The sequence below is a fragment of the Protopterus annectens genome, chromosome 4.part0 (assembly GCF_019279795.1).
Source record: "Protopterus annectens isolate FY-2018-M chromosome 4.part0, PAN1.0, whole genome shotgun sequence".
Lineage (NCBI taxonomy): Eukaryota > Metazoa > Chordata > Ceratodontiformes > Protopteridae > Protopterus > Protopterus annectens.
This window is the reverse complement of record NC_056733.1, coordinates 484,771,031-484,915,209: the sequence shown is the minus strand read 5'-3', so window position 1 is coordinate 484,915,209 and position 144,179 is coordinate 484,771,031.

Sequence of the window (144,179 nt, the reverse complement as noted above, 5' to 3'; positions counted from 1 at the left end):
CCTCAGAGGTGACCTCTGTCTGGCATACAGAACAATCTCAGTCCTCGTCCTGATGGGACTGCTGCATACCCACAAGTCAAGCTCCACTTGAGTAACCCGCATGAGCAACCTCAACCTGGCCTGTGACATCGATAGGATTTGTTGTCAGGACAATTTTCTGTCCCAGAGACTCCCCCTTTTGTGGAATATAGTTCCTCTCCACATAAAGCAGAATACCTCATTAAACCTTTTTAACCTCAACCTGGACAACTGGATGGGGAAGAGAAAATACACCCCTGGGATTCCAACTGTGTCTCTGTTTGACAGTTGCATAAGATACTGATTTGTTGGAACATGGGCTAAATTCTTGGCTAGGCTTGTAAGGGCTGCAGGGCCAATAACCTAGTAATGTCCTATGATCCTATGATCCTATATGAGTTCTTAAAACACATTCTATTTTACCAATATAAAAACCTGAACATGTATCACACTTGGCCAAATATACTATCCTAATTGTCTTACAATTACCTTGTTGGAACACAATTTTGCTATTCAAAACATTATTCAATATAAGCTCTTGCACTTTGATAATAAATGAGCATTGGTTGCAACAACCACAAGCATAAGTACCCTTCCTAGTTCCCATGTGATCAACATCTTTGTTCTCTAATAGTGTCTTAAAATTTGGGGTAGTTTCACTGATGAAGAGTTCAAGACCTAATGCCCTATACACATCAGGGCTCACCTTAAAAATCTTTCACTGGTATAGCCATGCCTATGGTCAGATTAGCTGGTGCTTCCTGAATGTGACTGATGTCTGCTGGATGAGCTCTCCTCATGGCTATGCCCAGGACTATGAACTAATGCCCTACCATGTTTGGATGTGGACACTTCAACCACTGATGGACCAGTGGAAGTAGTGCCACTAAGAGAGCATGATCAAGCATGGCCATTGTTGGCTAACAGCAGGTGATGATGCTGCCCTACATCTACATGGATGCTGTCTCCCTCCCAGCAGACAGTGACCACTCCATCATATCATGGGGTCATATGGTTGTGACGACTGTGCCCTGGCCCAGCAATCAAGGAGCCTCAATCCTCAGCACTAACTCCAGGGAGGTCATCTCCTAGAACAGGGAAGGATAGCTAATACACACAGTAAAGTACCATTTCCCTTAAGTGCACACAGAGATCACAGTCAGTCTGGGGCTGGTTACTCCCTTGCTCTCCAGGTCCCCAATAAGACTCCCCACTGGCACAGCTATAGGGTCCAGATCTCAGCCTAGCTGGCAAGCTAACCTGCAGTACTCTCTCTGTCCAACTAGTGCTTCGTGTCCCTGCTCAGGTAGTTGACACACACCCACACTTTGAGATACGTATTTATACAACTTCACAGACACTCCTGGGAAAGGCTGACACAGATTCTCCAGCTGTGCCCTTTTACCCAGACTATACGGTAGTAATTCCTGCCACCACCAGCTAAGATTATCAGCTACCCAAAGGCCCTTGAAAGGGTGTCCAATTATTACTGTGCAATATTATTATCCAATTGGTAAAGTGACTATTCAGTCTAAGGCTTATTAGAGTGGCCTATTACAATAACCTCTATAAATATGCAATGTACTCTAGAGGCTACTTCTCTACACAAACCAGCCACAGGTAAAGGTTTTTAAAATATTTAATAATAAATAATTAAAATACAAGACAATACTACTACACCACAAAGATATCTAAGAGTTCAGATATCACAAAGAAACTTAAAACAATACAGTAGGACAGGTCTGATGTAAAAGAAAAACACAATCTAACTTTCTAATCTTTATCTAATCTTAACAGAAAACAGAGTGTGATAATCCTAGTTACAGATATAAAGAGCATACGCAGTGCTGGGTTGATGGTCCAAGACAAATGCTTTCAGTCTCTCACTGAACAATAGTTTTTAAAACACTAACAAACAACTCTGCTAAGGCCCTCCCAGATTACATCATTTTGACACTTAGTATTCACATTCACATTACATTATCTTGACAATTAGTCTGGAGTTCCCAGGCAAACAAACTGCATTATTTAGCAAGCTAACACCTGCTCAGGAAACTACAACAATAAAAGACATTTCACATGTATAGTCTAACAATTATTCCTTAAGTTAAGACAATAAAAAGAATGTGTTCAGTCAGATTCTTCAGCACCATTTTTTACATAATTGTAACTTCAAAGAACATTTGAAATGCTTGGCTTGATTTTCCTTACAGCAGATGGCAATGTTGCAACAATCTTGAAGTTCACATTTTACAGTGTTTTATTTCATTTAAGAACAAAAGCCTGTATTTTACATTAATTTATACAAATGATAGAATTATGTATCAAATTCTATTTGACTAGGCTGGCAGCCTTCGCCCATCTTTCCCCAATCTTCATAATGGTCATAGGAGGTTTCTAGGCTATTGGCTCTAAGGCCTCTAGAATCCTAGCCATGTCATATTTTTGATCCCTTATGAAGCAAGATACATAGTCTATGTTTGTGCACATTCATCTAATCCACTGAATCAGCCACAGAGTGGAGACAATCATGCATGTCAGCCTGTGCCACATCTATAAACTTAAGAAACAAATAAAAGGCAAAGGGTATTCAACAGACTAATTTATTTATTGTGAGTACTTTCAGATGCAATATTGTGCAACCTTCTTCAGACAAACATGACAAAAAGCCTGCAGGTTTAAATAAACCACCAAAAATGACATCATCATTCAATCAGCACAATTAAAAGCACAGATCTTCCCTAAAATCAAATAAAATAATATAATATCCCATTTAGAACCATAAAAACATTTATACATATATATAATAGCAATGAAAATAGAAACTAATAAAATAAAAACATATAAATATATATGTATATATCAATTAACACATATTTTTTTCATCCAGATGAAAAACAACAGTTAGCATCTTTCTAAGGACTTAAGTTTAAGCAAGCATTTCAAAGAACATGATTCATTCAGCCCTCGGAACATATAGGTGTTAGTTAAACCCTACCACCACAGCTCCCTCATCTCTAACCTAAGGGGCCAGGGTCCACCCCTAACATTTTCTTTAACCTGCTCTATAACAAAGAATAGAAAAAAATGGCCATTATTGTCATTTATATGCTTAGCTAATGCATTATTACAATCCCTTTTAAGGATGCTGTACTGATGCTCATAAATTCATTGTTTCAAATGTCTCTCAGTTTTACCTATATAAAACCATGGGCAACGCTGACATTCAGTGAAATAAACAACACCAGAACTATTGCAGTTGTAACTACCATTAATTGAATAGGTATGCTTTCCTACTGAAAACCTATTAGAAGTCTTTATATGCTTACAATAATTACAACTGCCACATTTAAACATACCCCCAGTTCTATAATTAGTATTAGTATGGGTCTTCATCTTGACTATTTTTTATTTATTTTTATTTATTTTACATTTGTTGACCGGGCTAGTCTAGCTGGACATATATCCGTTTTCAGTAGAGGCCCGGGGAGAAAAGCTCCAAAAATATGAAAACAATGTACATCAAAAAAGCAAAGCAAATTACAAAATACTATGGTAGGCTTGTGTAATAATGTAAGAGAAAAAAATGAACAGTTAGCAAGCACAAGGCAAGTCAACCAAAAACAGCTGGTTAACAATACAAATTTCAAGGATGCAACATACTAAAGTTGGCAAAATAATAACTTATAAGAAAATATCACAAGATGGTAAAACATGCAGAAGGAAGATAAAAAAAATGTATTTAATATAATATAAAAGAAGTAACTGGCATCAAATAGTTATATGATTTAGAGGGACAGTTAGTGGATAGAGAGGGAAGGAAGGAGTGAGGGAGAAGTAATTTCAGTCGGGATTAGTACAAGGACAAAGCCACTGAGTTTTAAGATATTCTTTGATGTGTTTTTTGAATAGGGGTGTGGAGTTAAGGTTAGTTATTTCTTGAGGGAGCTGATTCCAGATTTTCCCAACAGAGTTTGCAAATAATGAGTCACCAGCTTTATTGTATGATTTAGTAGAGGCTACTAGAAGTTTATTAGCAGAGCGTAGAGTAGCTAGGTTCTTATAAGGTGAGATAAGTTTTGTAAGGCTTGGGGTAGCTTCTGGGTAGTGAAGCGATTTATGAACGATAAGTAGTTGCTGATAGAGTAAGTGATTATTTAGTTCTAACCAGTCAAGTTGCAAGAGGTTGAGACAATGGTGAGTTCTAAAGGGAGTAGCAGAGATTAATCTAGATATATTATTATAACAGGTAGAGAGTTTGGTCAGGTTATTCTTTGATAAGTTAGTATATATAGCAGTGGCATAGAAAAGGGTAGAGATCAGGTGGGTCTGGGCAATGGTCTTTCTAGCTGCTGCTGTAAGAAAGGGTTTAATTCGGTAGAGAGTACCTATTTTTTTGTTAACTGATTTAATGGTATTGTTAATATGGTCATCAAAAGTAAGACGGTTATCAATAGTTACACCTAGTAGGCGTGTGGTCATGTCTGGGTTAATACAAGTAGCATTATTAGAGGAGATGGTAAAGAAAGGTGTGGAGGATTTGTGAGTAGGAGTAAAGAGAAGAAGTTTTGTTTTTTTGGCATTAAGAAGAAGGGAGTGCTCCATAAACCACTTTTCAACATTGTGGAAGACTGTTTGGGTGAGGGACTGTAGGGAGGAGACATTATTAGCAGAACAGATTAAAGTTGAGTCATCAGCATACTGAATGCAGATGGCTTGAGGTGTATTCATGTGTAGGTCATTTATAAATAAAGAAAAAAGAAGACTAAATTCTTAAGGTTATAATCCCCACTTATAAACAACATTTGGGACCTCAGGTACCTTGTTTCTGAGATGAGGGTTGTCACTCAAGACAACCCAATTCTTACACAAGATATCTCTCACATAACTGGCATCAAGAGAAAAGGGGGTGCTGAATATCAGTGAAAAGTTAGAACTATTTACATCATTCAAGGGACTACTATGTGGTGCTAATTCGGGCAACTTATCATATTCCATTAATACACCCTTATTAAATGTGGGTCTAAACCAACCTGAATCCTGTTTAGTACTGACCTCACTAATTACTTCTTCAATCAAAAGGGGTGGGTATCCTCGAGCTAGGAACATTCTTTTAAGGGTCAAACATTCTTCCAAAAAATCATGTTGTAGGGTGGTCATACAGGCTGCCCTCACAAGATGTCCTTTTACAACAGATAATTTTTGGTAATATGGGTGGGAACTGTCGAAATGCAAAAAACAGTTGGAATAGGTTGGTTTATGATATATTTTAGCTGTATAACAATTATTAGCACTATCCTTGGTTAGTAATACATCAAGAAAGTCTAGGGTGTCAGTATTAAATTCAAACATAAAACTCAGAAAGGTAGTAAGCTTGGATAATTTCCGAACAAATTTTGCAGCATTATTTTCATCACCTTTGAACAACACAAATATATCATCCAAATAGCGTATATACCAAAACATATGTTACTTAAATGTGTCATGGAAAAACAGAATTTCATTCTCCCAATAAGCCATGATACATTTAGCAAAGCCACCATCACATGGAGAACCCATAACTATCCTTGATTTTTGGAGATAAATATCACCCCAAATAGAATGTAATTATTAGCCAAAATGATGTCCAATAAATACTCAAATTGATTTCATCCCCCATGACCCCTAATTTATGTAAGAATTCTCAGGTCCAAGAAATACCCAAGGCTTGGGGGATGACGGTATTACAAATCACGGACATTGATGGTTAAGAAATTAAACTCACCATTGAAATCCAGACTGTTAATTGTCTTAAGAAAATTCCAGGAGTCGCGACAAATTTGTGGCTGGCCATTCAAGTATTTCTTTAATTTCATATCCACCACCTTAGCACAACCATAAGTAATACTGTTTCGGCCTTCAACAATAGGCCAGAGCGGTGGGTTGTTCAAGTTTTTATGTAACTTAGGAAGCCCAAACATGACAGGTGTCACTGGAGAAGGGATGGTGAGGTAATTAAAAGTGTCCAAATTAACCATACAATAAATAAACAGGTCATTCAGCAAACTCCTAATACGTTGGTAAGCCCCATGCAGTTGGTTTATAGATGTTTTTTCATAACTATCAGTAGAAAATATACTCAACATTCGATTATGATAATCATCTTCACCCATAAGTGCCATGCCACCCCCTTTATCAGGTTTAAGTACTCTAATGCTCTGGGTTTGTAAAAGTCTTAAAGTATCTAGTTGATTTTCAGACATATTACCCTTGTGGGCACCTTTAGATTTAAAATACCTTTGGTTCACATTCCTCAAGTCCAGTTCACAAAGTTTCTCAAAAAGAAACAAGGAATTATGTAAGGGTGGGATAAAAAGACTGGAAACACAGCATTCAACATTAAGGCTAGTGGTGTTCCCCAACAAACAATTTAAATTAAGTTTACGAACAAAAAGCTTTAGATCAAGTAAAGTTTCAGCTAAACTCATGTGAATAGATGGCACAAAGGATAAACCCCTTGATAAAATATCAATTAATTCATAAGGCACATCAAATTCCATATAGTTATATATTTTAAAGTCACCTGTGTTGTTAACAAGAATCCGTGGGAAAGAATCATCAGTTGGAATATTAAATTCAGTCTCTACATAGCCCGGAATCACCTCCGTCATCTGTTGTTCCTCCTGGTATGCTGGAGATTCAAATTGTTGGCTCCCGAACCAGGATTGTTCATAGGCTTACCATTCTGAAAACCTGGACAATTGGGGCCGTTATTACTATCCCCTTGTTGATTTTTTATCCACTGGCTGCATCTAGGAGAAGAGCTAAGGTGAATTTCAGGTCTATTAGAAACTTCTGTGGTATCAGTTAATCCAGAAAGTGCAAATGCATATGAGGTCCTCCTCTCCTGGTTGGAAAGCGAATCAGATCTAGCAGATGGTTGATTGACAATGGCAACAGCCAAAGGGGGAGGAGAGTAGACTGTGCCATTGTTGTTATCACTTCGGTCCCATTCAAGCTTTATGTTTTGTCTAGGGACTGTTCAATGTTATTAAAGATATGAATATATTCATATTGGTATCTTAAAAAATCGGTATCCTCCTTGATAATTTTCTCCAACTCAATGAGTTTGTTTTTTAAGTAAGTCGGACTCCAGGGAGTAATAGTTAATAAGCAGGGTTAAAAACTCACAACCCTGCTTATCAAATAAGCCCAGCAAATCTTTATGTAACTGTGATTTACAAATTAGCCCAGAAGGAAAACACCATTGCCACATCCCCTTCAGAATATGTGATCTAGAGATACACTCATGTAAATAAACTATCTATAGTTGTAATTTTTTGACAGCTTTGAGTCAACCTTTTTTAAGTTCTCGACAATACTACAGGTTACAGGCTTATTCCCAGAATAATTAATGCCACTTGACACTGCAGCACTGTATGTCAGATGAATGGATATGTTTAAACAGTCAGTCAGGGAAGGTAAAGTGCTGGAGGCAGGCTCCCTTGATACCCAAGTTCCACTTTCAGCCATATGTAGGTTATTTTACAAAAAGACAAAACACTAGGAGATCCAGTGGTATCATTCAAAGAAAGGGGTTCATGAGAAATATTTGATAAAAGTTAAATTACCCCTTGTGTCCAAACCAGTGCAACTCAACACATTAGATGTTGCAGAACACAAATTGTTAAACTTCATATACAGTTCGTCCACACGAGATGTCAAGTTTTGTATTAAAAGGGTCAGGTTCTTCGACCTTCTTCAGACACACATGACAAAAAAGCCTACAGATTTAAATAAACCACCAAAAAATGACATCATCATTCAATCAGCACAATTAAATGCACAAACCTTCCCTAAAATCAAATAAAATAATATAATATCCCATTTAGACCCCTAAAAACATTTATATATATATATATATATATATATATATATATATATATATATATATATATATATATATATATATATATATATATAATAACAATGAAAATAGAAACTAATAAAATAAAAACATATAAATATATATGTATATAAATCAATTAACACATCATTTTTTCATCCAGATGAAAAACAACGCTGTTAGTATCTTTCTAAGGACTTAAGTTTAAGCAATCATTTAAAAAATCATGATTCATACTTTGACTACGACAGTAAATACATTACCCTGATCAATTATCTCACCCTCCACTTGTCCAATATCTGAGGGCTTAGTGAAACAGGCATGGGTAGGTATACTGACTGTGTCTGACCAAAATCCAGGAGATGGCTGAATGTCACCTTCAGTGTCAAATTCAACCACTGCATCCCCCAACTGTGCCTCTGTTTGGCAAACATCATCATCAGAGGCCACCAATACTTCAACATCAGGTGATAAGAATCCCACACTTCCACTGTCAAGATTGCCTGTAATAATAAGCAACAAACAGAGGAACAAAATTACTAATACATGAAATATTAAAGCAATTTATATGATAACAAAGTAACACTGGTCCCACTATCACAGCTGAAACAGCAATAGAGACACACATTACACCCACCTGACACATTCAGATAAATGCATATATCTGACAAATGGTCATCAATAAGCAAAGAATCATTTGCTTACCATGTACAGATGACTCCATGCTTTGTAGAGAGGATGGCCCTGGAAGAAATGAAGCAAGGGAAGGATGCAAATTAAATAACACATTGGGAATAACACCGGGGAAAAGTAAATACACAGTTGCCCTTATGTCTTCCAAGAATAGTTGTAACTGAAACTTGGCTTACACATCCACCCACAGCCCATGTGTAATGAACAACTGTGTTGTAAAGTCTATTAGCTTATCAATGGGTACAGGAAAAAAATTCCTCCAAGAAGTATTATTCAAATTACATATTTCACTATACAAGCAAATCCAGAACTTGCCATATGTAAGCTTACCTGTTAGCTGCTCCTGGGACACAGTTGTCCTCCCAGCCATATCAGCACCAACATCAAGCACATGTTGATGTGCAGTTCTCAGTGAGCTGTCTGGATCTCTGAGAGAAGACAGAAACTCTTCATTTGGTGTCAGTGGGAGTTCAGTAGCGGCCCCCCTCCCTATATCTAGCTGTTCTTGGGCAACTATAGCTGCTCTCCTCATGGCTGATGAAATCATATTAGTGGCCCAATGACATACCTGATCATAATTTCTGGTGCAACCCCCTACTGCACTAACATCTTTCACTAACTGGTTCCAAATATGCATTCTAGCAGCCATATCCACATGCCATCTCTAGTAGAAAGGTGCCATGGCACCTGAATGCCTGAGTTATCACTTCATTTTCAAAGTCACTGAAAGGGTGTTTACGTGGATTTGTAAACCGGGTTGCCATAATCTTATGTGACATAGAACAGAGAAGGATATAACACATAAACATCACCTAACTAAAGTCTTGCTTAGTTACAGATTTGTCAACATTAAGCACTGGAAATACACTTTTCAATTATTAAAGTTGAAGGTTATGTGGTTGTCTCAACTTACCCTTACACACTAACCAATGTTTGTCCAGACCGAGCAATACCACTTTAGTAATGTGTTATGTTTACCACTGAAATATCAGGATACCTACACATTTTCAAGAGAAAAGCACTTGAAAAGACACTTTTGTTCTGGAAACACAGAAATCGTAGGTGACTCCCTCACCCCCAAAAGGACAAACAAAGGAAGGTTTGTCCAAACCAACGATACCACAGAATTAAATTGGTATATATGCTTTCCACACAATTATTATAATGTGTAGACATTTACAACAGAAAGGTCAATTTATGATTGCCAATCACCTTCCACAGTGTTCACCACTCCCCTGGAGTTGTCCCTGAGCCATCTCAGAAGCATAACACCTGTATCAGTGACACATACATTTTTCTGCAATGATATAGAAGATTGTAAAATACAATTTTAACAATGATACTTGTGATGAAAGGTAATAACCTGTCTGTCTGAGAAATGTAAATGTCTGCTAAAATGCCTATGCCAACAGTGAACTATAAGAAGTGCATACAGATAAAAGTTCCATTTTCCCCTGGATATATTAATTGATTGGTAACATATTACAAAATCTAGAATGCACTTGAATAATACAAGCATACTTTTGCAAAATTAAAAGTCTTCTCTGCAGATAAATCACCTTCAAAGCAATAGCAGGCTCCTCAGCTTCAGCTTCCCTAGCTACATGGCTACCTTTTTCTAATTTACTTTCAGGCCTCTGAGCATGGTGAAGATGCATATGAAGTGCTAACTCATTACAATTGTTGAACACCAAACTTTTGACTTTCTATTGCAGATGAAACATACCCCTGGATTCAGCAAGCTCTGCACAGAGTGCAGAAATAGTGCAAGAGCTGCTGCATGCAATATGGCCTACGAGTGATCCAGGATCAAGTCCCAGAGACATGAAAGAGCACCCCCTACACTATTCCCGCACGAACACCACTGTCATATGCTAATTACCTCATTTTCTGGTGAAAACCATGCAAATGAAGTGAATTAGTGATCCAGGAAGCTGGCAGGCATCTGTGCAGGAATAGTGTAACCTGCAAGAATGTATTTGGTTACTAACCAAATGCAGTTCTGCAAATTATAAAACGGAGGCATGACAGCTGGAAAGAAAGCATGTATTCTATGTAGTAGGCATGCCAATGGCCAAATATATGGCCATTGGCATGAAAAATAGTTGAAATTTTATAAAAAGCAAGTTGTATTTTTTTTGGCTGATCTCGGCCGTTTAAGCGTAGGGCAGCGGTGCGCAAACAGAATCGTCATGAAAATTAAAAAAAAGGGGGGGGGGATAATCTTTTATACCCAAATCTCCATTTTTGCCATAATAGTCAATGGCATGCATAAAACAATAATACCAGGGGGAAGGCTCAGTGCAAGAGTGGTAACTATGAATTAGCAACTTGCAAATGCAAATGAGGAGATTGATACTGAATCATAGATTTCCTCTCACTGTTAGCTTGCACCCAACCATGTAGGTGCAGCAACATCATTGTATAAGTAGAAGAGGTGTATGAGCCCGTGTTTGCCTTTAGCTAAGAACAGCTAAGGAAGGGTGTGTGTCATACATTGCTGAGCACTCGTTTCCTTGCTTAAAAAGGAGTGTGCACCGCGCACCCAGTTTTAAACATAAAAAAAAAAATCAGAAAAAGCAGCACTCTTCACATTTGAGCACTGGGTATGCACGGTGTGCCTCGGGGCTTAAACAGGGAGAAAATGGTAAGGGGAAACAGCAGTAGGAAGGCAATCAAGGAGAACTAGCATAGCTGGCAGGTGAAATGTATCAGAATCAGCCATTTACACAGGCAGCAGCCAAGCACACTACTATAAACTTTGCAAACCCCTTTCAGTCTGTTTTTTTCCCACAAACTCTACACCACCGATGTGCACAGATGGGGAAATTTTACTTGACAAAACTAATAAAATGTTAGGGGCTGCTGTCGCTCTCATACATCAATATGTACAAAAGGCTGAGGGTGGTGAGGATGTGAATCCTGATGACCATTTCACAGTGCGGAGGAGGAGAAGAGTGTACAGACCCAGGGTAACCTACCAGGGGCTACATGAGCTGGAGATAGTGGAGAGAAATGGGGGGACAGGGATATTCTACAGCAAACTGTTGAGCTGTGACGGCCCCGCCTCACACACAGAACCAGCAGAGGGGAACCCATCCCAGTGGATACCAAGGTATGTGTAGAATTAAGAATACTAGCCGCAGGTACCTTCCAATGGCCAACTGGGGATATCATGGGGATCTCACAGGCATCAGCATCCAGGGTACTCCATCAGTTCCTGGATGGCATGTCAGCACATGCCAGTGAGCATATATATTTCCTCAATGCCCGTGAGGCATTGAGCAGCAAAATGCGTCCCTTCCACCACATAGCAGAATACCCTGAGGTAGTGGGTGCTATAGACTGCACGCACATACACATCAAAGCACCACCCGGTGAGTGGGGTAGGGTCTACATAAACTGCAAGGGATTCCCCTCCATCAACTGCCAGGGCATGTGCGATACCCAGGGCATTATCATGAATGTGTGTGCTGGCAGCCCTGGAAGCTATCACGACTCCCACATCTGGCATGTGACACCAGCTGTACTAGTCATTTGTCAGTGGGGACATCCCATATGGCCACCTAGTGGGGGATGCTGGCTACGCACTGGAGCCATGGCTGATGACACCCCTCAGAAATGCACACACACCTGAACAAGACCTCCATAATGATGCACATGCACAAACCAGAATCATTATAGAGCATGTGTTTGGAATGCTCAAATCATGGTTCTGCTGCCTGGACACATCCGGTGAAGCCTTGCAGTACTCTCAGCTACATGTACACAAATGTTCATAGTATGTGCCATGGTACACAATATGATCCTGTGGAAACAGCTGCAGCAGGAACAGCACGGGGCAGGGCCACACAGCCCCACACCATTACCAAGGCCATGACAGGCACAGAGTGACTCGGAGAAGGAACTACCTGAGCCTGCCCCTGTAGGCAGAAGGAGGCATGCCCAGTATGCCCAGGCCTTGGCAAAGAGGCAATGATAGCCCATACACTGACATGGTAGGGACCCAGGGAATGACACCTCTCTCTGACTTGCACATACAGTAAAAGGGATGCCAAACATGACACTACCTGTGTCTTACCATGTATAGGCAGTGTACTGCATGCATCCAACATAGTTAGCCCTCCAGCAGAATCTACAGTACTGGCCCAGGCACAAGGTAAGTCACTCCTCCTATCAATTAGTGAATGCAGTAATATGTTCTGATACTGATATCTATGGTATGGATGTAAGCATGCAAGGTAATTTTGTGGTCGAATGGGATGGCATCAGACAGCTGACAGCTATATGGAGCAGCAGGAAATCCGTAACAAATACTAGTGTCAACACACTAGGCAGTAGTACACAAGGTGACAACTCCCACCACTGTACATGTAGTGATCCAAATAACTGGGTGTCTGTAGGCCACACACATGGCTGTCAATGAGGGTTCACATACCCAACCCCAGCCTCAACCAGCAGCACAGGTGTAAATGACCATAGAGAAAGGTCAGGCTAAGGCCCTCAAATGCTGGCAATGGTGAACAGCCCCCCCACACACACACACACAGACCTACACAGACATAGTACAACAGGTTTGGCAGTTGCATCATAGTTCTGAAGGGCAAGAAGTCTGAAACTGAAATAGGTTCATAGGTTCATAGGTAAATACTAGGCTATCTGCCCTAGGGCATTTATAAGCCTAGCCAAAGTGTATTTGGCTTCCACCTCCCTATTAGATTAGCCTACTGTGCCTCTGTAAAGTAGGTCACAGAAGGTACCCTTTTAAGATTAGTTTACTGTGCCTCTGTCTAGCAGGGACACAGAAGAGATCCCAGGGGTGAATTTGCGATTTCCCATCCACTCGTCCAGATTTTGCTTGAAGAGGGTCAGCGAGGAGCTATGTCTAACATGAATTGGGATTCTATTCCAGAGTGAGGGGAGCCTCTGGGAAATTAATCTGTCCCTCCAGCATGTCCTATTTATTTTTGTGCTGAGGTTTAGGTCCCTGGAGCATGTAGCTCTAAGGGACTTGGATTTTTTGAGGTGGAGCATGTCCATTAATTCTGGGTTTGATATGGCTTTGTACGTCAGGCATAGATAGCCTCTGAGTAGGTGGTAAGCAACTGAGTAGAGCTGGAGTTTCTTTAGTCGAGCTGCACAGGACATCTGTTTGTAACCCATGATCCTCTTGGTGAGGTACTTTTGGGGTCTCTCCAGTTGCTGCAGGTGTCGGGTAAGGTACATCCCAAAAGGGGCATTGTATTAAATTATGGGCCTGATGAGTGACGAGTAGAGGGGCACAATGACCTCTCTTGATCTAGATGCGAACCCTTCCATGATAAGGTGGGCTGTATAGAAGGTCTTTCTAACCACTTTAGCAACGTGATTATCAAAGGAGAGATTACTATCTACGTTGGTCCCCAAATCTCGAATTACTTCTTCCGTACTTAATGGATTACCATCTATGTGGTCATTTGTAGGCACCTTGTTTTTCCCAAAGGGGATGACTATGCACTTTTTAGCATTTAGCTTGAGGCCGTGGCTCTGGCACCAAGCATCCATCTCTGTGAGACCCTTTTGGAGGATGCTTGTGTCAGCTGGAGACTCAATTATGGCCCCCAGTTTGCAGTCATCTGCGAACTTTGTCAGCCATAATCCCCCCGTGTTAGCCTGAACCTCAGAGAAGTATATACCAAACAAGAGAGGTCCCAGAACTGAGCCCTGTGGGACACCACTTGTAACTGGTTTGAATTCAGACATGGAACCTGCGATTCTGACCATGTGGGTTCTATCTCTGAGCCAGTTTGCAACCCATCTTGTGATATAGGGGTTGATATTTAAGCTGGTAAGCTTATTTATGATGCCCGAGTGGGGTATTGTGTCGAAGGCTTTTGCGAGGTCCAGGTAGGCTGTGTGGACTACCTTGCCCTCATATATGGCTTTGGTAACTGTTTCAAAGAAATCAACTAGGTTTAAGAGGCAAGATCTGCCCTTAACAAATCCAAATTGGGTAGGGTCCAGTGTCTGGAGGCTCCCAATGTCTTTGTTTATGAGTTCCATGATAATACGCTCCATAGCTTTACAGACCAGACTAGTCAGGCTTATGGGGCGATAGTTCCTGGGGTCCGTTGTGGCATCACCTTTGTGGAGTGGGACCACTGTGGCTGTACGCCATTCTTTGGGTACATATCCTGTAGTAAGGCTAAGTTTGACAAGTGACTTAATGTGAGGGTTCAGTTCTTCTTGGAGCTCGTGTAAGACACAGCCTGGGACACCGTCCGGTCCCATAGATGCTGTGTGTTTTGCTTTGGAGAGGGCAGCTTTCACCTATGCATCTGTGATGTCAGGGAGGTTACATTCAGTTGGGATAGGCATTTGCTCCTTTGGGGGGGAAGGGGGGGAGAAGTTTGCGCTGAATCTGTCTGCCAGGATGTTGGCTATGTCTGTAGGTTCGGTTTATTTTGTACCGTTATGCAACAATTCAGAGCATATCTGGGAGTTTCCACCCATGTTTCTGACATAACTAAAGAAGGCCTTGTGATTATCTTTAGTGTCTAGGGCAATTTTTCTTTCGAAACTGGCCTTCGATGATTTTATGAGGGATCAAAGTTTCTTGCGAATACTGATCAGAGATGCCTTCCCTTTTTTGGGATTTTGCTCTGTCATGTAGTAGCTTCCTCCTTCTGTTGTATAGCTTATTTATGGCCGGGGTCCACCAGACCGGTCTCCTGTTTTTGGAGGAGTGAGTCTTGGTTTTATTTGGGATAACACGATCCATGCATTCCTGCAGGTGCTCATAGAATGCATTTGTAAAGGATTCTGCGGAATGGGCTGTATTATCCTCTGGTCCGGGGGCTTTGAAGGATTCCACCTCAGTCTTGAGAAGTGCAAAGTTGGCTTTTGAGAAATTCTTTACAGTGATTTCCTTGGCTGGGGGTGGGGATGGGATATGGATGTCCAGGGAAATGTGTTTATGGTCTGATCTTACCAATGAGGGCTTTACCTCTGGTGTGGAACAGAGTCCCCATGTTGGTGATGATCAGGTCCAATATGTTGTTCCCTCTTGTGGGAGTGGTGACCAGTTGTTCCATCGCATTAGAGTTTATAAATTCAAGGAACCGTTGGGTGAGGGTGTTTGGGCTTGAGTAGTTTTCCCAGTCAATGTTTGGGTAGTTGAAGTCACCCAATAACATAGTGTTTGGAGAGACCTTCATATTCTCCAGTGTTCACAGGAATGCCAAGTGGGGTTCCTGTAATAGGGAGGGTGTTCTGTATCAGGCTACAAACTGAAAGGCAGTTTTGCCCGCTGTTAGTTGCACATGGATGGTTTCCGATGCTTCGTGCAGTGCCACTAACCTGGAGGTGTAGGTATCTTTGATGAATATAGATACTCCCCCTCCTTTTGTGCTTCGGTCCGAGTTTTGGGGCGCATGGTATGAGTTATAACCTGGTAGTGCTGGGGTGCTCTCAGGAGCCTTGAACCAGGTTTCTGTTACTGCACAGACATCGATTTTCTCCATACTGAGGAGAGCCTCGAGTGCGTGCATCTTGAGGTTTAGACTTCTGGCATTGAGTAGCATTACCTTTAGTTTTTTATCCTTGGGTTGTCTATGGAGGTGGGTTTGTCCTTTGAGCCTTGCCTAAAAAGGCACTATGGGGGTGGCAAGAGCCTTGGCCAGTATACAAAAGCCTAAGGGTGACAGGTGCAAGCCGTCCCTAGCGAAGCAACGTGGCTTGTCGAGCATGTCATCCCAGGCTGACAGACACTGGATCCCCTTTGAATGACACCAATACTTTAGCCAATTGTTGAAACTGATCATTTTGTCTTTATACTGTGGCATCATTCTTGGTGAGGGCAAGATGCTACTCAAGGTCAGGGTCATACCAGCCTGGGCTACATGGTCAGAGAGCTCCTCTATGTCTCTTTCCATGTAGTCCAGGGAGGTACATCTCAGGTCATTCACACCAGCATGGACAATGATGGAGTCATACTTGTACTTGCTTTGGAGTGACCTGAGTGCTTGCATTATGTGGCGGATCCTGGCACCCGACAGGCAGCTTACAGTGACCTTCTCCTTGTTCAGTCTGGTGAGTGGGATGTCAGTGTGCCGGAAATAGAGTCCCCTATAACAAGTGTATTTGATGTGTTGTTTGGCCTTAAGGGCTGTGACTGTGAAGCACACTGATTTTGTGAGATATGTGATCATGGGTATTGTTGAGGGGTGGCTGTTGCTTGGATATCTGCTTATGAGGTCTTTGCTGTTTAGGCAGATTTTTATTTAGAGCCTCCGAGTATGTTTTTGTGTGTTTATGTGTTGGGTATGCAGATGCAATAGGTCTGTGTGAGACTGGATTTGTGGTGTGGGTGGTTACCTTTTCCTCCTGATTGACTGTGCCAGTCTTGGGTTGAGAGAGCTCTGCCTCCAGTTTGGCTGTGTAACTGCATCTCTCACATGTATTAGAGTTTGTTGGAAGGAGCAGAGGACTGACTGTGTACATAAGACAATTGTAACATTGCCTCAAAATTCCCAGATTCACCAGCTGGACTGGAGAGTAACCTTGTAACTGACCCTTGGACATACCAGATTAGTATAGGGAACTGTTTTTTTACTGATCAGATTAGGGAAGGGAACTGATTTTTCACTTGATCAGGAAGGACCAATCCGGAGCCTAATACTTATGAGAAGTCAAGGAGGGTGTAGTGCTTTAGTTAGTTAGTGTTTCCTTATAAGAGCTGAGCAAGTGCAGGGCTTTAGAAAGAGAATAGAGTAATTACTTTGAGAGTTTGAACAGTTCTAAGGGAAAAAGTGAAGAGCAGACTTTGTGGAGCCTGGAATAATTTAAACCTGTTTAGGCGGCACTGCCCGATGCTGCTCACTGCTCAAAACCGGGCAAAAAAAGAGTTGTAGGGTTTTAAGAGAGAGAGATCAAGGAGTTTAGAATTGACCCAAAATGGCCAATAAAACTACAGCTTCTAGGTAGTAACCACTCCTCCAGGGACAGGCAGGCTATTCAGTGTTAACCAATTCCACTGGTGAACACAGAGACTTCCCTTTAGCCCAAGCAAGCACTGGCCTTGTAGAAACTTCCAAACAGTTCAGAACAGCAAATCTGTAACTGAACCTTCTTAACTTTCAGAAAGTGGGAAAAAAAGCAAGATTTTTTTTTTTTTTTTTTGTAGTTTAAAGGTAGCAGAGATATACAAGCAGCAAAATAATCACAACAGTGCAATAAATGACCCCCACACTTGAGTGCTAGGCCAAAATCAGGTAAAATGCAGTTTTTAGAGAAAAAAAATGATTTTAAATTAAGTGCAACACAGGAAATGCAGTAAACAGGCTCTAGATGTGTTCCAAGTACTGTTACTGTTACAGATATAAACTTTATCAAGCCGTAAAATGCCAAAAAGTAGGCAGCAAAGCAGTAAAACTTAACAAAAAATCAGAAGAAAATACTTAAAATCACAAAAGTGGCTTTAAAATCACAAATGTATGCAAATACAGTCTAAGATGTGTATTTTACTGAGATGCCTCCTTTGTGCAAGATAGGTCACAATACAATACTAAATGGAAGTAAACAGAGTAAGTGAAATACCACTATAGTCATTGCAAATGTGTAAAGTCGTCAGGTGTGCCCCCCCCCCACAACCCCATGTAGAAATGCAGTAACATGTACGTTTGTGGAGTAATATCAGTGGAGCACAGAGTCCAGCAATGTCCCAATCAACATGATAAATTGGTGCATGTCTACAATATGCAGGGGTCAGTGCACTAGGTTTCTGTCTGTTTAATGTTGTGTGGAAGTGGTCAGCATGTAGGTCTACATGTTGTGTCTCAGTGGCCTAGGTACACTACTGTGCTTGACAGGGGCATGTCCCAATAACTGCAGTGCCAACCAATGTGCTTCTCAGTGACACCCATGTTAAAGGTTGTACACTATCCAGACGTTAATAGCAGTCAATGGTGGAAAGCTGGACAGGCCATGAATAGGGGGCCCTACAGGGAAACACTACACAGTTGGAAGTACCCTATGAAGTGCCTACAATAACTCTCAGCTGCACACAACTGTGGAATTATATATCTAGAGGTTAGCATAACATTAGTTGTCCCTCCACTATGGAATACTGGTTGTCTGCCCAATCACTGCCACACAACCAAAGCCTGTTACACATGAATGCCAGACTGCCAATGGCCATACACAAGGTGGGATATGGATAAGGTCCCACTTATACATGTGAGACAGGTGCCCTAAGCTGACATATCACACATGCATTCAGGTCACCCCACAACACCCACAGGTATCTCACAGGTGAGATCCTTGCTGTTGGAATGATTACAGAATGACCTCACTGACTTTGGCAAAACACATGACTCAGTGTGCTGAATAGGTGTCCCATGCAGGTGTGTCTCTAGCCATAAGCAGCACCCTGCCCACATCCAGACTGATGGTTCACTATTAACAGGAAGGATTACCAGGAACACCTCACCCACTTACCACTGTCACCCCAGGGGAATCCACCGGCTTGCAGCCTGGCATGTATGAGTGACAGAATGCCCTGGTCTGATACAGATGGCCTGCATTACTCTCACATGGCCTACAGGCCACAGGAAAACCCCAATGCCTCACTCATACTGCCATCATAGGGGATGTCATGGGGTCCTAGCTAACAACCTAACACAGTAAACAAAAAATGAATGCAACTCCATGCTGCCAAATGCCAGTAGCATGCCTCTCCATGTTTTAGTGCAAGAATTGTGGACCAAGACATAAATACTACAGTGATAAAGGTCCAACTATAGAGATACCCCTGAAATATTGCTCCCATAATGTTGAGAAGATGATAGAATAACAGAGGGGGGGGTCTAGAAGTATGGATGTCATGGAGTGTGTAACGTCTGAAACTCTAATGTCTGCTCATACGTACCCCTGACTGCAAACCCATGAATGAAGAACCACAAACCTGCTTGTAAACCACAATGTGAAGGGTAACTGACCAGATATATGATTTCTGGCTTTGTATAACCTAGGCAAATCTGTACAGCTGAGAGGTATGCCCACAGCAGGATATGGCCATTCAGTTAAGTTGAGAAATGCACAAGAAGGAGATACTCAGCCAGCATACCACCAAGGTGCTGTACAATTTACAGAGACCCATCACTCAGTTGTCTGTAGCCACCCCTCCACAATGGCAGGAGTCTGCCAGAATGTCTAGCCTTTGCCTCACAGTATTGGTCTCTGATGCATTACTCTTGTATTTCCCTGGTAAACAACTGTGAGCAACCAATGGGATATTTGTCAGTAGTTAATGACACAATACATTACAGTGTAAAACAGTACATATGTCCAAACATCCATGCTAAAACATAAATGTCACACACACAACACAGGCAGTAATAGAAAACATAGTTATACACAGTATCGCCCATGTTTGGCCCATTGTGTTTCCGTATTGGCAACCTATCTACAGATATCCTGCAAAAACAGGTTGCTAGGTGTAGCTGTAGCACACAAAACCCTGGATTGGATTACACCTCTCCCTGGAATGGATTCCCACAATCAATATAGAAGGTCATATTGGGCATGCTCCTACACTTAAAGTAATAAAGCCCATGTCTGACAACACAGTGTACTATGCAATCTGTTATCTGCAGATGTCTGTGCACACATACCAAATTGTAAACTGTTTGTTCTTCACACACACACACACACACACACACACACACACACACACACACACACACACACACACTGGACAGGGAAACCCACAGACAGCTATAGGTGGCAGATATGAGGTAAATCTTCATCTGGTTTGTGTGATACACACACATATCTAAGCCCAACATACTACATTATTCAAACATACACATAGACAGAGATGGGGAAGAGAGAGACAGACAGTGAGAGAGAGAGAGACAATCCCATTATGAAGCCTTTCCCACCAAGTACATATCCCATAGTCCCACTCCACAGTATCTGCTAATGTATGTCATCTAAGATGCACCTTTGGACAAGCCTCAGATCTGTAAGCTCAATAGCATGTGTGATAAATGTGTAACTTACTAGAGCAAATAAGTAGATAGGTAGGGGTTTGAATGTCAGTCCTGGCAAGTGTGTGTGTGTATGTGTGTGTGTGTGTGTGTGTGTGTGTGTGTGTGTGTGTGTGTGTGTGTGTGTGTGTGTGTGTGTGTGTGTAGATAGAAATCACTAGTTTACTCCATTCCCACCCAGTATACATCCCATTGCCCAATATCACAACATATGCTGCATTCAGTCACTGTATAAATTCCTATTGTCAGCCCTCAGCCTATATGCTCTGTTTTGCTTGTGATAACTGTGTAACTCTAGAATACAAATAACTATTTATGTAGCAGTTCTAATGTCAGTCCAGGCAAATGTAAAAGTGTGTCTGTTTGTATGAGAGTGTCTGTGTTTGTTGAGACATGATTTTGAGGTCATTCCTACTTACTACATTACCCTTTCCCCCTCCTTTAGCACTGCTGCTGATTTCACTCACTTTTAAAGATAGCTTTGGAGAGCTTTCAAATATGTAAGTTCCTTGGCACATCTGAGAGTTGCGTAATACTGTAGTGCCATATACTAGTTAGGTAAGAGTTCTAATCTCAGTCCAGACAAATGTAAAAGTTTGTCTGTTTGTATGAGAGTGTCCGTGTTTGTAAAGACATGCTTTTGAGGCCATACCCACTTACTACATTACCCATTCCCCTCCTTTAGCACTGCTGCTGATGTCACTCACCTTTAAAGATACCTTTGGAGAGCTTTTAAATATGCAAGTTCCATGGCATGTCAGATAACTGTGTAATACGATAGTGCAGTATACTAGTTAGGTAGGAGTTCTAATCTCAGTCCAGACAAATGTAAAAGTGTGTGTGTTTGTAGAGTCATGATTTTGAGGCCATTCCCACTTACTACATTTCCTTTTTCCCTTCTTTAGCACTGCTGCTGATGTCACTCACCTTTAAAGATACATTTGGAGAGCTGTCAAGTATGTAAGCTCCGTGGCACATCTGATAAATGTGCAGTACTGTAGCTGCAATAACTGGATAGGTAGGGGATTGAATCTCATTCCTGGTAGGTGTCTGTGTCTGTCTGTAGTTGTGTCATTAACATTGTGATCCATATATATTGGGGGTGGTGTTTTGCTACACTTTTGTGTGGTCCACACAGTACCGTACTAAATGTCCACTGTATAGGGCCCAATCTGTGGTAGCTGTGGACACTCTGCAGTCCTACAATCTGTTTGTCATGTGAAATAACTATAGAACAGTATGGCGTACAAAACAACATATTTGGCCCTTGTAGTCCTGGGATGCAATTCCACACTCAGGAATCATAGACAAACACACTCATCTATTCATTAATTCCTATGTCACCAAGTGGTCCACAACCCGGCTCAGGGATAGTCCCCACAGTGTGAGAGCAGCAGACCCCATATCAGACTGCCAAACAGTCATGATTGGTGACAGCCTGCCAGTCATGAGTGGAGAACCACAGATTCTTGTCCTGGGTAAACTCTTGTTTGTTATGTGTGGCTCTGACATCCAGCCAAACATCAATAAACTGCATTTAACAATGTTTGCAGGCATTGCTAATTGGGGGCTATGTTCACATCTCCAGAATATGTACACATCCTGCATAAAGTTGCCACTGACACCTTCAACTGTTGTCAGAACACTGGCCTTAGTCTCATTGTCAAGAATTGTGTCCCAGTCCCCTTTTGAGTCAATGTGCTGTCCACAAATGACCACATTGGTGGTAGTCCAATGGGCACAGATCCCCTTATAGGAGGTCTGTGAACACAGCTTGATAGCAACCTTTCTTCTGACCACCACATTGCCACTGTAGACAGAAAGTCCTTCCATGTGGCACATAAGTAAAGGCGTGTCATCAAAGAATGGAGAGGACAATGTCCCCCTCTACACCCCAATCAGTAGGCCAATCAGCAGACACAATGGTCCATTTTCCATGTAACTTACTGGACACCTACAACAACTGTGTAGGCTGCAAGTGTAATGCACAGGTAGGACCCTAGCCATCACACAACTGTCCTACATGGTTAGAGACCTGAACCTCCAAGTGTTCCTGGTCACATCTTGGCTGCTTACAGGCAATCTCTGATTGACTGACACTGACATGTCTGCCCAGCTGTGTTACAAATGCCACAGCTAGGAAACCCCACTCTGTATGCACCACATGCCATGGATACTTCAACCAGGCTACCACAGTCAACAGAACATGTTTGGGGACAGGTCCCTAACCCAGACACTGGCCATGTTATGCAATATATGTTGCATACATGTCAATTGGAGCAAACCAGTGAGTGGATGCTGAATTTAACTGTCACCCTGGGGATCACTCAAGTGGCAGTGTTTGATAGATGGCCTGCTGACAAATGTCAGGTGGCATGATACCAGTGTACTCACATGCCCTATTCTTCTCATCTCTCCATGGACATTAGCCTGGTACACACCTAGAAACACCTGCACCTATGGACCTCAGTAGTGAAAAATGTGTCTGTGTTCATTATTGAGTATAACAGTGTTTGTGTGTTTGTAAACCTGTAGTTGAAAATACTCTGAGGGCCTTTTCACCCACTACACCACCCCCCCCCCACCCATTGCTATATTTAGAAAGGGTTGCTGCTGTAATTCACATTAAATTTACCTTGTGACACTCCTCACACTATGGGCTACCTGGAGCTTGCAGTACCAGCATGACACTTCTATAAATGGGTAGATAGGTGTGGGTACCCTCTGACTCCTGGCAAATGTGAGTATGTATGTGTGTTTGTATGTGTGTGCAAGTGTGTGTGTGAGTGTACATGTTTGTAGGAGACAGCATTCTGAGGCCTCATTCTCCAAATACACTAAACATTCCTATACATTATAAGGGATGGTAATGTTGCTGTCATTAGGAGACCCATGACAAAACCCTCACCCTACTATCCCTGTGGTGTGTGCAATAAATGCATATCCCTGTAGTAGCAATAATTAGATAGACAAGGGTTTGTATTGCAGTCCTGGTAAATGTGTGATTGTGGGTATGTCAGAGCATTATCATGGGTTTCAGTGAGTACTATATCCAATGTGGGGTGGGGGTGCAAGGTATACTGTCTTTACACCATGGTACCCCCAGTACATGCCCCAAGGTCCACTGTATGAGGACCGCTGTCACATCAACCATACAGGTAACTGATGACACTCTTCAGCCCAATAATGCATGTGCTGTCTGCAAAAACTCTGTAACAGTATGGACTCACTGACAAAGTAGTCAGCACTGTTAAACACAGGTCTGTCAAATGTGTCTATGACTGTATGTGTTTGTCAATGTGTATATGTCAGTATGTTATACTATGTAGTGTCCATTAACACCCAGTACATCCCCCATTACCATACTGTACAAGGCCTGGTGATGTTGTTCACTTTACAGGAAGCTCGGGACACACCTCACCCTACAAGTTTTGTGGTGTGTGCAATTAAGGTCAAACACATTAGTAGCAATAAGTACCTAGGTAGAGGTTCTAATCTCAGTGTTGTCAAGTAAGTGTGTGTGTATGTGAAGGGATCTACTTCATCATGCAGAAAAACAATTTCCCAGGAGATCATTTGTCTGATAACTAACTGGCAAAAGGTAACATTGCAAAGCAATCATCTTGTGGAAATTCATTCCATAAAACTAGTAGTGGATGTGTAAATGCCCTTTTCCCCACTGTACAGCTGTACAGTGATAGTGGAGTTAGTATATATAGTTGGGGGTGGTTGTTGTGGGCAAAGCCACCCAATTGGGGATATTGTTGTGCGTATCCACCTGCTTAGTGTGCTGTTATACTGTCCAGTTTATAAGAGGTTAAGTAGTTGTTAATGACAATATGTGTGGTTTTATGCCACCCCACACCCTCCAAAGTGGGGGGCTGTGCCCCTAACACCAGCAGAACTATTTTTATGAACTCCAGGATAACAGTACATTGGAGAAAAGGACATATACCCTGCCCCTACTATTTTCAAAGAAATGAAATTTGGTAGACTGATTATTTACTGATGTGATGTTTTGTCAATTTATTCTTGGTGGAATTACATAGGCCAAAACGAGTTCTCTGCAAAATGAAGTACATCCATGTGGACAGTATTCACTGTGTGTTGCATCAACACAAAAGCATCTGTGTGCGTGTGTTATTCACAAACATTTTGTGTGTGCCACCCAGTACACTTACCATTGTCCCCTGTAGAAGAGCTGCTTACATCAGCCACCTTGCACTCATCTGTATAGGCCCTTCAGACCTATCAGTCATGTGGCACATGCAATAACTGTTATACAGACCTGTTACTTGTGTTTAGCTGTACCCAGGATATGACACAGGCAATGTGTTACCACACTGCCACACCCCTTGCAGGAAAGGACAGCAGACCAACATCTGCCTGACACACAGACACATAGAACACAAACAGAATACATTATGGAGACCGTATTAAGTCAGTGTTAATAACAGCAATAATGCATCATGGCTGGACAGCTACACACCCTAATGTGTAAGCATTAATCATTCCAGCTGACAACACTTTAAACAGCATTAAATTGATAAACTGTAGTACATTCACCCTGTGCATCAGAACCATATTAGCATGTCCCTGCATCAATGGTAAGGATGACAGGGATGTGGTGCAGGTATCATCATATGCACAGGGTGTGGTGTGGGTTTGCCAGAGGCCTAGGCTGAGCCATTTGGTTGACATCATGTGTGTGGGTTAGGGGGTTGTTTATTAAATGGCCTGTGCAGACGTGATATGTATAAGTATGGAGGTGCCCTAGCTGTGATGGTGATGTGTGTGTGTGTGTGTGTGTGTGTGTGTGTGTGTGTGTGTGTGTGTGTGTGTATGCACACAGTTCTGCCATGTGGCTGCTCTATACAGGGGTATGTTGGACAGCTGCAGACTGTACATGGCAGGGTGTACAGTTCACTGTGTCCAGCCATGGACACGGGAACTGTGCCTGCCAGGGTTTGCATGGGCACTACCAGGCAGAAGCCAAGATATGGTACTCTCCCCTGATGATGACAGTTGTCTGCTGGATCCACATCCCTGTTGGGACCGGCCAGGACCACATGCACATGGCCTGCTGCATTGTGGGTGTGGACAGCACCCCCCCCCTGCAGTGGTGCTGCTGGTACTGTCACTACCAGAGTGGGAGTGACATGTTGCACGTCCGTGTAGACCTCCACCTGTTGGAGTTGCTGACCTACATCCATGTGGCCACTGCCCTACTCCCACCACATGCTCTACCACAGACACCACATGGTCGGGGATTCCCACCATCTCACCCAACTGTCTATCCATGACCTCTGCAAAATAACAATCACAGATGTAACCACATACAGCAGGAAGAGTAGCCCTCTGGAGCCACAGACTATCTCTGGTGTACCGTTCCATACATGCCTGTGCCTCCATGATGGCTCAAAATATGCATCTGGTTACACCTGTTGTGGCACTTCTGCCAGGGGCATGATGACCAGCAGCCCTCCTATGAACACCCCTATCCATCTGCCTGGGTGGGACCTCGCTGGTTATCTGGCTATGGCTGCTGTGCACAGACACACTTGCCATAGTCACCACACATTCCTATTCCATGCCACCGCCCGCCAACTGTCCCTCATCTATAGGCACTGGTGATGGGGTATGTGTGGGCATTGTGACAGTGTGCGGGGATGGGGTGGATAAAAGTGGGATGCCAACCAATGGCACAGATTCAGCCCCTGACAACCCTGCCTGTGCTTCACTATGCCTATCATCATTGTCAGAGTCTGTATGGACACTAACATCAGTTTGCCTGCAGGATGGACCCTGACCCACCTCGCCACCTGTGAGGGGCAGACAATAAACTTAGATTAAGACCTGTATGTTATGGTTTACTGTTTTACACACACACACACACACACACACACACACACACACACACACACACACACACACACACACACACACACGCACACACACACACACACACACACACACACACACACACACACACACACACACACACACACACACACACACACACACACACACACACACACTCTTACAGGTGAGGTGGCACAAAGATATTACACAGACCTCTCATTACCCAACAGTTGACATGCATGACATATGGCACTCAACAGCATGCACTGCAGCCATTCTTAATCCTTGTTACCAACAATATACATCTCTATGATGCATGAGTTGTGTTAGTAGGTGATGCCCCTTCCCCTGGAACACACTGCACCCATGTACACATTATTGCTGTGCACTTGTACAGCGCACTGGCATGTACTGTGCATCATACCTCACAAGTGTACACACCATTGCTGAATGTGTATATGTGTAGCAGTTATGTTTGCTCTGTTGCCCACAGCCCCTATGTGTTTGTCTGACACATAACTGGGATGACATGAGGACTGATGTCAATAATTAATGCCTGACCTTTGATTTGCAGATCTCATCATCAGCAGTGCATGTGTGTGCAATAAAATCCAGTTCCACCAACAACCATCATAGCTTAATGTGGATATGAGGAGTGTACACACTCCTGTTGACATGTCAGCCTCTTCTATGATATGCAATGGGGTCACAATACTGCATATGTTAACATTGCACACACCTGATATGTGACATATGACCTATGGAATCCAATGCAATATCAAACAAATGTGTTAGTTGTGGAGATACTGAATGAGATGCATACAATATGTGGGTTGCACACCCTTAAACAATGGTTTGCTGAAGCACCTGTTATGTGAATTACAGCATTCACTATTCCCGGAAAGGGTATACTAGCATGACCCATCTTTACTTGGCATTATTTGGTCTGTCTGCCCTACAAATGTCCCCCAACTATGCCAGATTGCAAAGTCAGCTCATGTGCACAGCCCTTGGAGGTCCCAAAGTGGCTTCACTATTGCTGTAGAGTCTGGTTATGTCTGGCAAAATTTGTAACTTTGAATGTGTTCAGATGCAGCCATTCTTAGCTAGCTTTGGATGCATACTTCAGTTCACTGTTGTGTCTGAAGATGACACACCTGCCCATCCTCAGCCTTATTGTAGATGCTTGACAACTGTGGGCCACACATGAGTGCTATTTTGCAGTGTTCCAAATTCTAACCACCATGTCTACAGGCCTAGTTCTAGCTAATGAACAGCAACCCTAAAGGTGTACACTGGCTCCAGCAAACTAAAAGTTGGGGATGTTGGCCCTGAGGTGAAGAGAGGTGTTGCTTGTGCATCACATGTATCTTTATGAATACTGTCTGTAGGTTTGAGCCTTGATCTCATGACACCATTACACATTGCAACACATGCCTTTGGAAGACTTGGTGTTATGCTTTTGCTACCTGCACAGAGCCCTGGATGATGTTTCATGTGGGACAAATCTTCCATCTAATTACCCAAACCCATAGGCCAAGGCCACACATGCAGAATCCAGGCAATTGTCGACACAGGTACTACACAGGCAGTACTTGCTAGACATTCCTGCAACTCCCTCAGTGTTGCTGCATGTCTCTGAGCAGCCTCCCTGACCAGTTTGCAACATGTTTTATCATCTGTTTTGGATGGGCATCTGTTTCTTTCTACATCACTGTTGCCCCATATTTAATACACCTCTAGATCACTGTCTGCACTGTTTGCCATGGTATATGCAATGGTGAGGTAAGGTTACTTTTCCCATTCCTGACTGCCGCCTTTCAGATATGGGATCCATTTCATGCTTCGTAAGATGTGCGCAAGCCATGTCTGTCTCTGTTGCAGGCAACTGGGCAAATGTCATGAACATACTTCTTGGAGAGCAGATCATTACTTGGTGTGACATTGAGGCCCTGTACTTGATGGTAGGTGTGTACTCAAGAAGAGTGAATGCTGTCAGTACATCACAAACTGCCTCTACAATATGTTATTTGGAGTGTGTGCACACATATTCTTCCAGTGTTTTGTAAGGTTTGTATACCCCATATTTGTTGTCCTAACATAGGATTCTATATTACATATTCATTCATCATGTTAGGATCACATTACAGGTTGTAAAAGGTGTGGAATGTGTTATTGTGGTCTGCCGTTGTATATATCAGGAACAGTTGCCATTGTAATAGTGGTGTATACACTGTTGTATCCACTGTATAAAGGTAAGGTTTCATACATGACCTTACTGTAGGCCATTTGTCCCACCACTTTGTTTATCTCTGTCCACACATTTTGCACTGACAGGTTGTGAGGTATACTGCAGGAATCTTACATACCCTTTAGATATGCCACCGTTGTGACCACTGTGATGCAGTGCAGTTAACACCAGCAAAACTGAACATGTACACCATGCATTATGGGTAGGTGTGTTAAATGTGTGCATGGCAAATAGCATGGCCTTAACATGTACAGTGTATTGGCAAACCTGAACAAAACAACTCCATACTCACCAGCTACAGGCTGCTGTCCCAGATGTATACCAGAGGGACCTAAATAGTTGTGGGAGAGAAGTAATATCAGTAGACATACCTGTGTTATTGGTACAGGGTGGAAGCAGCATTTCAGCACGTCAACAGTACAAACCCCAGTACAAAAGATTATGCAGGCCATCAACATAGATGTGCACATCTGTGCATTACTACACTCCAGCAACAGACTATCTTATCTGACATATGCATGTAGATACTATACAGATAAAAATGAATAAACAACAGTGTTCTAGTAATGTGCATTGGGGCCTTACCTGCACGCTCCTCATTCATTGTGTGGGTGGCACCCACCTCCACAATGCTGTCTTCAGCTTCATGGCTTGTCCAGTGGGCAGGTGCCCCAAGGCTGGTGAGGAGCTCCTCAATGTGTGTCAGTAAGGGCTGGATGACTTGACCCCCACCTGTAGCTAGCCAGTCCCTCGCATGGCAGATGAGGTCAGTGCAATGATGTGCACCTGTTCATAATTTCGGCTGTGCAGGCCAACATCATTTACCCTGTGGACAAGCTCGTTCCACAGGGTGGTCTTCTCCTGCAGATCCTGGGCTCTGCAGCTGAATAACATGGCATAATGCTGTATCACATACTGTATTGTGGTGTCATTCTCTGTGTTGCTGAATGCTGGCAGCCGCAGCTGTTGCATATTACCTGGAAGACATAAACAGGAAAAAAGGTCACAGGACCTCATACGGTTGTCCACTTGCACATCCACAGTGGATATTACTTGCAAATAATCCAGACTATACCATAACACTGTAAGCTATCATGGCTTTTGCATCTTGATAACGTATTAATATAGCGGACAAAACACAAGTATATGTGTATGTGACTACAGATATCCATCACAACTGTGACTATTGTTCAGCAGAACACTGTACATCTGAATGTTATTAATTCAATATATCACATGCAGTTTAACACACACATCTGCAACAGTACTTTACTACGCACATACCCTATATAGGTATCTTAGATTTACAATATAAACATGCATAATATTCATATTCACAGGTAACATATGGATATGGAAAACATCCCATTAACTGGCCTAGCAGTGGCACAGTCACGACTGTTTGACAGACAATCTAGTGGTTGCCATATGTGAGCTGTCCTTTCCCAGGGTGAGTCAGGCTCCTCAGCTGTGATCCTACCTCTCCACCTCTTAGAGCATCACATCTGGACAAAGCCTAAAAGAATGGGGGGATATATAGGGACAGATCTTAAATATGCTTGTAGCATAATACATTTTGCATTACCGTGATTGTTCTGAAGGATGTGGAGTATGAAACTCAAGTGTTTGTCATTACTTCATGACTTCCATCCTCAGCTATTTGCCAGAAAAATATAGATGTTAGGAGGAACAGACCAAACACTATGATGGATAAATCTTGACATTCTGTGAAGATCTGTACAGTTGACAGGTATGCCCTACTCCAGACAGAGCCAGAGGCTATGTCCATAGCAGCTGTTCAGCAGGACATCATTACAGCAAGTTTTGTTGGCACATATAATTCTTTCAAAATCATCTATCCCATTATCACATACCAAGTACTACATTCAATTACATGCTTACATGTTTCACATACCTGTTTTATTTTTATGCTCTCTTCTGTGTTCCAGTTTAGGTTTATGTCTTTCTTTCTCATTCTCTCTTTGTTGTACTATCTAACATTTAATTACAACATTCTTATACATACATTCCTATACATACCTTTTGACATAGCACAGTGTGGAAAACAGTGGTTAACACAACATTACTATTCAGATATCAGATCTTAGTGCATGACATTTATAATATCATTTAATCTCGTGTCTTATAGAGGCACTAACTTTGTCAGATGAGACTTGATTGTTTAATGCTTTTAGAGCTATAGTTGCTATGTATAACCTGTACACATTTCAAATCATACCATACCAGAGGAAACACAACCAGTCCAGGGTTTTGAATTTTATTGACAGGCAGTTACAGTTTTATTTACATGTAACCTATATGAGACTATTACTGTAATATTGTCTGCTTTATTCAGTACAAACCATACCCATTTTTAATACTGCCAGGTGACATTCTACTCCTTTATATTTATTTGGTATGAATACTGCAAGCTAGATTGCTACTCACCAGCCTCGCGACACAGCCTTTGCAACCTGCTGGCATGGGCTTCCTGGTTTGCAACCCGCTCAGCTGGAGCTGTAACGAAGATAGAGAAACATTTATGCATACCTATCCATCACATACACAGGGTAGACTTTGATAAACAGTTATTGCTACGAATACTTACACATTGCTGGGACATCACCCCTCTGTTGTGCTTCTTGGGCTCACTGGTCCAAGAGCTCCCCTCCGCTTCAAGTCAGCATAGTGGTGCCAGACCTGCTCACCAGTCCGAGGGATACCAGTGACACTGGTGAGATCATGGGTGAGACTTTCCCAGGCCTCCACTTTGTACTGGGAGCCCTGGTACTGGTCCTGCAGCAGTCTCACATCATTTTGTTTTACAAGGAGTCCTACCATGACCTTGGACTCCTGTATGCCCCAGAGCTGAGCCCAAAAGTGCATGTCCTCAGCAACACCTGCTATACTTCCTATAGTGGTGAGTTACAACCAGTTATGAGCTGTATTCCTGCCTGCGAGGTTTAAATATGACTGATTTCCTACCCTTTGCTATGATTGGACGGTTTTGAATATGCTGAGCTAAGCTAAAGTACGGGCACACCTGATTAGCTAAGGTTGGCAGTGCTTACAGGGGCAGGTTCAGTATTGCTTATCAATGGGCAAATCCACTTAGCTGGGCTACTCATTGCTTCGCATTCATATTTACACAATGCTTACACAAGGTCAGCATATCTGTGCAATGCTTAGCATTGCTTATGTTTTATTTTATAGACTACCACCTCTATGGGATTAAGTCATCATTCCTAACATATTATAGATTTGTTTACCTTCCCTGACATCCCCCAATGTGCTTTCATTACATTTATTCTTGTGTGACTATACTGTATGGGGCATTTGTGTTTATATGGGGGTTTCACAACTTTATTACTCTTGCACCTCATATCTGGACCTACTACACTACTCTGGTTAACAAATATGTGTTCTTTACTACCTAATTATTAAAAACATAAATTATGTACTGCTTTTGCATGTAAAATATTAATTGGCTTTACTGGGAAGACTGCTTGCAAGGCAAATGCTCTAACCACTTCATTATTTCTGCTTTGCTATTTTCTGGAGTATATACCTATTTAGCTCCTTATGATGTGTAAGCTAGGCTAAACAGAGCTGCACAATGCACACATCCACTCAGCTATGCTTAAACTTTATTGCAGACTGAAAATAAATGTAACTGTTGTGTTTTATTTTTGTACTGTAGGGGTATGCACATTGATTTCTGCAACATTATCGTGGGGGGCTGTTCTTTTACAATAATGATGACATGGCAGGCTTTGCATTTGAGGTATGGTCCATGGATGCTCAGAGTGTCTGCCATACCTCTCAACTGTACAGATTGTCACAGAGTGCCCAGATATTTGCCTTATATTTTTGGTCCATTTTTCATAGCATTGTGGCTTTCTGGTGGATTAGTGGCAAATCATTAAAGATTGCAGTTAGAAAATACTGACACATTTGCGTTTTACACTTCATAACCTTCAACACATTCATGCTAATGCATAACCTGTTATTCTAACAGCTTAAGTCTGTGAGCCAGACTTTTATTTGCTTTCTCCAGATTTCTTACATTCTAAGAGGTGTGTGTGTGCCACTCAGGATAGAATTACACAGTGTAGAAGTAACTTATCATGCTTTTAAATGAAACAAAACAGCCCATATTTATAATTTATGTTCAATAATAGGCAAACTCTCCTGCCTGTGTTGAAAAATGTTTTTTACTGTCATGTATGTTTATTGTACAGTTAAAGGAGAATGATACACAATGCACTATAGACTGCAAGTCTGAGATAAGGGACGAATGAACACAATGCAAAGAAAATATAGAGCTGCATTTGTGCAAAGATATTCATAAATGGTTATGTGTTCACTCATTGCACTAAATATATAAGCTGCACATGTACAACCAAGAATGTACAAGTGTATGCCCTGTTAATACTGTAGTGTAGAGGAAGTGAGAATTGCTTGTATGCTCATGATTTGTTTTCCTGCTGCAAAGCTGTGTCTGTGGCAAGGAGAGATAACACACTCCCACTTTGTTTTGTAGTTTCATTAGTATGATAGTTAAATCCAGAGCTGTGTAAACTTCTTTAACGTGTTAGAATGTTTTTTTTAATATTAATATTTGTAGAGTGTGCATCTTAGTGCACACACAGTGAAATAAGTATTTAAAATGCAGTATCAGTTGCCTTGAGAAGCGCAATACTGCTTAGTCCCATTGCACTGCAGTCAGCAGCTTTGATGATATGAACAGCATAAATTACACCTGTGAATCAATTATGCATGTAGCACACCTTGTAAAGAAGTGGAGGGCATAAAATAGTTAGACAATGGTTCAAGTCCCACATTATTTTTTAAGCATAAATGATCTTAAGTATTTTTTGCAAACAAAATGTTTTCACCTTTGCCTATCTCATTTGCTTTTTGCTCACCTGTGCACTAACATGGTTTACTGCTACAGATAAAAAGCATAAATTGTTACTTGCAAAAAAGATATATTGTTATTTATTTCACCTTCCTTAATGCAAACATGCTAAGATACATTGTGCAGTGGTCATCACACATACACACACCTGCAGACAAAAAAGAAACATTTTATCTTGCTATAATGAAACATTTGTTTCACCTTCCTGCGTGCAAGCATGATAAGCAACACTGAGTGGCAATCAACACTCTGAAAAGTACTGAGTGTAAAAAAATGCACCTACTGTCTAGCTTTCCCTGTGACACCAGGTGTGTCTTCATGGCCACAATACAAGTGAGCCAGCGTTCTAATCCAGCACACTCCAAGTTTTATTAATGTTGTTCCATTGTAATTTATATCAAAAGTAACAATATAAAGATAATTATTCATAAGAATAACTTTCTATTGCAGTGAATATCATATGAATCATATGTGTGACTGGGGTTATCCTGAAAATTGTGTTTCTGTAATTAAAAGTTTCTTTTCTGTCACAGAATGGACTTCATACTTCATTCACGCTCATATACACAACTCATATAATGCAAGTCTAGCTGAAAAACAGAATGTATTGTGTGGTCTGACCCAGAACTTGGAAATCTTTCATGCAAGTAATACAATTATATTCATTTGCAGTATATTGTCAGACATTACTCCTGCATCACACATGAGAATGTATAAACCAGGACCTTGTCAAGTCATACACATTTATGGTTAACTGATCTGTAGTACCACTCACTCTTTAATGTGTCTTTATAATGAATGACCTTGTCTGAAAAACACTTCTTCTGTGGCAATGAGAAAAAACACCTATGTAGAAGAATATGTATTTTTTTATATTACATACATTTGAATCTCACATTGTACAAGTTACTTTTATCAGTGCATAAGGACCCATAAAATATGTGTCAAAAAATGTATTACCTCCAATACATGTCTTAAAAGTTAAGTCATTTAACAGGTATAGCAGAAAGCAAGCCATAAATTAACACCAACTGCCACATGACCCTTCCTATTTCATAAACTGCCTTCCTCTCTGTTTGGCAATGTTGCTCCATTTATACCATCATGCAAATGTGGTTAGTATGCTTGTGCAGGTTTGTGCACTGGCCATAAAATGTGATATCATGAATTGGTGGGAAAACACTTTTAACTGTTGTTGGATGACCTATTCAGACATGGCAGGAGCTGGCAAGAATGGTGCCCATTTCAGGGCTCAAAGATTGGGTGTGGAAGAGTCAAGAATTTTCATTGCACTCCTCATAAGGCTCTAGAGCCATAGGCTGCTGCAAGGGGTCTACACCAGGTCTCAATATAAATCTAAGACTTGGAGCACTCTAGCCAAGCCTGTTTCCAGTGTATCTGGCATTCCACCTACTGGGGAGCAATGCAGCCATCATTATAACAAATTGAAATGGTGCAAGCAGACACAACTCAACCACTGGCTGGATGAGTTTAATACTGTTGACATCCCACAGTTGTGTAAGTATATATATATAAAGATATATAAAGTAACATTAACTGATGTAAAAAGCTGGAGATAGCCAAGACTGGTATACATAATGCTTTCATGTGTCTTTTTCTTTCATTCTTTATTTTTTAGCTGCTCAAAAGATTTCAGTGAATAGGGAGTCGCATGCTGAATGTTTAGAAAGACTCACAGAAGCAAGAGGTATGTGTGCGCTACAAATTAACATGATTTTAATAAAATTATTACTCTTCCATATATTACAATCAAATTAAGCATGCATATCTTAACTATAAAAGCAAGCACGCATGCTTTATTCTGTAACGAACGGTAATTGAAGGAATCAAGCGTAATAGTGCATTCAGATGTTCTACATTCAAATTCTACAAGTAAGACATACATACTACTAAAAATATTTAATATTAATTTTATCAATAGTGGCATAAATGCCATGTTGTTAACATTAATGCCAACTGGTCACATTACCCTTCCTAATTCATAAACTGCCTTCCTCTTTGTTTGGCAATGTTACTCTGCACACATCATTGTGCAAACACTGTTGGTATGGTTGTGTGGGTTTGAGCACTAGTCATGAAATGCAATGTCATAAATTGGCATAAAAAAAAACTTTTAACTGTTGTTGGATGAATGGTTCTTCATGTCCTATGATAAAAACCTGTGAGTTTTTGCCATTTGTCATATTAGTCTGGTTACCTCTGCTCAATGCTGCTTAAACTCATAGCATTAAAGGATGCACAAATCATCCAGAAACAGAGTGGGCCGGATTCACGAAGGCTTGCAAGGAGGCTAAGAGTAGTGTAAGACTCCATGCAGCCTTCGCGATCCAGGAACAGCCCAAAGTCCGTGTAAGAGACAAGCTAAAACAGCTCTTACACGGAGTGGGCGTGGATAAGCTAATCACCTCACTTGCAGCCAAATAGCATGCAAATGAGGATGATTAGTGATCCAGGAAGCCCAGAACAGCCCGTGTAAGAGCTGTTTTAGCTGCAGAAATGTACTCAGTTGACAACTGAGTACGTTTCTGCAAAAACTGCAATGGAGCCATGTCAGCTCCAAATAAAGGGTGCATATGTGTCATGCAGCATGCCAATGGCCAAATATGTGGCCATTGGCAAGGTAACCTGATGCAAATATATTAAAAATATATTTTTTTTTTTCGGCGACGATGTTTAAACCAAGCGCAGCCCAGCAAAGCGGGCTGCGCTGCATAGAACATAAAAACGAAGGTTTTAAACCCACAAATGTGGGTTTTATGCAATACATGGAATGTCAATGCAGGGACCAGCAGACCAAAACCAACATGGCTACCGTGTAGTGGTTGCTAAGGGGGGAAGCTGAGTCTAAGAGATGTAACTAAGCATTAGTAGGCAATCTGATGCAAATGAGTATAAGGATACTGAATTCCACTGTCACATAGCAAATGAGCACATTCTGAGTAGTGTAAGAGTTACATAAGGGGGAGGAACAGAGTAGGAGATAGGTGACATCACAGGGGAATGGTAGAAAGAAATGCAGTTCATTGGAGGTTAGAGTTACATGACAGATGTCAGACAGATATCATGGAAAGAGGTGTGCCACTAAGTAAGCATGAGAAAGTCAAGAAATGGAAGGTGTACACTGTTGCCTACACCAAAGTTTCTTGCTGGATGTGTATGCGCGTGTGCACTGCAACTGCAGTAAGGCAGTGTGCGTGCGTGTAAGGCAGACTGAGCATGTGGGAGCGTGTTGGGAGATGTTTAACACCGATTGCGTGGGCGTGCACGCGTTTTAAACCGAATAAGCAGATTCTGAACTGTGTAAGTATGTGTGCGCGTGTGTAAGCCACTGTGAGCGTGTTGCTGCTGGTTTGCACACGGCTCCTCCCTGAGGAAACAGAAAGGAAAAAGGAAGCAACAGATTTAGTAGGAAGTTAGCAGGAAATACTGCTGGAGCTAGCAGGTGAAAACAATTAGATGCAGGCAATTACACAGGCAGAATAGTAGCCCAGCCCAGCACTTAAAACTCTGCAAACAGCAGTGCAGAATGTTTCTCTCAAGAGACACTGCAAGACAGGAGTTAAGTTATCAGAAGTGAAAACAGAAAAAGCTGAACTCAGAGCAGAAATGTTAGGGGCTGCCATAGCTGTTATAATGATACATAGGCGACTTGCTGAGGGTGGTGACAATACAGATGGTGCCAGACAACCCACAGTGAGGAGATGGAGAAGAGTGTACAGGCCCAGGGTCACCTACCACGGGTTACATGAGCTGGAGATAGTAGAGCACTATAGAGTGGACAGAGACCTCCTGCAGCAAATAGTGGAGCTGTGCAGGCCACGCCTCACACACAGAACCAACAGAGGGGAACCCATCCCAGTGGAAACCAAGGTATGTGTTGGCCTAAGAATACTAGCAACAGGTACCTTCCAGAGACCAACTGGTGATATGATGGGGATATCACAGGCATCAGCCTCCAGGGTACTGCACCAGTTCCTGGATGCCATGTCAGCACATGTCGGTGATCATGTATATTTCCCCAATGCCCGTGAGGTATTGGCCAGCAATATCGTCTCTTCCAGCAAATAGCGGAATACCCTGAGGTAGTGGGTGCAATAGACTGCACGCACATACGCATCAAAGCACTAGCCGGTGAGCGGGGTAGGGCATACATCAACCGCAAGGGCTTCCCCTCCATCAACTGCCAGGTCGTGTGTGATGCCCAGGGCATAATAATGAATGTGTGTGCTGGCTGTCCTGGGAGCTACCATGATTCCCACATCTGGCATTTGACGCAGCTGTACCAGACATTTGCCAATGGGGACATCCTGCACGGACACCTAGTGGGGGATGCAGGTTATGCACTGGAGCCATGGCTGATGACACCCATCAGAAACGCACACACACCTGAACAGGAACACCATAATGAGGCACACGCACAAACACGTAATGTAATAGAGCGTGTGTTTGGGCTGCTCAAGTCATGGTTCCGGTGTCTGGACACATCTGGTGGAGCCTTGCAGTACACATCAACTACATGTACCCAAATGGTCATGGTATGTGCTATGCTACATAATATGATCTTGTGAAAACAGCTGCAGCAGGACCAGCATAGGGCCGGGCCAAACAGCCCCCCTCCATTGCCAAGGCCATCACAGGCAGAGCGTGACTCGGAGGAGGAACAACCTGAGCCTGCCCCAGTAGGCAGAAGGAGGCGTGCCCAGTATGCCCTGGCCTTGGCAAAGAGGCAATGCATAGCACATACACTGGCTCATTAGGAACCCTGGGAATGATACCCCTCTCTGACTCACTCATATAGTAACAGGGATGCCTAACATGACACAACCTGCTCTCAAACATGTACAGGGAAGTGTAATATGCGCATCCGACAGAGACAGCCCTGCAGCACCACCTGAGGCATGAATGCTATGTGTTAAGTAATGTAACACCATGTACTATATGCACACCTGATGACCCTGACTAACATCCTACCCTCACCAAGTATCATGCCACAACTTGACAATGAGATGATCAAGTGCAACAATTGACTGAAGTATCGCAGTTAGTCAAAGGGGATCCAATTTGTGCCAGTCTGGGATGACATGCAGGCCGTATGGATACTGGTAAAGGCTGTTGTCACCCACAATGTGCCCTGAATAGGTAAGGCTCAAAACACAAACCTATCTCCATAGGTATCAGAAGGGATAAGAATAAGATAAGGGATAAGTTGAAACAGCAAGATGCATACAGTCTAAACTCACCCAGTATGGAGAATGTTGATATCTGCGCTGTAACAGAAAACTGAGCCAAGGCTCACAACAGCACCCTAACACTACCAGGTTACACCTCATACTGTGCTGTACAGCCTCAAAACTTGGAACAAGCTACAAAAGGAGGGTGACTAGCAAGAATTGTCAAGGATAACCACACCCCCATGTTGGTACCACAACAAAAAGCAGCATGGACTAGCCATGCTCAAGTAACAGTGGCTAAAACTGCCCCCCAGTTTATAGCCTGCTACAGACTACTGTCCCAACACCAGGAACTGCACCCGGCCTATGCTGGAATACATGAATATATCAAGTCCTCCAAACCACATTATATTGGGTGACTGAAAATACCCACACATAGACTGGGAGCATTATACTAGCTCCAACAGTGTAGGAAAAAAGTTCATAGAATCCATAAACCAAAAGGCCCAGGAACAACGTACCACTCCCACAAGAGGGGTAAGCATACTGGATGTGATAATCAGCAACATGGGTACTGGATGGCAAGATGACAAGTGTATTGCTCACTGGTAAAACCAGACCATAGAGTAATCACACTGGATATACAAATCCTGACCACAGTCCCTGGCCAGAAAACCACAGTGGAAAACATGTGTTAAGCAATATTTGCACTCCTCCAAACTGATGTGGAATCCATTAAAGGTCCCGTGCAGGTGCAAAATATGGGCCACACCTCAGAACCTGTAATACAGCCATTCCATGAACACTGCCAGGAATGCTTGGATTATGCAGTCCTAAATTAAAACAAGACACAATGCCATACGCAGAAATCTGGCATGGTGGACACCAGCCATAACCAAACCATGCAAGAGAATGAGGAAGCTACTACATGATAGAGCAAACATAAACAATGAAGTAATCACTGATCAGTAGTATGGCAATAAAATCTGTCCACACATACAATCCACCAAGGCCAGCCACAACAAGTGGAATCTGTGAATCCTGAGGCAATGTTACACCTGCCCCAAGTACACAGACAACCCCCAACTCCACCCAAGAAATACAAATATATGTGAGAGATGCAACCATCTATCCAAACTGGAGGCTGAGCTCCCTCAACTCAGTACTCCCAAAACAAGTCAGGAGGAGAAGGTAACCACACACACCACAAACACAGTCCCACATAGACCTATCACAACTGCAAACCAAACACATAAACACAGAAAAACATTCCCAGAGGCACAAATTACAAACACAGCACACCAACAGAGGCCTCTAAAGCAGACACCCAATCAAACAACCTCCAAACATAGCACATGCAACACATAGTACACAAAGCTGGTGTGCCAAACAGTCACAGGCCAGAAGGAGAAACAACATGCCTGATACAGTTGTAATAGGTGACTCCATAGTCAGACACACTGCTATCCCGCACACCAGACTGAACAATGGAAAGGGTACAGTAAGCTGCCTGTAGGCTGCCATAATATGCCACATAACAGAAGTATGCAGGTCACTCCAAAGCAAGTAGAAATATGATGCAGTCAAAGTCCATGCTGGTGTGAATGACCTGAGATGTACCACCCTAGACTACATGAAAAGAGACATAGATGAGCTATTTGATTATGTAGTCCAGGCCGGTATGACACTCACCATTTGCAGCATCCTACCATTACCAAGAATAATGCCACAGTACAAACACGGAATGATCAGTCATAGCAAGTGGCACACTTACTCGTGTCATTCCAAGGGGATCCAATGGCTGTCTGCTTGGGATGTCATGCTTGACAAGCCACGCAGCTGTTCTTGGGATGACCTGCACCTGTTACCCCTGGGCGTCTGAATATTGGATAAGGCCTTTGCCACCTCCATAGAGCCTTTTGTAGGCAAGGCTGAAAAGACTGACCCACCACCCTAGAAAACATAAGTGGGAAGAAACATAAGGGAAATGCTGACCAATGCCAGATGTGTACACCCCAATATGCATGCTCCCAAGGCCATCCCCAGTATGGAGAACATTGATGTCTGTGCAGTGACAAAAACCTGCTGCAAGCCTCCTGACAGCACACCAGCACTACCAGGTTATACCACGTATCATGTGTCATGGCCCCAAAACCTGGAACAAAACATAAAAGGAGGGTGAGTATCCATAGTCAGCACAGACACCCATACGTCCAGGTAACTGACAATGCACAAGGCATTGAAGTCCACCCATGTGCAACTAACTGTAGGCAAGATTGCTGTACAGTCTGTAGCATGCTACAGACCGCACTCTCACACACAGTAATCCCACCCAGCCGTCCTGAAGACACTGGACAGTATGAATGTCCCACCAAATACCAAACAAGGTACCACAAATTACCACATAGGTGGTAAACCATTATGTATGGAAGGAGTAACCGGGGACCTAGGGACACAAGTGGACAGTAACCTGTTACGTGACACCCACATTGCCAATATGGCTAGGAAGACTGTCTACATTTGACACCGTATCAGGAAAGGATTCACATCTACGTCAACAGAGGTCATTGTGCCCCTATACTTTTCTCTAATCACACCCATATTCTAGTACAATGCCTCATATGGGATGTACCTTACCTGACACCTGCAGCAGTTAGAAAGACCTCAAAGGTACCTCACCAAGAGGATAAAGGGTCTCAAATATATGTCATATGCTGCCTGGCTGTAGACACCCCAGCTGAATGCAGTCACATACTGCCTACACAGAGGCATTGCATGCCTGTTGTAGGAGGCCATGCCCAACACAGGAGTAATGGACATGCTCCACCCCAGAAAACTCAACTCCATCGGAGCTGTGAGAGTAAGAGATGTCAACCTCAACAAATAATGAAATAGGATGTGCTGGTGGGACAGATACATAATCCAGAGGCTCCCCACACCCTGGACCAAAATCCCACTCCATGTTAGGCAGAGCCCCTCACTGACACTCTTCAACAGGAATCTTGCCAAGTGGATGGATGATTGTAGAGTTACACTGGGGGTCTTCACTGTGTCATGTCCAGACAGAGGCACAGCAAAGCAAATCATAAATGGCCATAATATTCACATAGCAAGGGGTGGCAAAAGCCACACACACTCTGGCTAGGCTAACAAATGCCCTAGGGTGGATAGCCTAGTATGAACATATGAACCTATGAAGATACAAATTGTACAGGACACTAAGGATAATCCCAAGGCTTTCACAACTGACGGTAGGAACCTTGTTGGGAATTCACAGATATGCCCTGAATCACACAAATATCACAAACACACACACACATATTGCCAACATACATCCTGACAGGTGCAGTGCAACCCCCCCCCCCGAATGCAGAATATCTATCCTAGCAGACTGCTGGCCCCCTGACATTGCAGATGCTGAGGTAACAGCCAACATCTACAAAGCAAAACACACAGCAGCAATGGTATGAGATGGCGTCCTGGGCTTAGTGCAACATGGACTCCAAGATGAATGGAATGCCAAACCACACTACTGCTCAATGTCAGCCTTACCACAGAATATATACCCAAAGAGCAGTGTACAACAACAGTGGTCCTTCTCAACAAAGGTGTTGCCTGAATGGATACTGAAAACTACTACCCCAGAATCCTGAGAAGCTCGGTTTGCACAGCTATGGAAAGGATCAGCATGTACCACAGACATAAAGATATTGGGGACCTACTGACACCGGACCCAACCCAGTGTGGCTTTCTCAAGTGCAGATCCTGCCCCTAAACATGTTTGACTCAATTGAAACAGTCATTAAGGTCATTGATGAGGGCAATGTGGTCCACACAGTGTAGCTGGACCTTGCAAAGGCTTCTATACAATACCCTATGTGTTCATTACAGATAAGCTCACCAGCTTAAATATAAACCCACATGTCAGTAGAGGGGTTGCAAACCAGACCAAGGACAGAACAGACATGGTCAGACATGCTGCAGCCATGACAGACTACAAATCAGATATAACTGGCATCCCACAAGGCTTTGTCCTGGGATCTCCCTCATCTGGTATATATGTCCCATAGGTACAGGCAAACATGGAAGGACTGTGTCCGAACATGTTTGCAGAGGACTACAAACTGCTCACCACATATGATCCACCAGCTGACACAAGCATCCCACAAAAGGGCCACATAGAAACAGACAACTGGTGCCATAGCCATGTCAGCAAGCTAATTGCAGAAACGTGTATAGTCAACCCCCGTGGATATACAGTAAGTGCCCACCAATTACCACATAGGTGTTAACCCATTATCTAGTTAACATGTAATGAGAGACCTGGGGACACAAGGTGATAGATATCCTGCATTGGACAAACATGTGCTGTAGTCTTTACAGAAACATACCATATACCCACCTAATCATGAAGGTTGTCAGATCTAGATAAGGGGAGGTCATTGTGGCTCTGCAGTCATCCTTCATCAGCGGTACAATTGACTACAATAGCCCCTGTGGGATGTACCTCAGCAGACACCTCCATCAACCGTAAAGTCCCCAACAGTACCTCATCAGGAGTATCAAAGAGCTTGCACAGATGCCATGTGTTGCCTGTGTTGCTGGCATCAATAAACATGCTGCACCTTGTACAATCTGAATGGCAGTGAGCTATGCACATGAGAGACCTGAACCCCAGCACTGACTTACATAGGACAAGCTGTACTGCGTGATCCAAAACACAGAAGCCACCCCCACCCATGAGTGAATCCCCAGTACAGGCTACCCATAGAGTCACTTATCAATCTTCCTCAATAGGAATCTTGATGAGTGGATGGGAGATGGTAGATTTATCCTGGGTATCACTGTCATGTCACAGGTAGACAGAGGCACAGTATACTAACCATGACATATGTCATGGCAAACTCCACTACAATGTGTGTTGAAGGACAAACACACTCTCCAACTAGCATTAGACATGGACTAGGGCACATCGCTAGTGTTTGCAAATGTACACCTATGTTGTGGAATACACTACCAATGTTGGACAAGCCTGGTTTAAGTAGTTCATATCTGAACAGAATGCAACATGGTCAGATGTACACAACTGGCCCCTAACCAGGCTGTTGTGCCCACTATCGAAATGTAAAGCAGTGATAGCAATAAAGCCCAGGATACTGTCCACCACAGTCAAAGTACTACCAGTACACTATACAGTACTACAGTGTTAGGTCAGTGTGAAAGGATGTTGACAACTGTATGCAAAGTATCCCATGCAAACACTGCAGGCACAGTATAATCCTGTTGTGTTCACACACAAAGCAGTTGTACAGTAACTACACAACATGACACACAACACACAACCATAAACGGGTGATATTTTTTGAAGTTCACACTCATCCACAAATGTGGTGGGCTGCAGAGTCCAACATATGGAATGCTCACACTGGGCATGCTCACACACTTTGATAAATGAGACATATGTCAGACAACATGCCATGGGAAGGCTGAACTGGGCATGCTCACACACTTAGGCCAAATCTCGGTTTAGCAGCCGGACACACATATCTGGTATTTTTATGTGTTATTCCAGGAACCAACCACATTACAGCAGTCTGCCCAGTGTACACAGTTAAATAACTACAGAGACATACGTGATATAGTGGATCCCTCCCATATGCAAACATCTTCCACAGATGCACAAGTTGTTCATACAAACAGGGAATGCTATGGCAATAAAGATGTGCAAACAGTCTATCAGCAACAAATAATGTGCATTTGACAATTAAACATATGGGTGTAGAGGTCAAAACTAGGCTGTTTGCCCTAGGGAATGACAGCTTAGCCAGAGTGTGCTTGGTGTCTGCCTCCCCACAGGATGCACATTCCTCTTTCTAAACACAGATGATGTCAGCACCCTATAAGTACAGCAGGAGAAAAGAAACTTCCCAGTAATGCAAATAGCGCGCTCCGCTAATGCGTCCGTCTTAACATAGGTAGGGGTTTCAAATCCTGCAAATGCTTAGTGTGTGTGTGTGAGTGGGGTTGGTGTGTGTGTAAGTCTGTGGGAGAGAAATGTCTCTTTTGGCAACTAGGAAAACACACTACAGGATGCACATTCCCTTTCTAAACACCGATGATGTCAGCACCCTATAAGTACAGCAGGAGAAAAGAAACCTTCCAGTAATGTAATGTGAATAGCATGCTCCGCTAATGCGTCCATCTTAAGTGTCATAACATAGTTAGGTAGGGGTTTGAATCCTACGAATGGCAAGTGTGTGTGTTTGTCTGAGGGGGGTTAGTGTGTGTGAGGGAAATGTCCCTTTTGGCAACTAGGTGAACAGACTACAGGATGCTCATTCCCCTTTCTAAACACTGATGATGTCAGCTCTCTATAAGTATAGCAGGAGAAGGGGACACTCCCAGTAATGCAAATAGCATGCTCTGCTAATGCGTCCATCTCAAGTGTCATTACATAGTTAGGTAGGGGTTTGAATCCTGCGAATGGCAAGTGTGTGTGTTTGTCTGAGGGGGGTTAGTGTGTGTGAGGGAAATGTCCCTTTTGGCAACTATGTGAACAGACTACAGGATGCTCATTCCCCTTTCTAAACACTGATGATGTCAGCACTCTATAAGTAAAGCAGGAGAAGGGAAACCTCCCAGTAATGCAAATAGCGAGCTCCGCTAATGCGTCCGTCTCAAGTGTCGTAACATAGTTAGGTAGGGGTTTGAGTCCAGCAAATGGCAAGTGTGTGTATTTGTCTGAGGGGGGTTAGTGTGTGTGAGGACAATGTCCCTTTTAGCAACTAGGTGAACAGACTACAGGATGCACATTCCCCTTTCTAAACACTGATGATGTCAGCACTCTATAAGTATAGCAGGAGAAGGGAAAACTCTCAGTAATGTGAATAGCGTGCTCTGCTAATGCGTCCATCTCAAGTGTCATAACATAGTCAGGTAGGGGTTTGAATCCTGCAATTGGCAAGTGTGTTTTTTTGGCTGAGGGGGGTTAGTGTGTGTGAGGACAATGTCCCTTTTGGCAACTAGGTGAACAGACTACAGGATGCACATTCCCCTTTCTAAACACTGTTCAGCTGAAGGCCATGGCTCTGGCACAAGTTGTCTGTTGCTATGATGCCCCTTTGGAAGATGCTTGTGTCAGCTGGAGAGTCGATTATGGTGGCCAGTTTGCAGTCATCTGCATATTTGGACAGCCACAGTCCGTCTGTGTTGACCTGTACCTCCAATAAATATATACCAAACAGGAGAGGTCCCAGGACTGAGCCTTGTGGGACACAACTCATAACTGGTGTGGGGTCTGGCATGGCTCCAGCAATGCTAACCATGTGGGTTCTGTCCTTGAGCCACTGTGCAATCCATCTAGTGACATAGGGGCTTATATTTAAGCTGGTGAGCTTCTCTAGAATGCCCAAGTGGGGTATTGTTGTGAAGGCTTTTGCAAGGTCCAGGTAGGCTGTGTGAACCACCTTCCCCTCATCAATGGCCTTGGTGACTGTTTCAAAGAAATCAACCGGGTTAAACCTGGTAGTGCTGGTGTGCTCTCAGTAGCCCTGAACCAGGCATCTGTTACTGCACAGATATCGATGTTTTCCATGCCAAGGAGTGTTTTGGGTGCATGCATCTGGAGGTTTAGACTTCTGGCGTTGGGTAGCATTGCTCTTAGTTTCTTATCCCTTGTGATACCTATGAAGGTGGGTTTGTCATTTGAGCCCTGCCTAACATAGGCACTATGGGGGTAGCAAGAGCCTTTGCCAATATCTGAAAGCCCAGGGGTGACAGGTGCAGGTCGTCCCTAGCAAAGCAGGTAGTTCAACAGAAGATGAATGTGTGAAGGTGTAGTGCCTGTGATTAGTTAGCAGTAGCATATATGACTGCTCACGTGGACACATGCCAGGTAAGTCATATGCACTGTGTCACAGGCAATGTACATGTGAACAGGACAAACAGTGACATCCTGTCAAGTGGGACATGGACATACATATAGTAGGCTATGCAGATGGCACTAGGAGTCCACAGAAGCTCTATAACTATGCATTGCAGGTGTGATCAGTATTCCAGGGTAATTGCAAGCAAACATGCATGCAAACAAAGCTACAGTAAACAGGGCTGCATGTAGTCCATTGTACAACAAACAAGCTGTACCAGTTCCATTAGGTAACACTGCAAATATGCAGGCACTATGCACATGTACATGGAAATACACGGGTCAGATGGCTAGGGTCCAGTCTCAGTGCACACAAGTGTACAGACCATGTACTGTCAGGATGTACAATAACTGGATAGAAACCCATGTGCTCATACCTGCAGTAATACACATGTCAAATAACAGACACTGAGCCTTCACGCAGTGGTTCCATACTTAGTAGGATGTATGCTCCGTGGCCTGCCACCACAGTATCCCTGACATATATGGGGACTATCCCTCCTGTGACAGTTAGTTATGTGTGTTGGGGCTGTCTAGCATGGTATGAGATGTGAGCATGCAGTGCTAGGGTGCTCCTGTGTGTCCTGTACCAGTCGTGTAGTACTGCACACATATCAACATCCTCAAACATCTGCATTGCAGAGTCTAGTGTGGGCAACATGCCACTTGCAATTTACATGTCCATCATTGTGTATTACTACATCCATTACCCTATCCCCTGTGCTACCTATGTATGTAGCCTTTTGTTGACATCATTACCACCAGTATGCCAACATGTGCAGATGATACACTATGGTACTTACCATGGGTGTAGACAACAGGACATGACAATCACACACTTACTGCATCAGGCATGCTGTGATATACCCACAATTAATTCAGCACACAGTACTGTTAACAACATGATACTATTATTACACATCTATGTGGTCACCCTGTGCATCAGCAACATGTTAACCTGTACCTGCACAGTTGTTACAGATTGCAGGAGGTGGCACAGTTTCATCATATGCACAGGGTGTGAACTTGGTATGCCTGAGTCAGCCATCGATACCACCAATTGACATGTATGTGTATGTGTGTTGGTGAGGGACAGCAGTAGAAGGTGGGGCAATGTTGATGCAGTGTGTGCGTGTATGCGGTAGCCCTAGGTGTTGTCAATTCGCATGTGTGTATGGATGCACACAGTTCCACCTCATGGCTGCCATATACTGGTGTTTGTGGACAGCCACAGACTGTACCTGCCAGGTCATACAGATCAGTGTCTCTGGCCACGGACACGGTACCTGTGCCTTGCAGGGGTGCTACGGACCATATCCAGTACCAACCCAGACTGGGTACTGTCATCAGAAGCAGGTGTTCGTTGACTGGACACAGATCCCTGTCGGGCCTGGCCAGAGCCACGTGCACGTGGTCTCCTGGGGTGGTCTGATGACAGCACAGACCCAGTATTGCTGGGGCTGCTGCTGGCACTACGGGGGTGGCCGCGGCCCTGTTGTCATCTGTGATGACTGCCAGCTGCTGCTGTTGCTGGCATACGGCCACGTCGATGCCTCAACCGCCCACCATCGCCCTGGCTCATGGACATGTAGTTGTGGAACCGGTCTAATATGTCCCCACAACGTCTGTCTATGACATCGGTGAAATCACGGATGGCAGCCGCAATGTCACGCATACTGTCAGTCATGGCTGTGCGACATGCTGTCAGCTCCCTCAGACCCAGTCTGGTGTACCGTTCCATACGTGACTGTGCCTGCATGACAGTCCGAAACATAGCTGAGGTTGTAAGACCTCTGTGGGCACGTCTGACAGGGGCAGTACGCCCATGGATGCTCCCACGAGAACCCCTGGACATCTGTCTGTGTGGTACCATCTCTGGGCCATGCCCATAGCTTCTGTGTGGGGAGGCATGTGCCACAGATACCACATTACCCTGGTCAATGCCCACTGTATGCTGTCCATCACCGAGGGACATTGGTGACAAAGGGTGTATTGGCAGGATAACTGTGTGCATTGATGGGGTCGACAGCTGTGTACTGTCAATCGGCTGACCAATGGCGGACCCTGGCATACCTTCCTGTGCCATTACACAGATGTCATCATTATCAGTACCCACGGCACCTGACTCAGGTTCCCTGCTACATGACACCAGAGCAGCAACAGAACCTGTGGGAGGGAAACAGGAAACACAGTTTACAATGTCTACACATTACCAGCGATGCACACATGCACAGGTGCACACATGCACACATGCACACGTGCACAGGTGCACACATGCACACATGCACAGGTGCGCACATGCACACATGCACACATGCACAGGTGCACACATGCACACATACACAGGTGCACAGGTGCACAGGTGCACACATGCACACATGCACACGTGCACACATGCACAGGTGCACACATGCACACATGCACAGGTGCACACATGCACACATGCACAGGTGCACACATGCACACATGCACACGTGCACACATGCACACATGCACAGGTGCACCCATGCACACATGCACACATGCACAGGTGCACACATGCACACATGCACACATGCACACGTGCACACATGCACACATGCACAGGTGCACACATGCACACATGCACAGGTGCACACATGCACACATGCACACATGCACAGGTGCACACATGCACACATGCACAGGTGCACACATGCACAGGTTCACACATGCACACATGCACTGGTGCACACGTGCACACATGCACACATGCACAGGTGCACACATGCACACATGCACAGGTGCACACATGCACACAGGCACAGGTGCACACATGCACACATGCACTGGTGCACACATGCACACATGCACACATGCACAGGTGCACACATGCACACATGCACAGGTGCACACATGCACACGTGCACACATGCACACATGCACAGGTGCACACATGCACACATGCACACATGCACAGGTGCACACATGCACACATGCACACATGCACAGGTGCACACATGCACACATGCCCTGGTGCACACATGCACACATGCACACATGCACAGGTGCACACATGCACACATGCACCCATGCACAGGTGCACACATGCACACATGCAGCAACAGAACCTGTGGGAGGGAAACAGGAAACACAGTTTACAATGTCTACACATTACCAGCGATGCACACATGCACAGGTGCACACATGCACACATGCACACATGCACACATGCACAGGTGCACACATGCACACATGCACAGGTGCACACATGCACACATGCACACATGCACAGGTGCACACATGCACATATGCACAGGTGCACACATGCACACATGCACACATGCACAGGTGCACACATGCACACATGCACACATGCACAGGTGCACACATGCACACATGCACTGGTGCACACATGCACACATGCACACATGCACACATGCACAGGTGCACACATGCACACATGCACAGGTGCACACATGCACACATGCACACATGCACAGGTGCACACATGAACACATGCACACAGTTTCACACAATTGTACAGTACTCAGTATGCGTGATATCAACACACAGACACAGACACACCTACATGCATACAAAGAGCACTACTAAGTGAGCCAAATATTACTATATATCAACACTATTACAGGAATTGTTAATACACACTCACCAGCATGGATAGGCTGCATTGCTGTTATACCAGAGGGTCCTGCAGACGTGAAGAAACTAATGTCAGTGGGCACAACTGTGCCATTGTTACTGAGTATGATACAGGTCAGTAGTACAACAGTCGCCTTTCACAGGTCAGCTGCTAATATTGAGGATATCACACTTGCACATTAAATACTATGGTGACAGCTACAAACCAAGGACACACCTCACACATGCATTAACTACCAGTGTACACAACAGTCAACTATACATATGGCATATTACCTGCACGTTCACTGTCTTGCTGCTGTGTGGCTCCAGCCTCCATCATAATGCATGTCTGCTGCTGTTGTTGTTGTTGGCAGACTGGAGCCACTACACTCATGAGTAGTCCCTCCAGTCTGGTGAGTGGGGGATGTGTAGCCACCCCACCACCTGTGGCGACCTGTTGCCTGTGGATATCCGACGCACGCTGACGGACATGTCTGATTAAATCACTGCAGTGATGTCGTACCTGCTCATATGTCCTATTATGCGTGCCTATGTCATTTACCCGACGGACAAGGTCTTGCCACAGTGCAGCCCTCTCCTGCTGATTCCGACTGGTGCGGGAAAAGAGTATTGCATAATCCCGCACAAGGCTCTGGTGTATCTCCTCATCCTCAGCTGTGGAGTAGGTGGGATTCATGGTGGGCCATGTACCTCAGAAAGAAAATAACCTGGTATCAGCAATATATGTCAGCAGAATTTGGCACACATACTACACATGCTACTCGACTGTTATGATACAACATATCTCACATATGTAGCATCTGTCTGTCTATTGGTGGATACACATGTAGATGGCCAGGTATCAGTGCTCAGCCAGCAACTGTGCAACAGTACCTGGCAGACTCAATACGACATACTACCAAACCCCAGCAGTCAGAACACTGATTCAGGTCAAGAGCACCTCCTCACTCTGGGGGTTTGTATCTAGGTACTGTATGGCCTACATCGTCAACTACTGTGAGCTGACCACACACTGATTGCCCTGGATATACATATCCCACCTCCACCACCAGCACAAACGACTATAGTGCATAACATTACAGATACAAACTTTACACTTTGTAACAGTGATATGGTATCCTTTCAGCCCACTGGGCCAGTGGCAGATACAACCCACAATGCTGACCCCTACACAATTGCTTTCTACAGACATCTCCGAGAATGCATGGATCATGCAATCCCATATATGACCAAGACACTCTCCACAAAGGGACAGCATCCTGTCTGGTGGACACCAGCCATAGACAGATTGTATTACAGAAGATGGAAGCTACTGCAAGACAGAGCATAATTCCATGAAGGGAGGGCATGTCTGAGCAGCACTAGTAATGATCTATTTTCCATCATACAAAATACATGGGCAACTTTGAGAGGGAAATCAAGAGTGACACTACAGATAACCAGAAGGCCTTCTTCAGTTATGTTAGCAACCTGGTCAGGAGCCATCCTCTATGCCCATAGGTAGTACACAACAACAAATATTTCACTGACACCACAGATATCGACAACATTGTGGCAGACAGGTTGAGTGCAGGTGTCACCCCGCCCTCTCCCCCGAAATAAGGCATAGTTATCCCAGCTGACTGTAACCTCCCTGTCATCACAGATGTCCAGGTGAGAGCCACCCGCAGGACAGCAGAATACACAACATGGATGGGACCTGATGGTATCCCCAGTTGCATGCTACATAAACTCTGACAGGAGCTAAACACACATATAGAAGTGCTATGTAACACTAGCCTGACTACAGGATATGTACCTGTACACTGGCACACAGCAGCAGTGGTTCCACTCCACGAAGGAGGCACCTCAACATAACAATACAATACAACACAATACATTACATTACAATACAATACTATACAATATGCTATTGCCCCTGGGACTACAGCAGCGTACTGTTCTGCTACCCTGACCATTGTGACACGTGTTGTGATGGTACCTGCTGCTGTCACACAGTTACACAGGGTGACTCATATGGCATATTACCTATCTGACTAACATTCAGCAGGGGTATGTGTGACATGTACTCATGGGGAGTCTTGCTTCTTAACACTGTGTGGTTTATTGCAGGGTGTGTCTTATCTGTGGGTAGGAACTCTTACCTCCACATGTGCACTCTATTGCAGTGGCACGGACGACACACAGCAGACATTTAGGTTGTGGATGGTGTGAGGTGTTACTATGGTTGTTGGACATCTGTCATGGGTGTGACTTACATATGTAAATCTGGGAGTGGTAACCTCTATGTGGGTAGCATATGTGTACTCTGTGGTGTTGTCAGTCACTGTGCATTGGTAATGTGTTTGAGTGCATTGTCACCGTGTTGTACATGTCACTGTGTCCTTCTCCATATCTGTAGCTGTCATGTGAGGTCCATACCATGGCATCCATTATGTGGTGTGGAGGGGTACACCGACCTACATGTCCATAGCTGACTCACCATGTCCGCTGACACATACCATGTGCAGGTATTCCAGGGATAGTGTGCCACTGTGAATATCATTGGGGCCACTATTGTACACATTTATGATCCTGTTCACCCCTGACACATGCAGTGGTGGGCAGCCAATCACATATCTAGTGGTTACTGGTGTAGGTGATCTGGAATGTGGTATGGTACTCCGGTTTTGACACCGGTGTTCACTCCATGCCTTTGTCACCAGGCACCTGTTGCAATACATCTGTACACATGTGCCTCACTCAGAATTTATATACATCTCTCTCTCTCTCTCTCTCTATATATATATATATATATATATATATATAGATATATCTATATATATATATATATATATATATACATATATGTATATAGATATATGTATATATATATATATATATATATATATATATATATATATATATATATATATGTCCGTATACATATACACATATATATATTGATGTACATATATTGCTATAGATGTGGAGGGGGGGCACAGAGGGGGTGTGAGTGACAGAGGGGGTGGGACAGGCTGTGTTGCAGGGCGTCATATACAGTCATACCTGCAGGTAGTCAGACCAGTCTGTCTATGTATATGTATCTATATATATCTATATCTGTATGAGTGCATTACATAGATATGTTTGTACAATATTCTATCTACATCTGTCTATGTATTCCTACATCTCTCTCTCTATGTATGTATACATATATGCATATTATATATATATATATATATATATATATATATATATATATATATATATATATACACATACATATGTTGACATACATATGTATCCATATGTTAGACAGGTATATCAACATATTTGTCTACCATACTGTATACACACAGTAACATACTGCTAAACATACATAACTGTGAAACCTACTTTGTACATGGCACTACAACCTACAATCAAACAACATTGATATGTGCACATAGATGCTCTCACATACAAATATATGTACAGCCTTCACTGATAGTTGCTGTATGTCCCCTGCCCTTTACACATCTTCATATACATATGGATACAGACCAATGACACATATGGAGGGTTCACAGTATGTAGACCTTTATAGTATTACTTTACATTACCTGTGTTTGTCACAGCTGCTTGTGTTGCTGTCTGGTTCTCTGTCCTGCTGCTCCACTTCCCAGTTGTCAGCTTTCAGGTAGCTGTTGCTGAACAATTTGTTTCTGTCTGCTTAATTTCAGTTTTCTCTGTCTCTGTCTCTGTCTCTGTCTCTCTCTCTCTCTCTCTCTCTCTCTCTCTCTGTCTGTCTCTCACGTCCTTCTCAGGGTGCAATGAAAGTATTGCATGTGTAGACATGGAATTCAGCATACTTTTGTAGGTATCTGCATATGCCCATGTGATGGCCTCTGCACCAATTGTTAGCCAGCATTTGCTAATTGCATGCAGCCAGTTGTGTACTGATTACAGTTCTCACTGTGATTTCAGAACAGTGCTATAAAAAGGTATGTGAGATAGGCGTAGCCCTTTCAGATTTTAAGGGCAGGGACCATGCTGTTATGCTGTGGACAATGTTCTGTGAGTGTAAAGGTTGGTATCTCTCTCATATTTCCAGGTGTGTTGTAGATTAACATTCCTCCATTCATTTCTCCAGTTTCCTGTACTAACTGTGTATGTACACTGACACCTACAACTACTATTACTGTTAATGTGTGTGTGTGTGTGTGTGTGCTTTCCTTTCACTTTGCTTGCACTTTGTTGCTAAGGCTTCAATAGTTGCCCTTTACAGTCACTACTTGTATGCCTGCTAGGTGTCTTGACTGTAGTGTGCTGCTGTAGCTTTCCTATTTTCCATGTACATTCACACCTTGGAATGCTTGCTATATCTGCTAGGGTGTTACAGTATGCAGTGTGGTCTGGCCATGGTGTGGGCCTTGACATCTATTAGGGTATTTGAGTATGCTGCTGAGCAGGCCCCAGAGACTTTCAGGTTCATCTGTTATGTGCCTCATGGAATGGTACATATCAGTGGGGTACACCCATTAAAATGTCTGGTATGCCGCAGTTGTGACTGTGGGTTAGCATGAGCATATGTATTACTACACTTTTTCTGCCATGCAAGTGGTGAATACTTTCAGGACTCCATAGTTACCATTGCATGTGTTACACCTTTCTGCCTACTGTTTGTACATTTCACATGGGGTCTGTGGGGCATCCCTGTAAGTCATTCACTGTTGCTATGTCTAGGCTCTTAACTATTCAAATATGGTGGTGTCGGACCCGTCATGTGTACAGATATTTGCAGGTTGTCCACATTTCTGCCTCATATTTTGGTCAATATCTCATGCACACCTTTTTCTGGCAAGTCACTCTGGGCTCAAGTCAGAATATGGTGACAAACATTCAAGTTCCAGACTGCATACCCTTCCAAACATCCCACAAAGTGCAGACCCTGTTACTTTCTGAACTGTCTGTGTTTGTTGTAACATTATTTGTAATGTGTCCCTGGTTTTGGGCCTTTGCTCCACATATTTTATTACTTGGTCCAGATGTGTTCCTGTAAGAGGTTGTGGGGTATGGGCAGTGCTTATCCTGCTGTGAGTATGTGTGTGTCTTGCAAGGTGCTATAGTGACATTATTACCTACTAGCTTCCAACTAGCATGGCTGTTTCTGTTCACACACTACTATTATGTAAATCCACTAGTTTTGATAGTAATTCTAAATGTCATGCTTTGTATACTACACATCTATATTCCCTTTACATCCATTCCTACTATTACATGATATATTTACTTTAGCACAATGTTCTTGTATAAGAGTCATGGCTTAGTGGTAAGTCATGCAGACTACTGTTGCCAAGGTCCTGCGTTTGGGACTCACAGTGGGATTTTATTTTGCTTTTGAACTGAGTACAGGACCTGTCAATCAAAGTGACTAAGGCACTTTTAAGCAGTTGTAACCAGGTTAGCGCTGGTTTGCATGGAGTTCACGCATGCGCACTGGCGGTTAGCTCCGTGCACACAAGCGCACACCCGATTACAACCACTTAAACGTGCTTACTCTTGCAAGACACCGTGCTATTTTCTTTGAAAGAAAAGAAAAATGGGGAGACAGGAAAGTGGTGAAAAAGGGGTCACAAAGAGGGTAAGACAGTAGGGAAACAAGCTTGGGATGTGCAGGAGGGATGTAGGTAAGGCCCATAGCTGCCCATTTCTTCATCAGCAACAGCTGTGCATATGTATGTAATTTGGTGTGACATTTGAAACCTTCCACCACTGAGAGAGGTGTCAGGACAACAATAATACTTGTTGTACAGCCAATTGAATTGATAGGTTCCATGTCCAGTAGACATGTGTGCGGAATGGGCAGCTATGTATGGGGCATAATTTTTTGTGGGTACAGAGTGACCTTTTTTTTTTTTTTTTCAGGTGAGTGGTATGTCAGGTGAAGGAAGTCGGTACAGCTGGGGAGGTAGGTTGGGTAGGTAAACAGACAAGACAAACAAGACGCATACAGGGGCAGTGTATGACACGTGTGGGGGGTTACACAATTGACGGGGACGGAGGTTTGGATATCCAGAGCCCATGAGCCCACCGATGGCAACAGTGGAACTGATATCCCCACCCATAGGCAGTTGCCACTGTTCCTTCACTGCCCAGGACGGGGCTGTGCTGGGGGCTGTGTAGGCGGGGCAACAGGCATGCCCATTAGTTGCGTCACCCGTGCCTCGAGCTGGCGTAGGGGCTCAAGGACAGAGTCCCGAATCTCCCTACGCACCACAGTCCGGACGCTACGGAGGGTGAGTGGTGGATCTCCTCCGGCCACACTTGCAGAGGGGGGCGAGCCCCATCCCCTGCAGCACTTCCACCCGCAGGTGGCACAGGGCCACCAGAGGAGGGTCCGGACTTGGCACTAGTGCCAGGTGCACTCGCCAGCTGAGGTGGGAGAGGTGGGTCCGCTGGAACCCGCCTTCCCTGTCGTACTATGTTTTGCGTTATGTCATGACAGTTTGGGTTAGTGACATATAATACCATTCACAATTAGTTGTAACAGCATGCATTAGTATTCCCATTAACCAAACACCCAGATATTCACACCATTGAACAGCGTGCATAACACATGCATAATTTGAACAGAAATACACAGTCCAACAATATGCAGGGTTAATTGATGGCAACAGGCCATCAGGTGTGGATGTATGAACAGGACAGATGCATCAACAGACATGCAAATATATATGACCCAACAGGACAAACATCCAGGGGTGTTAATTGTGATTGCACATACCATTTTCACGTGGAATGGGTTATATGTAGTTATAGGGTGGGGTGAAGAAAGTAATATTAACACCTTCGAATAACAATACATATGCTGTACATTTCTAATAGCTACAGTTATATACACACTACTGTTCTAACTACAGTTTCCTATATGATAACTATTTCAACTTGGTGATAGGACTGTTAATGCAACATCAATATACATTTTATGGTTCTTCATATCATTCATATCTAGCTTTGTTCAGCTACATCAGGGCTACATTTGCTTTATATAGCTGTAGACAAGTGTGGATGTTTGGTATATCAGACAAACATCCTATCTGCATATTGCAGACTGAGAGCAACATATCCTGATTTTGGGATACACATTCCAGATGCAGCAACACTTTGAACAGATTTAGCTGTTTGGTTTTGAATCTCACATGCATTTCATTCTGTCTTGACTGCAGTATACTTTATTCAGGGGTTATTACTACTGTATTGCTGGATTCATGGCACTTTCTCACACTCTCTCACTTGCTTTCATTTTACTATTCAGGATGGTACTTTTAGGCTTTATTGATATGTTTTAACAGTAGTTATTACAATCCTTTCCAGCAGTCTCACTTCTGTCATGTTTCAGTATTTCCACAGGGATATATTTCACACATGTGATTTCATCATCTTCTGCAGCTATACTTTTCAGCCTGCTGCAGGTTGTGTACTATTTTCTTACAGGCAGGGCATTTTTATTTCAGAATATATGTCGGACAGTTTCATGTTTAGGTTAAACTTACAGGCTGAAAACTCTTGTAATCAAGCAATACTTGCATACACTTTCACACTGTTACTTGCAGATTTTATTCCTTACTGACTACACTGCACTCTTTTGCTGACTGTCATACTTTTATATTTCTTTACAGTTACTGGTAGTGGATTACTGACCTGCCTGGTGGCGCAACCGCACCAGCCTATCGCCATAGGCTCTGCGGTTTGCAGAACGGACACCTGCAGCTGTAATATAAATGAAGTAATATTGGAATACACATCTCCATAATATCAGCTAGTTTAATTTTTTACATACATAATTAAATGTTACTTACTCAGTGGTGGGGCGTTGGGTGTTTGCCGGGCCTCCTGGATCCAAAGGTTCAGTTGGTCCTGCTTGCATCTCTTCAGGTCCACATGGTGGTGACGGACCTGCTCACCAGTCCTTGGAATCCCTGTGGCACTGGTGAGATCATGAGCCAACCGGTCCCACGCCTCAGCCCTGTATGCTCCCCAGAGGACCTGGCCCTGCATGAGTTGGGCCTCATGATTGTGGACTAGGAGCCAGGCCATGTACCTGGACTCCTCAACACCCCACCTCTGTGCTTGAAAGCAACTACCCTCTCCTACTCCTGACATTCTGCCTGCAGGTCTGTTCTACAATCGTTTATGCTGTGTATTCCCGACTATGGGGCTTATATAGTCCGTTTTTCCCGCACATATCTGTGATTGGCCATTTTAGAATTGTATCAACTTCAGTAAACCTGCATTGTCATGCTCTAGTTTGTATTCATTCCTATATATTAGCTATTATTGCATGTACAGGTACTGCTGTCGTGGCTTAGTGGTTCTGTACCTTGACTATGGTGTATAGTATCCTGGGTTCGAACCTGGCCACTGCGTTTTATTTTTCATGACTGTCTAGACATGCTGAGGGGTGTGTCTGTGTAAAGGCAGTTTTGATACGGCTTGCTCAACGTTGCCCGTCGGTTAGCTTGTCTGCGCAAATGGGGTACGCTGGTTTAAGCCTCATTTGGCTATCAGCACGCATATTACGCTCAGCTCAGTTAGGGGCACATAGATTTAGCATGTTAAACCACTGCTCAGCTACGGGCACTCATTTTGCACCAGTTAAACCACTGCTCACCTACGGGCAGATGCACTCACCCTGTTAAACTGTAGCTCAGCTATGGGCACATCTGGCATTTTTTATTCTTTTGTTACCTCACATTTCTTCAATATAAATAGGCTATTTCATTACATTTTACATAACATGTGGTTTTATGTGTACATATTTGTCAGGGACTTGTTTCCTGCTTATTTTGCAAAAAAAAATTGGTGTTGTGGGGGCTCGAATCATGAATGCCTGCTCTTCAGCCAACATCTCTACCGCTACGCTATTGCTTCCTGGCTTATTTTGCATATTTAGTTCTTATATGCTTTCCCACTGACTGCTAACTGTAGCTGCGCTACGGGCACACCCGCGCAAACAAGCACACTCACGGTTAAACATCTTTACAATTTAAAAAAAATATATAACATGTTCATTTATATATCTTTTATGTTCATAGTCTGTGGGGGCATGTGTTGTGTTGTGTTTATTCACATTTCCGTGGACTCTGTTGTGGGTGTTTACTTTGGGCACTTTTACACTTCTGGGGGCGTGTCCGCTTGCAGGGCTCAGCCTACGGACACGCCCCCTACTGTCTTACACGGACCGTGTTAGACTTAGGTGTGATTCAGCATGCTCTCATGAATATGCAAAGCATGCTGACATCACTCCATTTAACTGCAGCCTCCGTGTAAGAGTTATAACTCTTACACGGAGGCTTCATGAATCCTGGGGAGTGTTTTTCCACCAATTCATGATATCTCATTTATGGTCAGTGTGCAAGCCCACAGAACCATGCCAACCACATTTGCACAATGGTGTGTCTTTAAAAGCGTATATGTAATATATGCATAGTGCAAGGATTATTTGGAAAAATTCTCAGTCCTGTTTTGGATTTTTTAAAAAGAATAACTAACATAAAAGTGAAAATATATTTTTAAAATACTTAATTATTGTATGTGACATATAATGGTTCTAATTATCTTTTTTTTTCAGTTACCCCACCCCTTATCTTTCTTTTTTATTTTTTATATGTGTGATCACACTGTTCTGATGTCATAATTTCCTGACAACCAACAAAATAATTTTCAGCACAGGGAGGTAGACCAATAACTGTGGCTCAGCCTGCCACCCCTCCAACAACTGCCATACCAACGCCCAGTGCATCTGGGATGCAACCTGGCAGTACTGCCTCTGCAGTCCCTGCACTACCTGGGCCATCAACATCAGGTAACATTACCCCAGCAGCTGGTGCATTGATAATCTCTGGTAGCATTAATGGAGGTGGGGATCAAGTCACCCATCAGGAGCCACCAGGCATGGTGTGTGAGATCTTAGAAAGTAGCATTGTGCACACCTCAGCCACCTGAAGAAGTTGTGAGAATGCAGAAAAGAAAACAACATCAATCAATCCAACAGGAAGCCAAGGAAGGGAACAGTGATGACAGTTCTGAGGGTGAGGACTAGATTCTCAATGTTCACATGCTAGACAGGCATGTGCCACTGATGTCACCTCCGTATCCCCAATCATGGTGTCTCCCAACCTTTCATGTCCCTCACCATCTCTATGCCTGTCTTGTCTGTCCTGTTTATCTGCACCTGCTTCCTCACCTACCTTACTTACCTGACCCTGATATTCCTACTTTCCTTCCCCAATATTCCTCTCTTTTTCAAATAAAACCAAAATAAAAATGGGCACTTATCCCACAAAAACAATTTCCCGTACACAGTTCTCCACTTTGGATATGTTTTTTTCTCAACACACTTGATTCTGTCCAATTGGCTATACAACACGATTACATTAGTCACCCATCTGTGTTGTGATGACAGTCCAAATTCATCAAATTGTATATACATGCTCACATTACACTGTTGAAAAAGGTGATAGCTACTGTTCTTCAGTTGAGTTTGCCATTGTGCAAGCTTTAAGATGAAATCTTTTAAAACCTTGTACATAGCATGGGTTTTGAATTATTGATGCAAATATGAACAAGCAATAGTTTACGCCTAGAGGCATCAGTAGAAGTTAAATACAAATGCACCTGGAGGCGTCACTCATTTGTAATGTGTACATTTGCTGATTGCTTAACTCCATGCAAAGAGGGAAAGCAGTAGCATCACTTTTTAATGTCATAGAGTTCTAACATGGCATTTCCAATCTAAATTACAATATGAACGCAATAGTATCTGTCAGATATTTCATTCATGGCATATCTGCACAAATAATTCTCAAGTTCAAGTTTTGTTTATTAAATATGAATCTCGCATGCTGAAACACTTTGCCATCATTCACACAAATCAGTTGCTGGGCAGTGCAATATGAAAAGAGGTGTTTGGCATGTATTACTAAGTTTATTGCCCAGTTATTCTTCATCCCATTAAAATCCATTTAAAAACACAACCAAAGGAAAGGGATTTGTTATTTTATTTATTTATTTATTTTTATTTTACATTTGTTTACCAGGAAAGTCCAACTGGACACATGTCCATTTTCAGAGGAGGACCGGGGAGAAAAGCTCCACATGAAACAAAAGATGAACAGTGGTAACATATATTGGTGGATTACATACAGTTATTTTACATACAGGTAGTTTACATACAGTTAGTATTTAGTCTTTCTGGATAGTATCTTTGCAAGATCAGATTGTACACAGTCTACCATACTAACATTTATAATTAATACCTTAGCATAAGAATCATAACATTACAACACATTTATCATATGAATAGGCAGTACATCAACATTAGAGTGTTTTACTACATAGTCCCCCGGATTCACAAAACCTCCGTGCAAGACTAAATAAATCTTACTCGGAAACTGCAGTTGAACGGTCTGACGTCAGCGTGCCATGCATATTCATGAAGGCACGCTGACTCCACCTCAAGTCTAACATGGACTGTGCAGGAAGGCAGAGGGCATGTCTGACTGCAGAGCAGTCCTAAGGTCTACGCCCCTGCAAGTGTCTGAATTGTGAAATGTCAACACACATGAGCGAGTCCTCTCAAATGTCAACATACCCAACATTACACTCCCTCACATTGTAAACCCCCAGTAGAGTTATAAAATTTAAAATATTTTTTTTTCTAATTCCCGATATAGCTGCCCATATTTGCACATGTTTGCACGGGTGTGCCCATAGCTTAGCTAGAGTTAGCAATGTTGACATTGAAGAGCATAATAACAAACGTTTATGCAAATCCCTCCAAATAGCAATAGCATAGTGGTAGAGCCTTCGCACAAAGAGGAGGCATTTGCAGTTCGAGTCCCACCACTCCCCTCTCTATTTTATGTTTTAAATTAGCATATGAAATAATTCCTGACATATATATGACTAAAATATTACTAAAAAGCATTGAAATGGCCTATGTATCAGTGAACAAAATGTATATATAGAAATGTAAGAAGGATCTTGACATATAAATGCCCATAGCTGAGCAACGCTTTACCCAGCGCAATCTAGTTGCACACAGCTAAGCAGTGCTTTATCCAATGCAATCTAGTTGCCCACAGCTAAGCAGTGCTTTACCAAGCACAATATAGTTGCCCACAGCTAAGCAGTGCTTTACCCAGCACAATAAGTTTGTTCGGAGCTGCGCACCGCTCTAACCAGTGCACCGTAGGGCAACGTGGAGCAACATCGGGCAACATGGAGCAACGTGGAGCAACGTTGAGCAAAGTTGCCTAAACACAGCCACACCCCCTAGCCTGTCTGGACACTAGTAAAATAAAATGCAATGACAAGTTTCGACCCCGGAACACTGTGCACCATAATCAAAGTACTGAACCACTAAGCCATGACAGCTTAGGATAAACATCCACTGTTAACATACATATACTTATAAATGGTAGATTAACCATTGCTAAGCAGGTCTTCAGTCAGCTGAGAGTTTTCAAAAATGGCCAATCACAAAAAAGTGCGGGAAATGCGGCATATTTAAGCTCCATAGGAAAGAATACTCGCCATAATTGATTGTAGCTCCCATCTGCAGTTAAAATGTCTGGTGTTGGAGATGGTACTCGCTTTCGAGCGCATTGGTGGGGCATCGAGGAGTCAAAATACATGGTTTGGCTCCTAGTCCATCATCATGAGTCTCGACTCCTGCAGGGCCAGTTCCAAGGGACGGTGTATAAGGCAGAGGCTTGGAACCGGTAGGCTCATGATCTCACCAGTGCCACAGGCGTCCCTCGGACTGGTGAGCACATCTGTCACCACCATGCAGACCTGAAGAGGTGGAAGCAGGACCTACTGAACCAATGAATCCAGGATGCCTTTCATATGCAAGATGCCCCACTACTGAGTAGGTAGCCATGGAATGCAGTATGTAAGACATGCTAATATAGTCTAAATAATGGATAGGTATGTCTCAATATCCCTTCATTTACTTCACAGCTGCAGGTGTCCATGCTGCGAATCAGCAAGCCTATGCAGATAGGCTGCTAAGGCTGCACCACCAGGCAGCTTGGTAATTATTCTGCATGTATTGTTATATAATATATGTGAGAGAGCATGAATGTTGTAGCCCAATAATACAGCTATAAAATGCCCTGAATAATTTATCTGCATGTACTGTTATATAACATAAGTCAAAGAGCCAGAAATAGGGTGTAGTAACCCATTAATAAAGGTAAAATAAGTCTGGAATACTATCTCTGCATGTACTGTCATATAAAATAAGTGAGCGAGCCTGAAAAAGAGTGTTGTAACCTATCAATAAAGGTATAATATGTCTTGAATAGGTCTTCCGTATGCGCTGTAATATCAAATAAAGGAGAGAGCCTGTAGAAAAGAGTGTTTAATGTCATTAATAAAGGTATAATACTTAGAGTGTGTCTGTGTCACTTACTTTGAAATGTTGTTGTACCCTTGCATTAAATAAATAGTACTGTTGTATTAAGTGCTGTCAACCCACAGTTGTGCAGTCCCATATAGAGTGGACGAAGGAACTGCCAGTAGCTGTGAAGCATATATACAGTCCTCAACAGTTGGTAAATGGCTGTCATGCATAGGTAAATCTGGCACACGAGTAGCTTGTCAAGGTGTTCCCCAGAAATGTGAGTGTGCTACATGAAATTTAACTGAAACTGTCACGTGAACACATCCAGATATGTAGATACATAAATATAAAAATAAAATATAACTATGTAGCAGTAACATCCGCATCTTGGACAGTTAGTATGTCAGATATAGGTCAGGTATATAATGAACTAGCCAAACCCATTACACAATCTAATGCATGTTGCCTAGTGTAATAATACATGTAGGGGATATACACCTGCAGTCAATAGGAATGTTGTGTAGATTAAAGGTACTTATAAGATGTTAATGGAGGTTTCTTTTTACACCCTACTCTATGTGCATAAACAACGTAATTCCACACCTCAGTGGGTATGTCTAATCTCAAAACATCTGTTGGGACATATCTCCTATTGTTCTATAAAAATCTGCATTTTCTTTGATGCATGTGCCCTGTTCAAACACCACAATCTTGGTGGCCTGTTGCCACCAGTCATCCCTGCATGCTGTTGTAATGTCCACTGTCGTTCAATATATGCATGTGTTATGCTTGCTGTTCAACTGTTGGAAGCCTGGTGTGTTGGGTTAATGGGAATATTACTGCATGCTGTTACAACTAATTTGGAATGCTGTTATCTATGTTGTAATTAAACACCCCTAATCACAGAACATATGGGAAGGCCGGTCCCAGCGGACCCACCTGTCCTTCCTCAGTTGGCGATTGCACCTGGCACCAGCAGGTCTGGTGCCCAGCCCAGGCTACCCTCCTCCATTGGTCCTGTGCCACCTTCGGGTGGAAGTGCTGCAGGGGATAGGGCTCGACCCCCCCTGCAAGCATGGGCAGAGAAGGGCCACCTGTCACCCTCCAAAGGGTCCGGGTTGTGTTGCATAGGGAGATCCAGCGTTTAGTCGCTGATCCCCTATGCCAGCTTGAGGCGAGAGTGGTGTGACTCATGGGTGAGCCTGCCCCTCCTAAGCAGCCCCCAGCACAGCCACCCTTGGGTCTGTGAAGGTACAGTGGCGACTTCCCATGGGTGGGGATCTCAGTCCCACTGTTACCATCTGTGGGCTCATGGGCTTGCGATTTCCAAACATCCGTCCCCGTCAATTGTGTTCACCCACCCCATGTGTCATACTCCGCCCCTGTATGTGTCTTGTTTGTCTTATCTGTTTACCTCCCCAACCTACCTCCCCAAATATGCCTACTTCCTCTACCTCATATTCCACTCTCACCTGAAAAAAAAAAAAGGGCAATCCATTCCCACAAAAAAATTACGCCCCATACATAGCTGCCCATTTCGCACACATGTCTGCTGGACATGTAAACTGATAATTAGAATTGGCAGTACAACATACTTTGTTGTCCTCACCCCTCTCTCAGAGGTGGAATGTTTCAAATTTCACTCCAAATTTGTAACATATGCACAGCTGTTGCTGGTAAAGAAATGGGCAGCTATGGACCTTCCCTGCATCCGTTCTGCACATCCTGAGCTGGTTTCCCCACTGTCTTTCCCTCTTTGTGCCCCCTTTTTCACCACTTTCCTATCTCCCCATTTTCTTTTCTTTCAAAGAAATTAGCGCGGGGGTTAGCGGGAGTAAGGACCTTTAAGCAGTAGTTAGCGGGTTTGAGCGAGTGTGCGCATGTGTGCGCTAAGCTTAGCATCACTGAGCATCACGCAAACTCACGCAAACCCTCTTACAACTGCTTAAAAGTGCCTTAATCACTCTGTATGTCAGGGCCCTTGTTCTGTTCAGCAGCAAAATAAAACACCTTTGTCAGTCTCGAACCCCAGACCTTGGACACACTTGACTGCATGAAAAACCACTAAGCCACAGCACATACAAAATAACTTGGTGCTGAAATAAATATATCATGCAAAATAATGAGTGAATATAAAGGAAAATAGGAAGGCCATAACACAAAGCTTGTTCTGTGGATCTTTATCAGCAATTGTTGTGGAATTGCATTATATGACTGTGATAAGAGAAGCAGCCATTCTAGCAGCAAATAATGTTATTGAGGCACTTTACAACCCGCACACAGTACCATAGCAGGACAAACACTGGCATATCTGATTAGGGCAGAGGCTATACTTCCTGATTGTGAAACATATTTTAGCTGTGTCCCTCTGAATCCCTCTGAAAAGTACTGACGTTAGTCAGAGGGGTGTTGTATCACACAATGAATAATCACAATAATAACAGTAGACACCACTTGTACTTCATAAAAGGAGTACTAATCCATATGCACTGCATCACTCAAGTCTACACTTACTGTCTCTATTCGCTGGAAGGTGTACCTCACTTTTAACTACCTATCCCTGACTCCAAGCAAATATGTATCTGAGTGTTTCAAAGGCCTGGCAGAGGCACAAACACACAGGCATATCAGCTCATCTGCTGTTACACACTCTGCAAATAGCTTTGGGAGGACTTCCACAAGCATACCCTTATGTAGGAGTACAACACAGAAATACCAAAGGATCTAGCCATGTACTAGTAGCAACTGACTGTAACAATGCCATTGTACCAGTGCCGAAAACACCTGTGGGTTGCACAGACAAAGAATAGCAGGCTAACATGTGGCTGCCATCTGGATAGGTTCACAGTTGGGAACTATGTAGACAGACCACCTGCCTTGAAAAACCAACAGGTATACACCAATCCATTAAGTCCAGTAAGATAACACTCACACAATAAGACATAATGCTCTCTGTATGTATGCACCCTCCCCCCATATTTTAAATATACGTGTGTTTAGGGTAAACCAAGGATGTAGGTAGATATACTCAGTAGTGGAATTGTCCAGTTTACCTGAGACTCCTGTGCTAATGTCAACAATAAAAATACACAAACCCTGCAGAAGTGAGTACATCAATATGCACAGTATAACAGTCCACAAACAGTTCATGTGTCAAAAGAATACTTCTCAATAACTACTTTTGTATGGCAGTCAATTACATAAGTAGAAAAGAAACTACATACTCACATATATCTTGTGTAAGCATTTGTAGGGGTGAGTTAAACTCTACACTGATAGCTCTGTACTGGAAGTGGCAACAGTCAGGTCTGAGTACAACATGTACATCACTGTCTACACCTCTAGCTTCAGATATAAGAAGTATACCAACCTTCTGACGTAAACAACAGTGTACACAGCAATCAAGCATGGGCCCCACTCTGGAAATCTGAAAGGGCTACGCCTACAAAACTTAGCAATTTATAGCATTGGGTTGCTATGACAGTGAGTACTGCAATTACCATACAGCAGGCTGTATGCATTTACCAAATGCTGGGCACCAACTGGTGCAGAGGTCATCACATGCACATGTGCAGACTGTACTTGCTATCCCCACATGCAATCATTACATTGCACGTGATAAAGCTTCACAGAACTTGTGGATGAGTAAATACTACTTATTACTTAATAACACAAAAGTGTAATTAAGTAAAAATACTCGAGTGAATCAACAACCAAATATATTAATTAAGTAAAAAAAAAACTTAATTAATAAGCAAAATGAATTAAGTAGAAGCAATCTCTACTTAGGTAACACCAAAAAAAAAAAAAAAAAAAAAACAGATGGACCTGAAAGTGACAAACAGGTATGTGACAGAAATGTGATTACCGGCAAGTAGTAGATGTTTATGAAGAGTACTGTAAATACTTTGAAACATTCATATGTGGCAGCAGTAGGTATGTATGCACTGATGCCATGCATGGCAACTGCCATGGACAAATTAGTGTGTAGCTCTGTGCAGTGGGACATAACTGTGACATATGTAGCTCAGCATTTAATGTCAAACATCCGATCATGTCATCTATGTTCTGTACAGTACTGTGTATAATGGCTGTCTGGGGGAGTAGTGCAAACAGCTATATAAACATGGATGTGACAGAGTAACACATGCATGATAGTCATATAATGTGTAGCTTAGCATTGGCAGCTGCTGTACCAGGCTAGTATAGTAATGTAGCATTAGCAGCTATAAATACTCCCTGTAATATTACTGTCATGCACACATGTGACAACTGTTCATGTTGTAACAAGGCCCAACAGGTCACCCGTGAGGTCTACAGATGTACAACAGTGTGTACCTTGTGTGTGTATGGCGCACACATATGTAGAGATATTTATGTGTCAGATATATTAGCATCTTAACATGGGCATAGAGCAAGGTACATACTGCAACTAACAAGACAGCATACACTGCTGGTATATGACATGTAGTTTTTAAACACTGTGGGCATGATTTGCTAAGTTTATAGTCTTCCAGACAGGGAGTCCTGCTAAAGATACATGGCCTGAGAATACTCTCAATGCATTCTGCACAATACTGTGCAAAATTATTACATAACTGTATGTCTCTAAACCCTTGCATAATTGATATTCCCACCATGAAAGGGGGACTGTATATGTGCCTACATGTAAATCTATATGTACACCAATGGATGTTTATATGTACGCTCAAGCTCAATGTTGTAAATGTATTGCCATCCCTTTTGTTAAAAACCCTGTACCCATGAACTACCACATAGGTGGTAGTCTACTAAACACCAAAAGTGTGGTAAGAGACCACGGGACACAGATGGACAGTAGTGTCCCTTTTGATAATCACAGTGCCACACTAGTCATGTAAACTGTGTACGGTCCACATGTCATCACAAAAGGTGTGTCATACATGGAATGAGAGGTCAGTGTTCCACTCTACTCATCAGTCATTAAACCCATCATAGAGTACAATGGGCCTTTTGGTATGTACCTCAGAAGACATCTACAGCAACTGTAGATGCCAGGCACAAACACCACAAAGAGTATTACCAGACTCAAACAGATGCCCTATGCAGACTGTCTTCCAAAACCACAGCTACACTGTGTCGCATACCGCACACCCAGAGCCAACCTCTGCCTAACATACAAAGCTATGCCAAACCCACAGGTGTTGGACATGCTCCATGTCAATAGATCAAAATCCCTACAAGCTACACACTGTACTGATCTAAACCTTGTAACGTCAAAAAGCAGAACATGCTGGAGTGGTACATTCTCATCTCAGACACATAGCATACCCTGCAACTAACTACCTATTAATAGCAAAGAAAGGTCCTCATTCGCAGTCGTCATGAATAATCACGATGAATGGATGTGACATAGGAAATACAACCCAGAAATCACCTCTCTGGCTCTGCATGACAGGGGCACATGAACTTAAATTACATGGGTGTTGAAGGGCAGGGTACCGTATGGCTAGGCTTCTATAGGCCCTACGCCTAATAGCCTATGAGCTACCTATGACCTGATGCACACATGCATGTACATGTTTCATTAATTGCTATGTGAGGTTGACTGAGTGTGATGGTGAATGTGTAGGTGAATGTGTCACCATTGTGTATATTTGTGATAGCCTAGTGGGTAAATGTTTATATCATGGTATGTAGTGTTCTGGCTCTGATCCCCGCAATAGATATGTATGCTATTGCTAGACAGCAAAAGCAGTATGGTATACGGTGTGATATAGTCCCATGGTGTTGACTGGAGTGTGCCATTGTAGGCTAAAGCAGTACATGTATGCTCATTGATTGTTAACACTAGTGAATACAAATCCCGTATGAACTGTAGTACTACCTGAAGCTGTAGGCCTAAACAGCACAGTATGGTGTATATCCACATTGCTTTGAAACACTGTTTTGTTTGTTACCTGTAGTCCCCACACATTACATACCTCAGGCATAAGGTTTTGTAAGTGCTGACACACAGTACTGTATGGTACACAGGTAAAGCTCATCTGGGTTGACATAACTTTGTGTCTTGTAGGTATGTCTGATGTGTGTGTGGGTATGCCTGCAACATGGCCTGAGTCATATGTGTGTTACAGGATATAAGTGCATATCTAGCAACATGTATAGTGTAGTACAGCAGTATGCCACCTATATTGATGAATGTGCACATATGTTACTTAGGGGTTTGCTATCAACAAGTAGTGTGGTGTACTGGTAGTACTGTAACTGTACTTTACAATCATTTCAATGGATGACAAATTTCTGTATGCATTAGCTTCATATATACCTCCTGTGGCTAGGTGTTGCATTGTGTCACATACAGTGTGCCATGTGCTGTTATATAGTCTTACATACTGGTTTCACTTTGTTGCTGTGCAGAACATGGTTTACTATATAGAACGTGCCAGGCACTGTCAGGCAGTTGTGGGCTGAGCACTGATGTGTGGTATTAAAAGTGTGTATCTACTGACAGCCAATCGCTTGCTATATATGGCATTTCATTGATATCTGTACTTTAGAATGTTAAGTGTGCCACAAGACTTGCTCACAATAATTGTTTTATTTTCCTCCAGGGACATGTCTCATCATCGCAACCCTGCCTATTCCCCTGAAGAGGAGGAATTAATCATATCCACCCTACTACAACATCACACATTGCTGTTCTCCAGAACCAGCCAGGACCAGCATGAGCACACTGCACAGTGGCAGGATGTTGTCCATTGGGTTAATGACGTAGGCATGCATAACCGGACTTATGACCAGGTACGCCATCACTGCAGTGATTTAATCAGACATGTCCGGCAGCATGCCTCTGATGTCCGCAGACAACAGCTTGCCACAGGTGGTGGTGCAGCATCACATCCACCCCTCACCAGAGTGGAAGAGCTGATCCTCAGCGTGGTGGCTCCTGGCCAACCACTACAACAAACATGGGTCATCATGGAGACCGGAGTCACCCAGCAAGTTGACTCGGAGCGTGCAGGTAACATGCCATATCTGTAGACTACTGTTATCTCGATTGTTAGAACATGCATATGTCAGATATGTACTGTGTATTTGGAAGATGTGGAGCCTGGTGTGCAATACTGATAATTTTAAACATAATCTGTATGCCTGTGACTGTCAACCGTTGTACTACTGTAAAATTGCAAAGTCACAGCAGCAATGCCACAGTTGTTGACACTGACAAACTGTCTCATATCCTTGTAGGTCCCTCTGGTGTGACAGCAAGACAGCAGACCCATGCTGGTGAGTGTTCTACATTTCATATGGCAAATAACATGTGCATGTCATAGGTGGGTTTTAGGCCATATACACATGTACAACACCTACACATAGTGCATGCTCTGCAGGTTTTCTTTTGGACTATGCACATCCCAGTAGCAGGAGTGGCTGCCTCAAACACATGCTATACACAGAGCATCCCAAACAATTGTGGTACACTGTAGTGGACATTGTATAGGCAGAGTCAATACACATGCACACAACATACACCACCTTGTCATATGCAGTACGTGTCAATATGATACACATGGCATATGTAGACACCTGCTGTAAGGTCAGACTGTCAGACTCCAGTATCCCAAATGTCATCCACACAGCACACATACTATACCTGAGGGGTAGAGGCCTATCATGGGGCATTGCAAAACTCTTCAACAAACAAGACATGCATGTAATGCTCCCTATTGAACACCTTACATACCCATGTAACAACTGCCTGTGAAATGGTTAATGTAGCCACAGTGCTGCAGTCCAGGTACAGCAAGATAGTTGCCAGTGTGGCACACATTAGTGGCCTTGAGTTACCACATGATGCTGCCTGATGATGGCTCATGGTACTACACTACATCCAGTTACAGTAACTACAGTACAACACATAGCATTCATTGCTATACACCTGACAGTTGTGTGCATCCAGCCATGGTATGTATACCTGTGAGTGATGGTGCACAGGACATTTAAAACCATTTAATACTTGCACAGCAATGTTGTGTCCATGTACACATTGTGTTCCAGGGTGAGGTCAATCATTGAACAACACACATGCATCAAACACATGTATACTGTTATTAACAAGGACTCTCTACACTCACACTGCATGCTGTTGAGCAACACACATCTTGCATGCTGACACATGTGATAGGGCTCTTTGGCTTGTGATACTGTACTCCACCATCAACCACTAATAGGTATGTTCTGGATTGCTGTTGGTGTGTGTGTGTGTGTGTGTGTGTGTGTGTGTGTGTGTGTGTGTGTGTGTGTCTACTTTACTGAGTATTGTATTTGTGTTCATGTGTGCATGTGTGCATGTGTGCATGTATGCATGTGTGCATGTGTTCATGTGTGCATGTGTGCATGTGTGCTAACATCATGTAGAGATTGTAAAGTGTGTTTCCTGTCTCCCTCTCACAGGTGCTGAGGTTGTGTTGGTTGAGTGCAGCAGGGAACCTGAAGACACTGCCACAAATAGGGGAAATGATGAAACATGTTGTGGCACAGACAGGTTTGACAGGGTCTATCGTTGTTCCGCCAATCGACAGTACACAGCTTTCCACACCATCTATGTGCACATTCATACTGCCAATACATCCCTCATCACCAATGGCCTTAGCTGAGGGACAGCATACAGTAGGCATTGACCAGGATTGTGTGGTATCTATGGCACATGCAACCCCTCACAGCAGCCATACCCAGATTCCTAGAATGGTACCACATAGGCGGATGTCCAGGGTTTCTCGTGGGAGTACTGCTGGTCGTAATGCCTCTGGCAGACATGCCCCCACAGGTCTTACAACCTCAGGTATGCTCTGGGCTGTAATGCAGGCACAGGCACATATGGAACGGTACACCAGACAGGGACTGAGGGTGCAGAGGGCCCATAACACTGCTATCAATGACAGTATCCATGACCTTGCAGGTGCAGTGCGTCACTACACTGTGGTCATTGATAGACATTGGGGGGAGACATTAGATATCCCCCGCAATGTAATGTCCATGTGCCAGGACAGTGCAGGACGGCCGAGACGTTGATGTATGCCAGCAACATCATCGGCTGGCAGTCGTCACGGATGACACACAAATCACAGCCGCTCCGATAGTGGAAGTACCAGACCCAGCAATGTTGGAGCAGGGCTGTCAATAGACCATCATAGAAGACCACATGCACGTGGCTCTGACCATTCCCAGCAGGGACATGGGTCCAATCAACATCCCTCTGCCTCTGATGATAGTACCCAGTCTGGCTTAGTACCCGATACTGTCCGTTGTACCCCTGCTAGGCACAGGTACTGCGTCTGTGGCCAGAGATGGTGATCTGTACAGCCTGGCAGGTACAGTCTGTGGCTGACCCACAACCTCCCATATATGGCAGTCACATGGTGGAACTGTGTGCATGTAGACACACACACATAATCCAAACACCTAGGGCTAACACACACACACACACATTACATCAGCATTGACGCATGCTGTACTGTTGTCCCTCACACACACACACACACACACACACACACACACACACACACACACACACACACACACACACACACACATACATGTCGATTGGGTGGGTCAATGTCGGGCTCTGGCAAACCAACAACACACCCTGTGAATATGATGAAACTGTGCCACCTCCTGCCATCTGTAACACTGATGCAGGAACAGGCTAACATGGTGACTTTATAACAGTGTAGCAATGTTAGCATGTTGTCAACAGTACAGTGTAATGATATCCCTGTAGGTATATCTGAGCAGGCATGATGCATTAAAGCTATGATTATCAATGTAGTATTGTTTACAACAGTGTTAATTACAAAAATGTATTGTCCGCCCATGTGCCACTTGGCTGATGTGTGTAGTTTTGGCAGCATGTGTTGGTGAGTGGACAGTACATGTGTGATGTGTGCAGTACAGATTTACAGGTGTACATTTGTGAACATGGTGGAGGTGCACTGTCTGCATGTACATGCATAGTGGACACATGGGAAGGGTGACATGCCCTGTATTATACAGTGTCAAGACTTCATTGTTTCTGTTGGTGGCCAGTATGCATTTTAATACACATATGTTTTAACTTGGGTGCACATGTTTGTATGACATGGTTTGACACTATGCTGTGGGTGATACTGTTACTATCTGTCATTGGTTTGCTTTCTGGTAGTGTACATAACCTCAACAGCCTGACTATAACCAATCGTTAGATGATGTATTGACAACTGACACACAAATGTAGGTAACTCAGTAGCATTTGGATCCATCCGGTACTATACTATACCAGTAACCAGTGGTATTGACCACCACCCATTCCTGGGACCACTCCTGCTTGGCATATAGCCCTCTTAGGTACAAGCAAACACACTAGGGATATGTCCGTCCACATCTGGAAATGCATACAGTGGCCTACAATGCATTTTCCGGATGAGACACTTATCCTCCACAAGGGTATCATACAGACAGATACTTGTTGTCCAACACATGCTGTAAAGCTGTAAGCCAAATATAGCATAGTTATCCACATTTATTAAACATTGTATCCCAACAGTATCACATAGGTAGTAGCCCCAAACATATTGAACGGGTACCAATGTGTACATACGACCAAGTGTTATGTCATCTGTCCTTTGGTATTCACATTTCCATAGGTGTTCTGAAGTCCCCCAGTGTATCACATAACCAATAAGGGGTCTGTATGCATATCCACAAAGTTGTTGTACACCTATAATGAATGTCCATTATTGACAGACTTTGTTGTGTTTGAACATGTCTTAGATATACCCAAGGCACGAACCCTCACTCACACTATTCTATAGAAACTGTCATGGAGGTGTGTGACACAGATGACCTAGGCAACAGATCACTACAGTGGCTGGCCTTGTCACAAACATACATATGTGACCGAAGGTCTGAGAAGCAGCAGCACAATCTATCATAGGTAACAGATGTATTCATGTAGAAAGCAGGCTTCACGCCCATGAACTAATTGAGGTCACATGTACATATATGTATTTGCCACACAGATACCTGAAGTGTGCAATTCACATATTGTTGTTATATTGATATGTCATACAGTAGTAAAAGCTAAACACACAACACATTGACCAACAGTATCTCACATACACACACACACACACACCCACACACACTCAGCAATTGCAGGAATCAAGCCCCTACCTAGCTATGTTATGATACTATAGAGATACACATTAACACGATGCACTATAGGCCTTACTGAGAGTTTTTATTTCCACTGATATATTTGGTAGGATGCTGACATCATCAGACTTGCCAAACAGGAATATAACACTTTTAGGGTGTTTTCCTAGTCTCCAAAAAGGGCAATACTCTCAAAGGAAATCACACAGAAACATACACCCCCCCCCCATCCACACTCAACAATTGCAGGATTCAAACCCCTACCGAATTATGTTATGATACTAGAGAGATACGCATTAACACAGCCCGCTATATGCTTTATTGGGAATTTTCATTTCCACTGCTATATTTGTAGGATGCTGACATCATCAGGCTTGACAAACAGGAATATAACACTTTTAAGGTGTTTGCCTTGTCTCCAAAAAGGCCAATGCTCTCAAGGGAAATCATACAGACACCTACCCCCACAAACACCCTCAGCAATTGCAGGATTCAAACCCCTACCTAACCATGTTATGATACTGATGAGATACGCATTAACACGACACACTATATGCTTTACTGGGATTTTTCATTTCCACTGCTATATTTGTGGGATGCTGACATCATCAGACTAGACATGATACTGTGTGTGCTCTTAGTTTTATGCAATCCCAGGACTGACACATGGGGGACGGCAGCTGTCACCAGCTTGAACAGGCTTCCACAATTCTTACCTTGTGTGATCTATCTGTGGCACAGTTGCCAATCCATCCGATGACAATACATATTTATGCACAGGTTGTTTATTTTGTGGATACGACATGTGTCTGGGATATTGGAAAAGGCCTATTCAAAGTGTATGTGGGACGTGTGTAGCTCATTTCATTGATGTATGTCCTGGGTGGCTGCCTTGCAAGCAGTCTATCAGGTTTGGGAAACATGATCTGCCCATGAACAGTCCAAAGTTGGTAGGGTTGTGTGTTTATAGGCTTCAAATAGCTCTGTTTCTGACTTCTATCATGATGGACTCCATGGCCTTGCAGATCAGATTTCATCGGCTTATAAGACTATAGTTCCCATAGTCTGTTGTGCACCAACACTTGTGTAGTGTGCCATATGTTGCTGTAACCCATTCAACAGTTTCATATCCTGTAGAGAGGGTGAGGCTCAACAGACTGTTCAGGTGCAGGGTCTGTTTGTTCTGCAGTTCACTTATGACATATATAGGGACACAATGTAATCCAATTGATGCCATATTTTCAGCTTTGGAAGGAGCTGTTTACCCATTCTACATGTGATATCTCCTGGTATGATAAGTGGGCCTTTTGTCAGTGGGAGGTGGGTATGTATGTATGGGTCTGTCTGACAGGATGTTGGCATTGTCAGTCATTTACAGTTGGCCCTGACTCAGGACATATATGAGTGTACATTGCTATTTATGACATGGCTGAAGGAAGTGTCATGGTTCTGTATGGACTCCTTCGCAGATAATCTTTCCATGACCTGGATTAGATAGTGTTTGGAGTGCACATTGTTTATTGATGATACTGATTTCATTTTTTTTTTCTTTGCTTTTCAACTTTCTATGACCAACCTAAGTATCTGTAGTACATATTTGATTATGACAGGGTTCCAATATATTATATATGTGTCTGTTGTCATATCACTGTGTGCACAAGTCAGGATTGGTGAATTGTGAGAGGTTCCTGGGTTAACACATGCAACTGCCTGATATGTGTGGCCCACTGCTGTATTCAGACATGGCCTAAGTGTGTAAGCATGCCCAGTTTGGACTTTCAGTATGTTGTTGGCTGACATTTGCCTCATTTATTCAAGTGTGTGAGCATGCCCAGTGTGAACTTTCAGTATGTTGCTGTGTGAAGTCCACTACATTTGTTGACGTGTGTGAACACACCCAATATTAACATTTATACTATATGTGTGTTGTAAATCGAGTTGTATTTTTACTGCAGGGCTCACCTTTGTGTCATAACTCTACAGGGATTATGCTGTGCCTGTGGGGTTTCCAGGAGACACTTTGCATAGACTTATCAGCATTTCTTCATACAGGCTGACCAGTGAAATACTGTCATGGTTTAGTGGTTCAGTACTGTGACTATAGTGCACAGTATCCTGGGTACGAGGACTGTCACTACTTCATATTTTTATACTGGGCAGACCAGACTGCTTAAGGAACAGTAAAGCAAATATGACCATGTTTACCTGCTTTTGCTCAACTATGCCCAACTTTGACCAAACCTGCACAACATTGCTCAACGTTAACCAACATTGATGAACGCTGCCCAATATTGCTCAACATTGCCCAAAGTTGTGCTACTTAGTGTGTGCAATTTTGTTAACATATACTAAATAGTGGTTAAAGCTGTTTAGCACTGCTTTATATTGCTTAAAACATGGCAATCATGCCTCAGGTGGTGCTGTGCTGTAGGGCTGCCTATGTCGGATGCACATATTACACTCCCTATACATGTTTGAAAACAGGTAGTGTCAAGTTGGGCATCCCTTTTACTATATTTGCGAGTCAGAGAGAGGTATCATTTCCAGGGTTCCTACTGAGCCAGTGTATATGCTATGCGTTGCCTCTTTGCCAAGGCCAAAGCATACTGGGAACGCCTCCTTCTGCCTACTGGGGCAGGCTCAGGTTGTTCCTTCTCCAAGTCACACTCTGCCTGTGATGGCCTTGGCAATGGTGGGGGGCTGTTTGGCCCAGCCCTATGCTGCTCCTGCTGCAGCTGTTTTCGCAGGATCATATTATGTAGCATAGCACATACCGTGACTATTTGGGTACATGTAGTTGGTGAGTACTGCAAGGCTCCACCAGATGTGTCCAGGTACCAGAACCGTGACTTGAGCAGCCCAAACACATGCTTTATTTACATTTCGTGTTTGAGCGTGTGCCTCATTATGGCGTTCCTGTTCAGGTGTGTGTGCATTTCTGATGGGTGTCATCAGCCACGGCTTCAGTGCATATCCAGCATCCCCCACTAGGTGACCATGAGGGATGTTCCCATTGGCAAATGTCTGGTACAGCTGTGTCAGATGCCAGATATGGGAATCATGGTAGCTTCCAGGGCAACCAGCACACACATTCATTATTATGCCCTGGGCATCACACACGACCTGGCAGTTGATGGAGGGGAAATACTTGCGGTTAAAGTAGACCCTACCCCGCTCACCAGCTGGTGCTTTGATGCGTATGTGCGTGCAGTCTATTGCACCCACTAACTCAGGGTATTCCGTTATTTGCTGGAAAAGACGCATATTGCTGGCCAATACCTCACGGGAATTGTGGGAAATATACATGATCACCGACATGTCCTGACATGGCATTCAGGAACTGATGCAGTACCCTGGATGCTGATGCCTGTTAAATCCCCATCATATCACCAGTTGGTCTCTGGAAGGTACCTGTTGCTAGTATTCTTCGGCCAACACATACTTTGGTTTCCACTGGAATGGGTTCTCCTCTGTTGGTTCTGTGTGTGAGGTGTGGCCTGCACAGCTCAATAATTTGCTGCATGAGGTCTCTGTCCACTATATAGCGCTCCACTATCTCATGTAGCCACTGGTAGGTTACCCTGGGCCTGTACACTCTTCTACGTCTCCTCACTGTGGGTTGCTCAGCAGCATTCACATTGTCACCACCCTCAGCATGTTGCATATGTCACGTTATAACAGCAATGGCAGCCCTTAACATTTCTTTGTCTCAGTAAAGCTTTTTCAGTTTTCACTTCTATTAGCTTACTGCAGTGTTGCAGTGTCTCTGAGAAAAACATAGTGGAAAGTTGTTTTCAGAGTTTTAAGGGCTGGGCTGGGCTAGTGTACTGCCTGTGTAATTGGCTGATTCTGATTTGTTTCACCTGCTAGCTCTGCTACTTCTCCTTGGTTAACTTCCTACTATTTGTTGTGCTTCCTTTTCCCTTTCTGTTTCCACAGGGGGTAGCGCTGTGCAAACACACGCACAGCAGCTCACATGTGCGCACACATGCTTACATGGCCTAACACTTGCTGACTCCAGCTTAAACGCGTGCACACATGCGCAAAAGCACTTACACAGGTTTCAACAACCTTACACTTGCTTACTCCGGCTTAAACGCGTGCACACAGGTACACATGCATGCACACAGTCTTACTCAGTTTTACAGGTGTGCACATGCATGCATACACGTTGCAGGCACTTCTACAAGAAACTTTAGTGTTGCCCACGGCATACACCTTCAATTTCTTGCCTTTAGCTAGGATACCTGTTGACACGCCTCTTCCAGTGATGGGTAACTGACAGCAAACACATGCCACTCTGCTCAAATGAGCTTACATTCTTTTATACATACCCCCCTCATGATGTCACCTATCTTCTACTCTGATACTCCCCTTATCCTACTCTTACACTCCACGGACTTTGCTCATATGCCATGTGAAATTGGGATTCACTATCCTTACCCTCATTTGCATAGGATTGCCTACTAATGCTTGGTTACATCTCTTGGACTGAGCTTCCCCCCTTAGCAACCTCTACTCAGTAGCCATGTTGTCTTCAGCCTGCCATTCACTTGCATGGCAGATGCATATTTATAATAAAATGCCTATTTTTGGCTTTTATTTATTTTTTTATGTGTTTTTACAGCGCCACACTTTTGTGCGATGCTGCGCTATGCTTAAACTTGGGAGATCGAGGTAAAAAAAAAATATTGTTTTTTTTTGCAACAGGTAGAATTGCCAATGGCCATATATTTGGCTATTGGCATGCTTCCTTAACTGGATGCATCCTTTATTTGGAGCTGTCACGGCTCTGTTTTGCTATTTGCAGAATGGTACTCAGTTGACAACCGAGTAAATTTCTGCAGATAGCACTAATCTTACTCGGGCAGGTTAGGGTTTCCTAGATCGCAAATTTACCTCATTTGCATAACTTTCAGCAGCAAATGAGGTAATTTGCATAACCTAGCCCTGTCAGTGTAAGAGGAGTTTTAGGAGCTCTCTTGCACGCCCCTGCCGGCTGTTCCTGGATCGCTCGGCAGACATGTTGGCTGCATGGAGTCTTACTCTACTCTTAGACTCCATGCAAGCCTTCGTGAATCCAGCCCAATGTCTTTCCTAGGCAATAGTTGAAGAGAATAAGTGGTCAAGATTATTCTGAATGTCTTCAGCTTTTAAATCCAGCAGTTTTTACATTACAGTTTTTCTGTTAAAGTATATCTGCACATTACAATAAAAACAGAAAATCCAAAGTCCACACTTTGCACACCAGTCTCATAACAATATATGTTACCTGCAAAATATAATGATGATGTCATCCTCTATAAATCCACTATAAGAAGGAAAAATCAGACTTCAGTGACAGTGCAAATATTAACTACTGTGTTCTACAGATGAGAAAAAAAAAATAGGTAGGAGTTCAATTAGCACAATAGCCAAATTGTGTGTGTATCTGTATGTGTAAGCGTGTGTGTGTGTGTGTGTGTGTGTGTGTGTGTGTGTGTGTGTGTGTGTGTGTGTGTGTGTGTGTGTGTGTGTGTATGTGTGTGTGTGTGTGTGTGTGTGTGTGTGTGTGTGTGTGTGTGTGTGTGTGGTCAGAAGAGCACAAGCCTATGTCCTACTGTTAGCAATCAAGTCTCATGGAAAACAAAATGTTGTACACAGTCATTTCATACTGGCCTCCCAACATCTTCTTCCATACATAAACTGATGATGTACATCGTCTATAAAGTGTTCTGCAACAGAGGATGAGTCAAATTTGTGCTGTGGCATTTGCGTTAAGTACTGTGTTCTCTAGCTTGTGTAACTAGTTAGGTAGGGGTTCTAATCTCACTACAGCCAACTTGTGTGTAAGTCTGTGTGTAGTGAGAAAAGCATGTGTCTATATCCTATTATCAGCAGTCAAGTCTCACAGAGAAAAAAAAACTTTTAGTCCTACATGACTACACAGCCATTTCACACAGGCCTCCCAACATCTTCATCAAAACATACACTGATGATGTAATCTGCTATAAAGTGCTCTGCAACAGTTTAAAAGTCAGACTTCTGCCATGGTGCGTGCGTTAAGCACTGTGACCTGTAAATAGGGGTTGTAATCTCACTGTAGTCAACTTGTGTGGGTGTGTGTGGGTGTGTTTGCGTTTATCTGTCATTGTAAAAACAATTTTATGGCAGCATGTCAGACACTCCTCCTAACATCTTCTCAACACACAGTGATGATGTCATCCTCTATAAAATGCATTCTGGTACTATTTAAGTCAAGCTTGTACTTTGGTGCTAATATTATGTATTGTGTTTACCAGCTTCAAAAACTAGATAGCTAGAGGTTCTAATCTCACAACAGTCAACTTGAGTGTGTGTTCATCCAAATAGTATTTTGGAGGCAATTTTACAGCAAGATGTGACTCCACATCTGTATTAGACACTCCTACAAACATCTTTTTCTCAACATACAATTCTGCTATCATCATCTACAAAGTGCACTGTGACACTGTTACAGTCAGGCATATGTGGTGTTGCTTGTCTTACATTGTATGGAATTCTGCATCTATATCTACACAGGCTTAACATTGAAATTTGACCTCAGTCAACTAATGTATGTGTAGTTCGTGGTATATTTTAGTCATTGCATGATATTTTGAATCTCTTTTCATTTGACTCCCACTCTAGTGAACCTTTAACATTGCCCTAAGAATCCAACATCCCCATTTTTCTTCTGTCCACATAACATCCTTTCTGCAGAAAATGTGGGGGATGCCATCAGCTCAATGATGCGTACATACATCATGAAGCAGAGTCCTTCTATTACCCTCTGAAAGTCAGCTCCAGACTCCTGGATGTGTGATTGCTAATTCTGTCATGGGGTGGTGCACAAGTCACATAAGGAAACAGTCAGTATGTAACTCAAGCAAACACATACCCACATGTGCACATACCCTTACTAGCTTCCATTATAAAGATATAGCACTTGTTTAAATGATATTATAATTGCTATAATTGTATGTGATGTTGGTTATTAGCCTAGTAATGTCCTATGACCTGTGAACATTTCACATGTCACTGTTGCTGTTATTCACATGTGCTGTGTTGAGATGTGGATGTATGGTAGCCCTACAACAGTGTATTCCAATCTGTGATTTAAGGTAATGTTTTGATGGCTCCTGCTGCCATTTGATTACATGTTCCTTCAATAACAGTTGAAGTAATAGGCCTCCTGAGTACTGTTGCCATGGGATGATGTTATGTATATTGTTGCTTTACTAAGGCATGTGATTTTGTAATGGAGTATACCAGCATTCTGCCCAATTCTCATTCAACCATCACAGTGACACTTACAGTATGGCACAGGTGTGAATGTGTATACTTACCATCACTAAATGATCTGTGACATACATCAGTATAACATCATACTGATTACATGGGCACAAATGTCTTGTTTCATCCACATGTAATGCTGCTATATACTCAAATATGTAAGTAGTTCAGATTCAGTTGCAACTCTGGTGAATGCATTGTATGCACAATTCTTTGCTAGTCACAAGGATTATTGAGATGTTTGCCAACAACATTGTGTAACTGTCAGCATTTGTGTTCAGCATGAACCACATCAGCGTCATTTGTAATGTGTATATGGTATCAGAGCACTCACACACAGCTTTCCAATGAAAAACATATAGGCATATGATTTGCAGTTGATGTAATTACATGACATAGGTAGAACTGTATGACTGAATAAACACATCCAGTGTGGGGCATTTGATGCATACCCAAGACTGTATTTGGAGGTGTTGTCACAAATCATTTTTTCAAATAAGTACAAAATGTTAAGGGGAATGCGCTACTAAGCGCAAAGCTGTTTGAGGATGGCAACACTCATATTCAACCATAGGCAATAGACAATCTGCTGGATGACAGATTTGGATCAAACTTCAACTCTCATCAACACTGGACATCACCCAAAGTATACATGCAAATGTTACTCAGCTTATTTTCTCAAAAGAGCTCATCATTTGTGCATTCTCTAAAGCTAAAAAGACAGCATCAGTGGGCCCTGACAGCATCCCATGTTGTCTTTTCAATAACTTTGACCTAGCAGACACAGTTAGATCCCTACCTAACCACAGCTTCCAGATAGGCTATGTTCTGGCAGAAGGGTGTACAGCAACAGTCATTCAACTGTGCAAAGGAGAACTATCACTTGATCCAGGGAATAATAGACCCATAAGCCTGACTCACCTCATCTGTAAGGCAATCAAAGGAATCATCATCGACTTTATCAAAAAGGACACAGATAATCCCCGGACTGTGCACCCAACCAATTTTTGATTTGTTACGCATACATCATGTCTATTACATCTGTTTGACTAGAAGGTCACCAAGGGTATGAATGAGATAAAGACTGTGCATCTCACCTAACTAGGCCTGTCCAAGGCATTTGACACAAATCCACACTCAGGTATTACAGAGAAACTGTCTCAACTGGGCATCAATACATACATTACCAGGTGGGCGGCCAAATGGATCACCGATAGGACATGTACTGCTGAAGTGTGTAAATTCACCTCTAGCCGCAGGTCAGTGACTAGGACCATACCACAGGGTTTTGTACTATATCCTTCCCTGTTCAGTATTTACATCTCAGAAGTCAAAATAAACTTAGACAGCCTTTGTTTTACTGACTTTGTGGATGACTGCAAATTATGGACAATCATTGAATCCACAAACACTATTGATATACTGCAAAAATTATTAATGCACAAACATGATTGGTGTCAGAGCCACAGAAACACACTAAATGAATAAAACAAACATAATTATTACTTTCTGGAAAGCAAATACTCAAGCTGATTACAATATAGACATTGCACCCCCATGAGTACACCCAGTGGTATGTAACTTGGGTACTCAGGTAGATAGTAATTGGAGCTTCGACCCCCATATGTCCAAAGTGGTGAAAAATCCCTTGTATGTGGCACAACTCATAAGTATGAGCACATCATCCACATCAAAGGACATTATAATGCCATTTTACTCAGCCCTCATCACATCAGTAATTGAGTACAATCCATCCTTTTGCATGGACCTCACCACACATCTGCAACAGCTGGAGCAACCCCAGAGTTTTCACACAGTGTAGATACATGGTGTAAACAACAAGTCACATGTAGTAAGATTGAAAGCCTCATCACTGTATTACATCTACAAAAGACTACTAAGGGTCAATCTGTGTCTGACCTACACAGCACCCTCCAATCTGGCCCCGATGGAAATATTACATATTGTTAATGCAAGCTGCACAAGGGTCACTTGTTCCAAGGATGTTAACCTAACCTCTGACATAATAACTCATGTTGGAGAACAAGTATCTTAGACACTACCCCTTTTCTGGAACAAGCTTGCCATTCACATAAAGCAAAGGCCTTTCCTGATCCTCTTCAAGTTCAACCTAGATGAATGGATGGTCAATCATAATTGTACTCCTGTTGTTGTGCCCATATCCATCATGGACAGAGGCAGTTAGTATTAGATAACATAGCATAGGCACATGCTTGTGTGAACATTGTTCACGTAGCTATTGAAAATTGTGTGACTCATGTTAAAAATGGCTACGATCTAGGGACTTTAGCATAGTACTCTCATATGCACCTATAAACCTATGAAGTTCAACTGTATCCTAGGTACAGCTATAGTGCAACTATACAGCATCACAGATGTGCCAGTACATCATGTCAGTATTACCACTTGATAGTTTGCATGAACACATATGCATGCATGTCAGGATTTCATAGTAGTATGTACTGGGTTTCACATGTGCTGATAGAATGTGTGCACCATGTATTGTTTAGTATGTGAACAATATCACAGTGACAGCTTCCTCATTCACTGATGCTAGACTTTGCAGTGCTGTAGTTTTTGTGCATGTGGGCATAACTGATGCATTGACATCAGTCTCACATAGTGCTGTACTATTCATTATAATAGATCAAATCTTAAATTCACACATCATTTGCAGATGCATTGCTATTACATGTGCCAGATACATGCAATATGCAGCTGTGTATAGGGAATCTACTGATAACAATGTGTTGTTTTTAAGTGTTATCTATATGGCTAATACCTATGTCATCCAGGGATGCTTCACCGAAGTGTATCACTTTTGGCACAGTGATCTCCCACACACCTTGCTGGCCATACCTAAGCATTTTTTGTGATGCATAACTCTTAGGAGTTGACAGTGCAGTCTTCCCTTCAAGGTGTTCAACAAGATGCATGTGTGATACACCTTTCTCTGATGCACTCAATAAATACACAGCTCATTGACAACACTGATAGCATGGGTTACATTCTTGAAGGTGTGGATTGTGGCTTATGTGTCATGCAAACCTCTCAACTGGCCAGGATTGACCCTAATTTAAAATACAGGTGTAACACTCTCCCTTTTAACATCTCCAAAAGTGACAATTTTTGAAGAAGATGTGTTGAATTCCCCCTATAGATTACTGCCAAATCATTACAGTTGTATAAGTGTGTTCCTGCAGAACATGTATAACTTACAATCACGTATTTTATGTCAAGGTCACAGATTAATGGTGGTATTATTTTTAAATTGTCCTTGATTGCCCCTACTTCTGTCAAATGTTGTCTATGAGCCTGTTGCTATGTGTCCCTGATTGGTTGAGAGCTACAATGACATTTCAGTCATATTCAAGTCATTTTTCACATTTTGACAATATGCACATAACCCCTATTGTATATACCATCCTTGCTAAATGTCCTATCCAGTAATCATGTCAGGCTGTTTATGTCACAAACATTCATCTCCACTGATCTGTAACCTTGTGTGACAGTCAAATAATATACTAGTATAATGTATGATGATATAAATATACTCACACAGGAGGTGTAAACAGCACTACGTTCTGTGCTATGTACATATGTGATTAATTTTATGCTACTGACTTGTCTTTGGAGTGTACATATATTGACATGCCCTTATTTGTGTACATTATCATGTTTCACATGTCCTGTTCCTCTTTCTTCATTCTTATCATTCATGTCTTTGGCCCTTTTCAATATGCACACTTCCTCCATACTGGTGTATTTATACTGCATTCGATGTACCCTTGATGAACACCATAAAGTCTTTATTTCAGTATGCCATAACATGTTGTAGTGCATATTGCACTGAGCACACTTTTCTATAATGTATTACTACTGCATTCATTGCATTCATTTTAGCCCTGATGATCACTGTGGTTGCCCGCGCAATTCTGCTGAGAAAGTTTGTCCATAGGTAAAGTCGTCTGCATGTTTTCTATTTCTTTGTGCTGCTTTAAATGGTTTCTTGGCTGGCAACACTGTTGCTGGCCATGAAACCTTGTCTGTATTCATGTAAGCCTGATGCGTGGCATGTATATGCAATTAGCTCTGCTGCTCATCGCGCAGACACATAAACTCCATGTAGGCTTCATGCTAAGCCTACATGGAGTTTATTGAATCCACTGGTAAGACTGTGGTATGTTGGAGAATTCACTTTTCTCTAAAATAAGTTGACCCTGGAGTTTGCATATTTTGTAAGTAGCAAAGATTTACTGATAAAATGCTTTAAACAGTGTATTTTTATAGCAGGCTTGTATTTTGTGATTGTACTCGTGAGTGTCAGTCTAGCTAAAGCTGCGGTGGTACAGCAGTAGCATTGTCACTTCACAGCAAGAGGTTCTCCCGTTCAATTCTCGGCTGGAGCACCTTCTGTGTGGAGTCTGCGGTCGAGTGGCGTTCGAAAGACATGCGTGAAATGGGCATGCCTTTGTTGAAGGTTGGGCGTCGAGCTGGCACCTTGGCACCGTAAAAATCTACTGCCAGTCATTAATGGAGCGGAGTTCTGCTGTGGCAACTTCTAACTGGGAAAAGCCGAAAGAAGAACAACAACTCTTGAGTGTCAGTCTCCAATATGCTGGACTTAAATCAATCAGCTGAAATTTATGCATACTATTTGCATAGCTTTAAAGGAAAAAAAAGGTTCATAAAGAAGTTTTATATTGAAATGTGTGCAAACCACTTATAACTTGCATTATCTTGCACTATTGGAAAATGCAGCTTATAAAGGCTACACTGTACTAACTTATAACACAATATGCCATCTCACAACACCATAACATAAAGTATGGAAGATAATTGACTAAGTTATTCTGTCAAATAGCACATGAAATCATTAGCAAAGTGGCTAAATCATATTGGGAAAAGTAGTTTACTGTAATAAAATATCAATGGTGCATTCCAAACTCACATTCCCCACCTTTTATGGAAAACTAGGGGATCTTTTGTCAATGCTGCCAAGTTTCACCTGAAGACATGAACTATAAAGCAACACAATGCAGTCATCTTTGGTCACCCCAATTCTTTTTGTTAAACTAATATCGGTAGTTTCTGGTTGTTGCTTTTCATTTGTTTGGTTAAAAAAATCATCTTATTTGATACTTAGTGATCAAACTAATGAGTTTTAATTACCAATATATTGAACTTTACCCCAGGAGCTGAGATTTCACTGTACTAACTGCAAGGCTGCATAACTTTACAGAAAAAGGGATACTAATTTGCATAAAGAGCACCCCATAACCTCAGCTGTTGTGCGCCACAGTCAATGAATGTCTACTTGTGTGACTGCAGATCTGAAATATTTAATTTCATTTGTCAGCATTTCTATGGTCTGATGTTCAAAAATGTTCTTTTTCAAAAAATAGCTAAAGATCAGAGATGGACATGAGAGATAGGATGTGGCAGGTTAACAAAAGCAAAGGAAGCAATCTCTGAGTCACAGATCTGCATGTGATTTTGGAATAAATGTTATATGCTGAACTCAAAACAGTCCAGCAGCAGGTACTTGGGGCTTCAGGGTATTTGTTAGAGAAACTGGTACTACAGTATTGCAGAAGCAGAATAAAATAAACCAGAAACCATACGTTTGGTCTTTTCTAATGCTGACATGATAACACTGGACTAAGATGTTATAGAATCGCCTTTAAACTCAGAAACAATTTCAAAGCTTCCAACAACAGTTATTATACAATAATACGCATATGATATGTGTGCATGTGTGTTTGTGTGTGTGTGTGTGTGTGTGTGTGTGTGTGTGTGTGTGTGTGTGTGTGTGTGTGTGTGTGTGTGTGTGTGTGTGTTTATGTGTGTGAGAGAGAGAAAGGCAGAGATTATTCATGGAATTCATTAACAATCATGTAGGCTTCACGCTAAGCCTACACTACTTCAGTGTGTTAGCGAGATGAGCAACAGTACTAATTGAAAATGTAAACACCGTTTTATGACCAACAACAGTGTTCATGGCCATGGAAAGATATTTGCAAGAATAAGCACAACATGTAAACAAAATGGATTACCTATAAGGAAAACCTAATATAGGAGCACACACTGTAGTCAAGAAATACTAAGCTCAAGCAAAGTGAAAGAATTCTGAAGGAGGGAAAGTGAAATGGGGAACTGTACACAAATAATATTGGTTGTACTGCAGAAGTAATTAAGTGGGAACAGGAAATGGGGAAATGTACTCAGATACTGCAGCTAAATGTGCTGAAATGACAAAGAAACATTTGTAACATAATATTGCGATATTGATGTAATGATAATTGATATCAATGAGAATGCTTGACATATGCATATAAATAAAAACTGACATGATAACAAATAATGTGAGATGGACATAAAACTACAGGGTAACAAAGGGAATCTAATGTGATATACATGTTAATAAAATGCTGAGTTAACAAAGACAGCAGATCTATTATGCGATAAATGTCTAGACTGCAGGTATGGCATATAACATGTATATACATTGAATTCATGTATGCTATCCGGCAGCACTGCTGCATTCATCACTTCAGGATGTATACACAAGAAGAAATGAACCAACAGTTATCATGTCATGCACATCAAAAAGGGACATGTTTTGCCAATAACTGTTATTTGGGGTCTATATCAGATTATCGAAGTTTTACTACTTCGAATCACTAAACATCGAACCTTAGTGATCGAAGTAGTAAAACCTCAAAATCCGATATAAACATTTTAAAAAAACAAACAAAACATACAAAAGGGTGTAGGCAGGGGGGCAAGCACCCCTGCACCCCCCCACATCCCCCGCTACTTAAATATACCAACTCCGAGATCGTGCTACAGTGTAGGAAATAGAAATCTTTTGTTTCCGGACTGTATTGCACTGAAGTGCGATCTCGGAGTTGGTATATTTAAGTAGCGGGGGATGTGGGAGTGCAGGGGGGCTTGCCCACCTGCCTACACCCTTTTATTTATTTATTTTTTGGTTGTTTTTTAAAATGTTTATATTGGATTTTGAGGTTTTACTATTTCGATCACTATGGTTCGAGTTTAGTGATTCAAAGTAGTAAAACTTCGATAATCTGATATAGACCCATTATTTGCACCCATAGGAAAGAGGTTTTTCCCCTATAAGCATTTAATAGTGAAACACATGTTGTGTAATCATGTAAATGATAAAAGGTAGTATAATAACAGTTAACATACATAAGTGACAAGTGACAACACACATCAGATGACATTTCATAATTTCAAGTTTTCCATTGGTAAATGGCACACATCTCATACATCACTATACTGGGTATGCTCACAAGGAACTACAGACAACAATAACATAGCAATTCAACAGCACCATCACACAAGAAAGCATTGTTAACAGAGGCCTAATCACACTTTCTGATGATCTGGCACTATGTCATACATTAAGAAACATTTCATATAAGCCATCATCTGCCATAAAGCTGTACAGTGTGAAGAAAAGAATTGCAGTAATAAAGAAATGCTTGGATGAAGACATGCAATGCAAAGCATAATTATTTTGAAAAGAAGTAATGCCTGTGAGCAATGAATGGCTTAATAAACATTCACATCTTGTCATTTTCAGGCATATTCCAGGATAGAAATCAGAGAGATGCATATCAATCATGGACACCACAGAAATGCTCTTATCAGTTGTGTTATAAAGAACATTCTTAAAGGACTTTCTTGTTATAAGGGGTATGGATGCCCTACCTTATAGGTAAATGCTGAAAAGGTGGCCTTCTGACTGTGCCATAACTATTTCCTGTCTGTAAGCCATGCAGTCTGACAGACAGATGTTACCAGATTCAATGCCCTGCTGATGATACTAGGCTCTCTACAGACCTCCGTAGTGACTGTGTATGCAACAAGAGACAGCAACTGACACTGTCACAAACAACCGAAATCAATGTGCAAAGTAAGAAAGTTGTTGCGAATGTAATTTGAACAATCTGATTTAATCAGAATGCTGAAATGTAGCTACATATGATACTGTCCACACAACAGTGAACAGTACAATATCATTGCTTCTATAGACTGTGTAACCTGATAGGTAGGTTCTTCAAATCCATCATTGCTTAAATCATGTCACTGGGATTACTGTCATATACATCTGGCTGCCACACAACCACCGTTCTTTGCACTTCCAATTAGAAGTATATTCAGTAGCAGAGTGTTTAAAGGTAGAGCTGTAAAACCCATAAACTCCACACCCAAAACCAAAAAGACCAGTCTGCCTCAAGGAAGGAAGAGGCTGCAAGGTGCCTAAAAATATACGACCACCGAAGATGAAGAATTCAAAACAAATGATTGAAATATATTTATTTTATTCACAAACAGTTGTTAAACACTTTCGTCCTTGTTACATTTAGGACTTCATCAGAACAATACACCACAGAAAAAAACTAGTATATATACAAAAAATCTAGTCTAGCCCACGGTGATTAAATAAACCGAATCAATTAAATAAATTAAAAAACAACCATACATCATCTTAAAGAGCCATGCTGTCCATAATATGAAAACCATTTTTTAAAAATTAATCTAGCTTTACAAAAATGCTCCAAGTGAATTTAATATGATATAAATAGAACAAAAATTAGTAAAAATCTTTATGTTGTCTGTATCCAGAACATAAACCTTTTTAAAGTACTACAAATCTAAGTTTTAGAACAGGAGCTATGGAAATTTATTAATTCAAACCTGGTTTTCTATTTGCTTCAAAAAGTAATTGCCATATAAGTTCTCGACATTCAGGTTTGTCCTCCATTTGACCATCACTGGGGTCTTTTTCAATTTTTTCTAGGACAAAGAATTCAAACAGTCCTTTTGGACAACTTTTTTAAGTGCTTTGAAAGTGCATTTTTATCATTATGTTTAGATATATAATATGTGTTCATTCATAGAGACGCTTTTTAAGGGCTCTTTCAGTTTTCCCTATATAGAAAGACCTACATTCCTCCAAATTGTGATATTGTGATATATATATATATATATATATATATATATATATATATATATATATATATATATATATTAATATTATATATATATATGTATATATATAGATGGATAGCTATATGCCCCCGTAATCTCAAAAGCTTGCACAGCGTGCATGATAAGTGTTAGATGAAATTTTGCCAATATGGCGGCCGAGCTATCCATGTACATGCATGTCTGATGTGCGCAAGCGCTGTAGCACTAGTGCTACACATCCCCAGCCTCCGTATGCAAATTAACCCATTTGCAGGTGAAAACCATGCAAATGAGGTATATTTGTCATCCAGGAAGCAGGAATCAGGTCGTGCAGGACTAGCGTAATATGCAGAAATGTACTCGGTTAGTAACCGAGTATGGTACTGCAAACTCCAAAACAGAGCTATGACAGCTCCAAATAAAGGCTGCATATCATTGAAGAAGCATGCCAATGGCCAAGTAAAAGGCCATTGGCATTGCAAAATGTTTAAAAAATAAAAAAAAAACTTTTATTTTTATCGCTAATCTCACCGGTTTAAGCATAGGGCAGTGGCACGCAAACGGGATTGGGGGGAAAATAATAAAATAAACCTAAAATAAGCATTCTAACTAAAAGCAGTAGTCTGCCTTGCAAGTCAATGGCAGGCAGAAGACAACCTGGCCAGTGAGTAATGGTTGCTAAGGGGGGAGGCTCAGTGTGCGACATGTAACTATGCATTAGTGGTAATCCTATGCAAATAAGGTGAAGGACAATGAATCCCAGTTTTTCCCAGGGTGTGAGGCAGGTCCCAAGAGTGTAAGAGTATAAATAGTTGGGTGCAAGACTAGGATATAGGTGACATCATGGGGGAGTGTCAGGCATACTGTAAGTGGATTGGAGCCCTGTGGCTCAGGATTGCTCCTAGCTTAGCACAGCTAAGCTAGGGGTGTGTATAAACCTGCCTAGCACTCTTTACAAAGTGTAAGCAGGTGTGCACACCACGTACTGGGTTTTACAGGAAGAAAAAAACAAGTTAAACCAGGAAATAGCAGCTCTGTGCACATTTGAGCAGTCCGTTTGCGCGGCACACACACAGGCTTAAACAAGGTGGCAATGAGAAGGGAAAACAGCAGTAGGAAGGTAATCAAGAAGAACTAGCTGAGCTGACAGGTGAAATGTATCAGAATCAGCCAATTACACAGGCAGCAGACCAGCCCAGCCCAGAACACTACTATAAACTAAGCAAACACCTTCCCCTCTGGTTTTTCCACACTACACCACCTGTCTATACAAGCAGGGAAATTTTGGCAAACAAACCTACAAAATGAGAAGGGCTGCAGCAGGCAACATAGAACAACATGTGCAAAAGGCTGAGGGTGGTGAGAATGTGAATGCTGCCGAACAACCCATAGTGAGGAGACAGAGAAGAGTGTACAGATCCAGGGTAACCTACCAGGGGCTACATGAGCTGGAAATAATGGAGCACTATAAAGTGGACAGAGACCTCCTACAGCAAATTGTTGAGCTGTGCCGGCCACATCTGACACATCAAACTGGTCAAGGGGAACCCATCCCAGTGGATACCAAGGTATGTGTAGACCTAGATATACTAGCCACAGGTACCTCCCAAAGCACAACTGGGGATATCATGGGGATCTCACAGGCATCAGCATCCAGAGTATTCCACCAGTTCCTGGATGCCTTGTCTGCACATGTCAGTGAGCACGTATATTTCCTCAACACACGTGAGGTGTTGACCAGCAATATGCGTCTCTTCCACCAAATAGCAGAATACCTTGGGGGTAGTGGATGCTATAGTCTGTGTGTACATATGCATCAAAGCACCACCCGCTGAGCAGGGTAGGGCCTACATCAACCACAGGGGCATCCCCTCCATCAACTGCCAGGTCATATGTGATGCCCAGCGCATTATAATGAATGTGTGTGCTGGCTGCCCTGGAAGCTATGACAATATACTTATCCAGATAGTCATATATATATAAATACACATGTGTACTACTTCCGATTACCACTGTCATGGCAACCAACCACTATCAATCCCTACAGCATGTGTGAGTGGTCCCTTTACATTTCCTGTGTGATGGACATCCTTCCTGTGTGTGGGCATCAGTGTTACAGACAGCAGGTAGCAATACCTCTTATAGGAGAACCTGCAAGCTCAGAGTGGCCACATATTTGTAGGAGGATCAGGAGCTACAGACAGACTGTGAGTAGAGTTGTGTTATGCTTTGTATAATACTGGTGTTACAGTGTGTGTGTGTGTGTGTGTGTGTGTGTGTGTGTGTGTGTGTGTGTGTGTGTGTGTGTGTGTGTTTACATGCTAGTCTACCTTGGAATGCAGTCTGCCTGCATAGCTCACTACTGTGGGCCTATCCTCTTGCTAGACAGAGGTATGCCTATCATGTGATGTCCGTCCACCACACAGGTCCTGTGTCAGATATTATACTGGCAGTGTGTGTGTTGCATACCATCATTACATGGCTACATCCATTTCTGTTTCTAACCTCAATTCCCTAACTAAGGGTATGTTGCAGACTATCCTGTAACACCAGCACCTTGCTTAGTGTATGGCAACAGTGTTCCACATATGTGCCTGTGTGCCAGCCTCTGTCCTCCATCTATATACCAAGCTTTGCACATATGTCATGCTGTTGGGGGTTGTTCTGTAGTGGGCTGTGGTTATATCAGACTGCCATTGCTGCCATTAGTCCACTGCTGTTGTATCCCCCACACATACAGTGGGGCTGGGGCCATATATGTGTGGGCATCACCAACACAATACATGTGTGCCCTTATGCACTGCAGAGGTCAGTGTATTTAACAGTGGTATATGGGCCTGTATTATTGAGTCTAGGTGGGGAGCACCATAAATGACCTAGGCTGTTACAAAATGTGGGGGTGTCAGGGGTGAGCTGCCACAAGGTATCTGGCTGTACAGTACCATATACTTCACCTATATTGACATTACTTACATGAATTGGGATACTGCATGCTTACTGCCTCCTGCCATACAGACTGTTCTGTTTGTCGGTGTGCTCGTGATGGTATCAGTTATACCTTGTTATGTACCAGTTACAACCCATTTGATCACAAAACATCTTTACCTCCTACTGAGTTTGTACAGAGTGTAGATAGATGCTGCTGAATCACACACCTGCAATGCATACTGTTGATTGTTTGATATCCTGTGGCCCAGTCTGTCTTCTCTATTGTACAATTTGAAGGGCTTGGCCGAGACAGCAACAGTTGTGAACCTTTCTCTGTTTATATGGTTGTCAGTATCTGAACAGCTATATAACATGGCATATAGAACTGTTATAGTACACAATTAAAGGATTCCCATTTCTGCAAACCTGTGTGTGGTGTCTTTCCTATGACCTTTCTATGGGTATATGTTGCAGGCAATGATTGACATTTGTATTGGTGTCCCATACAGTGTCCAGTTGTTCAGGTGTTAAATGTAGGCATAGTGGTTGTTCCATATTGTGTGCACCATCTACATATGTATCTTACTGTACATATATATGCATGTGTATGTGTAGTCACATGTATATCTATATATATATATATATATATATATATATATATATATATATATATATACATATGTATATCTGTATCTGCATATCTGTGTCTGTGTATCTGTATCCTGGGGATGTTGATACCTTCCACATATTACATGTCCTATGGGAGGCAGACTGTACTTGGTAGTGTATTGCAGGGTGCACGTGTTTAGCTGTGGGGGGGATGCCTATTTGTACAAGACGTAAAGTGTGTGGGGCCTCTCAACCTCATTAACATTACATGTGGACATATGTGTATTTGTTAATCTGCCATTGCCATCTACAGATGTATGGCCATATATTCCTATATAGATATATATATATCTGCTAACATATATAAAACTATGTCTGTATATACCTACATAGATATATATCTGCATACACATATGTAACATGCTGTGCATATGTAGACATATAGGTGTAGATACATATATGTGTTGATTTAGGAATTTGCATGTACTACATATGTGCATATATAGTGATATTTATGTATATAGAGTTAGTAAAAAAATATATATATAGATATATAGATATATTGTATCTGTTTAGATTTTAATATAGTTACACACACAGACATCTAGGTGTTGGTATACATTCTCTGTACCGTTGCATGACAGGACTGGATGATATGGGCTTAGTAGTACAACACTTTGTGTAGGATGTGCAGGGTTCTTGGTTTGAGTCTTGCAATAGCTGTCTATTTTGTTGCTGGACAGAACACGGCCTGTTGGATACAGAGTGATTAAGGCACTTTTAAGCAGTTGTAAGCGGGGGGTTTGTGTGACGGCAAGCACTGCTAACCTCCTCTTATGTTTTCTCACACTCAGTTATCTTCGGAATTGCTCAACCTGTGTAGGCATAGCTTTCCCCAGTGCAAACCCACATAAACCCGCTTACTGCTGCTTAAAAGTGCTTACTGCCACTTACCCCCACACTACTTTCTTTAAAAGTAAAGAAAAAGGGGTTGATAGGAAAGTGATGAAAAAGGGGCACAAAGAGGGTAAGACAGTAGGGAAAATAGCTAGGCATGTGTAGGAAGGGTATAGGAAAGATACATAGCTGCCCATTTCTTCTACAGCAACAGCTGTGCATATACACTGAATTTGGAGGTACATTTGGACCCTCAAACCCCTGGGAGTGGGGTGAGGACAACATATATTCATTGTGATGCTAATTAGACCAGATTACATGTGTCCAGTGGACATGTGTGCAAAATGGACAGCTATGTATGGGGCGAGATTTATTTGTGGGAACAGATTGCCCTCTTTTTTTTTTCAGGTGAGAGTGGGATGTTGGGGAGGGGTAGTAGGTATATTTGGGGAGGTAGGTTGGGTAGGTTAACAGACAAGACAAACAAGAAGCATACATGGGTAGTATATAACACATTTGGGGGTAAACACCTTGGATGGGGAGGGGGGTTTGGTAGTCGCAAGCCCATGAGATCTCAACTGGAAACAGTGGGACTGAGGTCCCCACCCATGGGCAGTCACCACTGCACCTTCATGGCCCCAAAGGTGGCTTTGCTGGGGGCTGTGTAGGAGGGGCAGGCTCACCCTCTAATTGCACCACTCAGCCCTCAAGCTGGCGTAGCCAGTCTCGAAACTCAAAATCGAGCTCCCTATGCACCACGGCCCAGACAGGTTGATGGGTGACAGGTTCCCTTCCGTGCCTGCTCCGACGGGAGTGAGCCCCATCACCTGTAGCAGTTTCACCCAAAGGTGGTGCAGGGCCCACCGAGGAGGAGGTCCCAGGCTGGGCCCTAGATGTGCTGGTGCCCGGTGCCATGACCAGCTGAGGTGGGACAGGTGAGTCGGCTGGGACCCTTCCCATACGAGCTATGTTGTAGCAGATTTATGACAGATATGGGTTAGTAACAGTCAATGGCATTCAGGATTAGGTATGACAGCATGCATAGGTATTCCCATTAACCCAAAACACCAGATTTAACACAGTTGCAGAGCAAGCAGAACACATGCATATATGGAACAACAGTGGCCATTACAAGAGCCTGCAGATTTCATTGACGGCAACATGCCACCAATATGGGTGTATTTTAACATGGCACATGCATAAAAACAGATGGGAATATTTATAAACCATTAGGACATATGTCCCAACAAAAGTTTGGTGTGTACGCATACCAGTTGAGGAGTGTCATTAGATTATTTTGCACATATGGTAGGGGTGAGAGAGAGAGTTCAATTAACAACTAATATATCCTTGTAGTTTTCACAACATGCTTAGTCACTGCAGTGATCTTTCCCTTACATGTATTATTACACTACCCAATGGCCTTATATTGTACACTGGTATGTTTATAGATTATTATATATGTGACCTGTGTCTTACATACAGGCATGACAAGATGCAGGTGTTAATGCAACATATGTTGAGAATTGCTGTCATACACTTTGGGTGAGGTGCTAGAATGACAGGTTAGTTTTTATACACATTCTATGACTATAATATAGTTTGACTATCAGTTATATGTCATTAACGGCTGCCTACATTTCTTGGATCATCACAATGAGTTTTCAGGGGAACGGGGTACCAGGCTGGTGATATGAGCCATGTATCTTGACATGCTGGAGAGATTGGAACAGTCGTGGGGTATGAATATGCATACAACTTTCAATTTTAACATTCTAGCAAATTCTTTAAGTTGGGTGTAATTATGCATACAGCTTTCTATCTGAACATTGTTACAAAATCTGTACAGTTGTGGGGTATGGTTATGCATTCAACTTAGTAATGTGACAAAAAAGTATAGCTAACATCATAGTACACTGTGCTATCAGGGAATTGATGTCAAGTTTTCTATCTAGGTCTCCCTCACTTGTACAATATGACTGACCTCTTGGCACTTCCAACATTGTTATGCAGGACGTCATACACATTTTATCTGCATACCACAGTGTGGGTAATACTGCTTAAACTACAACAGTACTATTTATAGTATGCAACAGTTCGCCAACATATGACAGAAGAGTAAACAGAAGCACTACAGGGGTTATACCTTTATTCACAGACTATTGCACATTTATTTCTACTGGTACAACACTTTCTGAGGCTCTTATATTTATTTGTTATGACAGTACATGCAGACTAATTACTAACCTGCCTCACGACACAGCCTTTGCAACCTAGCATCATGGGCTTGCTGGTTCACAGCCCGCTCATCTGCAGCTGTTGGAGGAATACAGTGATATTTAGCCATACCTATCCATAGTATACGCAAGCTTGGCAATTCTTGACTACTTAGTGGAATGAGTACTTACTCAGTACTGAGGCATTAACCATCCACCGAGACTCCTGGATCCAATGTTCCAGTACACCCCCCCCTGCCGCTTCAGGTCAGCATGGTGGTGCTTGACCTGCTCACCAGTCCAGGGGATTGGTGATGTCTTGGGCGAGACTGTCCCAGGCCTCCATTTTATACTTCAAGCCCTGGTACTGACCCTGCAGTAGTCTCTACTCATGGTGTTTTACCAGGATCCATACCATGATTTTTGACTCCTGGATGCCCCAGCGCTGCACTCTAAAACTAGTGCCTTCACCCACACCAGCCATTCTGCCTGCAGTAGGAAGCTACATCCAGTTATGCAATGTATTCTCACCTGTGTGGTTTAAATATGGCCAATTACCTGCACTTTTCTGTGATTGGCTGGGTTTGAAAAGGCTAAGCTATGAGCATACCTGCTTACCTAATGTTGGCAATGCTTAAAGGGGTATACCGCTAGCAGATTGGATTGGTTCCCCTACACATTGCTTACTCTTACTAAGTTGAGCTGTGCTGTGATAAGCATTGCTTAATAGTTAATTTGCATTATATTTGCCTTTTGGCAGTGATTTATTCTTCATTACAGCTTATATATGTGTCTGGTATCTGTGATTCATGTGTACATACACTGTATAGGGACCTGGGGACTTCTACACTTTATTACTATAACACCTCACATCTATGCTTACTACAGTACTCCAGTTCACATATTTATATTATGTAGCAGGTTATACCACTTCACACTGTACATATATTCAGTTCACATGTTTGGTTTGATTTTCCTGTGGTGAGGATTAATTTGCTGATACCTCATTCATCTGTATTGCTATGATGGCTTAGTGGTTGACTACTGTGACTATAGTGTACAGGGTCCTGTGTTCAAGCCTTGCAAAAGCAGTTTATTGTGTTGCTCGGCAGAACATGGACCATTGGGTACAGAGTGATTAAGGCACTTTAAAGCAGTTGTATGCGGGTTTGCACGATGGTAAGTACTGCTAACCTCCCGTTACAGTTTCTTACACTCAGTTAGCTTCTATTTTGCTTAATCTTTGTAGACAATGCTTACCCCCATGCAAACGCACTTGCACATGCTTACTAGTGCTTATTTATGCTTACTTGTGCTTAAACCTGCTTACTAGTGCCTTATTCATTATGATACTGACACTTCACATATGCATTTAATGCAGTATTCAGTTTCACATTTAAATGTTATTTAGTAGGTTATACAGCAAACAATGTCAGAAAATGTTCATATACAGATTTCACATAGAAAATGGAATGTGCTGGTGGGCTGCTGTCCTCCTCCTAAACTGCCGCTTCTGTGCAAGACTAGATTAGTCCTGCAGGGAAGATTAGTAAATCCAGGGGTTGGGTCCACTTCTAGTGTTCAAAAACACACTTTTTTGAACAAAGGAATGTCGAGACCCATTTCAGCGAAAGTGCACTTAAGTGAAAGTGCATTTTACATAAATCAGTTAACTGAAGCACCGTGCAGTGGAGATAAGGAACTATACCCTTTTCCCCACTGTAGTGAGATCTCAGAGTTAGCATATATAAGTAGTGGGGGTGTAGAGGGTGCTGCACCCCCACATGAGGGGGGCACAGGGAGGGCTTGCGCCCCTGCAAAAATGTGTTTCATTTTGCCAGACACATCTTTGCTACTTATATATACTAACTCCGAGATCACACTACAATAGGGAAAATGGTATATTACCTTATCTCCACTGTACTGTGCTTCAGTTAACTGATTTATGCAAAAGTGCACTTTCGCTTAAGTGCACTTTCGCTGAAGTGGGTCTCGGTTTTCAGCTGTTTGAAAAAGTATGCTTTCGAACAACAGACGTAGACCTGTATATATATATATATATATATATATATATATATATATATATATACCTTACTATTACAGTTAAAATGTTTGTCAGCACATATATGTCTACCCCTAGATTGCAAGGTGAACCTGTCAACATTGCCAATGTATGGGCATTGCTTGCATGCCCATTTATGTGTACCCTTCCTTAACATTTAATTGTCCCCCTTCTACTTCCTTTTTCTTTTCATATATATTTTTTTGTGACTGACCTTTCCTATAAGTAATATCAGGGGGTTCATTAAACACTTTTAAAGCCACTGGTAGTTGCTTAAACATATTCCAGTATTTGTATACCACCTCTTTAATGGCTTTAGTATCCTGGGTAAATTCTAAACATAAAACTTTACTATAATTTGTCCCTTCTTCGTGTTTTTTTTTTGGTGGAATTATTAACTCTTGTACATACATTGTGGGTGTCAGTATTGTTAATAATTGGTATATATTTTGTTCCTAACCCAGTCACTACTTCATTTTTTATGTCCTCTATAACATATACAGGCTATCCCCTCTGTAAAAACATACTCCTTAAAAGATTACATTCTTGTCAAAAAATCACTTATTCGGGAGGTCATATGTGCTGCTCTAACATATTGTCCTTTAATAAGATTTTTCTTTTGAGAAAAGGGTGTTCACTATTAAAGTGCAGAAAGGAATTACCATAAGTAGGTTTATGATATATTTTAGATATATGTAGTTTAAATTTGTAATCTCTGGTAATAGATATATCAAAATAATTAAGTTCATCTTGATGTATTGAGTAAGTGAATTTTTAAAAAGTAATAGTGTTTTGTACCTAATACAGAGAGAACATTTGATAAGGCCTTCTGTTTTTCCTTTTCCCTTTCAAAAAAAAATAAATAAATAAATAAAATTTTGCTTGAATCTCCTTGTGTTCTGACTGTGCTTCTCAAACATTTTGGAAATATAGAGTATATTTTGGAGCATTTATTATAACTATAATTGCCTTAATATTGCTACAACTCAAGTACTCTAGGTTGCACTGCATCTGAAATGTTTGTGTGTTTTAGCTGCTTTTCTGTATATATAGGCTTCTCTGTATATGTAGACTAGCTACTTATTCTGCTGTGTTACTGCCTCTTAAATCATTTTTCAGTTGTGCACTTGCCTTGCTTCATTTAAAAAGTTTTAAATTGCTAATTTTGTAGAGTTTTAATTGCATTTACTGTTTAGGACTACACACTGAAGTGTGTTAGCCTTTTCTGTGTTTATTTACTGTATTATTGCATTGTTTAGCCTGTTTCAATAAAAAAAAATACTATCTTGTTTTCACGTTTCCCACCTTTTCTAGCCAGTCCATATCCCAGGCTTTGCTTGTCTCAGGACTTTATTTGCTGTGCTCAGAGCTATCCAGACCTTGCTGTGGTAGAGGGAAGTCCTACTGCTTACCAGTGGGACTGGTGAGCATTGTACTGCCTGTCTAACGCTAGAGGAGTGGTTTCCAGTTCTGAAATTGTAATTTTATTAGCCTTTTTGGGTTGATTTCTATCCCTTTCAACCTTCTAGCTTAAAAACGTGTGTGTTTGCACATTTTTCATATGGTGCAGCACTGCGAGGCTACAATTAAACTATTCCATGTGCCAGAAAGTCTGCTCTTCAAATTTTCCCTTAGAACTAGCTGGTTTCTCAGTAGTAGCACTAAAACCTGAACCCCTGCGTCTAGCACTTGCTCTAGAACCTGCTGGAAAGCACTAGGAAGCCTGAAACTGATTCAAGCACTCAGCTCTCCTTGTCAATAAGGGAAATTAATCGTAGGCACTAAACAGCCTATAATTGCAAAGTACCTTGCAAAAGTAAGGGAAAACAGCTCTTAAACATTACAAGAAAGCACTAGGAAGCCTGAAACTGATTCAAGCACTCAGCTCTCCTTGTCAATAAGGAGAAATTAATCATAGGCACTAAACAGCCTATAATTGCAAAGTACCTTGCAAAGGTAAGGGAAAACAGCTCGTAAACTTTATAAAAAAGCACCTAAACAGGCATGTCCAAGGGTCAGCTTCCGGTGATTCCTCCTATCCACCTGGTGAAGCTGGGCATACTGGGGCAATGCAGCAACTGCCTCATGTACACAGACAATCCTTTCCTCCTACCACCCAACATTACAACCTGTGAGATATCCAATTACATAGCCTAACTGGAAGCAAAGCTCTCTCCGGCCAAGATTGTGCTAGACAGTCAAGAGGAGAAGGTTAACACCTGCATTACACCTCAAGCAATTCATAGCCCTTAAAAACCCACACCATCAACACCCACACATAGCAACACTTAACCCACATATGTGGAGGCCCTTAACATTAACCTGCCCAAGCAACAAGGACCTCCAAAGCTGAAACGCAAACAAACACCAGTCACAACCAAAGTGACACATAGCTCACAACACCAGTGTGCCACCCAACAACAGCCCCTAAGGCAAGACAATGTACCCAGCACTTTAGTCATAGGTGACTCTATAGTCAGGCACACTGATGTCCCACTCACCAGGCTGAACAAGGAGAAAATTACAGTCAGCTGCCTGTCAGGTGCCAGGATCCACCACATAATGCATGCACTCAAGTCACTCCACAACAAGTACAAATACGACTCTGTCATTGTCCATGCTGGAGTGAATGACTTGAGACGTACCTACCTGGACTACATGAAAAGAGACATGGAAGAGCTCTTGGATCATGTGACCCAGGCAAGTATGACCCTAGCCCTGAGTAGCATCCTGCCTTCGCCCAGAATGATACCATATATAAGGACAAAATGATTGACTTCAACAATTGGCTAAGCTTCTGGTGTCATTCAAAGGGGATCCAGTATTTGTCTGCCTGGGAAGACATGATCGACAAACTATGATGCTTTGCCAGAGATGGTCTGCATATGTCACCCCTGGGATTCAGGTTACTGGCTAAAGCTCTTGCCACCCCTATAGTGCCTTTTTTAGGCAAGGTTCAAAGGATAAAACCACCACTGTAACAGATACAAGCATGCAAAATCTGAAGGTAATGCTACTCAATGCTAGAAGTCTAAACCTCAAAATGCACTCTCTCGAGGCACTCCTAAAAATGGAGAACATCGCTATATGTGCAGTAACTGAGACCTGGTTCAAGGCTCCAGAGAGCACCCCTGCAATACCAGGCTACAACTCTTACCACACTTTTCGACCACAAAACCAAGACCGAAACACTAAAGGTGGAGGAGTGTCCATATTCACCAAGGATATTCACACCTCCAGGCTAGTTGCCCAACACAATGCATCTGAAATTCTCCTGGTGCAACTAACACTAGGTAAGACTGCAATCCAAATTGTAGCTTTCTACAGATCCCCCACCACGCCCCAAGATTCTCACTACACCTTTCTAAACATACTGGAAAATATTAAGATACAACCAAACACCCTAATACTGGGTGATTTCAACTACCCTGCCATTAATTGGGAAAACTACTCGGGTACCAACTCCTTTTCCCAATGGTTTTTGAAATTCATAAATTCCAATGCCCTGGATCAACTAATCCATTGTCCCACCAGGGGCTCCAATATCCTTGACCTGATCATTACCAACATGGGAGATAGATGCTCCACACCAGTGGTCACCCCCTCATCAGTCAGGTCTGACCATAAACAAATCACCTTTGACATCCACATCCCACCCCCATGCCCCAGTAAGGAAACCTCCTTAAAAAAACTTCTCCAAAGCCAACTTCATGCTACTGAAGTCAGAATTGACAAACTTCACAACACCCACACAGACGGGATCTGGAAGTTCGACTGCAAAATCCTACACTAAGGCACTGTATGAGCACATCCACTTGTGCATGAATCGTGCCATTCCAAATAGAACCAAGATGCTCTTCTCCACAAAAAGGAAGCCAATCTGGTGGTCCCCTGCTATAAACAAACTATACAACAGAAGGAAGAAACTGTTGCAGAAAAGAGGAAAATCCCAGGATACAAAAAACTCCCTTACCAGCCTCAGTAAGAAGCTGAGATCCCTCATAAAATCCTCAAAAGCTAGTTACAAAAATCAAATTGCCAAAGATTCCAAAGACAACCACAAGGCATTCTAGTTATGTCAAGAATCTAAATGGCAATGCTCAGATCTGCTCTGAGCTACAAGAGAATGGCATTAAATATACTGATCCCAAGGATATTGCCAATATCCTGGCAGATCGATTTAGTGCCAACTTCACCCCCACTCTCACCCCCTAAAGGGCCCATCTCAATACCAAAAGATTGCCAAATTCCGATAATCACGGCCCACAGGTAGAAACCGCACTCTCCAAAGCTAAGAATACAGCATCCATGGGACAAGATGACATCCCAGGCTGTGTACTACATGAACTACAAAATGAACTGGCACCTCACCTAAGTGTCATGTTTAATCATAGCCTCATCTCAGGCTTCGTGCCCACTGAGTGGCGCACAGCTACAGTTATCCCACTCCACAAGGAAGGATCCACCTTGGATCCTGGGAACTACCATCCCATCAGTCTGACAAGCCTGATCTGCAAGGGCATGGAACGCATTATCATGGAATTTATAAACAAAGACATTGGCAACCTTCAAACACTGAACCCCACCCAGTTTGGGTTTGTGAAAGGCTGATCTTGTCTCCTGAATCTGATTGACTTCTTCAAATCAGTCTCCAGAGCTGTGGACGAGGGTAAGGCGGTCCACACAGCCTATCTGGACCTTGCCAAGGCCTTTGTCACCATCCCCCACTCTGGAATCATAGATAAACTTACTAAGCTGGGCATAAATCCCTATGTCACTCGGTGGGTTGCCAACTGGCTTACTGACAGAACCCAGACTGTAAAAGTAGCCGACTCCAAATCCAGCTCCATACAAGTAACAAGTGGAGTACCTCAGGGTTCAGTCCTGGGACCACTCTTGTTTGGCATCTACTTCTCTGAAGTACAGGCCAACACTAAGGGACTCTGGCTAACAAAGTCCGCAGATGACTGCAAACTGGGAGCCATTATTGAATCCCCAAATGACATGGATATTCTACAAAAGGGCCTTACAGAAACAGATGCCTGGTGCCAGAGCCATGGGCTCAAGCTTAATGCCAAAAAATGTATAGTTATCCCCTTTGGAAAAAAATATGTACCCATGAATTACCACATAGATGGCAGGCCACTAAACATCGAAAGTGTGATGAGAGACTTAGGGACACAGGTGGACAGTGGTCTCACTTTAGATAACTACATTGCCACAACAGTCAGGAAATCCTTCTATGTGGCACACCTCATCACTAAGGGCTTTTCATCCAGAAAAAAGGAGATCATTGTCCCACTCTACTCATCCCTCACTAGACCCATTATAGAGTACAGTGTCCCATTTGGTATGTACCTCACAAGACATCTGCAACAGCTGGAAAGGCCACAGAAATACCTCACTGAAAGAATCACAGGCCTAAAGCAGATGCCATATGCTGACCATCTAAATAAACTCCAGCTATACTCTGTGGCATACCGTCTACTCAGAGGTGATCTCTGCTTAACATACAAGGCCACGTCAAACCCTGAGCTGTTGGACATGCTCCACTTAAAGAAATCCCAATCCCTCAGAGTCATACACTCCAGGGATCTAAACCTTGTCATCACAATGAACAAAACATGCTGGAGGGATAGGTTCCTGACCCAGAGACTCCCCATACTCCAGAATAGACTGCCCATACATGTCAAGCAGAGTGCCTCATTGGCCCTCTTCAAAAGGAACCTTGATGATTGGATAGGAGATAGGAAATTCACCCCGGGGATCATGTCAGTCGCCCTGCTAGACAGGGGTCCAGAGAAGTAAATATTGTGGGAAGAAATATCCAGGGAATTGTTATGGCTAGGCTTGCATAGGCCCTAGGGCTGATAGCCTAGTACCAACCTATGAACCTATGTAATTTATAAATTCATGCAGTTGGTCAAGATTACCTGTCCATAAAACACATATGCTATCAAGAAACCTAGTATATATGTGGCGGTACTCGTAAAAAGAAGAATTGATTACAGACTGCAGTTCTCGTGCATACAAGACCAGGTTTGCAAATATTGGGGCACAATTTTATCCTGTAACCACAACCCATGTTTCATAGGTTCATAGGTAGGTACTAGGCTATCGGCCCAAGGGCGTACGTAAGCCTAGCCAACAAGGTTCCCTGGCTTACTCCACCCAAGAAAGTTATTTTCCTGTGCCACTGTCGAGCAGAGACACAGAAGTGATTCCCGGGGAGTATTTCCTATTTCCCATCCACTCATCAAGATTTTTCTTGAAGAGTGCTAATGAAGAACTTTGCTTGACATAGATGGGTTGCCTGTTCCAGAGTAAGGGAAGTCTCTGGGACAGGAATCTATTCCTCCAGCATGTCCTGTTTATTGTGGCGACAAGGTTTAGGTCCCTAGAGCATGTAGCTCGGAGGGATTGGGATTTCTTTAGGTGTAGCATGTCCAACAGCTCTGGGCTTGACATAGCTTTATATGTTAGGCAGAGATCACCTTGGAGTAGGTGATATGCTACAGAGTAAAGCTGGAGTTTTTTAGGGCATTTGTTTGAGGCCAGTAATCTTCTTTGTGAGGTACTTCTGTGGCCTTTCCAGCTGCTTCAGATGTCTTGTGAGGTACATTCCAAAAGGGGCATTGTACTCTATAATGGGTCTAATGAGTGTCGAGTCGAGGGGGACAATGACCTCTTTTTTCCTGGATGAGAACCCTTTTATGATGAGGTGTGCCAAAGAGAAGGACTTCCTGACTACTGTGGCGATGTGACTACCAAAGGAGAGACTACTGTCCACCTGGGTCCCAAGGTCTCTTATCACACATTTGATGTTAAGTAGATTGCTGCCTATGTGGTAGTTCATGGATACAGAGCTTTTACCAAAGGGGATGACACTGCACTTTTTGACATTGAGCTTGAGGCCATGACTCTAACACCAGGCATCTGTCTCAGCGAGGCCCTTCTGTAGGATGTCCACATCATTTGGGGACTTGACTATGGCTCCTAGTTTGCAGTCATCTGCGAACTTTGTTAGCCAGAGGCCTTCTGTGTTAGCCTGTACTTCAGAGAAGTAGATACCAAACAGGAGAGGTCCCAGGACGGAACCCTGTGGTACTCCACTTGTACTGGTTTGAGGTCAGATTTGGAGTCTGCAACTTTTATAGTGTGGGTTCTGTCAGTGAGCCAGTTGGCAACCCATCTTGTGACATAGGGATTTATACCTAGTTTAGTGAGTTTAGCTATAATTCCAGAATGAGGGGTGGTGTCGAAAGCCTTGGCGAGGTCAAGATAGGCTGTGTGAACCACCTTAACCTCATCTACGGTTTTGGTGACTGCCTCAAAGACATTGATCAGGTTCTGGAGGCATGATCTGCCTTTCACAAACCTGAACTGGGTGGGATCCAGAGTTTGCAGGTTACCAATATCTTTGTTTATGAGTTCCATTATGATATGTTCCATGGCCTTGCAGACCAGGCTCGTCAGGCTAATAGTTCAATAGTTCCCGGGATCAGTGGTGGCTCCCCCTTTGTGGAATGGGATAACTGCTGCTGTGCATGATTCAATGGGCACAAAGCCTAATGCTAGGCTATTATTGAACATGGTGCTTAAGTGGGGAGCCAGTTCGTTCTGAAGTTCATGCAAAACGCAGCCTGGGATGTTGTCTGGTCTCATGGATTCTGTGTTTTTGGCTTTAGAGAGTGCAGCTTTTTCCTGCGTAGTTGTGATTACAGGGACTCTACATTCTTCCTGTATAGATATGGGCCCTTTAGTGGGTAAGGGGGGGAGGGTAAAGTTAGCACTGAACCTATCTGCCAGGATGTTGGCAATATCAGTTGGTTCTGTAATTTTCATGCCTTTGTGCTGTAACTCAGAGCAGAGCTGGGTGTTGCCATAGAGATTCTTAACATAGCTTTAGAATGCTTTGTGGTTGTCCTTAGAATTAGTGGTGATTTTGTTTTTGTAGCTAGCTTTGGAGGATCTTATAAGGGATCTTAACTTCTTACTGAGGCTGACCAGGGGAGCTCCTCCACTCATGGGATTTTACTCTATTTTGCAACATTTTCTTCCTTCTGTTGTACAGTTTGTTTATGGCAGTGGACCACCAGATTGGCTTCCGTTTTTTGGAGGATAGCGCCTTGGTTTTGTTTGGGATAGCAAAATCCATGCACTTGTGTAAGTGCTTATAGAGTGCATTTGTGTAGGATTCAGCAGTTGTAACTGTATTGTCCATCTGTATGGGTGTCATGAAGTTCACCATTTCTGTCTTAAGAAGCATGAAGTTGGCTTTGGAAAAATGTTTTACCATGGTTTCCTTAATGGGGGGGGGGTGGTGGTGGGATGTGTATATCAAGGGTGATTAGCTTATGGTCGGATCGGACCAATGAGGAGTTGACTTCAGGTGTGGAACACTGTTCATTCGTGTTGGTAATGACTAGGTCTAGAATATTGTTGCCCCTGGTGGGGGTGTGGATAAGTTGATCCAGGGCATTGGAGTTTATGCATTCCAGAAAGCGTTGAGCTAAAAAGTTGGTACATGAGTAGTTTTCCCAGTTAATGGTGGGGTAGTTGAAGTCACCCATTATTAGGGTGTTTGGTTGAACCCAAATATTTTCCAGTACATCAATAAAAGAGGAGTGGAAATCCTGGGGCATAGTGGGGGATCTGTAGCAAGCTACATTCTGGACTGCAGTTTTTCCCAGAGTTAGTTGCATTTGGATAACCTCAGATGCATTATGCTGAGCAACTAGCCTGGAGTTGTGGATATCCTTAATGAATATGGACACACCTCTGCCTTTGGTGTTTCGGTCCGGGTTACATGGCCGAAAAGTGTGGTATGAATTATAGCCTGGTAGTGCAGGGGTGCTCTCTGGAGCCTTAAACCAGGTCTCAGTCACTGCACAGATATCAATGTTATCCATTTTAAGGAGTGCCTTGAGTGAGTGCATTTTAAGATTTAGACTTCTAGCATTGGTAGCATTACCCTCAGTTTTTGCTTGCCTGTTCCTGTTACTGTGGTGAATTTGTTATTTGAACCTTGCCTAACAAAGGCACTATAGGGGAAGCAAGAGCCTTAGCCAGTATCCAGAATCACAGGGGTGACAGGTGCAGGCCATCTGTGGCAAAGCATCGTGGTCTGTTGACCATGTCATCCCAAGCAGACAGATATTTGTTTAAAAATCTCTCCTTCAAAAAAAATAATAAAGTTATACTCCAAGACCATAGTGTAAGCATTCATCTTTGTGTGTTAATAAAAAAATCAAAGTTCGTAATTACTTCATGAAACAATTTGTAACCTTGTTCATATGGAATAACTGAAAATAGGTGGTCTATTGTATTACATCTATTGTAACAAAAATACCATCACTTCTAACCCTCATTGTCTACTTAAAAAAATCCCATTATTCCTGTATTCCGTCGGTTTTCTTATTAAGGAAAGGTTTTAATATTTTGTCTATAAAAACAGATAAAGGATATGTTTTGGATCCCTTGCTGAAACTACTAACCTTAGGAGGTTCTTTAACTTAGGACAACATAAAGGTTTTTACTAATTTTTGTTCTTTCTATATATTATTATATTCACCTGGATCATTTTTGTAAAGCTAGATTAATTTAAAAAAAAAACAGTTTTCATATTATGAATGGCATGGCTCTTTAAGATTATGTATGGCTCTTTTTAATTGATTTAATTGATTCAATTTATTTAATCACTGTGGGTTGGACTTGGGTTTTTGCATATATATCAGTTTTTCTATGCTGTATTGTTCTGATGAAATCCTAAATGTAACAAGAACAAAAGCCTTAACAACTGCTTCTGAATTAAATAAATATATTTCTACCATTTATGCAGAATTCTTTATCTTCAGTGGTCATATATTTTTTAGGCACCTTACATCTGTTACTTCCTCAAGATAGACTGGTCTTTTTAGTATTTATAGCGTTAAACTAGCAAATTCTTACATCCCCAGGGAAAAGACATTTATGGAAACACAATTATTACATGATGCTTATGTAACTGCAGTATCTCCCAATTGTAGAATAACTTTTCATGTGGTCTGTGACTTTGTTATTGTGCTTTGTAGATTGTGTACCCACATAGGTAGGAGGCTTGAGTCCAGTCTTGAGTGTGTATTTTAACTCTCATACTGTGCCGACTATTCTTCAAATACATACATGAGGTGTAGCTGTACAGTGTTATTGTGCCCTTTGACCACTTTTTAACATAAACATCCAGTGAATAAACAATGGTGATGTCATCCATTCAACTAGACACAGTCACAGTTGTAGAGCAATATGCTGTGTGGTGCTTGTGATTGAGGCACTAATCTCTAGCTTGTGATCTTAGGTAGTTAGTTCAAATCCAGGCATTACTGCTCAGACTCCATTGTGTCAGTCTTATTGTGACTGTACATGTCACTAACAATGTTGAATGAACAAAACTGGCTCTTTGGTAGTTTCACACCATAAGCTCCATACTCCAAGAAAAGCACATATTCTGTATAAGAAACCAGGCGTCCAAACAAATAAAATGACAAAACTTTAATAAATACAGGTTAAGTGCTTTCATCCCTGATGGGACTTCTTCAGAACAATGTCATACCCAGAATCACTTGCTTAAACAGTTAAAAATGACTTAATTGGCTATTAAGTAAAGCAATTTAAGATAGCAATTAAAATGAATCTTGCTGTTACCTTTACATTTCTTTAAAGGCCAAGGTATCCCATTTACCTTTGCACACAGAAAAATATTCTGTTGTCGAATATCAAATACTAACTTAGATATACATACAAAAAATATATAAGCACATATTATATAACAACGTATTATGAAGCAAGTTATGCAAGACAAAAATTCCAAGTAAATAATGCATCTAAAAAATGCAGTTAAATAATTTAAAAATTCAAAGACCTCTTCTTTCTTGGAGTATGGAGCTTATGGTGTGAAACTACCAAAGAGCCATTTTTCTTCATTTAGTTTATTGTGGCTCTTTTCTGGTGTTGTTTTGTTTGGTTTTGTCCCTAACAATATTGTCAAACACATCTGCTATGTACATGTATAGATATTGATTCCTTTTACAAAATGCTAATTTCTCACATAACAATGCTTTTATTCAAAATGATAATGTGACTCCATTTTCCTCACATAGCTGTAGGAAGCGTTCTTTTCTGGTACATGAAAATGAGACAATATTCTGTATGTTGTTGCCTTACTACAGCAATTATAGGTTTACATATCCCTTGTAGCAATAACATGATGTAATGCCTTGAAATAATGAAAGATCTCACAATTGTAGTGACACTTCTATCATAGTGTATTGCCAATGAGATATGCATGTTAAAATTACTTTCCCAGCCATATGTGGTTGCAAATGTTGCCACAACACATGTATGTAAACCAGTCCTGCATCCATTTACAGTCACACACACTCTTAGAAGGGAATCGTTGTAGTTGAACAGCCTGCCTATTTAGTTACACTTTCTGGAGAACAGTATAAGAACTGTACTGCCACAGAAGTCTAGCTTTTAAAATATGAGAGTACTCTTAGAAAGAATGACCTCATCACTGTGTTGCAGAGAATATGTTGTTATGAAAATGAGGATAAAAGGATGGAGGACTCATCCACATGTCTAAAGGTTTCACTGTGTGGAAGTGGATTGATTTTAATTTCTGTGGAAGTTATACTCACCTGATTCTACAGTCCCACACAGACAAGTTCACCACTATGAGATTTGAACATCCTAACTACCTAGTTTTATAACTCATTAGCACATATGTGGCATGCAATATCACACCTCTAGCAGCCTATACAGATTTTGCATTCCAGAGCATTTTCTAAAAAATAAACTTTAAAGACATAAGATAATGAAATGTAAATATTTTGTGAACAATAAAAGCTATTAAAACTTTACAAATAGCGATGTTATCAGTAAGAATTATTCTTCACAGTGATAATAGCTAGCACATTCATACTATTTCCCATACTGTAATATAGTATAATGTACACAGACCTCAAATTACATTTTTTCTGAATTTTCCCAATCACATTTTCATATCTTGAAAACTATATAACCTAGACACATATCATTAGAATGTGTATGTTTCCCAGTTAAGTGTGAGTTTTATTTCATAAACTGTTTTGCCTGAAGAAGCATTGTATATGTGAATGTTTTTACTTGCAATTAAATTCTAAGTTTAGTAAATCTCATGGCTCTGGATTGCTTTGCTTTACTGTTTTATTTATTTAGTGTATCTGGACTTGCAACCCAGCATATTGCTTGTTTTCATTATTTTCTTTTTGCGTACATGGGTTTACATGAGTGCTCTATACAATTTATCCTCCACTAGTAATGCACAGCAACAGGCAACTAAACATATTCAAGATCTGATTGAAATTCCAAAAAATCCACTGCTAGAGGATTTAGCTATTACTAATGAAGATGATACATCTGAGCTGAATATCAATACATCACTGCAGGAATATAAAGTTATACTGCAAAATGCTGAATCTAAAAAGCAGCGACTGAAGAGACTTCAATGACAATGTCTTAGCTTCAATGCCTACATACAAACTAAAATGGTTACATGTGAGCTTTGTATTTTAAAAATGCCCACGTAGAGGGATAAGTATCCTGATTTACTAAAGCAATGGCAATCCATTAATCTAAACTCTTCCTTGCAATGCATAAGGCTAGTGAATACATTCTTCAAACTCATTGAAATGGCTCTAATGGTGGCGGTAATGGAGCTATAAAATGATTTGATTAGTACAGTTGAGTCTAACGTGCATTCTTATTTATTTAGTGAATTGTTAGACAAGATATCCAACGTTGAACAAAATCTTATTGATTTTAAAAAAATGTTAAATCAGAAGAGCCATGAAGGATTTTGAAATGGTTCCTGTGTTTTTATGGCCCAATCTGAACTGAGCTAATAAGAAGGGAACAGTATGTATGCAATTAGTTGGGAAGATTGTTAAGAACCTGGGTTATCTGCAACATCTATGATACCTACTCCCTCAGCTGACACTCTTATCACTCCAGCACCTCCAAATTTGCCATCTGCTGCAAGTGTTCATTATCAACCACATACAGTAACTGTCAATTCAAATATCATTTCTGTGTTGGATCCCCTGGATTTTCCTTTACTTCAACAGGAACCTCTTTCCTTACCAGCCATGTGAAAATGGAGTCATAATTATCGAGGACGGATGAAGAACAACAAACAGGATACACAACCAGTTACCAGGAACGAAAGTGCTAGAATGAACTTTTTCATCTGACTGACCTAATGGTATAGTTTTTAACTTGTCTAAGTGTATATTAACTGAGCTTGAGTATAAGGTTCTTAACAAAGGAATAACTTATATACCTGCAAATACTGTTGATATTGTGCAGGTGTTGACTGAATTTAAGTTATTAGAAAACTCAATTTAAAAATTGCCTTTGGTTCTCAGAATAACACTTTACCTTTTGCCTATTGTAGAAGCAGTAGTTTTATTTCTGATAGCAACAGTGTTGTTTTAGCCTTTGAAAAAGTTGTAGAAAAAGACATATTTGATTGATATTGCTCAAAAATAGAAAGTCATTCAACAATTTGATTAAAGAAGAACATCAGGCTGTACTTTCATTATACATGAATGTTGAGGTCATTTTAAAACCTGCTGACAAGGGGGGGGGTGTTGTTGTCTTGGATACTTCTTGTTATATAAATCCCATGCTTGAAATGATATGCAAATCTGATTACTTGCAAATTACAAAATATATGATCACTCGTATTATTAATGAAGTGAGTTCTAAAGTTCTTTGTTTTATTTCAGAGTGAGGACATTTCTAATGAAATTTTTGAATATCTATATGCTATCATTGTTATAATTCCCATCATTTATGACATACCTAAAATACACAAATCTTTGTACAACCTATCCCTACTCCCTACTGTATCTTCTAAGGGATGGGTTAGTGAATCCATTTTGAAATATTTACAAGGTCAATTAAAAACTGTTCTGGATACGTCTACAACAATAATTAAAGACAGTACTGACTTTTTATGACAACTTTTTGAATAGTCTAAAACTAACAACATTATTACTTGCTTTTCAGTTACTGTGGATGTTGATTCCTTATTCAAGTCCATTCCAAATAGTGAAGGAATTTATCTAGTTAAACAATATATATTGAGTCAACCATCATTATGTAATTTAAATGTGGATTTTATAAGCTTACTGCTAGAAACTGTGTTAAATAATAATGTTTTTGTGTTCCAAAATAAATTCTTCAAACAAATGAAAGTTGCAGCCATGGGTATGACGGTGGCTAATTCTTATGCCAACATTGTGATGAACTCATGAGAGAAATATTTATGTTTTCTCAGAATCTACTAATGTGTACTTTAAGAATGTGATCTTCTACAAAAGATTTGTGGACAATTTATTCCTGATTTGGGATGGTGATCTGCTTACGTTAGATGATTTTATTTCCTAAATACATAAAACTATAGAGTTCTTGAGATTTAAGAAAAAAGTACACTATAAACAAATTGACTTTCTGGACATAACTATAATCAAAAATACTAAGGGGCAAACAGAAACCACATTCTTTAGAAAGGAAGTCAAGGGGTGTACTTATTTATCAAGGGATAGTATGCATCCTCCATTTATATTTGAAAATATAGTCAAGAGTCAAATGACACAATTGTCTAGACTTAGACAAGATAATAATATGGTCATTCAGATCGAACAGATGGTTTCAGATTTTAACACAAGAGGCTACAATTTCAATAAACTGAAAAACATGAAGGCTGAAGTTTTAAGAAATAGACAGACAACTGTGAAACCTATATTTTCTGATATATATGCACCTGATAGAGTATGTGAAAGAAGATACAAACAAATAAATAATAACTGTAGATGCAGCTTAACATATGAGCAAAATACTCCAAGCATTAGAAATAGTATTAAAAAACACACTGGTTAATGCTATTACAGGTCCTCAGTTGAAAGATATTTGTAGGAAAAGTCCAACATTTAGTTATAAAAAAATCCACAACATTGAAGAAAAAGCTTTGTTACAATGAACAAACAACAATAATAAATAGTAAAAAATCTAGTAGCATATGCACTTATAAATGTAATAACTGTACTTTTTGCAAATACATATACATTAAGAGAAGTATTATACATCAATTTAATAAACTTGTTTTTACTTTACAAGCATATGGTACTTGTGAGACCAAAAATGTGGTATACATGGCAAAGTGTTCTAAATATGATGTTTATTATATAGGTAAAACCAACTGAAAATTAAAAGAAAGAATATGAGGCCAGATATCTGGAATTAAAAGATGTGTGGAAAATAATGCTTTATATAATTATATAAGTAATACAGACAGCACATATTCCTTTAAATTCATGGCTTTAAATGTTGTATCAGAATATATTAGAGGAGGGGATATAAAGAATCTAACAGAAAAAAAAGGAAAGTAAATGGATTATGTGTTTTAAGGCACAGTACCATCCAGGATTAAATGACGTTTTTAGTATTAAACCTGTGCTAAAATATTGCATAACCGAGTAAGATAACTGTCTCTTTAAGAGTTTTTAATTGTGTAATTGTTTAATTAATTTGTTTAGTTATTTAAATGTGTGTTTCACTATATTAGAGTGAGTTTTGTCTCATAAACTGTTCTGCCCTAAGAAGCATTATAAATGCAAAAGTTTTTACTTGTGATTAAATTCTAAGTTTCAGTACATCTCATGGTCTTGGATTGCTTTGCTTTACTGTTTTATTTATTTAGTGTACCTGGACTTGTAACTGAGTGTATTGCTTGTTTTTCATTAGCTGGTATATCACTTAGTTAAAGAAGTCAGGCCCAAAAATGTTCTAGACACCATAAGGCGTGAAGTAGAAGTATACAAAAAAGTCATTTTAGACTCAAGTGATATAATCTACAGGTCACTCTATTAAACACAAGGGCAACAACAGAAGTCTGACTACAAGTGAGACATACAGAATCTTTGAGGGGATGACATCACCACTTTATTGTAGATACACTTCTATGGTTAAAACTCAATACACTGATGTTGGATGATGGTTATAAGCTGTGCATAGATATGAGAGTCACTGCTGTATTTGAACCTCCTATTTATCTAGTTACACATGCTAGAAATCACCATATTAACTACAAGCACCACAGGAAAAGTCTGTCTACATATTGCAAGAATGCACTTTAGAAAGAATGACCTCATCAGTGTGTTGCACAGAAGATATTGTTATGAAAGGTAGGATAAGGTGACAATGGAATCATCTAGCAGTTGAAAACATTTCTCCAGAATGGAAGCTGACTGAGTACAGACAGACACACACACACACACACACACACACACACACACACACACACACACACACACACACACACACATGCACACACACATGCACACACACACACACAAACACACACACACACACTCTCACACACACACACACACACACACACACACACACACACACACACACACGTTTATATGAGAATCAAACCTTATACTTATCTAGATACACAATCTAGAGAGTACAGTATTAGTTGCACGCACCACAGGATAAGTTAGACACTTAAAATGAGAGAGTGCACTTTTCACAGGAGGACTTCATCATTGTGTTGCAGGGAGGATGTTTCTGTTAAAGTGGAATAAAGTGCAGATGGAGTTGCGTGCAATGTAAAATGTAGTTACCTCAGTGGACGTGGATACAGCACCTTTGACATTAAAGAGTTACTTATCTGTCATTATACTACACCCAAAAACACCTACAAACAAATTTCCCACAGTGAGAATTGAACCCTCTACCTCTTTAATTACACAATTGAGAAAAATGCATCATTAGTTGCAAGCTCGGCAGGAGAAGTTTGACTCTGAAAGGGAGAGAGTGTGCACTTTTGAAATGCATTCCCCTCAGAGGAAGAGGACTGAGCACCTTTGGCATTGAAGTGTTAATTATCTGTCACTATACCTCCCCAACACACACACACACACACACACACACACACACACACACACACACACACACACACACACATGCACACGCACACAAACACAAGTTCATCATGGTGAGAATTAATTTCCTACCTATCTAGTTATACAATCTAGAGACCACAGCATAGTTGCAAGCACCACAGGAAAAATATGAATTTAATAATGAGAAAAAGCACATTTGTAATTACTAAACATTCACTGTTTGGAACAGATGCCACTGAGCATCTGTTTATTTTGGGACAAATACATATGGGTGCACAGCACAATGTAACTGGACTGTGATTCTCCCGTATAATGGCATACTTCTCTGCTAAGGTTTGTATACTATAACTCATGTACATTGTGTTACTGTGATGGGGATGTACCTGTTTCACAGTATGTGATGCTAATGACAATCACAGTTGTAAACCAGTAGATTATCATCAAACATTCCTTCTGCTTCATTCTGGATAATTGCACACTTCTCTTGTCTCATGCTTGCATAATGTACATTGACAAGACAAACAGACACTTCTTACATAGGACACTGCACTGCAGAATAACAGTGATGGATTATGTGTGAATAAGTCAACCAACATTTTAACGCAGTTGCAAGTGTAACCATTGGAGTGCAGACATATATTAACAAACTGAAGTGAGTAAACATCACTCTGAAATCAAGATAACTTGGTGTAAGAATTCAGTACAGACCTACAAACATTGTACAACCTTAACAAAGAATTATTTCTTGTCATTTTTTTTTAATCTCTGCCTAAAGTGCAAAGCTGCCAAACTCAGCTGTGGTGTTGATGGCAACGTATTAGTGCAAGCATAATCATATCATGAGGTGCTGAACTTAAATGGGAATTAGCAATAGTCTGTGTTGCTCATCGCTGACTTTCATGCAAAGAAGCATTATATGCATGCAACCATATGTGAAGTTGGTGGAATACAGAACATGTATGTGTTATGGTCATGTTTCATGTGGCATGATTTGCACGTCATGACAGTTGCAGTTAGTCAATGCTTATATAAATGCTACAGGTCTATTATGAAACACTAGAGGGATCACACGTGTTATTGCTTGTGGAAACATGGCTTATGGAAATGTTTTGTAGTCAAAGAGGTTTATTGGATGACATAGAAGTGGTGGGAAGAGGTGGACAGTTGGTGACAGGAATACACAATACAGACATACTAGCACATGACGTCCTTTTTCATTTCTGCACCTATTTGTGTTGTGTTACTGTTTGCTTTATCAGCATAATTATTCAAACAAGATCTGTACAAGATGAGCTTCACAACAGGGAGCAGCGCGTTAATATAGCAGCAGGATCATGGTGTATTAAAGAAAGGTTTAGCCAATGTTTAGAGCTGCAAGAGTCATACAAAACATTCAAAAAGAGTTTTGTATACATCAAGATTCAAACCTTGACAGCATTCCAAGAAAACCCTAGAGATTAGAGGATTACCTAAACACACCACAGAGGAAGTCATACTAAACAAAGCTCCCATGTGACAGCAGATTGCAGAACATGAAAATGTATGTATTCATCTTCATGTACCTCCTGACAGCTGTAAGATGTACATTCAACTCTTGAGCTTGTTGAAGAGTAGATTAACCAGACTATGCATAGCTAAGCACAACAGCACAAAGGGCATGAGAGTAATGCAGCCAAAGGGAAACACTCGCAAGATTTTCCATAAGCTATGCACTTCCTTTTAGCCTCAGTTGCAATTACTGCTCAGTGCCAAACATTATGCAAATGCAGAAGAGGAATATTAACGACATATAAGAGAGAAAATACATAGACTGGGGGAGAGGGAGGCAGGGACAGTAGCTTATGACAGAAGAAGGATAATGTTAGCTACATATTGTTATGAGCAAAAATTATCCTGTTTATGACAGAAGTGGGATAATGTTGGCTAATAACAATATGTTGGTAATAGCTAAACATTCAATAGTGTACTAAGACCAGTCATTAATACTTAGCTAATGAGTGGATTAGAACCCTTGAAAGTAAAAAAAAAAATCTTTTCATAGATCTGAGCATTTTCTCATAACACCACAAAGGCATTCCTACCTTAAATACCTTTAAACAAAACAGTTGAATGACAGTGACAACTTAATGAGGCATTATTATTATGAGGCAGAAGGGATGAACAGAGAGAGATACATACAGATGGAGAGAGGAACAGCAAGAATATTTTTGTGGGACTTGTGGGACCATTTGTCTGGAGCATTATTCCTGCATATTACCTCATTATTAAGGTGTCTTGATCTGTACAATAAAGTGCTTGCTATAGAGAGCAAGATACACTCAGCATTATGACAGAGGCAGGATAAGGGTGACTTACTAAGTGTCTCTGCTGAGGCTGCAATGTTTTTGCAAATGATGTCTTGCCACACTCTTCCAATGATATGTTAATGAAATGTTGTACATGAAGAGAAATTCAGGTGTTTGCAGTTAACTATATGATAGGAATATGAATCTCATAAAATAATAACTTGACCTACAGTTGTAATTGAACCAATGAAACTATAAAAAACATCTGTCTACAAACAAGAGAATTATCTCAACATGCCACATAAGAACTTGCTATGCATTACATACAGCAGCTAAAGAACTGTTACAGTGAATGTTTTCAAGTATTTTCACTGTGCAGCAAATGTAAGCATATGTGCATAAAAGTAGCCAGATTACTGCAGCTGAAATTAAAATCTACAACTTTTGCCATAGGAAGTTTAATAGCATTCACTGTCACTCAGCATCAGAGCATGACATCAACCTCCACACAGATACTGTTGACAAAAAGTGAAGGCTTTTCCATGTGATATTTCTGGGGATATGGGTTGTGTGTGATTCTAGTTTTTGACCAGATAAAATGTGTAAAGGGGTTAATAGAGAGCAGTGAAAATAGATGGCAAGCAAGGATAGGACACAGAGGAAATAATGCAGGACTTTGCAGGAGGTTAGTGGGAGAACACCATAGCTATCCAGTTCATCAGAACATAAATACAGAATTTTACAAATAATTTAATAACATTGTCGAGGCACCACACCAGGGATAGGTGACAACAACATAATAATGTTGTATATCCAATTGGACCATATCAGGTATGTCAAAATGACACACAGGTGAAGTGGAGAGCTATGACTGGGACATATATTTTTTTTGTTGGATAGGTGTCCATTTTCTGTATTTTTCTAGAGAGAGGAATGTTGGGAGTGTGGCTTAGGAATGCCAGGGTCAGGTTGGTAGGGTAGATTAAGAACCAGGTGCAGACATACAGGGTGTACAAGACTAACAGGGTTGGTGATGTAGACAAAAGGTTGGGGGAAAGCATGATTGGTGATAAGCACGGAACATCTGAGGTATGTCCACTTCCATCTTGAGAACCGTGATAATCTAGTCTTCATCCTCAGAACTAATATCACTGTCTCCTATGTCAGTTGCCTGGGTCAGTGCCAGACATGGCATTGATTTAGCAATGTAATGCATGACTTTTTCAACCCAGTTGATTCTGACACTGAGACCCCTCTCAATTATATTCTCCACCAGTCCTGTCAGCTCCTGCGAGGTAACAAAATTACCACTTCCATTCATACTGCTCCAGTACCACTTCACCAGCAACTGGGACAGAGCTACTTGACACAGGTGAAGCAGACAGAGCAGGATTGTGGAGGCAATGCTGACAGGTAGTAACCTTGAAGTGCTGGGTGTCGGTGCTGCCTCCTGTACAGGTATAGCTGGCAGAACTGCAGTGGTCAGTCTACCGCTGTGTTTTCATTTTGTTTTCAGCAGCAGATATGCAAACAGAAGAATTTTAACAAATATAAACAAAAAAAGAGAGATAGATAGGGTGGGGGAAACAAAAAATAGAATTAGATCCATGCCATGTCACATTATTTTATTGTTTTCAATACATATTACTTTTTCAATACATTAACAAATATTATAAGTGACTATGTATACCTTTGCCACATCCAGATACAATGGAAAGGTGTTAGTGTGCCATAAAATAAACAAATCTCATTGCTAAGATAGAAGAAATAAACTTTATTTCAGAATGCCACATAGGATATTAAATTCACATGTCAAAATTGCAGTCACCATAAATGAATTGTTTATGACATTCATAAACTGCTGTCTATTTTTTTAGAAATACTCTCCTCTAATAAAACTTAATTGCTGATTGTAGGAATTAAACCCACACACAGTTATGGTGGTGTTCCCATTGCCTAATGCAAGCAGCAAGACCTACTGGGGAAGGTGTGCATGCTTGATATTAAAGTTAGGTATGCCTGCTCAAGATACTAGGGTGTGAGGGACTGAAAATACTTAACTGGATTGTATTTGAATCGGAGGCATATTTACTCCATGCTTCTTTGAAGTCAGTTATTCTCTATTGATGGACCTCATGGTTTGCTGCTATTTCTTCTGCAGTTGTACAGTAAAGAAAAAAAAAACAGTACATATGAAAGCATAATGAATAACTGTTTTGGCTGTCTAATGCATGCTATATCATTGACTGTTGATGGGTCAGTATACTTACAAAGCTGAGGGTGCTTGCAGTCTTAAATTCATTCTTCCATCAGCTTAGGAGTTCCTGCTTGTGCTTTTTTCAGGTAACTATAATGGTGACAACATTGTTCCCCAGTGAATGGAATGCTAGTTCCACTGGAGACAGCCTTGGCCAAGCTATTTCAAGCCTCAGCCTTATACTGAAACTCAGTACAATCCCCCTGTAGCAGCCTATGGCTGTAGCATTTCACAAGGAGTACCACGAAAATCCTGGATTCCTCAACATTCCACTTTTGTGCTCTAACTTAACACCATACTCTCCATCATCAGCCATATTTGCAGAAGTCAAGCTAAAAATACATATCTGAACTGAAGTCCAATTCAGATCTCACATGTAACAGCGTATGTGCAAGTAAGCACATGCTTGTAAGCAGCATTTGCACAATTGCAAGTATGTGGATTTCCTGGCAGTCAGATTGGTGATACTTACATCAAATAACAATAAAGGTATGAAATATGGCAGTGAGATTTGCCATGTGTGATGCTCAACCTATGTTCCAGTTTTCAGCAATGAAATGTTTATTGGCTTGGCTTGTAATCCTTGGTGTTTGAAAGAATAAGTAGGATGAATTGTGACACATTTTGATGTTGGGACTTATCAAACACTATTAAAATTGTGTTTTACCAGCTGGGAATCAAACCCTTGGGATAAAGAATGCAAAAACTGAAACGTAGTTTATTAACGCTCAATGCCACAGAAGAGCTTCCTTTTAAGTGTGTTAATAACACATATACTAATTTCAGAATGAATGACAAAAATATACTTCAAAGAGGCCTGCATGTGTGTGACTTTAAGTAGTCTAGGGAATGCATTCCTATGTAAAAGGCAGTATTTCTGTTTGTTTAATATATTTCATATCAGTGGAGTTGCATGTCCTGAGTAATACGGGTTAGGTTATGTTACATACATTTTTATTTTATTTTACATTTGTTGACCGGGCTAGCCTAGCTGGATACATGTCCATTTTCAGTAGAGGCCCGGGGAGAAAAGCTCCAAGAAAAACATACAAAAAGAAATATAAAAGTCATAACAGATCAAACTAAAAAATACAATTTCTTTCGTGTGCTATTTCAGTATGATATGTAACTTACCAAAGTGAAGAATTTCTATATGTTTATGTAACTTGCAAATCTTCGCAACTTAACAATGTAAAAACTATTATGTAACTAGTTATGTGGAGCTTTTCTCCCCGGGCCTCCACTGAAAATGGGCTCTTGAGCCCAGTGGACCTCCCCAGTCACCAAACTGGAATAAATAAATAAATAAATAAATAATAATTGTAACAAGAAAATAATTTTTTTTTGTACAAATACAATAGTTAGTGAGGATAACATTAGCAGTAAGTATCAATGGGTAATGTACAAGAGATGGTGCAATATCCAATATATACATAAATTTTATTTGCAATAATATGGCATTTTGCTTCTTTAGGGTAAAATATAAAGTTTCAGAGTAATTATTAGTTTAAAAGGGAAAAAAGTTAGTCAGGTTTAATACAGGAGCATAGCCAGTGTGTCTTAAGAAATAGCTTTAGATTCTTTTTAAAGAGTGAAAGGGAAATTTGAGTTGTGAGTTCAGTGGGTAGTAAATTCCATAGCTTTCCTACAGAGTTAGAGTACAGGGAGTCACCTGATGAGTTATTGGATCTTGAAGTGTTGATCAGCAGTTTGTTGGAGGAACGTAAGTTCTTGAGATTATTGTAAGGTGTAATGATGGTAGAGAGTATTGGAGTGTTGGTGGGTTGATGCAGGGTCTTGTGGACAATGGCAAGCTGGTGAAATTGAAGATGGTTAAGAAATTCTAGCCAGTCTAGTTGTTTTAGGTTCAGAAAGTGATGAGTTCTGAAAGGAGAGCCTGTAGCAAATCTAGCAATATTATTATAGGATGTTGCCAGTTTGTTGAGGTTGTTTTTAGAAAGGTTAGTGTATATAGGGGAAGCATAGAGTAGAGCTGAGATTAAGTGGGTTCTGGCTATAGTGGCCCTAGCCACTGGTGTAAGAAAGGGCTTGATTCTGTAAAGGGATCCCAGTTTTTTGTTCACTGATTTTATTGTGTTCTTTATATGACTATCAAAGTTGAGGTTGTTGTCTATTTGTATTCCTAAGAGTTTAGTGGTTGTGTCGGGAGAAATAATAGTACCATCATTAGATGTAAGTGTGAGATGAATAGGGGTGGAGTTTTGGGTTGATGTGAAGAGTAACAGTTTAGTTTTTTTGGGGTTAAGGAGGAGGCAGCAGTTTGAGAACCATTGTTCTACAGTATTAAAAGCTTTTTGGGTAAGAGATTTAAGTTCAGTTTGAGAGGTAGCTGTACAGATAATAGTAGAGTCATCCGCATATTGAATGCAGGTGGTGTGTGGGATTGCTGATTGAAGGTCATTAATATAAATGGAAAATAGGAGTGGGCCTAAAATGGAGCCCTCCAATCAATACTGTCCAGAGTGCTGATGAAAGCACATCATTACCAGTCTTGTTTGCAGTAAAGAAGGCTGCTAAAGGAACATGTTTACATTTTCCTTGGGCAATGAACCATGTTGGCATGCTGCCAAGTGTGGCACAAATGCAAAAGGCATTAGATAAAAAATATGATTGAGAGAAAAGCTAACAGTAAAATAAATTTAGTCAATGAGTATATCTAGCAATGACCACAACAAGAAGTGCACTCAAGTGACACATTCATCCTGCTCACATCTCCTTGCAACATCAGAAATGTATTTTATGGAAAACATTTTCAGACTTGTAGTTAATGACTAATAATGTGAAAGTGGACAGACAACAGCTCACATGCTGTTAGCAATACTGAGAATATTTGAGGTTTATGACAGCACAGTGATCTAAAACATGTGTGTGCGTGTAAATATGTATTCAAACCCCCTCAGTAAAATTAATAATTAACTGGATTCAAATGCTGCATCACATTGTTTTAGATCTCTCAGTTCACATCACTAATACCTTGTGCCACAGAGGTAGTTGCTTGAGAGGTGGAATTTATTCACTAAATACTATCCACAGTGATGACATCTGTACACCATTGTCAGATGCATTTGCACTACAGAAGGCAGCCCAAATTAAATTTTACACTTTTTTCCTTCATCAGTGAAATCTATTTGTACACTGCTCAGCAGTCTGCAAATGCAAAAGGCAGCAAAGTAACAAATGACATGAAATTGTAATGAAAGTAAAAATTAAATATGAATAATACTTTTAACATTGGTTTGCAACATCATAACTTGTGTTACACCTCATGACATGTTCAGATAATGGCAAATATTCATAAAGGGGACACACAGAAATTAACATACTCTCATTTGTGACACATTACATGCAAGACATACTGACAAACTTTGAAAGGGGAATGTCTTACTGTAATGAGTGATAGGTTATGTGACTATGCAATCTGTCCTATATTATACATAGCTCAACATTCACCTTATTCTTAAATATCTGTTCTCGCACTTTAGAAACTATTTCTGACATCATGCATAGCAAATATCATTAACAAGAAGTATAGATGATTTTACTACTGCAACACACTGCTAACAGTACATCACAAGGACTATAGGTAACACATTCAGCATTTATCATGCACACATAGGGTATGTAATTCATATTCTAAAATGTGCATCTATCCTTGCAGCTGACACCATTATCAAAAAATATCCTTAGTACCGATTTGAGCACACCAGCAACTCTGTGTTTTCTACAGTGTCACTGTATTTACAGCTTGTGCCACAGAAACAGGTAGACAGCAGGTGCATTTTATGCAGACATTATTTGGAGTGCTAAAACCCATGCACTGACACCAGGCTTATTTGTGATAATAATGGCAATCTAAATTAAAATTTTCACTTTTTTCTTTAGTAGTAAACGCTGGTTGTTTGCTGAGCAGCACACAAATACAGTCAGCGAATTAAAAAAAAACATAAAAGGAATAAGTATTGAGAATAACTGAAAGGGAAGTTTAAACAATGAAAGGCTATATGTAGCAAGTGCCTTACAATGAACCATTTATCCTCTTCACGTGACCCTGCTCCACCAATAAATTCATGTCTCTGACAAATTCTTAGGACTTTAACTTTCATATTTAAACTCATGCAAGCCACATGCTCTTACTACTGGGAATCTTTCATTTTCCAAGAGTAGTGCAGTCATACACCAAAATGAGTGTCAGCATTTATTATAACCTCCGTCAGTAAAATGGATTCAAACCCTGCATCACATATCCTCTTACTCTAAGCTCATTTCATTAACACCTTGTGCCATAGAGATAGACATCAGTCAGGTGCATTCTCTGCAGTCATTACTAGCCAGGGTTCAGAGTGCTGATGATTGTGTACCATCACTAGGCTTATTTGCTCTACTAAAGGCATGGAAATTAAATGTTTCACTTTTTTCCTTAAGCCATGAAAGTTGATTGTGAGCTGCTAAGTGGTGCATAGATACAGAAGGCAATAATAAAAAGAAATTACAAAAGTTGTTTTGTATAACACGTGAAAGAACATGAAACATATCAAAGTGTATATCTATCAATGAGCAAAAACGTAGTACATTACACTGACATGCTACATCACAACTATCATTTCTGTCTCACAATATCAGAACTTTAGCTAATGCCATGGTAATGAAAAAGGGGGCAAGAGCCAGCAGAAATGCTTTCATTTTTGACACTGCACACACAATTAATAGTGACATAATTTCAAATGACATATCCATGTAGCAAGACTACTACCTGGGAGGTATGCTGATATAATCCATTATATGTAAGACAGTTCTTCACGTCATGTTACTTCTTTTGTGTTATCACAACTTGTAAAATTTCATATTTCGTCTACTCCATATCACATGTCCTTAGCAATACTGAGATTACTTTAGTTTCCCACCACAACATATTCATAAACCAAAATGAGGGTCAATATTTATGACCTTCCTTAGGAAAATGATCTGTTAATAGGTTTCAAACCATGCAACACCTTCACTTTTTCTCTGAACTCGCTTAATTTATAACTTCTGCCACAGAGATAGATAGCTGACAGCTTGATTTTTTTTCACTAAGTACTGTCCTGAGTGCTGAGGAAAGCACACCAATGCCGGTCTCAATTGCATTACTGATGGCATTCCAAATTAAATTTGTCTGTTTTTACCTTAGGGAGTGAACTGCTCATCACTGCTACTGACTGCTGCCAGTTAATGGAGTGCAATGTCAAATGGCATGCAAAGGATAAAGGAAATAAAGGACACCTTTTTAAACTCGTACTTTAAATGTACATTTCTGTTGTTACCTCAACTTTATCTTGCAACAGTAACCCATGTGGATTTTAACCATCAAACTAAGGTATTAAGAACACTTATTTGCGATTATTCTCCCCAACCATGGACATGTATTAGCAAGCAAAAAATAGATTAGCTGCATTCAAAATGTGACATTGTATCAAGTCACATTAAAAGTGTAACAGAAACAAGTTCTAAAAGTATTCCTTTGTCATTTGCCAATCCATGTCTAGATGAGTGGGATATTACCAACAGTTAGGCTATCAAAGTTACACTATTAAACAAAGAGTACAAACATTGTAAGCTGTATTCTTGTCTTTATTTAAGGTGCCTCATTCCCTTATGTAGACTTTTTTCTGGCAGTGGGAATACTAAGATCTATGAAACTAAGAGCAATGCTATCTCATTTTTATTGCACATGGTATCCTAACCCAGTTAAATGACAAATAAATAACTAAATAAACAAATAAGTATCAATGAATAATGTACTCCCTTGAATAAGCACAACATTTGTTTGTAAGAGTCAGGAACTGTAGCCATAAAAACATAATTTGAACATTAGGAATGTTGCTGTCCAAACTCAGTGAATGTACATTCAGACTTTGTGGTAAGTGTCTTCTTCCTGACACACCATCAGTAAGTGTATACCAAAGAGAGTAGACTGTGAAGCACTAACTTTTCCTGCAGCCAGACTAATCATTGACACCTGAAAGCCATTAACATATAACACGTCTTGGTATTCATCCCTGAAGTGCTAGGGTGTGTTCATGCAATCATGTAGAGCCTTACTCCATGTTTGTCTTCCCTGCACTTATTGCAGCTTGCGGTATTCAGGAACACTATTGATTTAACACCTCATTTGCATACACACAGTGCTCAGAGAGGTGAATCTGCATTTTATGAAGGCGATTGTATAGTTAATGCAGTTGTATTATAGTGGAGAGTTGCAGTGTGCATGATGGATGCAGCCATTCATACATAAATGAGTTCACAGCCAACCTCTCTGTGTTTTATAATAGTTTTTTTTTCTGTTTTCTGTATCATCTCATACAGGGGTATGAAACCCAAGACATCTGTATCATGCAAGCCACTACTGGCTTTTCTATTAGAGAGAGTTAGATGTAACAAATATGCCCAAGACAGTATATGGCAGCAGGTGGTCAATAACATCAATACTGTCATATATGAGGGTATGGAAGAACTAAGTCCCAGAAACAACATAGGGCAAGTGATATGATCACCTCTGCTTACAGTGGAGCAGCTGCAATTGCCTGTGAGCAGATGGCTACAGAGGTGTGGTCCTGCCTCAGAACCACCACTAAGTGAAACAGAGGAGTTCCTGTCCCCTGTCAGATATCCAGACAACTCAGTAGATGGTTCACACAGAATTAGTGATGCTGGTGCTGATGAAGACAACAGACCCAGAGCATCTCAAGCAGAACTGTCAGGTATGCAAAATAAAAATAAATTAACTGTCATACTGCATATCTTTACATGCATATATCTTGCATGCCTGATATATATACATACATATATATATTTAGAGACAGAAATAGAGACAGACAGCAATAAGTGTGGGTATAAGACACAGTACAACAAAGATAGTGGGGATATTTGGGGGGTGATTCAATTGGTCAGTAGAATTTTGTATGAGATGACTCTTAATCTGCAGATGTATCGAGGAGTGTTCTTTGTTTCTTGTGTTATTTGCATTGAGATACCTATCAATCTTGCTTCTTCTCCCTTCCTTACATACAAGGACATCTGGATTGCAGTATGCAAAACCACCTACACATGGTAATCACACATTTTTATTGTTATTAGTGTATATAAGTTAGACTTACTGAGACTAATATCCGTATTGCTTTAGCATCTATTATAGTTTAACATACTTTTTGTATAACAAAGGTTTGATCAATTTAATTCCCTATTTTCTCTTTGTTGTGTTTATTGCATGTTATCATAGATGATTCTATCAGTGGCACTAACTCCCACCACCTGATGTTGGCATATCATTAGCATCTGATGATGGATATGATGAAAAAGCACAGTCTGGGGGAGCAGATGGTCAGTCTGACACTGGATTTGTGTCTTCCCTATCCACTGCATATGTTTTGGACACAATCAGTATGCCTGCTCATACCCATGATACAGACCCCTCTGATATAGGACAGGTTGAGGGTAAGACAGTTAATTAGGGTTTCTCTAGTTGCAGAGCTTGTTGATTCTCCCCATAGCCATCATGAGGGTGAGGTGCCACACAGGATGGTTATTAGAGGGGCTCAGTGAAGGCCTGCTGTCCACCCTCCTCCTGATGCTGGTGTGTCATTAGATGCCAGCAGATGCATATGTAGGGCTGTAATGGAGTTACAGGCATATTCCATCAGGGCCTTGAAAGAGATAGTGAAAGTACTAAATGTCATGCATTCTATATTGTGTGACTACCTGAACTTTGTGGGTGACTCCTAGTACAGGATGGATGACGTGCTGTATCGGGCAATGTCTATGATGGAACATCTGCTGTGGGAAGGTTGGCATCTATGTGAGTGAAGAGTCACTACATCATCTAGTGATAACTGATGTGAACATGCCAGATCCTGTTCAAGTAGTGGCACTACTTCCACTGTTCCATTAGTGATTGTGGTGTCCACACCCAGACATGGTAGGCCATGGGGTCATGCTCTTGGATGTAGTCATGATGAGAGCTCATTCAGCAGACATCAGTCATGTGCATGTAGCACCCTGAATTCTAGCCAGTGCCATGGAAGTTGCAGGACAATTCCTGGCAGATATGGTTATTGTGTTCAGGGAGAATGCCGATGAACTCTACCATGCACAGTTCACACCTGTCCAAGATGCCAGGATGCAGTGCTAACCTGCAGATTCACAAACACACACGCGTGCACACAAACATACACACACACACACACACACACACACACACACACACACACACACACACACACACACGCACGCACACACGCACACACACACACACACACACACACACACACACACACACACACACACACACACACACACACATACACACACACTCACATTGAAAAAAAGTTTGCCCACACCAACTCACACACGATCAAGCTATCTAAACAGTACTGTTGAGTGCTGTATTTCTCTTGCTACTGGCCCTGACAACTGTATACTTTAATTAAAACATCTGTTTTTACTCGTGCACACTCACTTCTTTGGTGTCAGTCTTGCTCTTCTGCCAACTCCTCCAACCACCCTGTGCAAACGATGATGACTGTACCCTGCTCTTTGCACATGTTTGTGTGATTAAGGTTGCATAGCTAATGCTTGCTTACTCATGAGCTTGCGTTTATGAATATATATTACAGAAGAAAATGTTCTGAGTTCTTGTTCTTACTCGGTTGTGAGTGATTGATTATATAATTGCTGACCTCATTGTATTTCTGTTACTTTTGCATTGAATGCAGGTGAAGCAGTAGGTATTTCAGTCCTGCTTATTTTTATACTTGGCAAATGATGGTATCATTGACCTATTCAATGGTTTATAGACAGCGGTCAATTGAAATGTTTGATGCACAGCATTGAGTAGAATACATAGCTGTATACTGCAAGCATCAGTCATACAAGTTATTACTGACAAAACTGTACACCTCAGACAAATGCTCTGCTTAGGGGCATATACATATTTCCATATGAGAGGACTCAGTTGTATAAACATTTTTTTTCTTACAGGTTCCACACTTACCTTGTCATTACTGCAGATACAAATTCTGTCTTTGGTGGTTGTCTCTGTATGACACTATCAGAACACAGCCATTACATTACATATGCCCTTGCTATCCCACAGTGTTGCCAGGAATTGGAACTCTCTTCCCCTAATTGTGTCCACTGCCCCCCACCCCCACATCCATATTCAAAAACTCCCTCAAATTGCATTTTCTTAGTACCTGGTTATGCCCTTGTATCACATAACCCTACCCACTCTGCTACTAACTCCCCAAACTGTCCTCTGATCACATGCTGGATCTCTGATCCCCTGTAAGTGTGGTCATCTGAAAGAGTACTTTTAACTGTAGAATCTTACTTGATATATTTTCTACTCTCACCAATCTATAATTGTCTTTTTACCTAAGTCCTATACCTTCTTTTACCTGGAGTGTTTTATTAACTTCTTGTTATATTACTATGCTCAGCATACATGATGTAACCTGTCTTGTGTAGTATGCTAGATGTACTGTAACTGACATTGTCTTTTTACCTATGTTCTATATTTTCTTTTACCTGGAGTGTTTTATTAATTTCTTGTTATATTACTATGCTCAACATACATGATGTAACCTGTTTTGTGTATTATGCTGGATGCACTGTATTTGTATAACTTGATGCTGGAGCTTTTCTCCCTGGGCCTCCACTGAAAATGGACCTGGTCCAGTCGGAATTTCCCAGTTAACAAATGTAAAATAAAATAAATAAATAAAATAAATAAAGCTTATGCAGTTGAACAGGCATCATTTTTTGTATTTGTATGTGCATGGGATCTTAAGCTTTGACCTAGGTAGTGACTGTGTGCGCTATTCTTTGCCTCTTGGCCAGAGTCAGAGTATACTGTGCAATCCATCATCTGCAAGCACCAGCTGCAGCTGGTGGTTCTCCCTCAGACACCTCATCTATATCTGCTGCTGCTGGCCCTACCTGTGGTCCTTGAAATTGCAACTCTGCCCCTTGCTGTCCTTGTTGAAGTTGTTCCTTGAGAATTCTATTGTGTAACATGGCACAGACTGTGAGTATTTGGGTGGAGGTGCCTGGCTCGTACTGCAGGCCACCTCCTGATGTTTCTAAACACAGGAATTTTGATTTGATTAATCCAAACACATGTTCTATAACATTCCTAGTTTGACCATGGACATTGTTGTATCCTTGGTCAGTGGCATTGTGTGCATTTCTCATGGGAGTCATGGGCCAGGGCTCCAGTGTATAACCTGCATCCCTCACTTGATGCCCTTGTGGAAAGTCACCCCGTGTGTGTACAGCTCACAGGTGTGCCATATGTGTGAGCCTTGAAAAACTGCCTTGGCTACCTGCACACACATTGTAGATAATCCCTTGGGCATTACAGACCACCTATCAGTTTATAGAATGATATCCTTCCCTGTTCATTAGGTGGTGCTTTTATTTCAATGTATGTGCAATATATGTTCCCCAAAACTTCTGGGAAGTGTGCTGTTGAATAAAACTCCTGTATGGTTCTTGCTCTCTCTTCTGGAATGTATGGGAAACAGATGCAATCTCTTACATGTTGTTGCACTGCATTTAAAAATTGATATAATATTTTAGAGGCTTACATGTGTGACTCACCTAATATATCCCCTGTGGGTCTCTGGAAAGTATCAGAAGCTAGTATACATAATGTTGCAGATATTATTGTTTCTACTTGTGTGGGTTCTCCTCAATTTCCATGGAGCCTGGGGTGGTGGCAGCAAAGGCTGCATAGTTCCTCTAGTGTTACCCTGTATTGCTCTGCAGTTTCTATGTCATACAGTTTGTGATACATCAAATGACATCTAAACACCCTTCTTCTTCTTGTCCAAGGTCAGGGGTCAGGTAGTAGCAGCACCTTGATTTAAAGCATTTTCTACATACAGGATAATGTTAGCAGCAGTAACTGCCAACATTTTTTTCTAAGTGTAATCATGCCTATATTCCAAAGGGTTTTGGAGTACAGGGCAAAAGTGAGCACTGTGTGTACACAATTGCTTTACAGTTTCCTGAATAGCTCCACCATCTTGGATTTGTTATTTAGCATGCAGTTCAGCTGCTTATGGGTTCATTAGCATATTCTGCCTTTGTCTTTTGTTTTGAAGCTCTATACTATGTGCAGAGCCATTTAATGAATACCAAATAGTGCAAGATCATTTGCGCAGCTTTCCACAACAAGTACATGGTAGGAGCACTTAGTGTATCTGTTAATGAATCCAGCCATAGATTCAGTATTCTTGTAACCTAAAATCCCTCAAGTTTTCAAGGTTTTCCTAATTATCTAAATGACTACCTGGCAAAATACACTTTAATGTAGCAACAGAGAAGACATTTAGAAATAGCAGTAACATTTTTACTTCTTTTTTTGTTAGGACTATTTTCAACCTTATGTTATTACTTCTCTTTTTGTTAGGACTGTTTTCAACTTTATGTTATTTATAATTGTTCTCTATCTAAGAAGATGAAAAAAGTTTATACTGTGGAAATTGAATTTATGTTTGTTCCATAATTATTCTTTGAGAGTCTGCATAATTTTGGCAGTATGAAAGCAAATATGATACAATGATGAACATTAACAAAATAAAATGCTATGCAACAATAATACAGGAAATAATGAAGCATTTGTTAAATGCGCAGAAGATGGTATCAGGATTCACCCTTCCCACTAACAGGCTACAAATCCTAGCTTCAAGATACAGCGTGTTCTTAAGATCATTCTCATTAATGCAGTCTATGGCTAATGCAAAAAACAATTTTTGCTCCTGTTTAATTTTACCAGTAAGAATCTTGTGTTCCTGCTTCTCAAGTCAGAACAGTTCTAAACACACGACTGACATTCCGATAAGGATTCTATGCTTTAAATGCTACTTTCTGCATCAATGGATCATATTTCATTACCATACAGACTCCATTCAATCTTATTATCCAAACCAGTGGCTCTAGTCATATAAATGTCATCCACTTCATAGATTTTATTTTAAAAAATTTCACAGCATCTAAACACAAATAATGGATCATTATTTCTGGAATCAGTTTCAGTCTTTCCAAACAATTTAGCAATAACCTAGATAGCCAGAGATGTTAGAGAGTAGAATTAATGCTTTCTTGCACTTCAATGAAGGCAACTTGCAACACGATAGTAAAATAGAGCACCTTAATTTCTCCCCACATCTCAGCTGATGAGATTAGTACATAACAACAGATGGTACTTTTATGTGAAGACTGTTCTAGTAAATGAAGAACAATCAAGCCAAATTTATACATTTTTTTCCTAAGGAAGATATCTATGAATATATTAAAACCACTACTCCAAGTTTAAGTTTTATTTAAAAATAGATATGAACCTCACATTTTGCATTTAAAATGATTGTTTTTATTTGTAAATAAGGCTGCATAATTTTCAAATATACTATTATGTATTAATTCCAAATCGTAATGCTTTCAGTATTGACCTATAATTTTAGGAGGGGACCAAAATCATATATCCTTGAGCTGCATTATGCTAAAACGAAAAAAAAAAAACAGAAGTTTAGTTTGCTATAGTACCTTGTACAAAACATTTTCAATGGGTGGGCAAAAGCAAGAGGATTCAATTGCAGCTGCCAGTGTCAATATTGTTTAATCAGACAATTAAACCATTCCATTCTGGTGTATATTATTTCCTTTTCAAAGTATTTACTAAAGTTTTATATAGTTAAGCAAAGCGTTTCTTTGTTGCTAATAAACCCATGTTTCTTCAATTCCTTTTTCCCTATCAAAATGCATAATGCATTGCATGTGGAATAGATATGCCATATGCAAAAGTCTGCCTTATCACAAGTGGTAACAGTTTGAAGCAGGAACTACTTCATAAAGATAGAAATAAAAAAATGTTTTTAAAAGGAAACAAATTCTGGGAAGCCCATGAAACTTTACACTAACATGTGTGCAAGCCACTGAAAAACTTATCTCACTATGTGAAAATACAGCTTATGAAGGCTATGTTGTACTAACTTCTATTAACTTCTATATAGTACAATATACCACCTCACTATGTCATAATATAAAATACAAAATAGCTGCTAACCAAATAGTTATGCACCTCTCAAATTATTAAGAAAAGAGTAGCATGAAAATGGAATCACTAGTTTACTGTAATGAATAAAGCACCATCCATTCCGTACCCATATTCCCCTACCTTGTTTGGAATGATGAGGATTAGTAATATTTAACGGAATTTCCACTGACAATAGTACAAAGTTTCACCTGAAGACATATTCATACAGAACACAGTCATCTTTGGTCCTCCCAGTTCCTTTTTTAAATTTAAAACATGTAGTTTCTGGTTATGGAATCTCATAATTGCTACAAAATTAGCATTCATTTTACCATTACTAACATAACAAGTATTGATTTCGTTTTTATAATTACTATTGAAATATTTTTTTAACTAGTTTTACAAAACAGAATAATTCTAGAAAATATACCATTCAAATTACTATGTAATGAACTTAAACCTACTTATAAAATGTACAAGTCCATAAGTACAATAAGACATAAAAGGAATGCATAACATACACATATCCACTAAAGTGTCGGGGCAAAAGGCACTCAGCTATTGGTCTTGTACTTTTTTTTTGCCCCAGATATGTCTGATGCACACAGGTTCATAGGTTCATAGGTAGGTACTAAGCTATTGGCCCTAGGGCCTATATAAGCCTAGCCAAAAAAAGGTACCCTGGCTTTCGCCATCCAAGAAAATTATTTTCCTGTGTCCCTGTCGAGCAGAGCCACAGAAGTGATTCCCAGGGTGAATTTCTTATTTCCCATCCAATCATCAAGATTTTCCTTGAAGAGTGCTAATGAGGTGCTATGTTTGATATAGAGAGGTAGTCTGTTCCAGAGTATGGGAAGTCTCTGGGACAGGAATCTATCCCTCCAGCATGTTGTGTTTATTGTGTTGACAAGGTTTAGGTCCCTACAGCATGTAGTTTGGGGGGACTGGGATTTCTTTAAGTGGAGCATGTCCAACAGCTCTGGGTTTGACATAGCTTTGTATGTTAGGCAGAGATCGCCACTGAGTAGGCGATATGCGACAGAGTAAAGCTGGAGTTTTTTGAGACGGTCTGTGTAGGGTATCTGTTTGAGGCCAGTAATCCTCTTTGTGAGGTATTTCTGTGGCCTCTCCAGTTGTTGTAGATGTCTTGTGAGGTACATACCAAAAGGGGGGCTGTACTCTATAATGGGTCTAATGAGTGATGAGTAGAGGGGAACAATGACCTCTTTTTTTCTGGATGAGAAACCTTTTGTGATGAGGTGTGCCACTTAAAAGGATTTCCTGACCACTGTGGCAATGTGATTATCAAAGGAGAGACTACTGTCCACCTGTGTCCCAAGGTTTCTTATCACACTTTCGGTGTTAAGTAGACTACCACCTATGTGGTAGTTCATGGGTACAGAGTTTTTACCAAAGGGGATGACAATGCACTGTTTGGCATTGAGCTTCAGGCCATGGCTTTGACACCAGGCATCTGTCTCAGTGAGGCCCTTTTGTAGGATGCCCACATCGTTAGGAGTTTTGATTATGGCTCCCAGTTTGCAGTCATCTGCAGACTTCATTAGCCAAAGAACTTCTGTGTTAGCCTGTACTTCAGAGAAGTAGATACTAAACAGGAGAGGACCCAGGACTGAACCCTGTGGCACTCCACTTGTCACTGGTCTGAAGTCGGATTTGGAGTCTGTTACTTTCACAGTGTGGGTTCTGTCCGTGAGCCAGTTGGCAACCCATCTTGTGACTTAGGGATTTATACCTAGTTTAGTGAGTTTATCTATAATTCCAGAGTGGGGGATGGTATCAAAAGCCTTGGCAAGTTCTAGTTAGGCTGTGTGAACCACCTTACCCTCATCTATGGCTTTGGTGACTGCTTCAAAGAAGTCTATCAGGTTTAGGAGACATGCTCTGCCTTTTACAAACCTGAACTGGGTGGGGTCCAGAGTTTGGAGATTACCAATGTCTTTGTTTATGAGTACCATGATGATACATTCCATGGCCTTGCAGACCAGGCTCGTCAGGCTAATGGGGTGGTAGTTCCTGAGATCCATAGTGACTCCCCCTTTGTGGAGTGGGATAACCATCATGGTGCACCATTCAGTGGGCACAAAGCCTGAGGTGAGGCTATGATTGAACATGGTACGTGGTGGGGTGCTAGTTCGTTCTGTAGTTCATATAGAACGCAGCCTGGGATATTGTCAGGTCCCATGGATGCTGTGTTCTTGGCTTTGGAGAGTGTGTTTTTTACCTGTGCAGCCATGATTACAGGAACTTTGCATTCTTCCAGTATACAGATGGGCCCTCTAGGGGGTGAGAGGGGGGTAAAGTTAGCAGTGAACTTCTCTGCCAGGATGTTGGCAATATCAGTTGTCAAAATATCAAAATGTATTTGTGTGTCTGCACATGTGTGTGTGTGTGTGTGTGTGTGTGTGTGTGTGTGTGTGTGTGTGTGTGTGTGTCTATATGTGTGTGTGTTTGCATGTGTGTGCATGATATTGCTTTCTTGCCTATGACATACTGCAATATACTGCACCCATAGAAGTAGTGCAGGCTCACTCCCTCATCACTACATAGTGTCTTATATTGCTAACAATAATATGCATTACATTTGGACATTTGGTTACCTCTGAGTGTTTTTATTGCCTAGGCACCCCTCATGTTCATGACCTCCTTAGTTGGTTTCTTAAGATAAGTTCTTGAGCACATTCATGAATTGATCATATACTACAGTGATGGCTAGCTCAATAAGGTAGTTGTAATTTTTGGGTAGTGTAAACATGGCAGAGGGGGTTGTCATCCTTAGGCATGAACTCTACATCAACATTACAAATGAGGGGAAGTAAGAGGTGTGGTATACAAACTGTCCTTCTGCTGGTGATCTGACAAAAAGATGCTAGGAGAGTGAGAAGTTTATATCTTTAAAAAGCTAACGGGCACATGAAAATGAAAATGGAGGGCATCTGTAGCTACTGGAAATGAGGGAAGAAGGATTGGATCTTACTTTAACACAACCATAACTTTGTAATGAGCAGTGGGGGTGTAGGGAGATAAAACTGAAAACAGGAAAGGTGGGAGTTTATATGTTGCTTATGCAGTATAGCTGAAACTGTGTCATGATGTGTCCTGATAGGTGAAGTCAGTCAATCTATGTCAGTCATCTACTATGCACCAGGACAAACTGATAGTATAATCTATCAGATCTGCATGGCCTTGTCCTTGACAGATCAGGTCATAGTATACTATATGTAAAATAAATACTTCAGGAATTGCAGACAATGTGTACACATGCAGGTATAAGGTATTCAATACTATAAAACATTTTTGTACAACTTAGCTTTTATTATGGTGCTTTCATCATGTATTATGCCTCTTGTATACAGACAATTGAAATTGTTACTTTTATGATATTCTATGTCTGCCATATGCAGGACGTTTAAATTCTTAATTTATTTTAATTAAGAGATATTGTAACTGAAGCTTTTTCCCTTGGGCTTCCACTGCAAAGCAGCTATTAAAGCCCTGACAGTCTTTCCAGTAAATGAAAGCAAATAAATAAATATTATAGACATATATAAAATGACCATTAACAACCAGACTTGCAGACTTTTGTATTTTTAAGTGTTTTTAGAGAGTGGGGTGGCTGTGGCACTGCAGCAGTTAGCGTTGCCTTCTCACAGCAAGAGGTTCTCCAGTTCGATTCTCGACTGGGGTGCCTTCTGTGCAGAGTCTGGATGTCCTCTCTGTGGTCATGTGGGTTTCCTCCATGTGCTCCAGTTTCCTCCCAAAAACACGCTGTAGGTAGATTGAACACTCTAAATTGGCCAAAGGCATGTGTGTGTGCCTTCTGTTGAAGGTTTGGTGCCGTGCTGGCAACTCGACACCGTAAAACTCCACTGCCAATCATGAGCAGACAAGTGACCCACTGTGGTGACTCCTAACTGGGAAAAGCCGAAAGAAGAAGTATTTTTTAGATATCAATTTCCCTTTAAAATCATTTGTTTTACACACATGATGGTGAAAATATTACATAGCAGGCAGACAATGAAAATGAATCATTTGAAGATAAGGGTTTTCCTGAAAAATATAAAATAACTAGGTACTAGTTGTAAGATTTTTAAATTGCTCCCCTGGCTTTCAATTAATGAATACATGGCAAGTCAAATTTGTAAATGTTACCAGGAGATGTACACCTTGTCATTTTTTTTTTAATTTAAACAGCCCTGCTGCACTGCTTTTGTGAAAAAAAAAAAAAACATGAGTGTGGAACCCACAGGACACCAAGGATAGTTTGAATAGTTAGCCATAAAAGGATTGCAACACTGTACCCTCCCACCCAACACAGAAGGAATTACTCCTCTGCACCACGCCCTACACACCAGGGGTGTCCTCTATAAAACCTAAAATGTTAGAAAAAAATGACAGGTACAAAGCTGTGGTAAAGGAATTCAACCCCTGCATGTTTGGCACAGGAAGCCTTACCATTAACTTGTTCATTAACTGATAAGCTAGTGCAACACTGGGTTTTTATTCAGTGGCAGCAGCAGTTTATAACATACAAGGGAGTGGGGCAGGGGTTGGTATAATGGGTAAAATGTTAATTTCCTAGATATAAGGTACAGGGTTTAGGTCTCACCTTTGGAAGAGAAATTGGTTAGGCTTAAAATGGCTCACAAGGGCAGATAGCCTAGCACTTACCATTGATAAGGACAGAGACAGAAAACATTAAGCATGCCTCTTGGTCTCAAAGTACAAGACATCAAGGTATAGCCTTGGTCATGAATGAATTTTAATTATGGTCCTTACAAACTTAGAAAGTGATGAGAATAACAGCTTTTGCACTAAAATGTATATACTTAAAGATATGTGTGACACGTAAATGCCTGTCATTAAGGAGTGAATGTATTCATCCATGAATTACTACCAGAGCAGGGAAAATGTAGATATTGTAGACATTCTGACAAGGACTGGTATAGGATGTGTGTTTGTGTGTTTGAGAGTGATGGGGGTTACAGTGCTAATATGATGCATCTGCCATTGTTAACTGCACTTGCAGTACTTATCTGTGAACATCCCGATTAGCCAATAATGAGGTCTTTCCTTATTGTGACAAATTTGTCTCTGAATCGGAATTCTCTGCATTGTAGAAATAGAGCGCTTTTACTGCAGCCCTTAACTTGAGCGGTGGAGTTCTTTATAAATCCCCTGGGACTGACTTCCTGTAAAACACTCCGAGCACTTTGCAAATTTTAATGATGATTAACTTAGAAACATATTAATTTAGCTATGACCAATGCAAGTATCTAACGTTAGTTAAAAAGTGAAGCATGACAAAACAAGAGGCAAGTCCTCAGAACCATGCGTGATTATATAGAGCGTCATTACTTAGAGCTGCTGAAGAAATATTTCAATGGAAAAAGCAGGCAAGAAATTCAAACATTTGCTGACACTGCAGTAACACAGTTATTTGTTTACAGCACAGAAATAATAATTCACTGCTGCAAAATAATGAATGAGAAATTCCTCAGGTTCTCAGCAAGCAGTAATCTTCAGTAAAATGGGAAACAATATGTGAAAACAATAAAGTGAGAATAAAATACATGCATGGAAAAAGAACTGCTTACTGCCAGCAATAAATCTTTGGGATGAAAATTAAATCTGGCATTGAACTTTATAATTATTTCAGTATCCCATATGTATAAGATAAGCTTTTGAAGGTTATGATAGAAAATTTTGAGGGGATGCATTATTCTGACATTGTATCAATTGGCTTCACACAGCTTTCAGACAGCTTTGAAAATATCTCACTTTAAAGGGTAACCAGAAACAAAAGCACAATTGCAATGCAGCCTTTTTTCTTTCCTGTGGACTTGAAGACATAGTAAAATAATAAAGATGCCTTTCATGTCAAGAAATCAGAGTCAGATCTTATGACTGGCAACCTCAAGGAAACAATTTTGTCCATTTATTTTTAAGCACTCCTTATAAACATTTAAATGTTTAACATACTGAGCACATTTTCTTAGAGAAAGTTTAGGTGTGAAATCCTAAGCAGTGGATTATGCATCACCTAAAAAAGAAAGCATTAAAATAGTTGCATGTCCAGAATATCAAACACGTTTAATGTCAGAACAAGCAATCGATTAGTCATATGATCACAAAATGCTAGGATGACTTTGTGTGAGACTGGAGTATAGCAGGGACTTTTAGTTTGTGATTTACTTGCTGTTTTATAATCCTAGAATTGATATATCTATAGATATAACCATAGATATAGATATAGATATAGATATAGATATAGATATAGATATAGATATAGATATAGATATAGATATAGATCCATACTGTAACATAGATGTTACAAAATGTTGAATGTTACATTGTTGAGACCATATGCTTGATGTACCATAATGTCAAAAACTAACAAAAATCAATAAAGTCTGTGTTTTTGTAGGGGAGGAAAGCCCCCCTGCACCTGCCACATCTGTGCAAATTACATATATATATATATATATATATATATATATATATATATATATATATATATACATATAGGGGTCTACCTGATATGGTCGACAGTTCATATGGTCGAAACTCATTTGGTCGATGGCTCATTTGGTCGACAAACAGTATTCAAGGCACTTAACAGAGATTTGCCTCCTCCTCCCCAAAGTTGTGCGACCCTGGAGTTGATATATATAGTTGGGGGAAAATCCCTGTTAATTGCCTTGAATACTGGTTGACGACCAAATGAGCCATCGACCAAATGAGTTTCGACCATATGAACTGTCAACCATATCAGGTAGACCCATATACACACCAGCTCTGAGATTGCACCGCAGTGGGGAAAGGGTGAATTCCCAATTTCCACTGTAGTGCAATCTCTGTAGAAAACATTAACTTTTTGGAAAGTCAATCATATGGTCTCCCCCATAAACCATTCAACTTTCCAAAGAGTTGGTCTACTGAAAGGGATTTATATATATATATATATATATATATATATATATATATATATATATATATATATATATATAATTACATGCAATTGTATGTATAAGTAGCACTGGGTGCGGTGGGTTCAAAAACACTTTTTGTTTGTTTTTATGTGGTTCTTCAGTGTTTAGATTTTTGGCCTGTTCAGAACTGCATAATATTTCAATTATGTGTAGCACATTCACTAAGTAAAACAAATTTACAAAATGAAATTAAAAATATCATAGATCCCCTTCTTAATACATATGTTCCTGCATAAATACCAGAACATTTTAGTATGGGCAGATATATAAAGATTTTCCATGCCAGTTGTCAAGAAGGCCCTCATAACAGGCCACATAGTCATATAGAGCTGCTTATAAAGCTTGCAAAGTAAACGGCTATACGGCAAACCAAGTCTGACACTGTTTAATATTAACAGTCTAAATTGTTACTGCTGTAGCCTGGTGGGCTAGAGCCACTTATATGTTTTTTCCAGACTGGAGTACTGTCTTCCTATAATTTCACTTCTGGCTGCTCAAAATTCCGCTGTTATTAAAATCACTGAGAACAATATACTGTAATTCATCAACCTAGCCAACTACAGAGAGCACAACCATCTTAATTAAAAATTCAAGTAAATGGCTTCATGTTGCATCAAGAGTAACACTGCTACTCAACACGTTTACTTTTGAAATTTTACATAACAGATATTGTTCCCTACTAATAAACTAACTCCAGTTCCAAAACCAAGCTTACACTCTATGGAACAAGTGACAACTTTCATCTTCAGTGACCATCATTCACAGTTAGCAGATGTGGAAAGGCTTTCTCAAAAATAACACCTGTGATATGGAATGACATCCCACAGAAAATCAGGAAATTCAAATGCTTACCTTCATTTAAGAAATCTCTCAGAACCCATCTGTTTGAATAGAACAAATGTAATTAATTTACAGACATAGATCTAAAGCTCCAGGGAATAGGTTACCAGCATTATTATATTGTAATTTTCTGCTATCACAATTGGTTGGGGGAAATTTGATGATACCAGTCACAGCACACTTGCTATAATTCTAAAAGTTGTCACCTGAGTAATGGTCATACCTGTTGGTGAATTAAGAAGTGGGATGTAGGTCTGCTTTGATTATTATATTTTTGATTCATTTTTTGGAGGGTAACTTCACCTGGCATTCTATGCTATTTGTTTGGTAGGTGTAACTTGGCTAGGCAGTTTATGCTGTACCTTTGTGTAGGTTAACCTGGCTAGGCATTATATGCTATATGTTTGAGAGGTGTAACGTGGCTAGCATTCTGTGTATATGTTTGGGTGGGATAACTTGGCTAGGCATTCTATGCTATGCCATCTACAATTGTTAACATTACCTCCTTAGCAAAACAAACATCAATTTAACTTGAGATGTGCCCATCTTAAGAGCACAGTATAGATGTATATTTGCATGTTAATCTAAGTTTTGTGTTTCTTCTGGATACCAGATTTAAACATTATTGCGAGCCTGTCTGCTCACTTTAGTTGTATTCCAAAAGTCCAAAACTATATAACCAAAAGCACACCACAGCTGCTGAAGAACCAACTTTAATAATACATAAAACAATGTAATCCACGTTAAGTGCTTTCTTCCCACAATACAACGGAATTCATCAGAACAAATATTGAATAACCCAACCCAGTCTTAAATAATTTACTCAATTAAAACTCCAGTTAATCAATCATTGTTAAAAATCATTATTAAAGAATAAATTGACTATTAAAATTCATAATTAGAAAAAACTTTTATATAATTAAAATGACAATGTAAAATAAAATATTAACATTGATATAATAATAATCTTTTAAACTATTAAAAATATTTCTAAATTCAATGATACTTATCAATTTATACCCTGGTTATCCTAAAATATTTTTTTAATTTTAGAATACTGGAAATACTTATAGATTCATTAATTTCTGCGCATTCCATTGCATTGCATCGTAGCTGCCATTTCAATTCACTAATATATCAATGTATATCTAAACATTTGCCTTGTGGGTCCCTTTCCAAATGTTGAACCACCAAAAACTTAAACTGGTGATCTTTATATTCATTAATGTGCCTAGTAAGGGCATTAGTCATTCTGCCATGCTTAATGTCTAAAATGTGTTCCCCTATCCTATTCTTAAAATGTCTACTAGTTTTTCCTTTGTTGAATATGGAGCAATTTTGGCACTTTGCTATATAAACCATATTTTGGGTATTACAATTGTTGTTGTTGTTGTGTCTTTCGGCTTTTCCCGGTTAGGGGTCGCCACAGCGGAACTCCAGTCCGCTAATGATTGGCAGTAGATTTTTACGTGTTGGCTTGCTGGGCCTAATGCACAACCTTCAACGATGGAACGCCCATTCACGCATGTTGCCACACAGAAGACACTCTTACTGAGAATCGAATGGGCAATGTCTAACTGTGAAACAACAATGCTACTGCAGCACCACCACCGCGGGTCTTTGGGTATTACAATTGTAATGCCCATTAATGAAAATAGCTTTGCCATTCAAATAAAACTGCTCCCCTGTTTCTAAAATGTGCGGACAAAATGTGCACCT